Source organism: Amblyomma americanum, chromosome 1 (genome assembly GCF_052857255.1).
Source record: "Amblyomma americanum isolate KBUSLIRL-KWMA chromosome 1, ASM5285725v1, whole genome shotgun sequence".
In the NCBI taxonomy this organism is placed as follows: domain Eukaryota; kingdom Metazoa; phylum Arthropoda; class Arachnida; order Ixodida; family Ixodidae; genus Amblyomma; species Amblyomma americanum.
In genome coordinates, this window is record NC_135497.1 from 269,582,548 (window position 1) to 269,726,726 (window position 144,179).

General features: G+C 45.5%; 2 protein-coding genes, 1 long non-coding RNA gene and 1 other non-coding gene across 7 annotated transcripts in view; 1 reads left to right on the plus strand and 3 right to left on the minus strand.

Annotated features, from left to right (window-relative positions):
• The first annotated feature begins 13,953 nt into the window (after nt 1–13,953).
• LOC144115062 (SUN domain-containing ossification factor) lies at nt 13,954–114,307 on the plus strand. Its single transcript, XM_077649197.1, is given in 18 exon segments — nt 13,954–14,178; nt 64,861–64,981; nt 69,495–69,587; nt 70,080–70,180; nt 70,531–70,659; nt 74,356–74,633; nt 77,623–77,855; nt 78,902–79,075; nt 80,800–80,944; nt 81,834–81,929; nt 85,751–85,787; nt 88,001–88,895; nt 91,058–91,309; nt 99,663–99,767; nt 101,218–101,271; nt 101,273–101,471; nt 111,535–111,605; nt 113,644–114,307. Coding segments are annotated over 18 exon segments (3,588 nt in total). The 5' UTR covers nt 13,954–13,999; the 3' UTR covers nt 114,070–114,307.
• Nucleotides 34,937–35,009, minus strand: TRNAR-CCG (transfer RNA arginine (anticodon CCG)). The gene has a single exon. It is a non-coding gene; the product is annotated as a tRNA-Arg (tRNA).
• Nucleotides 42,377–46,705, minus strand: LOC144115063 (uncharacterized). Its single transcript, XR_013311230.1, has 4 exons — nt 46,588–46,705; nt 45,391–45,448; nt 44,359–44,509; nt 42,377–42,502 (listed from the first exon to the last, which is right to left on the minus strand). It is a non-coding gene; the product is annotated as an uncharacterized LOC144115063 (long non-coding RNA).
• A 5,245-nt stretch (nt 114,308–119,552) lies between the features above and the next one.
• LOC144115064 (uncharacterized) overlaps nt 119,553–144,179 on the minus strand; it is a 159,817-nt gene continuing 135,190 nt past the window's right edge. For all 4 annotated transcript variants that reach the window (XM_077649199.1, XM_077649201.1, XM_077649200.1 and 1 more), the window contains exons 31-36: nt 142,511–142,671; nt 139,370–139,558; nt 137,414–137,489; nt 135,625–137,312; nt 127,729–128,156; nt 119,553–122,607 (exon numbers count right to left, since the gene is read on the minus strand). In XM_077649199.1, the coding sequence (XP_077505325.1) occupies nt 122,259–122,607; nt 127,729–128,156; nt 135,625–137,312; nt 137,414–137,489; nt 139,370–139,558; nt 142,511–142,671 (2,891 nt within the window). In that variant the 3' untranslated portion in view covers nt 119,553–122,258. The remainder of the gene's footprint in view (nt 122,608–127,728; nt 128,157–135,624; nt 137,313–137,413; nt 137,490–139,369; nt 139,559–142,510; nt 142,672–144,179) is intronic.

Genomic DNA, 144,179 nt, shown 5'->3' on the forward strand with positions numbered 1-144,179 from the left:
ACAATGGAGTCATCTGCCTGCCTCGTCTTGGTGTGAATTACGCCTGCCGACATATGTAGGTGCTCTGCGATCGGCTTCCGCTCGGGCTTCGTCTCACGGCCGCGGCTCCAGGAGGGCGAGCTGTGAACTCCGAGCTTCCCCTTTCTGTGGTTGGCCAGGACCCGCCGTGGTACGGGCTTTACTGCTGGTCACGCCCGCGGCTTCGTCGGTGGTTTTGTCCGCTGTGGTTATACATGAGGAGCGGTCGTTTGTGTGCCTCTCGCACGAGGGGAGGAATTCCTTGAGCCGAGCCGAATCCTCTGTCCAGTGGACCGAGCTCGCCTTGAGAACCACCCGACAGCTTAAACGGTCGTATATACGGTAAGGCTGGAAGTTCATCGCCAGAAGCATATATTATCGCGGCTGTCTGATGTCCACGCTGGTAAACTGCGCGCGAGTGCAAGTTTTGCCTTATTTTCTGCGTTTTGTCTCTGGCTTTCAGTGAATCAGACCAAAACGACGTGTCCAGCTCCCAGTCTGTGCGCAGTTTTCCGTCGGCTGTCTGCGCATGGCGCCGTCGTAGTTAGCTCTGGCTTGAGGTTGCTCCACAGTATTGTGACGTGCTGCGACATCTCTGCCTAAATGCATTGGCTCGCCAGGCCGCGGCGGTCGAACTTCGATGGAGGCGAAATTCTAGAGGCCCGCGTACTGTGCGATGTCAGTGCACGTTAAAGAACCCCAAGTGGTCGAAATTCCCGGAGCCCTTCACTACGGCGTCCCTCATAGCGTGAGTCGCTCTGGGACGTTAAACCCTCATAAACCATAAACCAGCATTGGCTCGGTCGAGCTGCGTGTCTGTGCTACGTCAGCGCGGAGCCCCCACCGCGAAATGTGGCCCACGCGCGCGCACCTGTGTTCTATTTCGGTCCTCCGTCGCGGTGTTTATCAGTGCCGGGATCGAGTTCCATGCTTTCCCTCCTGTACACACACCCTGGCCCCGTTAGTCTGAGCAGTGGCGATTCTTGCGCATGGGAAAGCCGTTAGCTGTTTTCTCTTCATATCATTTAGTTTCGTACGGGCATTACGAACGCAAAACAATTGGGGTGTCCATGTTCTGGACCATTCTCATAAGTTGCGCGAGTTAAGCTCTATTCGAATTTAACTACAGTACCTTTTTTTTCGCCGCCGACGCGACGCCGTGTGCGAGCCTTGCCTTTTTCATTTATTTTTGTGAAATTTTCTAGCCATGACTTCGCTTTGACGAAAAATGACGCGCTTCGTTCAGAATGAGCAGCGTACCGGCGGAGGAGGAGGCCAGCTGCGAGGAATTTTGTATTCAACCCCGCAGCCCTTCCGGCCCCGTGCTGTTGTCTCTTTTCTGTCCGAGTCTGCCTGTTCCTCACGACTCGACTTTCTTTTTTGCTCCCCGCCCGTGAAGGGGACCCTTCTCTGCCATGCCATCCGGTGCGGTCCAGGCCGGCCCCTGTGCACAGAGCCCGGTGCATAACAACCGCCGACCTCGCGACCCCGTTAACCAGCCGCGCCGCCTCTATTGTCCCTTTCCCTCTCTCCCTCTTCGCTTCCTACATGCAGCCTCGCCGGCGCGCAGCTGCGCGAAGTGGAATACGGGGGTGAGCGACCGTGCATTTCGTTGTCCAGGGCCCTGTTTATCGGGCGCGCTGTATGGGGAAAAGCGCAGGTGTCGGGTTCCTCGTCTTCATTATTTCAGGGGGCGGCCCGCGCCCTTTGCGGCGGCTGCGCGTCCTCCTTCGCAGCAGCCTTCTCTGCCCACGGCCTCTTGCGCGAAACCGCGAATATAGCGCTCACCTTGAGAAGGAAACGCTCGAGGCAGTTGAGAGTCCCGCTGTGTGCACCCCTAGGCATTGTGCTTAGCCATCTCGGTGAACGGGAAATAAAGGCCGAGCTTGCCTCTTTAATTTCCACTATTTCGTTTCTTCGGGTGCTTCAGGATCACAGGTACGTCAAGGTCGAAGTGTTGCGCTATGTTCTGTTCGAAATGTCAGACGCTTTAGTGTGTTCTGGAACATACTACGACGTAGTTTCTTTTTGCGAGGATGCTGCGTTATCAGTTTCGGTCTATCTGCTTGGTTAAAAAACCTGCGCGAGTTTTTTGCGCGTTTGTTATAATTCGCTTTTCAAGGACGAATCAAACCTGATGCGTGCGCAAACACACACGAAAAGTGCGCCCTTGAACCACTGAGGATGGTCACTCGTTAGACGTTTACTAATTAATATTATTTTTCTGTCGCCTAATTGCTTATATGTCACAGACAGGTAGTTCAGGAACAAACATGGTTTGTTCCCGCTCACGCACGCTTAACGCGCACGTACACGCAGGTAATCTTTCGGAGGCGATTTCATGCCGTTCGAAGGAAATCAAATTAAAGTTCTCCATGCGTTGTGCAAAAATTCTCCTCATTTGGCATGGAAGGTTGCCACTTCAACGCCTAAGATATTTACTAACGTGGAGAGATGTAAGAAATCTTGTCCCTGGGGCTTCTTAGCCCCGTTACTTGAAACTCCTGGTTGATAGCAGGCCTTCTAATCTTCTAATCGCGGTGCCGAGCTGAGGTCTTTGCCGTAAGCACCTGTGGTGCATCTTTGCCTCGCCGCACGCTGGCGAGTCGCGCTGGTGTTGCCGCACATTTTAACACCGCTGTCGCGACTGTCACGTGACCTAACCGACTACGCTTTAGGGGCCTCGCAAAAACCACGATCGAAGTGGTAATGTTCCTCCGTTCTCGCATCTTAATTCGCAGTTCTCTTTTTCTTCTTTTGGTAGTTATGAAACAAGAGTAAGTTGGTTGTAATTCTAAGCAGCGCGGCTCTTCAGTAATTAAGCCGGCTTTAAGTGTTTTTCTTCCGTTTTCGACGGCAGTACTTCGTGTTTGTGTTTATTGGACAGGGCGCGTGTTGAAAGGTGCCAGGTTTTTTATTGCGCTCGTAGACAAAGGTTCGAGGTTATACCAAACTAGAGGAATTGGCCATCCTTGGGGTTATCGAATGAAGGTGAACTTGAGAAAGTATGAAACGTATTACACAGCGCAGGGGCGATGGACGTCAGCTGAGACGCAAAAAAAAAAAGTATTTCGCGCAGTGTAAGTTCAGACAGTCAAGCCGAATGCAATGTACAAGTGCAGTCTGTACCATCGTGTACGACGCTTGCAACCTTTCGTTTGGCTGCATCGGGCAGCAGGTCGTTTTGCGCGTTACCAGTGACAGAATTGGCGCCTCGTTGTTGTGTGTTCCCGCTTTCTTGAAGCGCGTGTGCAGCGCGAACGAACGGAGCGAAGTGCCCATATGGCTGTTCGTCTGACATCCCCCGTCTTTTCTCCGTTCGTTCTCTCTGCGCGCGTACCCACGCTCACGTGCAACTTGTGCAGTTGTGCTTGCTGTAGCAAACACACACACACGCTCCGTGGATATGGTTGCGGTTGACTTTAGTAATGTCCGGCGTTCGGCTGGGCTTATACGCTCGGGAACGAGGAAGACGGTGTCAGCTTTGATGAGGTGACAATTCCTGGCGGGGCATTAGCTGTCGAAGCCTGTATGTGGGTGCGTGCCTTCCTTTTGGGCAGCGTTTATTTCACAGCGACATCTGTATCAGGGAGGGACCTTCTCCTTGGTGAAGAACAGTGTTTGCGTCCGTCACCGAAAACTACCGCGTTCGCCTGCTGCCCCACGGAAGTGTGGGCCTGAGCTGCAGGAATGTGCTCCCACCTGTGTTTACGCGGCCAATAGGTGCACTGGGCGTAGTTAGGGAAAGATGGTAACGCGATCGGCACGGCTCTGCTTTGCTCCATAAGAAGGCGGTCAGTCTGGGTATTTGTCCTGATGATCACCCTTTACGATGGAGTTGGAGGTCCGCGGAGTCTCACAGCGCGCGCCTCTCTGTGTGCCGCTATCCGCGTCACTGCGAACTTTCGCCTGAAAAAAACAAAAAAACAAAAGGCACGATCGAGAGCCGCTTGAGCGTGGATAAGTGACTCGCCTCGTCCTCCGTTGATTGAGAGCACGCGAAAGTTACGCTCCAAGCGGCAGGCTTAATTGAAGCATCCACGCATACATGGGATAGAAAAGGAAGCGTGACCGACAGCCATTGGAGTCACTACATTGTGTGGTCACCATCTGCGTGCACCAAATTTAGCCACTGGGTAGAGATCCCTATTCTGTCTCGGATGTTGGTTATGACACGGTCGTTTGTAGCGGCTAATGACCTCTGCAAGCTGGTAGTGCTTCATTTTTTTTTAACCGTTTACCGGGTTCCTTCTCACGCGTCCTTTCTTTTTTCGTTGGTTCGCTAAGGTTAACCACTCTGCGCTTTACCTGAAACGACTTTGCGCCGGGCCGTAAGTGCTCGCTCGTACCGAAGTCCGTGCACGCTGGCAGCGCATGACGGTATTTTGCCAATCCCGGAATGTCTGGGATCTGTGCCAGGAGCACGTCGTCAAATGGGGCGCGGTGCGTTGGCGGTGTGGCGCGCGGATGCACCTACCGCCGTGATGTGAGTGCACGATGCGCCCACATCACGGTGCACTGCTCCATCAGCGCGGCGTCCTTGCAAAAGTCGTTGGCACTGCCTTCGCGCTGTGTACAGGATGTGCGCGGGGTCTGCTAGCTCGCAGGACAGTCGTTGGGCTTCAAGCTGTGCATGCATCGCCTATTTTTTTTTTTACTCCCGTCTGGGTCAGCTATTTTGCCGTCTTTGCTCTTAAGTGTCTTCTTTTCCTCTTTTTTTCTCATTTTGCGGCCAGAATGACGCAGAACTACTCGAGCGCACAGCTGCCGTGTAGACGCCGGTACGAAAACAGCCTGCGCTTGAACGTTTTTCGCCGGCATACGCGTGTGTGTGCGCGCGCATTGTATGTCTCCTCGCTTTTGCAGCGCGGATATTCAGCTCACTCGAAATTTACAACGCAGCACTGCGAAATTTTGATGCCGCGTTCTCGTGAGGAGAAGCCATCTCGACTGCAATTCAATTTACAGAAATGTAAATTCGTCAAGGCAACGCCTGCTAAAAAGGAACAAAAGTCAAGAGAGTGCCCCTCATCAACAGAATTGGCTGCTAAAATTCTCTAACGTCGCGTTGCAGGGCTTATATGTTCATTGCGACCCACCGCGGTTGGCTTGGGGCTATGGCGTTTGGCTGCTGAGCCCATGGATGCGGGATCGAATCCCAGCCGCGGCGGCCGTATTTCGATGGAGGCGAAATACTTATATAAATGCCCGTGTGCAGTGGGATGTGAGCGCACGTTTAAGAACGCGAAGAGGTCTAAATTAATCCGCAGCCCACAACGGCATCCCTTAGTCCGAGTCGCTTCGGGACGTTAGAACATCGCAGTACTCAATCCAATCACTTTAATGTTATCATCTACGTGATGCGCAAAGTCAAACGCACCAAATAGCATCCACGTTATATATATATATATATATATATATATATATATATATATATATATATATATATATATATATATATAATGTGTGTGTGTGTGTGTGGGGGGGGGGGGGGGGGGTAACGTCCCAAAGCTGCACCAGGCAGAGACGCCGTAGTGCAGAAATGCGGATCAATTTCGACCTTCTGGGGCTCCTTAACGGGCACTGACATCGCACAGCTCACGGGCGATTTGGCGGCCGGGATCGACCCCGCGACCTTGGTATCCGCAGCCGAACGCTGAAGCCATGTAGCAACCGCGGCGGGTGATAACGTTGAACTGTCAATTTAAATTGTAAAGTTAAAATAGCGCCGTTGGCTTTCTCTTCCGCGCGCTCAGTGCTCCGCTTCGGTGTCGGCGTCAGTATTCCTGACGAAGGAGAATTGACGCCTGCAGTTCAGAAGCCTGCGTACCTGCATTACAGAGGCAAACCATGCAGCAATACCTGCATTATAGAAACAAGTACACTGCACGGCTCAGTGCATTACGTCAGGATGTGCTTGCTGTGAAGAAACCGTCTGTTTTTCGATGACAGCAGTGATGGTCTCTTGCCTGCAACAATGTCTTCGTTTTCTCTCGCCTGCGGCGTCCACAGCGTCCCCTTTCGGTGACGAACTGGACGGTCTGCCGATTAACGCCTCTGCCTTCCCTCTTTTTATCCTCTCTCTCCCGGGCGAAGCCGCAGTGAAAGGTGAACGCCTTCTACGTGGCCCTACGGAAAAGGGTGACCGTATATATAGTGACGCACACGGTACATCTTAGACAAGGTTTTAACTCTCGACACAGCCCGGATGATAAGACCGTCCATTTTGCTTCGCGAGAAGGCGGCGCTTACGCAAGCGACGCGCCGTATTCAGCGGAAAATCCTCCACGTCACACCGATCTCGTGATTGTTCCGTATTGTGCGTGCGCCGTTCTCTTGAGCAACGGGTGTACAGGCATATCCGTTCGCAGAGCTTGGCGTCGGCCCGTTAAAATTTTAGCGCCGATGCGCGAAGTGCTGTTGCCACCGAGGACAGGTCCCTTGGGGAGGAAAGAAAAACGCCACCAGGGCCGTGGTCGCGCTTGTGGACGATGTTCTGTTTCTTCCGCGTTCGCCTCTGTACCTGTTGCGTTTTTCCTCGGCAGCGTGTGAGTTCGCGCGCCCGTGGGAAGCGGTTGCACAAGGAACACCTTGCGGTGCAGCTGTCGTCAACACGCAGCTGAATTGAACCACGGCTGGCTTTAAAAAAAAAAATGCGAACAAACCCGTGTCATGGCTTATGTTTTTCATGCTCCGCTCTTTGGGCAGTAGCAGTAGTGGTGGCTGGTTGTGTATACAATTAAATTCAATATCCGCGGTTACCGGGCCGAATTGAAGCGCGAACTCTGTTGTGCGTTATTCTCCGACAAGGGACGGGGGAGAGGTACTTTACGTACTTTATAGTTTTTATAAAGGTACTTAAATACTTTATAGTTACTCGTCATAGCTACAAGTAAAAACAACAACGGAGAAATGTTGTGGCCAGTTCGTAGGTGGCGTTCTCATTCCGGTCTTGTAGTAAGTGCATAGAGGCTTGTGCACATGCCATAAGCTGATGCCGCCTTTCTTGTGTCATGGGCTGTTGCCTGGTCGTCAGTATCTTTGCACTTCTCTCCGGAAAAGTCGTAGGTGACATTCCATGTGTCTTGACGTGCCCACGTTGAGTCTTTCCTATATGCACATAGCAAGCGAAAGGTTCACAAAGTGTAGTCTGCCCCTGGAAGATAACGCTGCCTCGCATAAGGCTACAATGGAGAGCAGCGCGAAGTGCCAGGCAGTAGTACTCAGGCTGGTTCGCTGAGATAATGAAAGCTCTTATGCCGCGTCCTCTGCCACGTCGTCTTACAAGCGTATGTGTACTGCCTGCTGAATTAATGTGCGCCGAACATTTGTGGTTAGCGGAGGCAGCGTTTGGAAAGCTGCGTGGTATTCTACACACTAAACAATTTCTCACCCTTTAGGGTGTAAATCAGCTGTCCCCAGACGAACATCCTTTTCCAATTGTTCGGTGCTAAAAAAGGGTGCCGAGATCAGCACCCTTAAGGAAGGGTGCACTTCATGATATTTTACAGGGTGTAATGGTTGCACCCTCATTAAAGGGTACAATTTTTCTATAACACCCCTACGAACGCATGTTGAAAGGGTGCTCCACACTGATCCACCCATGAAACAAAAGCCTTGGACTGATGCGCGCCCTCTAAACTTTCATGATGTGCACCCTTCCTGGAGGGTGCTGATCTGTGCACCCTTTTTAGCCCCCAAAAGGGTGTTCGTCTGGAGACAGCTGATTTGCACCCTTAAGGGTGAGAATTTGTTTAGTTTGTACGTCAGAATGGTAATTTAGCTATACGGGGACTCCGCCGCATGGTGCTGCGCTCCGAAACGAGTACACACGCTCCCGTCCAATGAGCGTTCATTGAATTGTGGGACCCGCCTGGGCGCCTTTGCCTTTGTAGTCTATGCTTAATCGGCATGTGGTCACGGTTGCCAAGAATAGAACCCCGGCGTCCCGGGGCACAGCGGTACAACGCCTTAGACACGCGCCATTGCTGTTACAGGGTGCTGGGTGTCTTCCTAGTTTTCCGCATGGCTTGGTAGCATGCTGCTATAGGTTAAATGCATCACTGCCGCTGTGGCATTCATGACTCGCTTAAAGACCTCTGATATACATCCTGTGCCGTTCTTTAATTGCCACGTTGGCAGTTTGCCACTCATAACGCCCAATTTTCTTGTCGTCTAACGACATTCTAAACGCTGCCTAACGTTTTTGAAGAGTCAGCGCAAATTTTATGTACTCTTAGCACCTTGTGCGGTTATTTCTAGTACTTGGTCGATATTTTCCGAGATTGACATACATTAACAGGGTGCCTAGCGACCTGGAAAACGTACATTAACAGGGTGCCTAGCGACCTGGAAAACGTGGAAAACCTGGAATTATCTGGGAAATCTTGTGCACCTGGAGAAATCATGAATTGTCAGGGATAGCGTCACAAAAGTTGGCCGAGCCGAAGTAAACGGCCAGCTGAAAATAGCATGATGGTCTGCAGTGAATTAGGACAGTACAGCGAGTGCCCAGCACGTGGTCCGTGCTCATTTGCCACACCTCCTTGCTTCGCACAGTTAACAAGGTGATGGTTCGGGCTAGTGGGTATGCGTTAATGAGCGGTTAAGCGAGCACGATAGGGAAGTTAGGGATGGCGGTTCCAGCAATTTGGCACGGCACTGTCGTGCTCATAAATGCAAGCCTGGCTTTAAAGAATGCGAGGTGATAGGCAGAAATGCCGATAGATTGACGAGGGAAATTATCGAGGCTGCCGCAATCGAAAGAGCTGGACCTGAAAGCTGCGTCAGCAGTCCGTCACTGTCGCTGACAAAGAAAGATATGGCATTTTTAGCCTCGGAGCAGTATAACCTCAGGGATCAGCACCCTAAAATTTACCTAGACGCACGTCAGCTTGCTTGCGAAGCGGCCTGTGGTGGTGATACCTACGTTTAATTTTTTGGTGCTCTCTAGCTTATTAGCGCACAGTAACCTATCGATGCAGGCCATATTAATCTGTCATCAGTGTCCCTTAAAGAGATGGAAGAGAAGCAGCAGCAGTTGCTTCATAAGTCACAGCTCGAAGTTGGGCTTCCATCAGGAAAAAAAAAAGCTATGTAAAACAGGTAGAGCAAATCTGTTTTCAGTGCGGCGTTTGCAGTTTAAGTAAGTAGTTCCCTTGCTGTGAATAGTTTATGTACTACACTGTCCATTACCATCAGCCACTAAGCTTTTTTTGTTCTTCGGCTGTGTGGCAAAAAAGTCAGGGAAAACATGTAAAGGTCAGGGATCTTGAAGACAGTAGCTCGCCTAGGCACCCTGGTTTTAGCCGGAATAATTCGGCAAGTTACTCTACATCGCTTTAATATCGTTGCCAAATTTGCGTTTAATGGACGTAAAAAGGTCGTTGTCTTTACGGTCACTATACAGGGGCGACCTTCCCGCGCTCCTACGTGAAGCCGTCCTTCGGTCGCCAGTGTGGCGCGTGCCGCTGGTATCGGGTGTCACGATAAGGCTGGACCTCGGTTTGTCGCGATAAGCGTTACAAAAGCGTGACGCCATCGCGCACAGCGGCCTGGCAGCGCGGAGTCTTGATCGCTGTTAGACGGGTTGGCTTGTTGTAACGCAGCCTTATAATTGCGTGGCCGCGCAGGGTAGTCATTGTTGCTATTTCACTTGAGCGGTTCACAGGTGGTGTCAGCGTGCTCGCGGGTCGCCTAAAGCACGCCGAGAATCTTGGAGGCCGTGCTTTCTCCGCGGGTACTTCCAGAACAAATCCCGTGTCCTCTTGAGCAGCGTCCGTTGCTGCTACGTGTGTGGATGATTGGCCTGGACGACTGTCACGGAGTGCATCACACCACCGTATGCTGCACTCCGTGACTCTTCAGTGACGTCATTTCCGCTTTGTTACCGGAAGGTAGAATGACTTATTTTGTTTCGTGATAGTGGTACGCTGTGTGGGGTTTAACGTGCAGAGACTCCACGTGGGCTACGGGAGGAGCTCTGTGGTGGAGGGCTCCGGATTCATTTCGACCACCGGAAATTCTTTAACGTGCACCGGTGTCGCAGCAGCTAAAGCCATTTGGCCACCACGGCGGATGGCAGTGCCATCGTCTTGGTTAGCGACATATCGTCCGTGGTCTGTTCTGGCGCCGCTTTACTACTGATCAAACTCATCTTGAGAACGCTGGCGTCACAGTGGTCCCGCGCTCTGGACGATATTTGGACGGCTCTGTTCTTGGACGGCAGTACGTGCCACGTTTACAGAAACCACAGGAGAGAGCCAGCAGGAACTCGCTCAGAGGCTTGTTTTCCCCGCTGTCGCCGAAGGAATTTCTCGCCGGCATTCGACAACAACCAGGCAGCGTTTTCTTTTTCTTCTCCCGAGTGCCGCGTTCTTTGGCATTCACTCCCGCGGCACCATTGGACCTACGAGGATCACGTGTCGATGCGGGGCCAAAATGGCCTTTGCTTGACCAGCGCTTCGCATCAACACCCTCCCGGCCGATGCTTGGCGTCGGCAAATTGTGTTTATAGGCGTCAGCAGGCTGTGTGTTTAGCGATCCTTTTAAGCGAAAGCTCCGATCAGAGCTCGGAAGAGCGGTGTTCTGCCTGCCTGCTTAACGTCAAACTGAACACGCGCCGAACAGCCCGTATAGTCTGCTGCCTTCCTTGCAGAGCGCCCTAGGTGCACGGCTTTTTCCTGCACGGTTTATGCAACCGCGGATTACGCGTCGCGGGCCTGCAAAAGCGCGCCGGGCGCCGCAGTCGCGCCTTCCCCGAAGCCGTGTTCCGGGATTAGCTTTGGGGCCGCGGGCGTCGGTTGTTCCGCCGCCCCGCGGGTCGCTATTTTCGGTCATAGTTGTGCGCGCCGCCGGCCGGCCACGTTGCTCGAGCCAGCGTGGCATCGCAACGTCTTCTGGGATGCGGGCGACCTTCGCGCCGCCGACGCGTCGCCCTAAAGCGTGCCCCCCCTCTCTCGCCCTTGCTGCGTTGAGACCCTCGGCCGGAAGGGGCTGGTTTGAGCGCGCTCGGATGGGCCACTCTGTCCGCCGCGACCATCAGCCACGGTCGCGGCGGCGGGCCTCCCTGCACGCAAAGGGAGGAGGGGGATAGAAAATGCCTCTGTCGTTTTTGCCGGCTTCTAGTTTCTCTCTCTCTCTCTCTCTCTCCGTTACTCTCTGTTCTTGCGCTGAGATTTCTTTCTGCCGGGAATTTCAGGGCCTGTTAGCTTCATTGCAATTTCCTATGCACGACTTGCAGTGTGTGCCTTTGCCGGCAAGCTTATGCTGCGCTCTGGTTTGCCTTCCGTCTTGCTTTCTTTTTCTTTTCTGGGTCTTCGCTTAGTTAAGCACTAAAATTACGACTCACGAGCTGTTTTGTAATGGTGTCATGCGCTGCTATTTCACTTTGAGTAGTTTAAACACTAAGCCGCAAAAGAGTAATAGGCACACAAACGCCAACTTGGTGAGTTAGGTAACTCGATTCTCTCACGTCTCAAGGCCAACCAAAGCGCTCTTGTGACTAATTTTGAAGTGATTTAGCTTGTCGAGTAAGGCGCCTAGCATCTGGTGTCACACCACTATTAGGCCCTCCGCCACGAGTACTAAAGCGAGGTACTTTTGGAGTTCAGCATGTACCGGTTCAGTGTGGAAAGAGCACAGATTTAAGAATTGTACATCGGAAACAAACATCGGTACACGCGCATCTACTATAACTGCGAGCCGTTTGTGCCTCTAGCGCTAGCCTGCCGCTGTAGTTGGAGCGCTGCTCGGAAGCCAGCAGCGTCGGGGGCCGACGACCGCTGCTCGGAAGCCTCCCGGCGGTCGAAGGCCCGCGCATGGTGCGCCGGAGTTTGGGGCGAAGCCTGTGGCGCCCCGTCCGCCACTTGTCTGGCACTGCGCGCGACTGGGTGGCGCGTAGTCGTCTCTGGCTGCGGCGACCTTGCCTGGCGGCGGCCGCCGCCAACGTTACACAGCGCGTTAGTTCCGGCGTGCGCGCCGCTGGCGGACAAACATGGTCGAGACTGGGGCGCATCGTCGCGTGGCCCCTTGGACTGCGTGGCTGCACGCTCGCCCTTCCGCAGTGCGGGTGGGACTACGCCAAGCGATGGGGACGAAGCTTGAGTTTGAAGCACGACGTCGTCCCACAGAAACCTCTCGCGTGGTCTCTTAACTGTGAAAAGGTCTTGTTTCAGTGTTTCTGCTAAAAATTTGGGGCAGTAGTTCTACCTATCCAGTCTGCTCAGTTGTCATTGACAGCAGCTGTAAAAGGAACCGCACGCTCTAGTACTTGCCTCCCCGAAAACTGAAACCATCGTGGGGGTACCCCCCCCCCCCCCTTTTTTTTTTTCAGCGAGCTGTAGTGTAACTGGAGGTCCGCACGTTCGCCCACGAGATTTCAGCAGCCAAACACGCGAGGCTGACGTCAGACTACGAGAAATTCTCCCTTTTCATATCTGGACAATGAACTCCAGTAGCAGTCTTCGTGCTATCTCGGTTATCGCAGAGTCGGAGCGGCTCTCCCGGGGACATCCCCCCTTTGTATTGTCAGTAATGTCAGGGCCATGTGCCCATAGCTTCCCCAAGTGCTGAAAGGGGATCCAGTTGTTACTTGCTAACCCATTGGTAGTTTGAGTTCGTTTTCAATTTCGCGATCTCCCATCTTGGGATGCAGACGCTTTATTTACTTCTAGAATTCACTATGAGCATTTTATTAAAATGAGATTTCGAAGTTCGGGGAATCCCAGCTCAGTTGGAAGCGTCCACTGCCGTCACCACGAGGCTGGGATCTTAATTTTCAAACCAAGGGTACTTTACAGTAGTTCGACCCCAAAGGTCGCGGGTTCGATCCTGGCCGCGGCGGCCCAATTTCGATGGAGGTGAAATGCAAAAGCGCCTGTGTGCTTATCTTATGTGTACTTTCAACTTTCCGGATCCCCACGTTTGTAGGCCTTGGAGGAAAGTCTTCTTTTTCCAGGAATCGTTTTAAATATTCGAGCTATTCTTGCGTAGACGTAATTAATTGAACTGCGCATATGCGGCTTACAGCACGCAGTGGACAAAGACGAGCATCATCTGCGTAGGCAGCGCCGTCACGTTTACCCCGATAGAGAAACCAGTTTCTTGCATCAAGCTTTGTTGGTTTATTCGAAACTTGTTTATGACAAGCTGTAGGTTTTTTTTTTTTTCCCCCGATACCTCACATTTTAACTCGTGACAGTAACAACCGCAGCGTGCGGGCACTAAAATGTGCACTGGGTTGTATGCCATGACAGGTGACAACCATCACTGCCGGTTCCGTGCAGTCGTCGCGTTACTGAAGGCAGTTACTGTTTTCTTTTTCTGTTCTTTTTTTTCCAAATCCGTAATGAAATAGTGTCCAAAAGCATTGTTTAGTGATATCGCCCGCCATTACAAGCTGTTTCCGTGGTGGCGTCCGAGCTGTGCGGCAGACGAGATGTAGTTTGCGGGCGTGATTAGCCGCGTTTTATTTTCATCTCGCTCATTTCGTGGCGCGCCGTGCTGCCTCCGCTTGCGTAAGCGCGAAGTGAGAGACTCTCCACGCCTGCGTGCTCCGCGTGATGACTTCCTATGGCCGTGCTTGCGGGCGATAACAACGCTCGGTGCTTGTCCGCGGGAGGCGGCGGCGGCTAAAACAGCGAGAAACGTATTCGCGCTCCACGAATAACTCGAAACAAAGGTGGGTGCGGAGAGTGGTTAAAAGGGGGCGAGGGGGCGACTTGTTGTGCCGTCATCGCCTGGCCATTGTTTTTGTTGACGCCGCTCGCCGGAGCTGCGTGGCGCGCCGATAACGCGAGCAAACTAGACGCTGGTTCTCCTGCGCGCAGGCGGGAAGGGGACGGGAAGGAGGGGGGGGGGGGAGCAATCGTAACGCCGACGGGATCCAGTCGAGCCGGCCGTGTGCTTTGTCCGCGGGGGTCGCTGCCGCGCGGACAGCTGTGCGGTGTACGGGGGCCGACTGCGAAGAACGCGGTTATACATGTCCTCCGCGAGCAGCGTGTTCCAGCTGCAGTGCTCCCTGCTGCTGAGCGTCGCCTGTCTGCTTGCGCTGCCGCGGGCCGTTCTGGAACCGCTCGCGCGGTGGGACGCTGCCCGGTGGGCGTCGTCCGCCTCCCTCCCCGATTGGCTGACGCGCGTGCGACGACCTATGGGGCCGGGGTGAGTGCTTTCACCGCCTGTACGGAGTGCCTCGACGTCCCCCGAAATTTAATGCCAGTTATTTCAGCTGATTGGTTGATCTTTTAACCAATTAACTAAGATATCGATCAAATCAATCGGCTGATTAACTGATCCACCAATCAGTAGGCCAGTCGACCAGTCAGTCAATGTAAACGGGCGCGAAAACTGCCCGAGATTTTGTGACTGCAGCACGGAGCAAAAAAAGAAAAGCGGTGGCATGCGTCATCGTTGTGAAGGAACGAAGTATCGATACGGCGCGATGCGCAAGGGTCCGATCAGAAGGTCAGGAACGTTTCTGAGGAGCTTTCCTCAAAAACTCTCATAAGGACCTCTCTGAGGAGCTCCTCGTGGAGATCATCAAGCGCTCGCAGTTGCAAAACAAGAAAGGGATACATCGGGCTGTGTAAAAAAAAAAAAGGAAACATTGCAACACGAAAGAAATAGCCCTCAGTTCAGGTGAAACTCCCGAAAAAGGACGTCACAGATTGGGAAAATGGCCTAAATAAGTATTGAAGTACGGAAGTATCGGCGAAGTATATGTGTGAGTGATGAAAGGCGCACGATGTTACACTGGACTGTTCATTGCAAAGCAACGACAGTACGCGTTGAAAGAAGCAAAACAAAGGATGAAAATAAACACTGTAAACGGACCCGCCGCGGTGGCTCAGTGGTTAGGGCGCTCGACTACTGATCCGGAGTTCCCGAACCCGACCGCGGCGGCTGCGTTTTTATGGAGGCAAAACGCTAAGGCGCCCGTGTGCTGTGCGATGTCAGTGCACGTTAAAGATCCCCAGGTGGTCGAAATTATTCTAGAGCCCTCCACTACGGCACCTTTTCTTCCTTCTTTCATTCCCTCCTTTATCCCTTCCCTTACGGCGTGGTTCAGGTGTCCCAACGATATATGAGACAGATACTGCGCCATTTCCTTTCACCCAAAACCAATTATTAACATTGTAAACGGCATTGCATGCAGACTCCTGATAATCGAATGTCTGCTTTGAGGGACGCGCACCTGGAGCGCTCTGCTGTCAACGCTATACTCTATTGCGTAAGCCGGGACTCTGTGCGCTCGCGGAGCTTCGAGGGTATAATTGCGAGGGGAGGAGATTGCTGCAAAAAAGGAAAGTGAACAACAAACGATGCCGGAGCAGACAGTGGCACTGCTCAATGCTCATGGACACAAGTACGCTTGAATATATTTGAGAAGTTTTCTGAGCGTGTTCATATAATCGTTTCAAATAACATAACCATTGGACAAATGTATTTTCGCGTACTATTTCTATCAAAAGCTTTTGGGGACCGGAATTCTTTCCATAACATGTTGATGGAACACCGGCGTGGCCGCAAAGAAAGGTGTTTAGCATGAGTGGCAATGCGTTGGGTTCTGTAAGAGAACACGCAAACATTGTCGGTTTCATCAGCACTACAGAAGGCGAATAAAAGTGCAAGGCGCATTATGCCATGGTTTTTTGAAAACTTAAAAGCCCGTTCCTTGAGCGCCAGTCGAAATTAAGGCGCAACTGCGTAGTCGAGTATCAGCATGAAACTGCCATGAGCGCAGTGTACCACGTCAAATATATGTGTATATATAACAACTGCAACAGCTTCCAATATAACTGTAGCAGCCTCCTGCGTGAGGGTAGCAGTATGTTAAAAATAAATAAAATTTACTTTTCTTTTTGAGGAGAGAGAGAGAGAGAAATACCCACTTTTTGACAGTTGTCAACATGTCGGTAACAAAAACTGGGAGGCAGGCATAGCACATTGTTATTTATTCCACTGCTGGCCCTGTGATCAAAGGGCATGTTCATTAGCACTGATAAAACTGGAGCGACATAGGAGATAACAGCTCAGGAGGGCTGCAGTCGAAGTGGCGACGCCATGGAAAGGCAGAACCTTGTTGAAAAGGAATTGGTAGAGACGACGACGGCTAACGAGAACGAACACGGTGTCACAACGTGAAGGCATGTATGGTGGAAAAGTGACAAACAGAAGTATCGAAAGTATTGTCAGCAGAATTATTTCACAGCCGTGCACATTAAGGCTAGATGTAAGGCTCGTCATTCTGCTGTTGAGACGTTTGCATTAAAGAGCAAAAAATGTTATTGTATTAAGCAATAATAATAATAATAATAATAATAATAATAATAATAATAATAATAATAATAATAATAATAATAATAATAATAATAATTAATGCCAGGTACCATATTGCATTTTCTGTTAAAGGCCTGTCAATGCCAAACATGGCTTGAAGAACTATAGGCCCGGCACAATCGGCGAAACGACTACAGAAAACCAGGTGAAAAACATTATTCGAGATCGGCTTTAGAAGACAGAGAAAAGTATAGAAGAAAGTGTTGCATATCAATTTGTTGGTAAAAAATAAACAAATGCAGAAATATGAAAGGGTAATGCAGGAGAACAATAGTTATTGAATGTAGAGAGAGTATCGTGAGCACAATAATACGAAAGACGCAACAAGCGCGAAATGCACAATAGTTAATCAGTATTAATTCACACACTGTGCATGTTCTATAGTCCTTCTGGGCTAGAGAAAAACACAATACCCATAATTGCGCGAAAAGTATACGACTAACATCCCAGCACGAAGATAAAACAGAGGAAAAAAAAACTAGGTGGACTGTAGGAACTTTTCCAGTTTATATTTAGTCTGCTGAGGGCTGGTCTCATCCGGAAGGAAGGCTACTGAAAATTTTCGGTACGTGGGCATACCTTCTTGCTTGACCATACCTGGTAGAGCTGCGCGGTTCAACATATAGATGTGTGTTGCGTAGCGCTTAGGGAGCCGCATGCCTTTTTTTTTAATTTTGAATTTCAAAAATGTCTTAGAAGTAATTGTTTTATAAAAAAGTGTTTCAAGAGTGATATTAACAATAATAAATGAGCCACCGTGAATTCTACGGTAATGATGGACATTTGCTGATTATATCATATCTGGATAGTTGCCGAACTTAATGGACGAATTTATTTCGAAAAGCGTGTTTTCTGGCACATTCGTTGTAGTCCGGCCGTAAAAAAAAAAAAGTAGATAATATCTAAACGCACAGAGTATACCTAGAAACGTTCCGAATATTATAACCGGCACACAACATAGAAATCGCGCAAGATTAGTAGCTATAGACCAACACCGATCTAGAGCAAGTTACGGTGGCGCTGCTGTCGCTGGCTGGAGTCAAATGCTGCGGTTGCGCCCTTAGGAATACATGTACAAATAAGTTTTCAAATTAGTTTTCTGATTTCCTGTGCACTTGTTATGTAGTCCCTTGGTGAAGAAAAGCCGAGTGCATCCTGGAACAGATTGTACGGTATGAAACGTCATTTCAAATGGAATGTATTTGTAAAACACCGTGATGCGTGCTTGTCGGAGTAACTTAACCTCCGGGTGGGGGTACCGGGTGGGAGCGCCACCTATAGAGACACATGCAAGCAAAACTTCACGAAATACGTTTCTCGTTTAACAGTGTACCTATGGAGGCGGTCGTTCGTCAACAGTTGATGAGCGTTTTGGTGAAGTGTGTGACAGTATGCAACGTTATTTCGATGCTATCTTTTTAAAACGTCAGCTTTAGCGTGTATTGTGAACCCGGACATTCTGCCAACAGGCGCTGTATCAACTTGGTATCTGCGAATCGCGCAAGCTTCCCGTGGAGTACGATATACATTTCACTAATACAGTAGTTCACAATAGAGAGCCTAGACAGCTCTGCATAAAAAGGAATTCTTAAACGGCATGGCAAACTACCGAAAGCGAACCGCACAGCATAGCAGACGACGGCGCAGGCTATACTCCTGGCCGCCCCAACTAGGCCGCCTCGCTACAGCTTCCTCGATGCAGCTGTGTCGAAGAGCCCTAGCCTCCGGCGTCCGCGAGCGCCCCTTGTGTTTCTAGGTGTTGGCCAGTACTGAAAATGACCGTTAGTTTCAGATGCCGTGTATGGGGAGTTCCACTTTTTGGTAGTACAGCAGCACGACATAGGTTGGACTCGGCAGGTCAGTGGAGGTCATAAATTCTGATTTAGCTCCAGCGCGTGGTTTATCGTCGAAGCAAGAATATATGCTCGCTTTCTTTCCCATACGTGTTTTGCTCCGTAACGCGCGGCGTGTTAGTTGCGCTATTAGCATTATCGCATCTGCTTACCGTTATCGCGATGTTCCCAATCGCTCTTCTGAGCAGCGTGACCTTTTATTTTTGGGGCGCGCAGCGGTCTGTGGCGCGTCTTCGTAATGATCGCCAAGGACGCTTTCCTATAGTAGACGCGTTCGCAGATAATTGCTTTCCACCCCGAAGCTCTGTGGTGAGAGAAGGAAGGACCATCGCGGTGTTGACAAAGCCAGCTGGCAGTTTGCCGTGGCTTGTCCTTTAACGTGGACCGCTTGGAGTACTTTGACCCGCACACTCCTCAGTGTCCTCTCTCTTCAGTTTCCATCCTCGCACAGTGAAACTCAATCACGGCGAGTCTTATATGGCGCTCCTTGTTACGTGGTACCGTCTCATCTCCAGACTTCGCCTCACGGGGGTGCTAAAAGACAGCCGGTTGTGGTGAGAGAGGAGGTCGGTGGCGACGTAACCTGCCGCGCGCGTGCGCATGCGTGCTTATACTTGCGTGCGTGCGTCTCTGCCAAACGCACGCTCTGGTGCTCGGGGCGGCCCGTTCATTGTCGTTGACGTCATTTCTGCGTGACGCCGCGGGCTCAGTTGTAACAATGGGCGCCCATGTTTCGTTATGATCCTTCGTGGAAGGCCGCGTCATCCATTCTCGCTCTAAACGTCTACCGCGAACCCGTCCTCGTCCTGGTTGGGGGGTATTGTGACTGGCTGGAATCGCCTTTTTTTTCTCATACCTCGGGTCTTGTGGTCACAGTTTGGTAATTATCATTTCAACGCGAGCGCTTTAGTGCCGCCAGGTCGGAAAAAGTCCGTCGTAGGCGTCGGCGACTGTTTGAAGCCTCGCAGCTGGAGCGGCTCCGACTGCCTAGGTGGGTCACCTAGGTCACGTGACATTGTGGCTTCATCACAACCTGCCCACCGGGTTGTGAGCAAACTGACCGCCGCAAGCAGGTGGCAGTTAAATCGCGAGAGGTTCCATGGGTCTCACAAGCCCCACCGGTGGCAGCACCTGCCATCGCAGGGCATTGACGCATCCTTAACCGTTGCACCATTGTACCAGGAGCAGTATGAGGACTCCCAAATGTAAAGTCGAGAGTGGCCAATTCTGCATATATGAGCATCAACCCGTTAACTCTATCGCATCATACCCTTAACGTGGAACTTGTGTCCCCTCCAGTTTTTTTTTTCTTTTTCTTGCTTCTCTTGAGAAAAGACGAACGCGCTCAAATTTTGTGCAATATCGTTTGGGCCTTCGTTAGTCTATTTATGGGTTACCTGTTTCCCGCCTTGATCTGCTGCACCTTTTCCCCCTTTTCTCTCCCACAATTTTTGGAATCTTTTGGAATCTTGCAACAACAACAAAAAGTTACCGCAAAATGTTCCCGTGACATCGCGCTTTCTTTCTTCTTCTTTTAGCGCATACACTTGTAAATCAGTGGCGCATATTGTGGTTTAGCCTGTACCGGTGGACTGCCTACAGATACTTTCCCCATATAACGTTGGGGCGTGTAAAATCCGCACGCCTGCAGGGGTATAATTGTGAAAGTCGCTGCTTCATTGTTTCTCCACGAGTTTATTTTTTTTTCGCACACAGCTTGGTTAAATTCACTTCCTTGAAGGAGGACCTGCTTGGGGTCGCTCTTTCAAATATTTAAAAAAAAAAGAAAGGCTGTCATGAAAGCTCGTTACCAACGTTTTGGTCTGCTGCTGAAAAAGAATGAAAAAAAAAATTATTTAAGAACGAGCGCGTATACCTTCGCAGTATGTTATCGACCTTGGCGATGTATTGTTTTTTTCTTGAGGGGGTGGGGTGATTTTCTCTTCTCATGACCAAATCGGGAGGCTCAAGTTTCAATTTAACGAACTCTTAGCGCTGCTGGGTGTAAATGAGTCGCGAGCATTTGCAACTCACTTCGCATTTTTTTTTAATGTTCTTTGCTGTGACGGACACTTTGTCTGGCATCTACTAGATTGGATACCGCGGTAAAGCAGCAAACGCGTTGAGCCCCTCCGAAAAGATACGCTCTCTTGGTCGTAGGAAGTGCGAGTCCCACCGAGAAGTACTGACTGCGCAGACAAGTAGGTCATAAAGTGGCTGACGGGCGTCTTCACGCGTTCGGTTATTATAATAATAATTGGTTTTTGGGGAAGGGAAATGGCGCAGTATCTGTCTCATATATCGGCGGACACCTGAACCGCGCCCTAAGGGAAGGGATAAGGAAGGGAGTGAAAGAAGAAATGAAGGAGGAGGTGCCGTAGTGGAGGGTTCCGGAATAATTTCGACCACCTGGGGATCTCTAACGTGCACTAACATCGCACAGCACACGGGCGCCTTAGCGTTTTGCCTCCATAAAAACGAAGCCTTCGCGGATTCGTCATTTTTTTCACATGTTTGCTTGTACTGAAGCTAGGAAAGCAACGGGCTTGATTTCTTGTAGAAAATCACCTCCTCGCTCATTCGCGGAGAAGAAAGAGTCACTGTACTTAATTACCTCATCCGAGGTCCTTGTGCAGCGATGGCGCTGCCTTCTTACAGCTCCCTTGAGGCGGTACAACCACGAGGACGCTTATCTCTGGCGGCGTAATGAGCAACTTGAGCCCTCACATGGCTTGAAAATCTAAACACAAGGCGGTATGCCTGCCGACTGAAACCGATTATGCTCTAGCGTGCCTCAAAGCAGCGGCGCTCCTTAATTGCTTTCCGCATTGATTTTAGAATTGAGGTGCATTAAGGACAAGCACGGCGTGCATGTTTCATCGTTATTCAACTTAAGTGGGCCGGCCACTCGGAGCAAAGAAAATAAATAGGGGCTGGTATTCCGGGAGCGATCGGGCAAGCACTGAGGTGCCCGCTTGGCAATTTCCCGCCGCGTTGCATATTTGCCAGAGCAGCTGCAATTTTATAGCTGCACAAAATGTACAGGCGGAGGCGATGGAGTGCTAGCGGCGCGAATACAGAGGTTGCCATGCGGCGGTGCTTCGCCCGGAGGGCGTGCAGTAGTTTTGATTGATTTCTCAAGACCTCATCTTAAAGGAGGCAGCGAGCGAAACGAGGTTTTTGCAGAGCGCTCGCTCGGGAAGCGAAGAAAGCACGCCGCCGCCGCCGGACGGGGTTGGTCTGCCGCCAGCAGCAGCGGCATGCAGTGCGCGCTCTCGGCGTTCCGTTGACCCAGACGGTGGCGGCGAGGGAGCGGCGGCGAGAGTGGCACACACTGACCCTCTGCGTCTGCTTTCGCTGCTTGTGCGGGGAGCTCACCGGTGGGGGGAAGGGAGCGTTGTTGGCTTTTCGATCGGGGGGCCGGTTCCCGCAGCGTCGGAATGCGCGCCTTCCGCGGTTTATGCCGCACTGCTGAGCTCCCGCTCTTCTTCCCACCCTTGTGTATTTTTATCTCATTCACGATGCGTCTTTGTAAGCGATTCTGTCGTTGTTTATATCGGTGGTACTGCCTCGGTTTTGTCTCCGGAGTTTCCTCTCCGTCATGGGCGTTGGGTGGTAGCCGAACTGGGATAGAGCCGAGCGGCGCCGTTTGCCAATTGATGGTGCTGCGCCTTCGGCTTCTCAGACTAGCGGTCAGCACGTCGGGTGGGGCCATTCACCCGCGGCTTTTTCAGTGGTTTACGCGGCCGAGTGTGCGCTTGCCAGGCTGTCCAGCGGACGTTTTTCGATTCCCCCGCGCTTGCCGCGCCTCGCTGCTACATTTTGCGCTTGCGGCCAGCTGACGAGGTGTCTTAATGCGAAGGGGATTGGAGCTAGCCTTCAGCGCTGGTGGGCGCGGTCGCGAAAAGTGGCGGCGGAAAGCGGCGTTTATTTCGCGCGCCGCGTCCTATTGATGGTTTATAAACGGCCGCCGAGCCCGTGACGTGAATTTCGAATTCGGCTCCATCACCATTTCACGGTCTTGATGAGAAATGTGCACGCATCGTTGTACTGAGCGGTGTGTAATACGATTATACTTTTTTTCCATTTATTGTGCGCTTGCAATGCAATCGTTCGGTTCCTGTACTCCATTATAGTGCACGTATTCCCCATCAGCCGTGAATTGTGACTTCAAATTTACTTGTCCTCGCGGAGGGCAGTGTAGCTGAAAATATTCATGTCGCTATTATAGTTCGCGCTCGTTCGACCTCGGCGCTGTCAGCCTTGTCATGTTCGCATACTTTTTAATGACTCATCTTGAGTTACCACGGTGGCTGAGTGGTTATGGCGCTCGGCTGCTGACCCGGAAGGCGCGGGTTTGATCCCGGCCCGCGGCGGTTGAATTTCGATGGCGGCGAAATTCTAGAGGCCCGTGTACTGTGCGATGTCAGTGCACGTTAAAGAATCCCAGGTGGTCGAAATTTCCGGAGCCCTTCACTACGGCGTCCCTCATAACCTGAGTCGCTTTGGGACACTGAACTCTCATAAACATTTAACGACTCATCAATGCTCGAAAGCGTTGAGTTTCAAAAATACCCCGTTCCGCGGCGCCTTGGCCTACATGGTTGCCATCCGTCATTGTGCAATTTATTGCAGAGATGGACTCGCACAATTTCAGAGTGCCCCGATCAGCCAATCTGCGTTGCTCAAAGAGCCATACTATTAGCCATACTCCATCTTAGCAGTTGTGATGAGTTCAGAGGCGACGTTCTGACGACGCGCTCTCCTGATTGTCTGAGGAGGAACTTATGAGATTGCATATAGGAGCTTGTTCGACTTGTGTGAAAGAAAAAAAGGCCATCCAAGCAAGCCTCAGTGCTGATGTAATTTAGGCGCGCGATTTTGTTGTTTTATGTTATGAACGATGAGTGGTGGTAGTAATAAACACTGCTTGTAAACTGGTGGGTAGCTGAAGCTGGACGAAAAAAAAAAGCGCAGTTCGAGTCGAGTTTTTACCAAGCACTGTATCGTAGTTTGCTGTCCGTATTGCCTCGATCGTTTCGCCCACTCATTCAAGTTTGCGCCAGTTGTTAAACGCTTTTTGGCCGCACTTGACCCCGACACCAGCTGCTGGTCGCCATTGTCGCCGCGAGCGAACGGTGGCTCCAGAGCGAGGGGAGATCCATTCCCCTTGCGCGCTGCCGCTTCTTGTGTCGGCATTCGAGAGACACGACGCTGTTGGCCTTCCTAGGAAGCACGTGAAGGTTGCGCCGCGACGCCGCGCGGTATGTCGCCGCGTTGGAGCGAGCGCTGCAAAATACACCTTGCACTTGCGCGCTGGAAGGCCGCCAGCTCAGTGTACGCCTTGCTCCGCCACGCATGCTTTCGCGCGCTCGTTTTATCTACATGCCGAGCGGCCGCATTTTGTAGGCGGTTGTTCGCCTCTCGCCAGTTGTCCGCCGGCGTCTCTCCTTGTCCGGGCGACACTCCGGACCCCGCGATGTCTACGCGCGCGCTTGTCTGGAGCGGCACGAAGCGCTTGTGCTGCGCGTCTTGCCCCCCTCCCCTAAATGTTGTCGGCTCGCAACTCGTTCTCGTGACAGCCATGCCAAGAGCCGGATTCTGCGCGGACCTCTTTCCCGACCCAGTGGGGCAGTCTTCCGCTGCACGTCGGAAGTGAGATAATGTTTCTCGGAGGGGCTGTTTGTTGCCAAGTGGGACTGCTGAAAAATTGTTTTTTTGTTCTTGCCTTGGAGTCGCTTCGCGCGACGTGTAAAATTAGCATTTGCTTTGCTTTAAGTTATGACTGTATATTTGGGCGCGAATACGATCGCAGCTTTAATTACCCCGCCTCCTTTCCCCCAGTTTTCTCATCTACCGAACTCCGTGTCTGGTGAAAGAAATCTTATGGGGAGAGAACAGATAGCGAGGGTTATTCCCTTACAAAAATTTCTTTAGACCGTCCATAGACTTCTGTCTATAAAGTCTATAGACTTTCTATAGACAAACCCTAGAGAATTCTATTGACAATAGAAATCCTATAGACAGTCTATAGACTATGAATAGACAAAAAGAAATATCTATAGGAAGGCAATGAGTCTGTAAGAAGTGTATAGACCATTTTTGTACGGGTTTAAGCATGCAGTGAACATGTTGCTAAAGAAAGGCATGCAACTCAGTGTTTGATTAAAAATTGAGGTGTGCGAAGTACCAGGTAGTATAGTACCAAGTGTTTCTCGCTCCAGAACTATTCGCTACCTTGTGCTTTATGGAAAGGCACTAAAACGATGAAAGCGTAGCTGGAAGCATAGCCGTGGGTAGAGGACTGATTGGTCCACCGCCGCCTTTTCCATCTCTGCGTGCCGTATTTCAGACTTCCCCAGGCGCCTGCGTGGCGACGGCGTGTCAGAGGCCGCACTTAGAAAAGTGGCTTGCTGCGCACTTGGCTGTCGCGGGAGCAACACGCGTGTGGCGAAATCGAATACGCCGCGTGACGTCCACATATATAGCGTTGTGAAATTGCAAAGATGTGCGGTTCATCTTCCGCGGGAACCGCTCGTCGAGGGGTCACGTCCACTTGCGCTCGCCCCCCGGACATCCGCCGAGCCGAGCCCTGGACGCTGCGTGTTGCGCAGCGTGCCTCTCTGTCAGCAACGCTGGCCGCCACGTCATGCGCTCATATCGGTGTGCCGTTCAGTATAGCCGCATGCAGGAGGAGGAACTGCTCGGAAAGTATGGCGATGTAATGGTGTCGGCAAACGTGAAGAATACTGCGAACTCAGAAGTTGCGGCGTATGTTTGCTCCTGCAGATGTTTTTTTTTTTTGTAAACTCGATAAAAAAAAAATGAAGCCGCTGCGGCGAGGAGCTTTGGACATGCAGCACTGGAAGCATGAACCAAACGCGGTTCGCCTCGCTCGTATAGCCCCACAGCAGTGAGTGTCACGAAGTTACATCATTACTTATCGCTGTTGATAAACCTAACATCAGGAGACTTTAAGCGCATTACTGTGGGATGATTTTTTATCGTTCTGCCTAATTGAATGCGATGTGAAAATTGTTTGGTGGTGCCTTTGCTTAGGGTATATAACCGCCTTATAGTATTCTTTGTTGGAGGTAAACGTCTTGGTTTCATTTGGATTACGAAAGCAGCCCCGAGCTAATTCCGCTTATCACATTACGGACAGGAAAAACATAGCCGAGTTTGCCCGCCTCATTTCTGGGAGCTGCTCATCTGGGAAAAGAGAAGTAGAAAATTGGAATACAGCGCATAAAAAGAAGATGAACGTCATTGACGCCGAGCGTATGTCAGCGGGTGCCCGCCGTTGCGTAATCCGTTTTCCCAGTGCAAATTTCGTCAAGCGTCGACTCGGCGACGCGGCCTGTGCAGTCTGCCCGGGTGCGGAGCTCGCCGAAGTGAGGAGTAATAATAATAATAATTGGCTTTTTGGGGAAAGGAAATGGCGCAGTATCTGTCTCATATATCTTTGGACACCTGAACCGCGCCGTAAGGGAAGGGATGTAGGAGGGAGTGAAAGAAGAAAGGAAGAATAGGTGCCGTAGTGGAGGGCTCCGGAATAATTTCGACCACCTGGGGATCTTTAACGTGCACTGACATCGCACAGCACACGGGCGCCTTAGCGTTTTTCCTCCATAAAAACGCAGCCGCCGCGGTCGGGTTCGAACCCGGGAACTCCGGATCAGTAGTCGAGCGCCCTAACCACTGAGCCACCGCGGCGGGGCGAAGGAGGCCAGTGTTTGTTTCTGCGGCGCTGGCGGTCGGCGCCGTAGGCGGTGCGTCGAGGTTCGGTCGCCGACCTTCCACATCTGGCTGCCTGTGTACTTGCTTGCGGCTATCGTAGGCCGGCGCGGCTGGAGAGATAATTGCCGCGGCGTTGTAGCGGGCGAGCGAGCTTCGGTCTCTTTTATTTCATTTCTTCCAGCAGCCAAAGCATTTTCCGCGCTGGGCGTCCGTGTTCTTGCCACGGCGAGTACACGCGGCGCCGTCGATGGCCGCAACTTTGACCCACTGGTGATCGGTCCACTACTCGCGGTGTGCTACTTCGTGTTCCTGACCGCCGAGAAGCATTTTCTGTTCCGCTTCTGCTTTCGGCACGTTACTTCGAAACAAGTGGGTGCGCAGTCATGAGTACGCTTGTCTGGAGCGCGCTTTGCTGGGCAGAGGGAGCGAAATTTCTAGGCATGGGCTGAGCGCGCTCGAGAGCAGTCGCGTATAGATATACATGTGGTACAGACACAAGCTTCGTGCTCACAGCAGAGCAGCTGCGTAAGTATGTTTTGGTCTTCTACGCAGCGAACGGCTCGAGCGCTCTATAGACAAGCCTGCTCGCGGCTGTACGTCTGGTCGCCCCAACGAATGTTGGCCAGCTTAGGTCCAGGAAGTGAATTTGCGAAATAGTGGCCCACGGTTCGAGAGGTATACCTGTCTCGGCGACTTGGCCCGTTATTTTGTTGAGTACCGAAGAGGTGCAGTTTCGCGGGACCTGGAGACTCGGCCGCACGTGTGAAGCGCTGGCGAGCCCCTAGATTCTCGGGCGTGCTTGTGTGGTCCGCCCTTTATAGATGAAGCAGTGCCTTCGGTGTTTATGGTACACCCCCGGGGCTGTTCGGTGTCACACGGGCGTTCATTTCCGCGGAGCCTGCTGCACCTTTCCTATTTGGTTCAGCTATGCGAAGACGCCTGGATTTGACTTCCGATTTGCAGCAGCTGTTTTAACCAGCCTAAGGGAGATTCGAGTACAGGTTTACATATCTCTACCGAGCATGTCTGTGGAATGCCACGTTTAGTGTTCCTTTTGCCGCTTTGTGTGCCGTGGAGCTGTCCGAATCGCCTTGCCATCGTCTTGCCAGCCATTTACGTGCCTCATGTGGCTCCTAAATGTCTGGCTGTGCTGGTGGTGAAATATCGCGACACCCAATAGCTTGTTAAAATGAGCACAGAGAGACCTGGAACCGGGTCCTTGCGCAAGCATGTGTGTTGAATTTGGCTTGCAAAGTCTCGTATATCATGACCTTGTGTGCTGCAGCGTAAAAAAAAGTGGGGGAGGGGATACTGGACTGGTAACGTAATCACAAGTAATTGTTATCTTTCATATTCTTTATTTGGGCAGTACTGAAGGGTTTGATTTCGGAGTTAGACACAAGGAAGGGGGAGGGGAGTGGGCTCCTGACTGGGTCCATGCAGTGCTCGCTGGGTACAGCAACCCCGTGCCGTATAACTCGTAAATCAGGATAAACAGAGCGTTTCTCTTTAATCAGAGTTATTCAAAACACGTTACTCAGTCAATTAAAACATGTAACGCACTTAATCCATAGGTAACAAACACTTTTGAACGGGGCATCCGCCTGGCCAGCTGACCCCACTGTTTAGACAGTTTTAGCATAACGCAAGGAGCGTTCCGTTGCCACGATCCGCTTACGCATGCACCACCCTACTGCACTTGCTGAGTGGCAGGTCCCGCGGTCGACCTCTCTGGCTCATCGGCGCATGCGCGGTTGTTGCCTTTCGAAAGCGTGTATCACAATATGCATTGATCGCGGAAGCCGATTTCGGCGTAACGGATCGTGGATCTCGACAACCGTAAAACTCCCTCGTGTAGTATTCTCACAAAAGATTTGTGTTGAATGAAATGAGACACCCTCTGTCGTTCGTACCACACCGAATGCGGATAACCCGCCTGTCATGAATTCACCGGCATTTCGAGACTCGGCTGTAACGTCCTCTTGAGCTCCTAGCGGTCGCCAACCTCCCCGTACCAGCAGGCGCCTTTGTTTCGGTGACGCGAGACGTGTCTCTCAGCCTCTTTATCCGTTCGTTCACCGCCAACGGCGTTGGCACTAGCCTTGACAACGACCGCTGACGCACTTCTCAAGCAAGACGAACTTTTTTTACCTTTATTTTTTTTTTCGCGCGGGCAGGTCTTTTCCCTCCCTTTTGTGCGAAGCACTTGTCACTGTTCTTTTGCTTGCGCCCGGTCCTAATTGTCTTTCTCAGCGCCCCCACCCCGTTGCGTTCTCCATGCAGGCACGGGATTTTCCTTATTTTGCTTTACCGTAACCCAAGGGGGTGGTTCCACCGCTTATTGCGTACATGCGCATAGCGGTGACGGTTTGCCGCGTGCAGCCCGACAAATGGGCATTTTCCTGGGTCAAATTTCCGCTTTTTCTCTTGGTACCGTTATCGTCGCAGCATTGGCTATGGCTCTTCCCCCTCCCTGTGTCCTTCCGGATGTGTGAGCTATGGCTGCATCTTCTATCCGGGCTTTCTGAGTGCACTCTCAGAGACGGCTGTGCGCGCATATGACCTTTACAGCGCTAGCTGGTTATGACACTATGCGTGTTTCGACGGAGAGCTTATTATAAATTGTTCTTTTCTGTCACGCGCAGTGGATGCCATTCATATGCGGTCGTCGCTGACGCTCCAACATTGTGACGTGTCCCACGCTTTGTGGAGAAAGCCGCTTTGAGGTTGTGTTGCTATGCTTGAAAGCTCCACACATAACTCGATCTTGTGACTGCGGTCTCTGGCTCACGGAATCCCAAGTATCACAGGGTCTGCCGCACGAACATCCTTTCCATTCTACCTTCATTTGGAGGGAAATGCACGTCAAAGCCTGTGTTGGCTCTTGTGCTTCAGTCGCTTGCGCTCTTAGGGCTGGTAGGTAAAATTGCACGTACAAATTGCATTCGTTTTGTTCTTAGCCGCAGTACTGTGACATGGTAAGTTCCAACAGCCCAATTAAAATTGAGTAATCAGCGTGGTATGTCACGATGTGACATAGCAAAATGACGTGCGGATGTCGGTGTGACATTTATATGACGATTTGAACATGATATCGGTTCGTCAGCAGGTCGGCATAGGTGAAACTGAAATGAATGAATGCGGCTGTCCTGCGCGGCCAGAAAACCGAGGAGGTTGGCCTAAATCAGCGTTTATACCCTCCAACAGAGGTGGGCAACCTCATGAGGTCGACTTCAACCTCAAAATGACCTCAACCTCACGTCGTAAGGTGAGGTTGAGGTGAGGTCGGCGACGGGCACAAATTTTGTGAGTGAGGTCAGCAAATCAGACCTCAACCTCAGGCGTGAGGTTGAGGTCGAGTGAGGTCATCATTCAGTGAGGTCAAAATTTTGAGGTTGAGACTGTTTGCAGTTGTCACGCCTTACTCCGACGAGTGCCGCTTCCGAAGCGGAGTTGCAGCGCATCACCGCAGTGTTCATGCAATGACGCTTGGTGTTCGGTTTCCCTGTTTGGACAACCGGATTCCACAGTTCCCTCTTAGCTTCCGGTGCTGCGCCGTAATGTCCGTTCAGTCCGAGCTTACAGGAAGACGCAACCCTCTGGTCTTCCCGGAAGGAGTGTTACTTTCACAGCACGCCACTCTCCCTTCCCCTTGTCCCGCTGGCGTAGCACCCGGCTGCCTGCCGGTCGGATCAAACTCCCGGGAGCGCGCAAAGCACGTAACTCACGTTGACCCGTGGTAGGTTTCTCTGCTGCCGCAAACAAATAAGTGCAGTCCAACAGGCGCGCTACAAATTCATCGCAGCGCGGATGGCCACAAGCAAGACTGCTTCGTGTTCATGCTCGTTGCCGGCACTGACGTCATGGCTCTTGCCTTGCAGTCGAATAAAGGGGATCCTGCTGTACCTTACAAGCTGACTTAACGGAAACTGGAGTAGTCGGCACAGGCGAGAGAATGTGATTCAGGTGGTTTCTAACAAGGACACCTGCTGATTTGATTTTTTTAAGCACGAAGCCAGAAAAACCTGTATAACACAGTCAAAGCGTTTGATCGGTGTCTTCCAGTTTCGAATCTCACACTATACTTCTTGGTCTCCTGTTCCTTGTTCCTTTCACGGAAATTCACATATTATGCTGAAACACCGCAGCACGGGGCGACCGTACAGCATAGTGGTATTATAGAGGTAAAATATGCAAAACTATAGTGAATGTATGATGATGTGGTAGCCTTTTTTAATGAAGATGTGTGAATGGAACTGATTACATGCTCGCGCTGTGCTGCTCAGTCGCTGTTTCAAACCTAATATGACGTTTGATGGGGAACACTGTTGTTCGCTTCTGTTTTTAGTGTGCGATTTTTGTTAGTGTGGTTCTAATCATTCCCTTTTTTTTTCTCGTATGGGATCAGTTAGGTTGGTGGCCTGCCTTGCAGACGACCAGGCACTACACGTTATCTTTCCCTTAACTATTTTGCAGAGACCCATCGTTCGCCTGAAACGGCTTTGCAGAATTCTCGCGCGGTGCTCGTGGGTAAAAGACGTCGAGGATGCTGGCGTACCATTGATTAGTTCAGTTTTGAAGGAAAACAAGTGACTGACTTAAGCAGCTTGTCTCAGACTGGTTGACGAAATGGTACCCAGAATTCTGTTGAGACGTATGAGTACTTAGGCGGTTTTTTTTTTCCCCCGGAGTGGTATGGGGTGGGGGGTGGGGGGATCGGAAAAATATTTCGCTCCGGGGAAATTTCAGCGGAGAGCCATGGTGCTCTTGACAGTGTGCGGTTCACGCTGCCCACTCTAGGCCAGGCGTTTCGGCCCGTGTGATTTTAATAGTTGGCACACTGTTAGAAGACGTAATCTAGCCTTTTCTTTCAAAATAGCGTGGGTTCTCCAAGTCATCGGAGAATTCCCAGGATTTCGAAACCATTACCATCGCCACCTGGAGGGAAGTGGCGTAAACGGGGGAGGGTCTTGACCTCCCAGGAACACCAACATCATCATCCTTAATTATTAGCTGCAGGTATTCCTATTTTCCCGCACAATAATTGTCGTCGGCTGCTGGGTAATGTACAATATTTAATCAATATTCTGGCAACTTTTAATTTGGGAGCGGTATATCAGACTTCCCCGGGCTCATAAGGATACATTGTTAGCATCATCATCATCGCCACCATCTCGAAAGTCAAACGCTTGTGTCGTGTCATGATCTTTGCAGTATGTCATACATGAGAACTGGCGCGTTTACCTGCTGGACAATCCGAATATCATTAATGTGGACCGGGTTGTGGGCACGCTTTGTAATGCGTCATGCGCGCATGTGTAGTAATGTGACATCCATATGGATCTTGAAATGGGGGTGGAAGGGGGTGAATGGGGGCCTGGTATGACAAGAAATTACATCGTTGTCAAGTGAGTAGGTGTGATGTCATATAACAGCGTCGTCACGTGACTAGGTTTGATGGCACATTACATCGCTGTCACGTGATTTGGTATGACGTCACACTCACATGATGCAATCACTAATTATACTAGTTAGTCTTAGCGTTACATAATTATATTAGTTAGCATGAAATAATTATGTGACGTCAACATCTTCGTCGCGTGACTCGTCGGCTCGTGACGTCGCATGGCGCCGTTTCTTGCGGGCACTTTTTTGCGGATATGACCATGAAAATGAGCATCTAATGCTTTCGAATTAATAAAAGAAGCCGCTCGCTTCTACACAGACATAAATACAATGTACTACAGTCGCAGCTTGTTAAGTGTTTTCGAAGCAACATACAGAGGACTGAAAAGAGCATTCTCTCAATGCCGGATAGAGCTAGAAAATTGGAATATACTGATTTGCGTCTGCATAACCGTAACATTGTAAAGTACGTCGGTAACTATTGTCAAACCTGAAAAGAGTATCGTAAACACCTACCTCTCCTCCCAGTTTCTGGTAGATGGTGTAGAAGGGTTGTGTTTGTCAATTGCGGTTCCGAGAGGCTTCCAATACGAACAAGTATACACAAAGCAGGTTGCCAAATATTGATACATATAAAGTACTCACCGACTTACTGGTGGTAACCGCGTATGGGACACCCCTGCCCGCAGGCCATATACTGAGTACTGAGGGTTCATCCCATATAATAAGCTTCTCCTATTGCGTGCACATCAATAGTGTCCGCAGACACCTTATTAAATAATACCATCATCATTTTGGCTTTCCTGTCTCACAGGATTCTCAGAATTGTTTTTAACTGAAAAACTTCTTAATCACTTTTTGTTTTGTTTTTCGTTTGTTTTCTGAGGTCGAGCAGCCGACCTCAACCTCACAGTTTGAGGTTGAGGTGAGGTTGAGTGAGGTCAGCAGTGGCCTCAGCAAAAGTGAGGTGAGGGCGTCTAAGGAGACCTCAACCTCAGCTGATGAGGTTGCGGTTGAAAGAGTTCGGTAAATTCTTTTTGAGGTTGAGGTGAGTTCCAGATTTTTGAGGTCAAATGCCCACCTCTGCCCCCCAGCGACGCCGTTAGGTTCATTTAATGACAGCACTGACAATGGATGTCTAATTTGAAATAAAAGGAGGACTAGTGAAGACTGCCTTCAGCTTTGGGGTGTCAACATAGTTTTAAGGCCTAGCATAGCCAAATTGCTCAGCTGCATAGAACAGGGTCTAAATCTGTGCCACATTTTTTTTTCGAAGTTAAATGGTACTAAATTATGTACATTTGGCTGCCTGTAAGAAGCAGCTTTGAGGCTTTTAACTGCACTGATGGTATTGTAATTGTCGTTATATTTGTCGCAGTTTCAAGCTCCCATGGGAACTTCGAAGTATTTTGAAGCGTCTGACTGCATTGTCAGTGCAAGTGAGCGAAACTGCGACAAATAGGCAATCATAGCTGGTGGAATCTGTAATGCCCCTGAACAGGACTGTGTCCATTATGTGCTGCATCTTCTCTGTCGGCGCTTTGCACTTATTTGCGCTTTCGTAACAAATTAATTCCCCTCAAACAAATTCGTTAGTCTGATTCCATTCTGTGTTGTACAACACTATATTTTCGTTTTGGTACTTTCATGGGTCAGATCCGCTGTTGCCGGGTCTGATTCATAACTTCACACTCGGTACTACCATACTTCACGCTTAAAATGCAGTTGGTGTGATGTAACGTGATAAAGCGAATCGGTATAGCCTTAGAATGTATGGCTTCTTAGCGCTTGTAAGTTGATGTATCTTAATTGTGTATATGTGCCTCGTCGTTGCAAAAATGCCATCTGCACTTATAACTAGCACGCGTTTCTCTTATGTTATTCATTAGAATAATGTTTCCGGAAGGCACCGGAGTTGTTTTGGCAGTCATTTTTCCAGAAAAGTGACCTCACAATAATGAAGGCATTGCCAACCGAATCCTAATAAGTGGCGCAACTTAAACCAACGAGCCTACTGTATACTCGTGCTCTGCTTCAGCATTTCATCAAAATTTGTTACGAAGGCAGTGAACTTGCAGGATTCTGTCGAATATTGCAGTGAATTCTGTGATGTTCTATTTGCTCAGAAGGTGATAAAAAAAAAGTGAAACTCCGCTCTGCTTCGAGCCTGCGTTTTACGAAAAGGTGGTCCGCTAGGAATTCTCGCCAGCAAAGACAGCGGTGGCTTTTCAGTGCTCGCTCAATGGAGGTTAATGGTATTTTCTCTCCAACGTCAACCTTGGATATTGTTGCTCGCTCCAACACAAGCCACTTGTTCGGACCGCTCCCGGTTTGCCGGTAGATCTAGAGCAAATACCGACCTAGCATTATCAGAAAGAACGTCCGCTAGGATATGACGCTCGTTCCTGAAATATTTTCTCTACTACTTCATTTGGCTCGGTCAGAGCCCGCGTGCAGTTTTTTTTTTTCCATGCGGGACGGCTTCTAAGGGAAGGCGTTGCCACTCATATAAATGAGGCGAGGAAATTCTTGTTCATATGTATCTGATTGCCTTGCGCGTTCCTTGTCACCGCACGTTCACTATTGCCGAGTGCGTCTAGTGCGGGAAACATCGCTGTGTATGCCTTGAGTGTGCACCCGCACCGACAGCTTACAGCATGGGCCAAAAAGCTTTGCTCAGATGTCATGTAGCTGCTGCGGGCAGGCTCGCTTGAAACAGCTTGCGCATTCTTTTTTTCGGGACGCCATTGCTCCTCAATTTAGGGTCATGAGGCGTGGTTCAACCTGTCTTTCACGCGCTCCAGGATTGATACGTTGCATCTCCATCGTTTCTGTATTCCGGCGGCTTTTGATCTTTTTCGAAGTACCGATGCGTATGGTGTGCTGGGCGCTCAGTTCTGCGTGCATGTGGGATTGCCACTGTTGTCCGAATTTCGCGTCTTTTTCTTTTTCTTTTTTCTGGCATCGTTCCGAATATCTGCTGTGCCGAGTCAACAAACTCTCTGTTGTGCAGGGGAAACCAGGCACCTGTGCACATGTGCAGAGGCCTGGCATGCCGTGCTCACCATCTTGCCGCCTTGCTCGCAAGGGTCATGTCATCGCCTGCCCACTTTGCTGTGTTTTGAGTTTAATATATGGTTCTCTCAGCGGGGGCCGACTGCGCTTAGTGTCCAAGCTTTATGTATTATCGCGTCAGAATTACAATTACGGCCCCTTAGAACCGCAAACAGGCAGGATTTTTAATCAGTGAGTCAGTATAGGTAGCGCAGAAAAAGCAAGCCTCCAGTAGGTCGGTATAGGCTTTTTAATCAGTGAGTCGGTATAGGCAGCGCAGAAAAAGCAAGCCTCCAGTAGGTCGGTAGGCTTTTTAATCCGTGAGTCGGTATAGGCAGCGCAGAAAAAGCAAGCCTCCAGTAGGTCGGTAGGCATGTAAGCACTGAACGAATGTGACTGAAACCATTCAGCGCACACTCCCCCGACATGAATGTGTTTTTTTTAGTACGGAAAGACGACTCTGTTAGTCTGCTCAGTTTTTACATTAAGTGACTAGATCCAAAAAAAAAAACGAAAAACTTCTGCCGTGCACCTGGTGGGACTCGAACCCACAATCTCTGGTTCCGGAGACCAGCGCCTTATCCATTAGGCCACAGGAGCGCGCGCTTCCGGGCTTAGGAATGGACTAGGCAAAGGCCGCTGCTAAGGAAAGAAGAATAATAGTGTGTATAATACACTGTACATTATGAATTTTTGAAGGACATGGTTGTGCAGGTTATGACTTTTTTTTTTTGTGTGTGTGTGAACTAAGTAGCTTGTACGGAAGTGTACTAGGATGGGAGCAGTTTATGCCATATAAATGAGTGTACGACAGACCTTGTGTCGCTATTCCTTGCGTGCGCAGTGCAGGCTGTTTGAAACGTTCAGTTGTCCGTACTCACTCAGATGGCTTAGTGACGATGGCGTTCGGCTGCTGATCCCAAGGTCGCGGGATCGAGTCCCGGCCGCAGCAGCCGCATTTCGATGGAAGCGAAGCGGAAAAGCCGCCTGTGTGCTGTTACTCCGGAGCCCATCAGTACGGCGTTTCTCATAGGCCATGCGCAGCTTTGGAGCTCAAACCCCACTTACCGTGCCATATTCCGCTGTGCTGCAGCAACGTGTAGATTGGCCACGCCAGCCGAAGCACTAATTAATGTCCGCTCACGAGAGCACCGAGCGTTCCTGTCACGTCTGACGGCGCAGTCGCACTGCAGGCAGCGCGGGTGCACTCCACTGTTTTAGTTAATATAATAATAATTAATTGGTCTTCGAGGAAAGGAAATGGCGCAGTGTCTGTCTCATATATTGGCGGACACCTGAACCGCGCCGTAAGGGAAGGGATAAAGGAGGGAGTGAAAGAAGAAAGGAAGAAGAAGGTGCCGTAGTGGAGGGCTCCGGAATAATTTCGACCACCTGGGGATCTTTAACATGCACTGACATCGCACAGCACACGGGCGCCTTGGCGTTTTGCCTCCATTAGGGCGCGGCCGCCGAGGTCGGGTTTGAACCCGGGTACACCGGATCAGTAGCCGAGCGCTCTAACCACTGAGCCACCGCGGCGGGCAAGTTAAAAATTGAAAATTGATTTTTGAGGAAAGGGAGTGGCGCAGTGATAGTCTCGCATCTCGGTGGACACCCGAACCGCGCCGTAAGAGAAGGGAGGAAGGTGGGAGTGAAAGAGAGAAAGGGCTCTGTTTTCCTTTCCTCAAAAATCAATTTTCAAGTCGAAAATTGAAAATTGATTTTTTAGGCAAACCGTCACCTTAGGGCGCTCGGCTACTGACCGGAGTTCCCGGGTTCGAGCCCGACCGCGGCGGCTGCGTTTTTATGGAGGCAAAGCGCTATGCCGCCCGTGTACTGTACGATGTCGGTGCACGTCAAAGGTCCCCAGGTGGTCGAAATTATTCCGGAGCCCTCCATGCCTACTGTGATTGAATGTGTGCGTAGATGGTGTCTTCCGGAGTGGACTACTTTATACTGTGAGTAAATGTGTGTATGGAGTGTGGCACTACAATGGCCTATGTTCTACTGTGACTGAATATGTGCATAGATGGTGACTTCTGGAGTGGACTGTGATGTGAACTGTGTGGATTGATTGTGTGCATAGATGTTGACTGCGGGAGAGAATGTGTGCTATTATAAGAGACTGTGCGCTTAGCGGGGTAGAGCGGCATTGTTAATATCGAAGGGACGCTGCGGTGGAGCAATTGCCGGCAGACAAAGCAAGGCTAACCCCACCTGTAGCATTCAACACCTCAACCTCCGGAGCCCTCCACTACGGCACATCTTTCTTCTTTCACTCCCTCCTTTATCCCTTCCCTTACGGCGCGGTTCAGGTGTCGAAAGAAATATGAGACAGATACTGCGCCATTTCCGTTCCCCCAAAACCAATTATTATTATTGTTATTATTATTGAGGAAATGGCGCAGTGATTGTCTCGCATCTCGGTGGAAACTCGAACCGCGCCGTAAGGGAAGGGAGGAAGGTGGGAGTGAAAGAAGAGAGAAAGGGGAGGGTGCCGTAGTGGAGGGCTCCGGAATAATTTCGACCTCCTTGGGATCTTCAGCCTGCACTGACATCACACAACACACGGGCGCCTTTGCGTTTCGCCTGCATCGAAACGCGGCCGCCGCAGCCGGATTTGAACCCGGGAACTGCGGCTCAGTAGCCGAGCGCCTTAACCGCTGCGCCACAACGGCGGATCCGCCACTCTTTAGCACAACTGTGATTTTTGGAAGGGAAATAACAAAACGCAAATAGGGGACATGTGCGTCATCGAAACTTCTCAGTCTTTCTGATGAAGGTGTCGGATTTTTCCGGCGATTCGGAGATCGTCGAGTTTCGACCGCGATGCTTTGTACACTTGTGCCAAGCCGTTGCGTAATGTTTTTTTATGCTTCCATTTTTCCAAGTATTCTCCGTCCACTGTCGTGCCCTGTCGTGTTCCTTATCTGTGCTTTTGGGGTCACCGCTGACTCTGTTCGTGCATTCGTACGCCATCAGCCGGTACCTGCGTTGCTTGCGTAAAATGGACCGCGATAGGCAGCACCACTCAGGAGTGAACAACACCGAAGAGAGGCCTGTCTCTCAACTTAAAGCGCGTCAGGTGTATCGCCGGGCGCCTTCAGAGAATGGCATAGGCGAGGTAGAGGCCGTCGTAGCCATCGGTTCAGTTTCAGTTCAGTATGGCTCGAGGTCGCAGGAGATGAGGTCTGGGTAATTATAGTAGAAACAGTGCGAAGGAGTGATGGATACAGGCGCTGGTGTGGTGTCTGTCTCGCTTCCCCGTCCTTTGCGCTCTTTCAAATATTCCTGTACACCCTTGGGCACAGTGACAGAATGCTCGTGGCGGCCTAATAGCTTCGCGCCATGGTCGCCTCGCGTACGAAGCGTCACGCCTCGTCCAGTATCTCTTTAGATCCGGCCACGCGGTCTTCGTACACCTCTGTACGCTGGCCGTGGATGGTTGGTTATAGGTGATTTTGAGATACCCACTGAAGCGGGGTGGTTGAGCTCGTCTTTTCATTTCCACCCGAAATTCGTCCTTGGTCAAGAAAGGCAATGGTTCTGGACGGCAGACTGCTGGATGCTTGTTTGCTTCTGTAAGCAAGACACCTAGCCCACCATTCATTGCGATCCTACTTACGGCACCAATCCGCCATCGATCTCTGGGTAGTTGATGTTCACGTCCCCGCTGTCTGAAACCTAAAACGCCGGAGAGCCTAGCTGTTGTCAAGAAAGCTTACAGGGGTTGGGACATCAAATTTTCAGGCAATAGTAAGCTTGTTATGGGCTTCCTCTGTATGTAAGGTCACCACGGCGAAGTATTGGACGCAACAAGCGCTTAAAATATATTTTAATTGAGCTCCAAAGAGTCCCTAAGTGCTCTTTCTCACGATGGAGGCCTATCGCTAGCGCTATAGGTAGTGACGTAGAGCCCTGGGAACGATATTAGTGAATAGCAGTGACATCACAACACAGTAACGTGACGTATACTATGAACGGCGACGCGCGACATCGGCGAGGCGCTGCTTCGGCGACTCAGCGGTTGGTGTGCTGATCGGCTTATATGCCGTTGCTGACGCACCAGCCGACACCACATATCGACGGCCGAGCGAAACCTTCACATCGATGACACGATGACTCTCTTGTTTGCACCTTCTCCGCAATACGAATATGCGAAACGAGCGACTACATTTCGTATATTCACCCTTCGACTCACCTGCAATACGAATAGGCCTAGCGAGTCCGCCGGTTTCATATGTGCAATGTCTGCGATTGTGGAGAGCGAGTTGAAAAGTTTTAGCGGATACATATAATCATCTAGCGTAGTTTTGACAACAGTGACCTGAAATCGAGGATTGTTTACATCTTAGGACGCAAATACATCTAGCGGGAAGCGCCGCTGCTAGGCGGTGTGAAGCAATCTGTCGGTCAATGCCGCATGCGCCCGCGTCGGCAGCTACAGTCGTCGGCGTCGCTTGAGGGCAACAAATTAAGCCATTTTAAAGCGAAAGTTTCATTGGCCGCAAACTCGCGATTTCGCCATGGCGGTACTCCATCAGGGCACATGACGTCACAACGCGCGCCTCGCCGCGCCATCTCGCATGACGTCACACCGCGCCGCCCGCCGCCGTTCGGTAGGACGTGGCACCGTGTTCCTAGTCGTTGCGCTCGCCTCCGCTCGCTTCGACAGCTGCGTCGCATGTGTGATAAGATGTCACAGGATTGAAAAGGAGAGCTGGCGTGCGCCGCAACCACAGTTGAGGCGACAGTATGGACGGCGACAATTCTGATAAGCTGGAGGAGGCCTGGAATCGACAGCGGAACGAGATGAAGAGGAAACGAATCGCCCAGGAAATTTAACAGACGAAAAGCGCGCCGAACGACTGGCCCAGCGCCGCCGTGAATATGCCACCGCGAGACGCACGTTTAACGTCCGGTGTGTCGACCCTAGCAGCAGCGACAGCAGCCGGAGGAGAGACCTGAGTCCTGCTTCACTGAAGACGGCCTGTGATGAGCGATGGAATGCGACCAAGAGACTTCAGCGGCGGTATCAAGAACAACGTTCCGTTAGCCTAGAGAATAGGCGTAAAAATGACGCGACCCCTTCAATCCTTGGATAGCCTCGGTGCTGAAATCAAACATGACCCGGGTTCGAACCCGACCGCGGCGGCTGCGTTTTTATGGAGGAAAAACGCTAAGGCGCCCGTGTGCTGTGCGATGTCAGTGCACGTTAAAGATCCCCAGGTGGTCGAAATTATTCCGGAGCCCTCCACTACGGCACCTTTCTTCCTTTCTTCTTTCACTCCCTCCTTTACCCTTCCCTTACGGCGCGGTTCAGGTGTCCAACGATATATGAGACAGATACTGCGCCATTTCCTTTCCCCCCAAAACCAATTATGCCTGAACTTCATACGTTGTGGAATATGTGAACAAGGCCAACCGGGCAGTTTCACACTTGCTTTCGCTACATATATCCTGGCATAGCCGAGCTAAGCCACTGCCATTTTTCCGGAGCCCTCCACTACGGCACCTCTTTGTTCCTTTCTTCTCTCAGCCCCCCCCCCCCCCCCCGATCGCTCCGCGAGTTCTGCCTGAACGATTAATAACTGGACGACCCACTCCAGTTGTAGCCAACACAGTGCTGTGCGCGTGTGTGATTTAATTCCTCTAAAATGAACTAATCAAGCGCACAACCTGGACACATTTCTTATTGTGTAAATAGTTTGTACATATTACCTCTCCCCCTATCCTCTCTTCCTGTCCCGTTACCTCTTTCATTTCATTTCTCCATACTGCCTGCTATCCTTTATTTCCGCTGCCCCAGCTCAGGTGTTTCAGTATCGATGGCAGAGGCCGGGGCTAGAAAAAAATCTTTTCCTTCCTTTTTACTATTATTTTAATAAAAACCACTACCCCCCTTTCTCCCTTTCCTTACGGCGCTGTTCCGGTGTCCGCCCTAACCTTTCTTAATATCTCTACCCCATTTCTTTCCCTCTCCCTGTCCTTTTATTCCCGCTAGCCGCACCTCAGGGGCTTCAGGTTTCGATGGCAGATGCCGCGGCTAGCAACATCTTTTCCTTCCGTTGTGATGTTATTAATAAATAGCCACTAGCAGCAGCAGTAATTGTCTCGCATATCTCGGTGGACACTCTAACCGCGCCGTAAAGGAAGCGATAAAGGAGGGAGTGAAAGTAGAGAAGAAAGCATTTGCGTTTAAAACGCTATCGAAACACGGCAGCCTTGGCCGGGATTTTATTCCGCGTCATCGGCGTCAGCAGCCAAATACCTTGTAGGAAACTGAAAATTGAAAATTGGTTGTTCGAGAATGGAAATGGCGCAGCATCTCTGTCACATATCGGCGGACACCTGAACCGCGCGGCGCGCTATAAGGGAAGGTTTGGTTTGTTTTATGCGCGTTTAACGTCCCAAAGCGACTCAGGCTATGAGAGACGCCGTAGTGAAGGGCTCCGAAAATTTCGACCACCTGGGGTTCTTTAACGTGCACTGACCTCGCACAGCACACGGGCCTCTAAGATTTCGCCTCCATCGAAATTCGACCGCCGCGGCCGGGATCGAACCCGCGTCTTTCGGGCCAGCAGCCGAGCGCCATAACCTCAGCCACCGCGGCGGCTCCATAAGGTGAAGGGATAAAGAAGGGACTGAGAGAAGAAATGAAGAGGTGCCGTAGTGGAGGGCTCAGGAATAATTTCGACCACCTGGAGATCTTCCAGGCGCATTGTAGGTGCACACGCCGAGTAATGAGCGAATTAGCCTTTTCTAGCTTAAAAATGAATTTGATACTGGTTACAGTACCCGCCGCGGTGGCTCAGTGGTTAGAGCGCTCGGCTACTTATCCGGAGTTCCCGGGTTCGAACCCGACCCTGTCAGTGCTGTTTTCATGGAGGCAAAACGCTAAGGCGCTCGTGTGCTGTGCGATGTCAGTGCACGTTAAAGATCCCCAGGTGGTCGAAATTATTCCGGCGCCCTCCACTACGGCACATCTTCCTTCCTTTTTTCTTTCACTCCCTCTTTTATCGCTTCCCTTACGGCGCGGTTCAGGTGTCCACCGATATCAGACAGATACTGCGCCGTTTCCTTTCCCCAAAAACCAGTTATTATTATTATTATACTGGTGACAGGAAGCTCCAGAAGTAATAAATATCACTGTAAAAAAAAATCCGTCAAAATGACGGGAAATACCTTGGCAGCTCTATTTCCAAGCATTTGACCGTTAAAATGATGGCACCCCATCATTTTAAAATGACGGTGCTTTTTCATCATTTTGATGTTTTTCTTGTCAATCTGAAATACAACTGAACCGTCAATTTGATTACATTTGACCATCAAAATGACGGCAGAACATCATTTCTAAATGACAGTTTTTCCATCATTTTGACGTCTTTCTTGTCAATCTGAAATACAACTGAACCGTCAATTTGATGACATTTGACCATCAAAGTGACAGCAGAACATCATTTCTAAATGACAGTTTTTCCATCATTTTGATGTTTTTCTTGTCAATGTGAAATACAGTCAAACTGTCAATTTGATAGCATTTGACCGTAGCAGTTACAGCAAGATGTCATTTCTAAATGAGTTTTTTCCTGACTTCGAGGTCATTTTTATCGATTTGAAAATATAGCCAAACTGTAATTATACCACTGATTGTCTGCGATGGCAAGCTGTCAATTTTAAAACTGTTTTTATGACTTCAAGACTTTTTGCAAATTTGAAATTATCTATAACTGTCAGTACAGCATTTGGCCATCAAGGTAATAGCAGGCTGTAATTTCGAAATGACTATGCTTTTAACCATTCCAAAATTTGGCTTGTCAACATGAAATGCAACTGTGTTGTCAGTATGATGGCCCAACACGACAAGTCTCAACATAATTCTGTGTCAATATATAGTGTGGTGAACCTGACCACATGAAAGTCACTTGCAGTGGGCAGTACCTCATAAACCATGCAACAAAAACAAATTTACATTTCTACTTGCACATTTATTCATAAATTAAAGTGCATTCAGCAGGCTCAGCAACTTTGGTGCGATTCCGCAGGCCCTGCCTTTGCCGCGCCCTTTCGTTGGGTTGCTCTGCCCAAGGTACCTGGAAACAAAACGAGGATAGAATAAATCCATGCTCCATAAACTGTGCCAATCACATACTCTGCCTACACGCGTGAAATGCCATGAATGTGTGAACTGCACTACCTTCTGCAACACACAGTATTACGAAATTGAAAGACGAGATTAAAATCAGGTAGCAACAAATGTGAGCACACTAGTAGTGCGCTTAAATAGCTACATATACATGCACTAACAATAGATGATGTACCTAAATGTAACCATTATTATAACTCGTAAAAACAGCCCACAATTGCACATACACACCGTATAGTATTTCTAGTAACAATAGGTGCTCATCATGTACAGGAACCATACACAGAGTCTAGAAACCATAACTATGCAAGAGCATTTTGCTGCATTTCAGTGTTTTCAGCTATCAGCCGCAAACATAGGTCAGTATTGATGTAACACCCTGATGTCCAGGTATAGGCTGCAATTGCACATGTGGCAACCATGCATACATTTAAAAACCTCATTATCATGCCTCATCATCTTACCATTTGCACAATGCTCATTCTAATTTCTGTGCCCTTGGCCACAAATAAGCGGAATTTCACACCTGAAATCTTCTGAGCAATCAACAAACCTGTCACGATGATGAATGTCTTAATTTTTTTTCTTTTACACTGCAACTGTTGACACAAAGGGCGGCCAACTTCTCAGGTGCCAACATAGCAGACTTCACGATGGCTCTTTCACCTGTCCATTTCAAGTACTGAGCAATTCTGGACAAATATGGGATCACAGCATAATTTTTTTTGAAAGGGGCTAATAACCCTGCCAGCCCCTAAAAGATCACCAGGTGAAAGGGGAAAGTGCCATGTAATGGTTGTGACAGTACCTGTGAAGCTGTCCTGCCTATGTGTCACGTCTCCCGTTTCAATGCAAAATGAAATCTGACATTCATCATTGCAAAAGGTTTGTTGAGTGCCCAGAAGGTGAGGTAGAGAGCTCTACTTCCTCGGGGCTGATTGTACACAGGCTACAGCGAGCACAGCATCAATGGTAACAAGGGAACCTGAGGCCTGTAAAAGTGCAGAGAGGCATCCGGCAACTTGCCACATGTGTGGACGCAACCCATAGTCAGACACACTGTAATGTTGCACTAGGACATTAGCCAGTGGACACGATACATAGTAGAGCGACTTAAAATAACTGCATTTACACTTAATCCTCGCTCCTATTTTTCCTGACGTCGGTACTTATAAAAGTGCTGCACACATTACATTTAGCAATAATTGACAGTCGCCCGTCATATCTGGTTCTTCGTTCTAGCCCCTTTCTTGCAGTAGCCAACCAAAAAAATAAGCAAAACACTGAAAAGTGTTATCTAGATGCACTCACAGGACACGTGACCAAGTTTAGGCAATGCAAACTGCCAGGCTTGTGCATTCATCACATGACAATGATCAAATCCGCAATTCTGCAAGTGTCAGAATACCAGAACTGGGTGCAATTTAAAATTAAAAGTCCGGCCTTCATCTCGCAATTGCCAGAGCTAGCCAATGTGCAAGGCTTGTTAGCATGTACTGCTGGCAAGCAGCACTATGTCAATAATCTTACCATTCTACTTTCTAAAGACGCCTGTGACTGGCAAATCACCATACAGGTGTGCCAAAAAAGCAACACGGTGCTGTGCCAGAGAACGAAGAAATGCACGAGAGGAATGTATGTGACGACATCAGAATTTCAGGGGAACAGGGCAGAACTGATCATTTGCAGGCACTGGCTAAGGAGGGCGAGTGCCTTTCCTCAGGAAAAAGAAGCCTGCTGCTCACACTATTGCCTCGGATTCCGATTGCTTATCAAACGCATCATCCACATTCACTCATTTACCTCTGCAAAAGCTCCATGGTGAGGGGGCAGTCGGGAGGGTACGCAACGTTGAACACAAAGAAGGCACCAAGGAGGAGGCCCATGGCCTTCTCAAGACTTCTTGTAGAATCCACTGCAACGATGATCTTCTTTATGTCCCCCATGCTTGATCCTGCAAGGAAAAAAAATTAGTCACACGCAAACGCTACCCACTAAAGGGGTGATCTAATAATTCGAGTAACCCTATGGCCTTCGATGTGTACACTGAGAGAAGCCGAATTCAAATGTACTCGTAAAAAGCCATACTGGGTCTTGTTGCTGGGCCTTATGGTACCCTGGCAGTAGACAGACACATGCAACCAACGTGCCCTCCCTTATCAGTGCTTTACACGCCACTAATTATATCTGTTGAAGATGCTTGCTTCATGTAAACATACTACATAGAACTTGTTTATGGAAAAAGCTTTACAAATATTGCACGACAAAAAAGAATTAACTTTGTCGACAGAATACTTCGTTTTTTTTAAATAATGGGGAATAGTGATGAGGTAACGAAACTTGGGCAAGCACCGAGGCAACTTTTCAAAGGCCCTCCATTTTGTACCTAGCCTGCCATGACATTGATGAGAAAAGCCAAGCTCAGCTTCGTTCATGCTTTCTAGCAGAACGTCATGCTTTTGGCAAGTCAAAAGGCCGCACATTAGTCTCGATGAACTCTGGCATATCACCTTATAGTGCGGAGATTGCCCCACCCTCCCCACTTATCAACAGTACTGCTACTGAGTTCCAAATTTTTTGTACACTCTAATAAGAATGGAAAACTACTGGCCAAACTTGCACATTGTTATCATGTTTAATTATTAAACAAACTGTACATACATAAGATGAAGCAGCAATTAAGCCTTTCATCCAGGGCTAGCCTCATTCCTAAGTTTTGAATATGTCCTACTAAGTAGAGTGAAGTTACACAAAATAAGGTTACATCGTAGAATAATAAAATACACTGTACAAGCCATGTTTTGAGCCAAAGTTCTATAAATGACAAATACATACCAATCACAGCAAGGTGCGGAGTTGTTGGCAGTCCTTCCAGCCCCCCTTCAGCTGCATGCTGGGAATTCACAAGCCACATGTTATTAGACTCCAGAGAAAACATCAGTGATCAGATACATGCATCTCAATAATAAATCATAACCATACTTCCAACGATCCTGCTGTCATCAAGGCACTTTCTACACCTCGGGTACAGTATCATTTCAGCAGAAATGGATGAAAATGCGGTATAAAATTACAAGACTACAAATTTACTTGATTCAATAAGTCCCAGCTAATGGATACGCCAGTCGAAAGAAATTTTTGGCCCTTGTTTGAGGCTTATAGGCAATAAGCTATAGAAATGAATAGAATTTATTTGGAAATAACTATTGCTGAAATAATTAGGCCCATATCTTAATGCTATACAAGAATGAAACTGCACACTATCAGTACACGAACTAAACACTGAGCTGCCCCATCGCCACCGGACACCGACGTATGGGGCTCGGTGTGCCAGGAAGCGAGGAACAACAAAAAAGAGAGAGCGTAAGAAATAAAACAGAAAAAAGCTGATCAGTGCACGAAAAGTAGTCTGCTTTTTATTGACGAATACTTTTACGAACCTACGACAGTAGTGCCGACACCATGAATTCAAGGGAGCTGCAGATGGCCAGCATGGTAGTCATAGCACATGTCTTGGCCTGAATTACAACTGAAAATGTAAAAAATGGTTTTTACGACTATTTTTACTGCCCATTAAGCCCATTCATAAGGTGTTCTGCATTTAAACAGAGGCGCATGGCGCGCTAGAGCTCGACCAACTCGATTTCGATCCTTGGCCCGCGTAGCAGTAATCGTAACCGAAAGTCAGGCTCGATCGCGATTGTATGTGCCCGCATGATAGAGATACTATAAAAGACTTTCTTCGACTTTCTTCAATTAACGTGCGCCAATGCTCTTCGTACGCTTCAGTGTTCCTCACAGGAAGTTTTTTTTTACACGTGGGCGCACGCAGCCCCTGAAAATCGCTGCACGTGGCTGAACCATGAGGCCGCGATTCACGCTTTACGTAGAAGCACGTCTCCGAACGGCAATCTCGGGCCCACGGCCATCGGTGCGTGTATACATTACGCGTGAGAACTAGCGTGCTCCTCGTAGCTATGTGCCTCACAGAACGCGTACTGCACGAACGAAGCATATAAGCAGAACACTTACCTCTACCCGCTGCAGTTGATTTTCGGCTGCAGCCCATACGTTCCTTGATTGCGTCTTCGCGGCCTTCCAACGCGTCGCACACAAAAAGGCAAAATGGCGCAAAAATTCAGAACGCACACCCGGGCAGAAGCAGCGCGCACAAAGAAAAGCGAGAGGGAACCACGACAACCGGACTCCTTCCTTGACAGCGGGGGCCGGAAGCGCGCGTTGAGCGACGTCTCACATGACGTACCCCTACGCGCCAGCCAATAGAGTTTCTCGTTTTGTGTTGCGCTCTCCGTCTCTTTCTCCTCGCCCGCTCGTTCACGGCGAAGTCTCCGTCTTTCCCGTTTGACGCCGGCGGCTCGTCAAAATAGATAAAAAAGTGGCCGTCAAAATGACGGTTTGTTTTTACAGTGTAAGTAAATACGTGGCACACTTGAATTGTAGACAGAATTTCAGCACACTTGAATAATAGCTGTAGCTGCGTGCGTCTGCTTGTTCCGTTGCTGGATTACAATATCCCATATTGAAGCCGCAAAAGCGAAGATGTGAGCAGAAAAAAGCTGTGCCACTGGTTCTTTTAGTGGTGTTGGCTCGGGTGACATCCGCTGGCCAGTGATATACAACCAACGCTCGAGGCGTCTCGTCTATCCCACGCACACCGGGCACCAGTCATCCTATTCATCGTTTCATCATCTCAACATATTCGTGGGACAATTTTTGGAGGGGCCTGCCCATCTGGGCGGGCCCTAATCTTTAAATCAAAAGTAAGAATTGCAGAAGCGAAAGCTTTGCTGCTTCCTTCCGCAGCCTGTTCGGCGTGGGTTTCTTGTGGCCTTGAGCCGAGGAGAACCACGTGACGTCGCCGAGCCACAGCTGTGCCGAAACCGATAGAGTGCGCACTTCGAAAGCAAAGCAAAGAGAGAGAGAGAGAGATAAAACTTTTATTGTAATTCGGGAAGGTTGCTCGAGCGACTTAAGTGGCACCCCTAGTCCAAGGCGCCACTGGTTTTCGCTGACTGGCGGACTTGCTGAAACAACTTTAGGTGCTGATCCAGGGCCTCGCTGGTCAGAGCCACCTCCCATTGCTCATATGTCGGGTTGAGCGCAGTTAAGTGTTTTGGTTTCGCTGTGCATTCCCACGATATGTGGTAGAGCGTAGGGCAAGCTCCACACCAAGGGCATGTATTCTGATATTGAGTGGGGCTAATCTTGCGTAGGATGAACATAGGGAAAGCGTTGGTCTGAATTTTCCTCCAGTCTATGGCTTCGGAGGAGTCGAGTTTTTTGTTAGGGGGTGGATATTTTCTGCTCTCCAGCCTAATATGTTCTAATCTGTCACCATAGGTGCTATAGGCATGGGCGTGGGGTAGGGATGAGGATCCGCCTGGTTGGGTAAATCTCGGGCTAGATCGTTGGCTACCTCATTGCCAGCTAGTCCTTCGTGACCAGGTGTCCATGTTAGCAAAGGAATGGCGCATAACGCTCCATGGGACAGTGGACACCTCAGTCGCGCTTTAAGCTACGGGGCGGTAGGGACAGATGTGCGCTGGAGAGCCAGTGGGCAGGCCCGTGCGCTTTCCTTTTCACTCTTGCAGTCGCAACAACAAGTGCGCTGCATGCGTTGGCATTGACAACGTTGTGGCAGAAACGCGGCGCTGAAGCTATAGGTGGCTCAGTGGTTAGGGCGCTCGGCTTCTGATCCGGAGTACCCGAGTTCGAATCCGACCGCGGCGGCAGCGTTTCGATGGAGGCGAAACTCAAAAGGCGCCCGTGTACTGTGCGACGTCAGTGCACGTTAAAGATCCCCATGTGGTCGAAATTATTCCGGCGCCCTCCACTACGGCACCTCTTTCTTCCTTTCTTCTTTCACTCCCTCTCTTATCCCTTCCTTTACGGCGCGGCTCAGGTGTCCACCGAGATGTGAGGCAGATACTGCGCCATTTCCTTTCCCTAACAACCAATAATCAATTATAGAAGAAAAGGAAGGAATTAACAAGGAGAACAGGAGCCGCATTAGGATCCCTCATTCCCAAAAAACATGCACACGGAACTAGACATGAAAGAATACAAAAAGAGATCCGAAGTGCTGGAACGCATATACGACCCATGACTGCGATTGAATGGTGCAGGTGCGGCCCTTTGTCCAATTCATCAATGGCCTAGGCCGTCTTGCTAGCCCCGTCGATCGCTTTGTCATGCTAGCGAACGTAGCGCAGCGTGTCAAAACAGTGCGCCAGCTCAACGTCACTCAGCGAAATGCGGCAAAATGCGGCGATGGGTACGTGTGTCGGTTGAGCCGATGGTGTTCAGTAATGCGCGCGGGACTCTGTTATAATAAGCTCGGGCGATAGCGCGCGCGCTGGTTTTCTTCGGAGATAGTGGTGACCAGGTGTGGCAATAACAACGTCTCCTGGTTGGTGTGCTCTGCTTTTCAGGATGTGATGTGCGCGGGCGCATATTCTGCACCTGCCGTAATTGCGGCAGGCAGCTTGGGAGCTGGTGATGATGTAGGTTTGCTTCTTGCTCCTTAATGGAGAGTATTGCGAGAGAGATGGCTGCCTCTTCTGCCTCCAGAGTGCTCGTTGTTCATGTGTGAGTGGCGGGGGGGGGGGGGGGGGGGGTTAATGCCTGCAGAGTGCGGTAAACGTTGGTGGCTGCCGATGCCGGCCGCAATGAATAATTTGTCGCGACGGTATATGGGCGGGTTGCACACCCTCCAGAGCCAACCCGACAGGTTTGGAAGGTTTTGAAAAGAAAACCTTCACTACGCCAGCTTTTCGAGCAGTCGGCGGGGCCGAAAGTTTGACCTTGAATGTGTCTAGAGGTCAGTGTGGCCACAAGTTTCACCTTGAATGTAGGTAGAGGTCAAACCATGAGAAATGACGCCTGTCAGTGCTGTTTTCATGGAGGCAAAACGCTAAGGCGCCCGTGTGCTGTGCGATGTCAGTGCACGTTAAAGATCCCCAGGTGGTCGAAATTATTCCGGCGCCCTCCACTACGGCACCTCTTCCTTCCTTTTTCTTTCACTCCCTCTTTTATCGCTTCCCTTACGGCGCGGTTCAGGTGTCCACCGATATCAGACAGATACTGCGCCGTTTCCTTTCCCCCAAAACCAGTTATTATTATACTGGTGACAGGAAGCTCCAGAAATAAATAAGTAAATACGTGGCACACTTGAATTGTAGACAGAATTTCAGCACACTTGAATAATAGCTGTAGCTGCGTGCGTCTGCTTGTTCCGTTGCTGGATTACAATATCCCATATTGAAACCGCAAAAGCGAAGATATGAGCAGAAAAAAGCTGTGCCACTCGTTCTTTTAGTGGTGTTGGCTCGGGTGACATCCGCTGGCCAGTGATATACAACCAACGCTCGAGGCGTCTCGTCTATCCCACGCACACCGGGCACCAGTCATCATATTCATCGTTTCATCATCTCAACATTTCCGTGGGACAATTTTTGGAGGGGCCTGCCCATCTGGGCGGGCCCTAATCTTTAAATCAAAAGTAAGAATTGCAGAAGCGAAAGCTTTGCTGCTTCCTTCCGCAGCCTGTTCGGCGTGGGTTTCTTGTGGCCTTGAGCCGAGGAGAACCACGTGACGTCGCCGAGCCACAGCCGAGCCACGTGCACTGACATCGTCAGTGCACGATGTCGGTGCATGTTAAAGATCCCCAGGTGGTCGAAAGTATTCCGGCGCCCTCCACTACGGCACCTCTTTCTTCTTTCACTCCCTCCTTTATCCCTTCCCTTACGGCGCGGTTCAGGTGTTAGCCGATATGTGAGAATTGAATTCAAGACATAGGCCATCGATGTTCATTGTGTTCATTGGCGTTGACAACGTTCTAGACCGTTGATTTTGAGGTAAAGGAGGGCATAACTGGCTCCCTGGGTCGATGGACGCCTAAACCGCGCTTTGAGGTACTACGTGGGAGAGATGTGGCCTGCATGCATTAGCGCTGACAACGTTGTGGCAGACACGCGGCACTACAGCAATAGGCCGAAGCGTTCATTGGGTGAGAAACCTCTCGCGATCAACCATTAAACTGCCACCTGCCAGGGGTGGCAGGGTGGGCGCGCTGCCTATCCAGGGTGCGGAACGCACTCAACGTTACAGGGGCCAAGCCGCGTCTACTAGCCCGGTACACCACAGCTTTCGCTCTCTAGCCAGGTTCAGCAGTAGTTAAACCGCGGCTTATTTTTGTTATCTCAAATGGGTGCCGAACATACCTCTAGATAAACCAATTTAAATTCAAGTACTGGACACATAAAAAAAGCAAAAAAAAGCAGTTACAACGAGTCAGAAACGCCGGTCCTACGCGTTGTCAACAACCTGGCTATGAAGCATTCCCCAAACTGGCGCTCGTATTCTTCGGCGATTCTTGCAAAGTTATTGCACTGCGCAAATAAGTAAACCCGCAACCGGCGCAAAAGAGATGAGCGTGCTTAACCTAAGTGGAATGCAGCTTGAAATTCATGCCGAACTAACGCGCTATTGCTGCCTGCATACTGCAGATGCAGATATGTAAACAAAAGTAGCGCCGAGGTGCAGTCGTCGTCATGGGCGCATTCCTGGAGGAGTTATACCCGTGCGGCTAATTCTGAACCCTGTACAATTGTCTGGAAGCATTCATTTAGCGAATAGAGGGACTGTTTGCTAAACTAGCAGCAGAAATCGTAATCAGCAGCCACGGGACCCTGAGCAGTCTCGCAGCGCGGCTGCGCGGGCGGCGCGAAGTGAAGACAGAGACGGGTATCGGTCGGTAGGAAAAGTGAGGCGTCGTATCGCTGTAATGTGTCAGCTACAGGCCACCGACACAGACATCCGCCGAGCATCGGCGTCGGCGTGGCAAAGCGAAATACAACGCTGAAACCTCGTTGTCATACGTGGTATGGCGATTGAGATCGGCTGAAGCGAGCCGCTTGGTTTCAGGACTCACTGTCTTTCTTCGCTCCCTTGGCTTTTCTCAGCATATCGCAGTACCGGCCAAGTTTGTGCACATGATTTCGAAAGGCGCTGCTATGCACAACATGTGTACGAGAGCAGACGACGCAGCAATACGTGCGTCACAACTTTTGGGGCCCATGGGACCAAGGTTGCTGCTCTTCCCTGATCGCGACGTCGCAGCGCACCCCGGCGCTCAGAAACCGAAACCGAAATCGCTGAGCATAAGTAATGCAATAAAATATTTTTTCCGCACTTATATGAATTGCGCAGCGTGTATCACGCCTCCTGGGGCAATACGCAACGTTTGAAACAAAGAACACGCCAACCAAAAATTTGGTGTCTCCACCCCTTTTTAAGAAAGAGTTCTTGACTAGGTCGCACACGTGGATCAATACTGCGATATTCTGGCAAAAAAATGATCACTAACATTGCCTCATGCTGTACATAAATCCTTCTCTTGGGAAGATTACTTTTAATTCGACGTTAGCCGCCGCGGTGGCTCAATGGTTACGGCGCTCGGCTGCTGACCCGAAAGACGCGGATTCGATCCCGGCTGCGGCGGTCGCATTTCGATGGAGGCGAAATGCTAGAGACCCGTCTACTGTGCTATGTCGGTACACGTTAAAGAACCCCAGGTGGTCTAAAATTTCTGGAGCCCTCCACTACGGCGTCCCTCTTAGCCTGAGTCGCTTTGAGACGTTAAACCTCACAAAACCATAAAACCAAATTCGACGTTATGAGACGGGTTAATGTATCTTGAAAGCCGACACTGCATGCCTTTTTAAGGTTTCGCAGAACGTTTCCTTCCTGGTTTTATTCTTCCTTCGGTGCAGGTCCATGCCGGCTTCCTGGCCATTAGTCTATTAAACGGCTTTCTGCATTGCTGACTTTCCGGAAAGTTTAGCCCCTCGATCCCCCTTCTCCCTCTTATTCTCTCGGTTATTTCTTTCCAAAATACCTAAGAATCCTGTCTTAGCTGCTCGTTTATTTCCGCTCGCATTTCTCAGGCGTTCTTCAAAGCAGATATCTCTTTGAGCTTCCTCACTTGTAAAAGTGTAGCCCGTGTGTTTCTCTACTGTTTCATTTGTGGAATTGACATGCGCGCCCAGTGACGATAAACCTAGTCAGGATGGCGCATTTAAGTTTAGTGCCGCTTTCCCGAACGTAGAAGCTGTCACAATATCGCTCTCCACTCGCCGCCCTCAACCTTTTCATTTTTTTTTCATCTTGTTCTCATTTTTCAGCCCCAAAGTGCTCTGTGTTTCGTTGTGGGCGCGCTTCTCTCGCCTGTCGCTTCTCCGTATGCAGCTCTATAGGGACGCTGTACCACGGCGCCCTCAGCTCACTGTACAGCGCCGCCTAACGGTGGCGAAGTAAAAGACAAATATCGTCTAATTGTCCAGCTTCACTAAATCAATGCTCCACCTACTCAAAAAAGTTGAAATCGCGTTTTGCAAATGCTATCTTGATAAGACAAGTTCTGCTGTCTGTGTTGTTACAGGCGTGCGCGAGGCCTAATAGTCGCCAAGAAGAGCGAGGAGTGCAAAACGGTACTGTCGGAAAGTTTGGACCCTGTAGTGGAACCGTGTGCTCGCCTCTGTGTATTGTTATCTATCATAATCATAATAATTGGCTTTTGGGGAAAGGAATTGGCGCAGTATCTGTCTCATATATCGTTGGACACCTGAACCGCGCCGTATGGGAAGGGATAAGGGAGGGAGTGAAAGAAGAAAGGAAGAAATAGGTGCCGTAGTGGAGGGCTCCGGAATAATTTCGACCACCTGGGGATCTTTAACGTGCACTGACATCGCACAGCACACGGGTGCCTTGGCGTTTTTCCTCCATAAAAACGCAGCCGCCACGGTCGGGTTCGAACCCGGGAACTCCGGCTCAGTAGTCGAGCGCCCTAACCACTGAGCCACCGCGGCGGGTTTATCTATCAGGCAGAAGTGGTTCTACGGGGCGTCACGATCTTCCTGCACAATGAATTGAATTTCTTATAAGCGGTCACGTATGAAAGAGGGGGGGGGGGGGAGGCAGGAGGCCTTCTTTTTTTTAATTAATCGGCTGCCTGCTAGTCGACGTCTTTTATTCTCTTATTGCGTCACCTTTATCGCCTTGTGGCCTCGAGAAGGCTGCTGCGGTCTTTTTGGTCAGCGTAGAGCCAGACTCCAGTATAGCGAACGGTTTCAGTAGTCAGCGCGGCTGTGCTCCATCTTGGTTTATTTTTCTGCTCTCCGCGGCTGACACGTACAGTGGCGCCTTTGATCGACCGCTCTTTTTGTTTTCTGTCCTCCAGCTGCGGGGGTCGTGCATCGATTGCCTCCCATTCTCGGTCTTGAGGAGAAAGAAAAAAAGAAAGCGCTCACTGCGGAGCTGCCTCGTGCATGTTGCAACTGCTCGGTCTGCGGCCTGGTGAAAGCGAAGTTTACCCACTTTCAACTGGCGGCCGTCGGCATTGTGTTCGCCGCCGCGGTCGCTGTGATGGACAGCCCAGACAGGGCAGGGCTTTGTCGGGTCGTCTCGCTGGCGCTTCCAGAAGCGGCGCGGTAACTGCGGATATGGGATCACAGTGAGTTTTCAGAGTGCACTGGGCACGGTTAGTCCGTATCGCGGCTACGGAGCGATTGTATTCAACTCCAGTTCCTAACGCAGTAGTAAGGTTCGACTTGATTCGCTTCTCTGTTTGCTCCCCTGTACCGCGTGCTTTCACGACGCAGTCTGCAGGGAGGAGCTGTTTTTTGGCAGATTCGGGCCAGATGGTGGGGCGCACCTTTCCGGACCAGCGGGAGGAAAACACTGCACGAGGGGGTCTGCACATTTCGACGTCGGGCTCTGTCTGCCCGCTGCTAATGCGAATACGTGTGAAGCAGAAGCTGTCTCGCGCCTGCGCCATGCCCCCCTTTCCCCCGCGTTGTTAAGCAGGTGGAGAGATGTATGGGCACTGAGCAATTACTTGTTCGGGGGCCGCCAGTGAGTTGTGCCCAGGCATGCATTGTCGGTGAATAGATAAGAGTGCCTGCCGGTGCATAGTGACGTCGCCGGAGCGTGCCGGCGGCGCGTCTGCCCTCGTGGCGCGGATTGACCGCTTTCGGTTCCCTTCGCACGCCGCGACTGTCGGGGGATGGCGGCGCTGCTCATTAGAACGTGGCGCACGTCCCCCCGGCCCCTCTGATGCGCGCGCTGGTCGGCGAGCCCGACCCGTATAAATACACCGCCACGTGCTATCGCGGCCTGGGCTAATTACAAGTCGCGCCGAGAGAGACGTGCTTGACCGGGCGTGCGCCGCTCGTTCCCGTAGCGATCGGTGTGCGAAAACACTATAGATGCGCGCTTGTGTGTGTGTGCAAGCGTGGGGGCACAGTCGCTGGTGTCTAGACGCCGCGTGGTGGGTGCACTTGATCCGCTTCTATAGATAGACGAACGCGTGCTCCAGTCTGTTCGGGCCGGCTAAAGTGCGGTCGCTGTCGTCGTGGATTAGGGCTGAGTGGCGTTTTTTTATACGCACCGGCCTCCCGTGTGATAGCGAACGCGATATACAGGGCCGAGGCGGCGCCTTTTTGTTTGCCGAAAGCGTTTAGGCGTAAGGACGAGAACGTGCCGCCAGAGGCTGCGCAAAAAGAAAGCTCGTGACGCCGCTCAGGTCAGGCGACTAAGCGAGCGCTGTGCAAATGACAGACGCTACGCTTGTGCTCCGAAATAGGCCCGCTGCTGCTTATCGATGTACGGCGATCGGTGGGCTGCTGGCCGGTCGCCGCTTCGTTTTAGGCGAGATGGCGGCGGAGACGTGGGTCGCGCAATTCGCACGAGAACGCCACGCTATACGGTCTTGCCGTAGTCCTCCGATCTTGCTCATTTGCTTCACTGCCGCGTAAAGCCCGTAGACGAAGCTTCAGGAGGGCCTTCGTTTGCTTACTACCGAACTGAGCGTGTGCTCCTGTGGCGCTAATAGATTTGGCAGAACGTCTTATCACGCGGTTTTTTTTTAATATGGGATAATTCCAGTTGGTAGGCGGCAAGACAGTGAGGAGCGTGGCGATAACTAGGACATACGAAGGCGATTCAAGAAGTAAGGTAAATAGAGGTCGCGTGGACATAGTTAATTCCACAGGCAGATACACTGATAACGCAGTAGTATGTCGCTGCTGCACAGTACTTTTAATCATCATGCTTGCGCAAACATTTGCCGCAACGGTGTACCCATACCGAGGCACCAATGCCGGCGTCTGCGTCAAGTCCCTGAAGCCACGTCATGGCGGCTTGCTGAACTTTTTGGCCGCGTGTGAATCATGTGCTTCACCAATCCGAAGATGCGGAAACCGTTGGGTAGGTACCACGTCGGCACTGCAGGGGGGATGGGATGGAAACACGCATCGTTCCCACCTTACATGGAGTTCTGGACAGCTCCATCCGCAAAGGAAGTTACGTCGACGGTGTTTTGGGGCCGCGAGGGCGTGCATCTGGTTGATTTCCCCACCAGGGGAGAGGTGGTGAATATTGCCACTCATTGGGAAGGCCATTCGCAAGAAACGACCTGGGCTCATCTCGGCAGGCGTCGTGTTGCCGCTCGACAGTGCCCGCCCATTGTTGCGGTGCTTCCGGTGGGAGGTACTGAACCGTCCTCCCTACCATCCAATAATTTCCATCTCCTCGACCCATTGAAGAACCACGTGGACGGTAGGCGATTAATAAAATACAGAAGTTCGGCAAACCGCCATGACCTGGCTTACGGAACTGGACGCAAATTTCTCTGTGCCAGTATCGATGCCTAGGTGCACCGCCGGAACGAATATTTGTACAAACATTGTAACTACGTTCAGAAGTAATGTGCACTATTCGAGAGCTGGACCAAATCTCGTCTGGTCGGGGACAATCGTAATAAAACGTGAAAAGGTAGGCGGAACAGACGGGAGCCGGAACATGTTTTTGTTTTCCTGCTCGACGTCTACCTTTCAGGTTTCATTAATGTGTACCAGCGATTGTATGTCATTATATCTGCCTGTGAGAATAACGTTTGTCCATGCGAGCTCATGTCACCTCACTTTTTTTAATCGCCCTCATACATTCTGTAATGAAAGTCCGTCCACATTCAGGACCGCCTCACAGAATCCCTTCGCGACTGAAAGTAGTCTATTGTTAAAGCTTTCTCGGTACCCGAGGAAGTAGCTCACCACAACACAAGATAAGAAGCTGAATAATTTTGATGCATGTGGCTTGTTTGATGCAGTCAAACGTCGAAAACTTGATTCCGTTCTCTGTTGTGGTTGGTCAGCGAAGTAATACGGGACCCGGCGGACCATGGCCCATTGTTACCAACTCTGTTTTATTTAAAATTTGTATCCTCTAGTATAGTGTGCTAAATTTATATTTTTTGAGCTGCGATGCGGAGATCAAACGGCAACTATAGCAGCTATAGTAGGATAAAAGCTTAAGAAGTAGCAGTTGGCAAGAGCAGCCCGCAGTGTGCTGCATTGCTCCGCTAACAAATCACGGCACTAAACGAAATCGACAGTTTAATGTTTCATTCATTCAAACAGATCTGAGGCATCAAGATCCTTGTTCTTATAATTGCACTTCATGATTACTTTTTCTTCAGGGAACAAGCTTCAACGACGGACTATTTACTTTTCGCCGAGGGACAATGGGTGGCGGTCATGGATGCGGGCGAAGCTTCACTATTCTAGTTCGCTGTAGCTTCACTGCACACCGATGGCAGCGCGGCTATTGGCAATGTTATGGGTTTTTCAGAATATTTTTAAAAGAGCAGTGCATTGCCAAACCGCTCAAGATGTCATGACTAATGTTCCAAGAGCAAAAAATGTACCCTGTCTTGCCATCGAGAGTAGGTGTAAGTACGACATGCATCGCAGGAAAAGGGCGTGGCGCATCCTGACGGCTCATATATGGCGGTAGCGGCACACTATAGTGTTCCATACACAGGGACACTAACAGGTATCAGAATCACTGGATAAATTTTCCAGTGACACTAAAAGGTACTCGCGTGCAGCGTGCGCCACCTTCGCCCGCTTCTCTTGCTCGAGCTAGGCAACGCGCGCATTATCTTCGCCTGCTTTCGCTGATTGAGGGGCCTACGCCATCAGCCGCTTAGCTGGACACCGCGCTCGGCTGTCCTCTGTTGCTCTACGCACCGCCGCCTTCGTCCGCTGCTCTTTTTAGAGCGAAAGCTCTACTCCTTCCCTGCAAAGCTGAAGGTCATGTGGCTATGAAATTTGACCTCCAAACCAGGAGGAGCGGAGGCTTGGCTCGGACGTCATGCCACGTGACTCGTCACGCCTCGCCACAGCTGCGCGCGTTAAGCCGACGGTGCTCGCTCGCCTCGAAACTATCGAATCACGTGACACTGCCTCGCCACAGCTGCGGAGCCGACGGCACTCTCGCAACTGCTGGAAATCGCGTGACGCGCCGCTCGCTGTATAAAAGCGTGTGGCGTGGGCTTACCCTCACACAAAGGCCATGGATGAGCAATGTGCCGGAACTAGTGCCTCGATGAAGTATCGTCGACGTCAAGCGTAATCTGATGAACTTTACGATAGGGAAAGGCGTCAGATTGGATAACCATGCTTAACACAGCTTTAGCTTTTCCTACTAGGTTAAGCCGGGTAGAAAACAGCTAATTTTTTTCAGGTTGGTGTTTGCGGAATATACGATGCAGTTCCATTGCACGGTCAAGGTGGCATGCAGCGCTGCTGGTGCCGAGCGTGAGTGTCCGCGGCGATGGCCGAGTGGTCGGGCATCGGGAGACGAAGCTGCTACGTTTCCGTCGGTGCCATTTGGACGGAAAATTTCGCAGTATTTCTTAAAAGTTCGGCTTCAGGTTCGCCGCGGTTTCCAGGCGATGTTCGCCCGATTAAGAGAGCTTCCTTGAGTTTTGGACAGAGATTAACTCACTAGGCGCTCGGTCTGTTCGCTGCAAGCGGCGTAACCCTTCTAAACACACCACGTCTCCACCATCGGTTCTGGTCTTACTTTTTTTGTCAGCTTAAAATGCAAGTTCGTGACAAAGCCGCCAGTTCTAAGTTATGCTGGGTCCCGAGTCTTGTCGACATAAGCGGCAGTGAAAGAACACATGTGGTGCGCGAGCCCGTAAAGTCGAGCAAGTAAACATGCCCTATGAAGGCTGCATGAAGTAGGGCTTGAAATGGCGGACTCGCTGCGATAATGAATTCAACTACAAACTCTACCACCTGGTAAAAAGCCGATTTTGGGCAAATGCAAGTCTTACCAAGGACGTTTTATTGAAGTGATGTTATTCCGCCTTCACGTTGGTAACACAGTACATACAAAATTTCGTTTGCATGCTCAAAATTTTAGAAAACACGAAAAAAAAAACCCACACCAGTATACTAAATGTCCAGCATTGTTGGACAGAATTTTGAATATTGTAAGGTACTGTTATGGAAGTATTGAATGTAATGGTCCATTCTTCCGACACGTGGCAAAATCTTTCTTTTGAAGTTCTTACCTCGCTCGCGTCGAGCAGTCAAGACTGCCATAGCAAACCAATGGGGAACGTTCTTGAAGGTAGCGAAAACGTTGATAGCAAAAAAAAAAAAAAAAACGCAAGCCCGCCGTGGGGAGATCTGCGGATATTGTTATAGTGAACTCTACAATATATGGAAAAATTGCGCTCGTAAACTCTTTCCCGTTGTGAAATGCTTTTTGTCCAGAGTTGCTAGGTGCGTTACGGACGAACACATTCCTTTCGATCCCAGCTTGATCTGAAGAGAAAATGCAATAATGGATTTATCATGTGTCATTCTTGGAAATTGGAGGGAAATTTTTTAAACAAGGTTTAATTTTGAAAACTTTGTTTATTTACGCAACAAACGGACATTTTAACCCCGCGGCCTCGTTTGACTCGTCATAACCTTAGCCGCTTATGAACGACCACGAGAATACGCCAATATGTTTTAGTTCGTCTCGGTCGTCGGTTGTTCCTTGAACGTTGATTGAAATCAAGACACGCAGTGACCCCATTTTTGACAGGCCATCTGGACCGTCGTAAGAATCGCTTCTTTTTCCAAAGCGAACCTCCTTTGAGAGAGAGAAAAAACAAGGCAGTTTTTTTTTTCTCCCCGAGGTCCCGCATAGCTCTCGTAGGTGTGCGTTGCACATCCATCCATGTCCAACGTTGCAGCTGTCAACCGGCAGAGTGCGCGCGAGCACCTGTTGGCTTAGGCAGGGCGCCTAATTGTTTCGCCACTGCCCACCTGGTGAAGAACGGCCTCGCACCCTCTTATGAACATCGCGCCGGGTACACACGGCCGTGCGGCGCAGACGCGCTGCTGGCGCTGGGCGCAGCCCTCAAGAGTGTGGGGGAGGGTGCGCGGGGAGTGTTGCCGTCCGTAGACAGGCGAAAACGGGGTTCCCGTTAGGCGAGCGAGGCGGGGCTGGCTTGCCTGGCCGGCCGGCGGTCGGCGCATTAGCGCAGTTCGTAGCGTACGCACCGGCTGGCGGAGTGGCTGGCTGGCCGGCCGGCCCTCGAGGAGAACGTGCGCCTAGGGGAGGAAGAGGAGGAGGCTCTGTGCGCGGTGCAGGCGCCGTTAGATGAAGAGCGTCAACGTGGTCGGCGTCTGCTGGGTGCTGTGCGCGTTCAGGCTTCTCTTGCTGCGAGTCGACGACGCCTACCGGACTACGCAGAGGTGACGCGCGGCGGATTCTGCGGGCGTAGGGCGTTATTGTTTGTGTGCTTCCTGCCTTCCTTCCTTGATTTTCGTTTTCGGAAGTAATTTGCTGCTTCCTTGCTTCCCCTTGTGTTACGCACCAATGTTGAACTCCCAGGTAGAAGCAACGTTTAGCTTATTGTACGAGAAAATGACACTCTCATATTGCAATCAAGTTACACGGCAATAAGAAGCACGTAGTTCCAAAGCACAAAGAACACTTTTTTACGTTTATAATACATAAAGGGTCCCATTACGATAGTAATAGTAGTTTGTTTTAAAATAATAATAAAAAGAATGGAAAAGATTTTTGCTAGCCCTGTCACCTGCTATCACTACGGAAGCACCTGAGCTGGGGAAGCGGAAATAAAGGGATAAGAGGCAGACTGGAGAATTGAAATGAAAGAGGTGAGGGCGCAGGCAGAAATGATAGGTGGGGAAAGAGGTGCTGTATGCAAGCACTCTATTTGCACTATAACGTAAATACAGGTCGGGCGCGTGTGATGTCCGTAATCAAGGAAAAGCACGTTTTAAAGGCGTGTATTTTCTGCTTAGATTGAAAAAGATAGCTTTGTGTTAGAGCTTTCTTGCTATCCCGTTCTCATTGCTCGAAGTCTTGTCCTTTCTCTGTTTCTGCTTTTTTTTTTTTAACTGTTTCTGAACTTTTCATAACTCTGCAGGCGTCTTAATGTCATGGTACAGAGCTACTGCAGTCTTATGGTTTTGTTCCTCCATGAGGCTTGCAGTGGAATATTTTGTCTTGAGGGCCTCGTCCTCATGAGGCTCCCCAGACACTGACCGTGAATGCTCCTTAGTCTTCCTGTATTTCTTGTATTTTCACACTTTGGGGTGGTAGCTTTTTTTAAAAAATTGGGCTTAGCAAGTAGCATCTAGTCCCCGAATTATCTACTACTCCCTTCATCTGTGTGCGGCGTTTGAGTGGATTGCGGCATAGAGCTTTAGGTAAGCACCAATCACACCTGTTTACCATGTTGCAGCTGGCGCTTGTACACATGGCTAGAAAAACATATACTCTCTTGTGGTTTTGGGACTGTTATTGAGGTAGAGTTGTTACTGAGAAGATCTGCTGAACAGTTCTGTTGAAGAACATTAGCTACAATTTCTGTGAAGACACGCTTTTGTGCAGCAGTTATACCACGTGTTTTACTAATTTCTAATAATAATTGGTTTTTGGGTAAAGGAAATGGCGCAGTATCTGTCTCATATATCGTTGGACACCTGAACCGCGCCATAAGGGAAGGAAGAAAGAGGTACCGTAGTGGAGGGCTCCGGAATAATTTCGACCACCTGGGGGTCGGGTTCGAACCCGGGAACTCCGGATCAGTAGGCGCTCGACTACTGATCCGGAGTTCCCTGGTTCGAACCCGACCGCGGTGGTTGCGTTTTTATGGAGGCAAAACGCTAAGGCGCCCGTGTGCTGTGCGATGTCAGTGCACGATAAAGATCCCCTGGTGGTCGAAATTATTCCGGAGCCCTCCGCTACGGCACCTCTTTCTTCCTTTCTTCTTTCACTCCCTCCTTTTGACCCTACCCTTACGGCGCGGTTCAGGTGTCCGCCGATATACGAGACAGATACTGCGCCATTTCCTTTCCCCAAAAACCAATTATTATGATTATTATTATCTTTAACGTGCACTGACATCGCACAGCACACGGGCGCCTTAGCGTTTTTCCTCCATAAGAACGCAGCCGCCGCGGTCGGGTTCGAACCAGGGAACTCCGGATCAGTAGTAGCCGAGCGCTCTAACCACTGAACCGCCGCGGCGGGTCCACTAATTTCTAAAAATCGGCTTTTTAAGGTAAAGGGATAGCTTTTTCTGCAAAGTAATGCAAGCGTTGGCGGACGTCAGAAAACAGGTGAATAGTAAGTCTGTTAACTAATTCAATATTTAAGTTTTTAACTATTGGAGGTAGGCGCCTGGTTACAATTGAAATTTGTAGCTGGTCATTAGCAATAGCCGTATCTGTTTTTGGAGTTCAGAAAACACCAATACCCTCGGCGCTGTGGCTCAACAAATTTTGGCCATTTCTCGCGCAATCCGAAAGTCGCGCGCTCGCGTTGCCCACGAAGCGACTCCCACTCCGCGGCGCACACGCCACGTGACTTTTTCGTCCCCGCTCGGCAGGTGCAGTTAGCGGCGGCGAGCAGCGCAGCGCGGGCGGTACAGGGAAGGTCACTTGACACGTGCGCCGCGAATTTATCGACGTCGCTGCGCGCACACAGCCGGCGCGCGATTTTCGAATTCAGCAAGAAACGGGAAAGGGTAATCGCGTTTTCGAAATTCTAAAAACACATGGCTGTTACTAATTAATAGCCGGCTACAAATCTTTGCAAGCAGGTTACTATCTGCAATAGTTACAAAGGTAACTATTAGAAATTGGACTAGTTAATGGGATTAATCTGTTTCCTGGCATTTTTACCTAAAAAAACTGCTTTTAAAAATTAGTGGTGGGCTTCTCTGAAACACATGCTATGTAAATAGTATCTGATAAACGGCCTGTATGGAGCAATTACCCATGTGGCTGTTGCTCAGCAATGCTAGTGGCAAAGTTCTGTTTCACTATTTGTGGTCGTCCTGTAGGCTATAAATGCAACAGTGATTTGCTTGCAACAGCCCAGTTTCCTGGCTAGCTTATGGGGCATTCACTCTAAATGACAACCAGGAGGGGATATTTTGAAAAGAAAGTTTTTAAAATGTGAGCCACTGTTTCAAACACACGGAACAGAACTCCATTAGTGTGCAGCTTTTTTAAACAAAGGGGTTAGAGTTTGACTAAAAGGTGTACTTTTGATGAAAATGTTTCAAAGGGGTTAGAGTTTGACTAAAAGGTATACTTTTGATGAAAATGTTTCTTTATCACAGTTTTCACATTCACAAACATTTCTAACCGCAGTGCATTTAGAGTTAAACAATGCTCTTCAGACACACATGCCTCCCCTAATACAGAGTGCTAAAAAGAATTCTTTTGAGAATTGGTGGCTTGAGCTGTGCCCTTGCTGCCAAAATTTATCTGCCAGATCACTGCCAGATCAAATGGCACCGTTTCAGGGGATCTTTTAAATACAAAAGTGGGAAAGGTGATGCTGAATTTATGCTCAGATTGGAAAGCGGTACCACATACAGATCGAACCCAGTTTTGTGGAACCTCATTTTACGTGTTTTGTGCAAACAAATTCTGATTCCCCCACAGTTAGTCATTGAGTTTAATGAATTTATAATCTCAATCTGATGAAGTATTGACCACCAAAGAAAATTTTACAAAGCTCTTTGAGAGGGAATGGCATCAAAATAACCGAAAGAATGTTGTAAGTATAGTCGTGTGCACATGTAGGCAAAGATGGCAACCAAACACAAGGATTACAATCAATCCACTTTGCTGACCTAAAATGCTGCCAGGAGCTGTATCAATGTACTATGCAGAGTCATGGATGTAAAGTTTGTACACTTAGGTTATCAGTTTGTTTGATCATTAGATGATTCCCCCTCCCCTCCAAAGATTGTTCACAGAGTTGAGAAATAATAGTGCAGTGTGCTGGCACGTACAGTGTCACTTGTACAAACTGGAAGTGCAGTACTGCCAATTTTTTGGGGTACCATGTCGTATCATAGAACACAGCCTCACCAACCTGAATTCGAGGGAGCGAAATCCTTTGTTGTGAATTATTTTGTTCTGGTGGTAAGCCAAGATCTTCCATTCATGTGTCCTCAGCTTTCAAGTCTCGGCTTTTCAATATATGGGCATGGTGGGGCAACGTAAATTAGGAGTGAAGGGGGATTTTGGGTGACCTCGTCTGGGGCTTAGTATGTCTCTTATGGCTTCAGTGATAAGTTTGGTCCATGGTGTTTGAAGTTGATCATTTATTTCGCACTTGAGCCATGTTGCTGTTGATTGGTTTACTTGCTTATACATGCTGTTGCATTGAGAATGTTGCAATGTTGTGAACAATTAATGAACGTTTGCACTTCAGAAACTGCGTAAACATGCTGGCTGTGAATACTGTTCCATGATTGGAAAGTAACTTTCATGGCATGCCAGTTGCAATGATGTTCTTTCAGAATCAAATGTAGATGCCAATATCTCGTTCTTGCGAGCAAGTGCCCAATATAGCAAATAGCGTAGCTGATTGCAAGGTGAAAGGATTTCTTGTATGAGCCACACTCAGTGTAGGCTGCAATCATATCCATGACTGAAAGGTCATGGACATGAGACCCTTTCTTCCTGTGATAACATGGTCTGTTTTACATTTCCGAGTTGCAGAAGCCTCTGAGAGTGGTATGCAGTGGGGTGTATCTAAGCTGTTTGAGAACAGTATCCTACTCCTTCTCTTGGTACATCACAGTAGTCAGTTCAGCCCCTAGTGGCATCAAATATGTTTAGTGTGGGCTCTTCTGTCAGCCTTTCCTTTAGCTCTGTGAAAGCCTTTTTTTGCAGTCAGATGACCTTAACCACTTTATCTCCTTCCGACTGCCACAGGACTTATGGTTCTATTATGCCCTTGTAAGAAATTTCAAGAGCTAGGAGTTTTAGGCATTCTCGAATGGAACTAATAGAGTATTATTCAAATGTTTTTGCCTGATGAATCGGATCAAACAAAGTGATGCAAACTTCACATTTTCTGTTGCCTTGCTTACTCCAGATGCACCTGTTGCTGCAAGGAAGATGTTGAGAATGACATTGCTGACATTGCCAGGACCAATGGAGTTAAACAAGCCAGTCACACTGCAGCGGCCACCTCAGATCCAGAGGTTCCAACTCAGGTGAGGGCTGCGCCTTTCTTGGAAACAGAACCAGATGATGCTTCAGTTGAGTAGCGGAAAGGAAGAAAAAAAAATCAACGAAGAGGAGAATTTCTGAAAGGAAGGGAAGTTATGCGTGGTATTAATGTGTTAACAAAAATACCTACATTAGAATGGCCAGTTTAATGTTGATCTGAAATCCTGGATAATTGATTGAATTTTTGAGGTTGCATGCATGGGAAGGTGATGCTTGCTTCCACTGTGTTATTATCCCACCACTGCGTTTGCCCATGGCCATTATCCATTTTGATCTGTAATCCTTTGCAGGGTTCAAGTGTGGGAAATGCACAATTCCGAACTTTCTTCACTGAAACAAAACATATTGTTGATGTCAAAAGCAAACAAGCTAATTTGTTCAACATTTGGCGGTTTAGCTCATTGGAAGATGCACCTTGCACTTGCATGATATTTTGTATGATTCTGAAAATGCAGAAAAATTTTCAGCGTCTACAGTGAAAACTGCTAATTTAAACAGTCACATATTTGCTTTTTTAGCTATTTGAGTGCATAAAAAGCTGTTTACCTACATTTGGCTGTTCAAAAACCTTACATTAAGAGCCAATGCTTAACCTGTCAAGCTTGCACTAATGATTATTTCATGTGTTCTTGTCGTACTTGCAGTAAAAGCTTTCGTGCAGGCACATGCTATGAAATGAAGTATCACACTTGGCTTTTGTAATCTACACTGTAGAAGCTTGGGCAAGTTGGTGTGACATGGTTTTTCAGCAGCGCAGGGGACAAAGGACGTGTCAAGTGCACCGTGCGCCGTGTCTGTGCGCTTGTCACGTCCTTTGTCCTCTGCGCTGTTGAAAAATTTTGTAATCTAGACTCGGATTACCTCAAAGTTAGTCTTTGAGGTTAATGTTTTTGCATACCTAGTTGGACAAACTAAATATCCCACTGAACTTGGTTTTACAAAACTTTCCCAAAGAAAATTGGCAGAAAACGGGTGTTTATTCAAAAAGCAGCAAAAGTAGCCTCATGTGCATGTTGACAAGTGCAAACATTGAACTTTATGGCATCATAGTTGGCCCACTTTGCTGATCTAAAAATTTTCCTGAAGCAACATATATGGGCCAACCAGGATTAGTAATGAAATGCTCACATACATGAACCGTGATATCACTGGAGGCTATTGAGAAGTTGGCAGGAGAGTGGTAGGGAACAAAGTAATCACTAGTCATAAATTGTTTTTAAGCATATCAGTTTTGGAATGTTCTGCAATGAAGCTGCATCTTGTTTAGCTTGCCCCATGCAGCCTCACAAAGAGGTCACTTCCAAGTACTTGGAAGACGTTTGCTTGTTAGACATGGTCCCCGTCAGTGGGAATTGTGGTTACTACTTAAGTGTTTATGTTTCAGCGGGCATCATCGCAGTACTAAATATTTGATGACAAGCACCTTGCGAAGCTTGTTGCCAACGAGGATGTGTCAAAAAATGATGGTGCAGACTCTGCCATAGGTTGTGTGTGACACTTAGCGAGGTTGTGGATGCTGTCAGCTTCCTGAGTTGATTTCCTGGTTTCCAGGAGGGGACAGAAGAGATTTTTATTGCACTACAAAGCTACAAGAACTGCGTAACATGTTTGCTTGAAAAGGGCTCTCAGAAATTTGAATTCTGTTAATTCGAATTTCTGGGTTATTCAAACCGATGCATTGGTGACACGAACATCGCATGTAATAAAAACTCCCTTCAGTTTAGATTCTGTCTAGTTCGAACTAATTTTCAGACCCCTTTAAGTTTGAATTACTGAGAGCCGACTGTATGTATCATTTACATGAGACATGGTAATGTTCCAATTCTGTGAAATTCCGAAGGTGACAGAAATTTGTTTTCTCCACCGACTTCATTAAACCATGTTTCAGCTGTTCTTTACAGAAGGAATGACTTTGATTCTGCAAGACTTCAGTGTACTGCATGTTTTTAGAAAACAGAAAGTCATTGTTCTTTTTTTTTTTCTGGCAGAGTTAAGAAAATTGAAGTCTGTGAACAATTTCTTGCATTTAAAAATTAATACCATTTTTAAATTTAGCTAAGTTAGTTGCCAACCTGTTCACTGCTCTGTGTTCTTAGTTTTCAATGTGCCCACCGAGAGCACTTTTTACCCAAAGAGCTGTGTTCTTTTTTTGCTTATATGGAAAAATAGATATTTAGGACTTTTTTTTTGGCAGCACTGCTGAAAATATTTTTGTTGGAACAATTGTTAAATACAGTTGCATTCAGTGGCTGTAAAGCAGTCTATAAGGCGGATACAACTTAGGTCTGCAGTGAAGCTCCGCCCACTATCAGAATCGGCGCACAGAATTCCTCCACGACAGAAAAGTAGTCTGTTGTTAAAACTTCTAATTTCACTTAAACAAGAAGCTAATCACAAGAAAAAAGTTAGAAGCTCTAGAATTTTGATACCGGGCTTGTTTAATAAAGTCAAACAGTAAAAAACTGATTTTGTTTACTTTTGTGACTGGCTAGCGGAGTAATACAGTATGCTGCGGACCGTGGCCAAGTGTTAACAACTGCCGTTTTTTTAAGTTGTATCCTACTATAGTTTATATTTTTCACATTTTTACAGTCTCTTTCTAAAAACATCTACAATTTGTGATTGTAAGTCTAACCTTGTGTGGCATATTTTCTTCTCAAAGAATGCTAACCAAGATAAAGTTTAGTTGAACCGCAGAGCTATTTATTGAGTTTTAAGAAATAGGATTAGAACTGTTACATTATCTGTCATTTATTTAGGAAAACTTGCCACATGGCAGTTCATGTGCTGGTTAGCTCAAAAATTGAAAGGGTCACTATGTAACCATTTAAGTTTTAATAGCAAGAATAAACAAGGAAAGACTGTCTTTCAGTGTTAGCAAAATGCATAAATATTTTCGGATAAATCTGTGGTGGTAAAAAAAACGATGTGGATTGCCCCCATATTTAATTCTGCACATTACCTATAATACTATGACAGAGTTGAAAGTGAACATTGCATATTTGTGCATGAAATGCAGCTTTTTGTTTCATGGTTTAACAAGGGGTTGAGCTAACTGGGTGTCATGTAGCATCGTTGAATTTGAGAAGAAAGATCTTTCTTGACGTGGGGGCGTTGTTGAAAGTTGTTTAGAGCAAGCAGAAGCATTTTTAGTTTGCGTTGGCCTAATTAAGTAATTAAGATTATAGTTTTCACCTGTCGGAGAATTGTGAAATGATTCAGTTAAAAATTTGAAGAGCACCAAAAAAGTGAACAGCACACTTTTTGCGATGGTAGCCTTATTGCAAAAGCTTTTTCTTGCTGTGAACAGGGCAGTATCCTTCTGCTGGCAGTTGACCTGAATCACTCAAGCCAGGCTACACATCCGCAGTTGCTGTCAGGGTGCAAAAGTAGCCGCACTCTCATTCTCCTCCTGAGTATCATATGTATTCCTTGTAGTGTGGAAAAAGCATTCAGAACAAATTCTATTCACGGATATTTGCCCTTTGCTGTGTAATTTGACATCCTACAGCTCTTAAACTTCTTGCAAATCTTTAACAGTTTGAGAGTGAATTAATTAATCTTAACAAATTAATAGGGTTCGTGCAATGTAAATGTACGCCTGTTTTCGGCCAGCAACACAATATTATATCTTCATTCCTGCAAGCTTCATGTCGGAGTTCTCCGAGTGGTCAGGGATGTAGAAAACGAAATTAATACTACTGAGGGTGTAGGAAAGCATTAGTAAAATGTTTGGGGCAGGCTCAGCCCCATGCTGATAATGTCTCTCGGCCATCACATTGTTTTTGGAACTCCTGCTTTCAATATTTACAGCTCTCACTTTTTGTTTGTCTCATTGTTTGTAATACTTGCTTATATCATTTGTTGTGCTAGTATTAAATATGAAAAAGTATGCTGGTACACATTATGAGCCATTTAGAAGATTGCTTTTGGTGTTGACTCAAAATTTTCTATCGAATTTCACTATTTTCATTACACTGAATGCGTAAGAAAATCTTTGGGAGAGAGTATATGGCATTGTGATCAGTTTTGCTAGGTGGTTTGTAGAATGGAAGTATCCTTGCATTTTGCCTTGTTAGTACTATTTCTCCACTCGTTGTGGCTCCAATGACAAAATATCTGGTGGCTTAATTGAAGCAATTTCTGAGTAATCCTCAATGAAATATTTATGTAAGATTACCTTGAGCTTGCCATTTCTGCTTTGGGATGTTACAAAAATGTCATCATTTGACTTTAACAAGAAACTGGGCATATTGTTATGGTGTCATTGTTGAATAGTGTAAAGGGATACAAAGGAAGATGACAACTCGAGCACATAGTTTGAAAGGACACAAATTCGGAACGAAAGAGGCAAAAAATTGAGTCTAGCAATAAAGCTACAGTACTTGTGTTGTTAGCTTCTTTTCTTATGTCCATGTTCTTCAGTACTGTCTTACAGTAGGTTTACATTAGTTGAAAAAGCTTGTTTTCATTTTTCTTTTTTATGTTCCTTGGCAGGAGTTTCCTGAGCATTCCAAGCACCTTCATTCTGTTAGTCCACACCAGTCGGACGACTTACATGTACCACCGCCCGTGGAGGTTATAACACAGGTAAGCCGTATAATAGCATTAATTTATAGTCGCGTGATGTAACTCTTGGCACTGGCCATCTGCACTGGGCCAGCTGCTCATAGCAATACAAAAAATTCTGTAAGCGCAGTTGGTCTACGTACAAAAATACATTGCACTTTGCACACTCTCTTCATGGCTTCAAAAACACAATGCAGCCTCTTGCCCACACTGGCCTGGAGGCAAGATGTGGCAGTTTGAAACTGCCAGAACTCTCTATTTAAAAAAAAAAAATATTTGCTGATTTCTTTTTTTTTTTTCCAGCCTGAAGCAAAAGAATCATTGTTGTCACTGGTTTTGGTTGTTTGTTTCTTTTTGTGAGCAAAACATTCCCCAGCCGTCTACAGTAGCAATGCTGGGTTCCAGTACTCTGAAATTAATTGTGATGGAAAAATGTCTGATCTTATTTTGGTGTCATTATGTCATTATGAACTGATTCAATGTACCACGTTGCCTTTTTTTCATTTTTATCAGGGCGTAGGTTTAAGTTCTGCATCTTCAGGTGAGAAGCAGGAGGAGTTAGAAAGCTCCCTGTCTGCTTCAGACATTGCCCCTGCTCTTGATGATAAACCAAGGTTAGTCTTCTTTCATTATCTACAACACAGTACAGTTCTGATGAGAGGTATACTGTAAAACTAAAACAGTAACTTTAATTGTTCTCCCATCATGAGGATGCAATTAAAATGACAGAAAAAATTGCAGTTTTTCACAGAACAGATTGTTCTGATGTTTTTACATCTTTTTGATGTTAAGTAGGAATGCATCTTCTAAGTAACCTGTGCTGATGAGATTAAGATCACTAAAAGATATTTTGAGGACTTTGCTTGTGTGTCTGGCACCTGGTGCTATATCTCCTGATATGCCTTTGCAATGTGTGAATGCAAACAGAAACAAATGGGATCCATTTTTTGTTTTATGTTTCCAGAGAAACAACAGAGGCTTTAGAAAGTGACCAAGCACCAGTCACAATTATTGCTAACCAAGCTCCTGACCAGACCAATGATACTGAGCACATGGAAGCTGTGACACCTGAGCCTATCACTGAGACTCAAAGGTGGGTTTGCTGCAGAACCTTTTGCGCTCTTTCCAAGAAAGTGTATTACTGCCTTAGCGGGGTGAGTGTCTTTGATAAGGCAGTTCTGGCCTTGTGTTTGTGCCAAGATTTGCCCTGCTGGGGCTGAATTAACAAACCTGTCGCACATGTATCCATTAGCCCTGCTCATATCGGTTGATATGTCAAGCAAGGCTTTGTGATTGTTTTGTAATTTGAACCCTGGTCCTTTTTGGATATGCTATTGGGGACAAAAGTCTCCAGAATGTGCGAGCAGCAACCGAAGTGCATAGTTCTGTTACCAGCCGGGGAAACGAGACCGTACTTATGGATAAGGATGTTGGACTAGCATGCACCCACATGTGATAATGAAATCAGGCAGTCATTGGTACACATGGTGTCTACGTGCCTAGAGCACTGTTTGCATGTTTCTGCAACTTTTGTCCCTTATAACACTTTTGTGCAGTCTGCTGCATGTGTATATCCCCTTCCACTGATGAAATTGTTCTTTTAGTTGAGGTGCTTGGTAATCATGCTTTGTAAATGCAGTTTTTATGCTGGGCATAGTAAGTGCATACCCATGTTCTTTGAAGGGCCACCAATGTGTAAATTTACCTGTGCTACTAAGAGTAGCTAACTTGCTCATTTTGTTTGCTATTCTTTATCTTGACTGTAATAAGAGTCCCAAGCAGTGACAGTTTGTGCAATATCTAGTGTAATTCTTGAAACCATTTGAAAATGCCTTGCAGTAAAACAGCCATTTGTAGTGAACATTAAGGTTTCTAGATTGGTGTTAAAAGTCTTCATTTCCTGCTAAAGCCTCTGGTATCAGTTACCAACACATGTAAAGCCCCACCCCTCTTTCCCCCCACATGCACGCAGACACATGCATGCATGACTTGCCGCTACAGTTGCAAAAACCCTTGGTCATGTGTAGCATTCTGTACAGCTTATAATATTCTCCTGTGCAATAAACTTTAGTGTAAAGACATAGAGATGCATCTGTAACATATGGTGTCCACTGTTTGCCATAACACAGATTTTAGTTGGTTGATTTTCATGTCACACATAGGTCTCTGTCTAAGGTTCTTATCCAAAGGCCTTTAAACTAATAGCTTTTCGGCTCAGTGGTTGGCTGGATGCTGCTACCTGGGTGGCTCCAGCAATTAATTATTAAGCCAGTATTCTGTCCAGTTTGTGGAGGCGAGTAAAAATGCATTGAAGTTTTTGAGAGCCTTTGAGTAGGGCATAGGCTGGGCATTCATGAATATGGTGCATTAAAAACCGCATGCCAAAAAATAATGTTTGAAACAATAAAAATATTTTGCAGTTGTAATGAGTGCATTTTAACTTCTATGGATAAATGCTGTGGGTTATGAGGTTTAAATGCACAAATTCATTATTGCTAGTGATGGCATTTCAAGCCTGTGGTGTCAGATTATTTAAGCTCTCATTGACTCGACTCTGCCGATTGCTGTACCTTTCAGTTCAATAAAATTTTTGAGCTCCAAAGGCTGTTGACTCAAGGGTTGTTTCCTATGAGAATGCAGTTTGCCAGTGCTCTCATTTGTGGCTTTATTAAAAAAAAAATCTGGTTTGTTTTATTTTGCATATGCACTTCAGCTGCACATAGTATGGAGAAGCTTTTATTGCTTTCTTCTGAACACTGAAATCTTACTTCTTATCAAGTGAGTGCTAATTATGGTAGTTGAAGTTATTGACATAGACATAAACATGTTTAGAACTCTGGAAGACACATTATAAGCTTTTGTTAAAATGCAAATTGGCTTCAGTGCATTTAAGACAGCATAATATTTTGAAAGAGAGTGAATGGCAAGACGAGTAACCGTAGTACCAGATGAATGTGTGCGAAATATCCATGGATGGCAAGCATAGAGCCATTGCAGTAAAATGCCATAAAGCTTGGTTAGCGTGACATTTGAGTTAACGAACCGGCCTGTCACCAAAATTCCAGGTGTCTTCTGCCTGTTCAGAGTGCTTGCATGAAGAAGACCAGTCACAAAGTGGAGGAGATCGAATTATATACCTTCTGATGTCAGTATTCATGTAGCTGCTTGGGTTGTATAATTTGTTTGTGGCTTGTGAATACAGTGGACATCCATTCATATGAACTCAGTTAATCTGATATTGCTGATAAGTTGGGCAGCTCAGGAACTGTTTAATTTTTCATAGATGCAGTCCGAAAATATCTGATGGACAAAAGTTGTTCATTTTGCGCATATCAGTTTAGAAGAATATGACTCAACAGGTTTCTGCATGCAAATGTCGTTCCAGTGTGAAAAAGAGACAGTGTACTTTGGTTTATCTTGTGTGCTACATGTAATTTGGTGCACTTTGCTCCTTATGCTTAAAACATTTTTTTCAAGGAGCACAAGGGCTATGAGCAGTGTTAAGGAAATTGTAAAAAAAAAAAAATCAAATTTCGATTTTTCAAAAATGGCGAATTCAGGTTCAGTATACTCTAAAATACCTACCTACAAAGTTTCAAGGTCTAATTCGACCTCTAACTACTAAAAAATCTATATATTTTAGGCCTCCAAAGTGTTGAAAGGGCGATTTCGGAGCAGAGTGTGGCTGAACTTCAGTCATTCAGAGGGTGCCCGTCATGCATGCATCCCCTGTGTAGTGATGTAAAAGCAGTTAACGACCAAAAAGGCTAAATGCCGCATTTGACTATACTCCATCTTACTAGTTCCTTGCAGCACTGCCAAAGGGATGAGCGTACATGGGACATTTTAATGCTGCAGAATGTAGTGCCAGTGTAGTAACGTAAAAGCAGTTACGACCAAAAAGGCTAAATGCCACAGTTGACTATACTCCACCTCAATAGTACTCCATCTCAAGAGGGAGTCTGCAGGCCATGTATTTCAGATTCAGTTTGTCAACAGTTCCATATTATTCTCTCATTGAACAAATAGTTACTGTAGTGATATAAATCGATCTGAATTTTATGTGTGGGTGTGTGAACTGTGATGTTTCAGCTGAAATATAAATCAAATTGAGTTCATAATGCAGAAGATTGCAAAGGAAGAATAATATCCAGTTCAAAAAACTGCGTTATTGATATAAGACATCAACTGCATCAAAAAATGTGCACTGGCCAACAGCAGTGATGAAATTTCTGCACCAGTTGTGCAAAACTGCACAAAACTGAGACCTTGCTACAAACTTCATTTGAAAGAAAACATTTGTCAGTCTGTGCCATGTTTGTGCCAAGGCCTTTTTTTTGTTGTTTTACAGGAAAAAAATATATCGTATACATTACGCCAATACTAGTCCAACTCTTACATGTATGTAGCTACACCAGCCTAGAAGAATAAAACAAATTTCTGTGTCTTTGAAAATATTTTTGTGCACTGGATACCTAGCATGGCCCACTTAGTGTGGGCTGCACAAGTATGCAAATAGCACACATACATTCGATGTGGCTCATGTGTCTGAAAATGGGCAAAAAAACTAGCATTGTAGGTGTGCAAATGATGTGAATGACCATTTGTAAATAATCTCAGAGGCTATGCTGGCATGAAAGCTTGATTCTGGAATTCAAACCATAGAATTTTGAAAGTCAAATTGCCTTGTTAAGGTAATGTTTTGCAGCTCACATTGTCAGTGTGAATAGTTGCACAGATGTAATTTTGAGGAGCATTGTTGCAATTATAATTCAATCTTTTATTGCAGGAGAACCACTGAAGAATCAGTATTCCCAGGAACCAAGCAGGATCAGGAGCCACAGGGGCCAGATGACACGAGCGTGAAGGAACCTGTCGAAGGGAAAGAAGACAGTTTTGTTCCGAGCCCACCTACAGAGGATAAAGTGGAGACGAGGGAAGTGCCTGAAAGTGCACTGAAGAAGGAAGGCGATGAAGGCACTGAACATGATCGCAAGGAGTCAGCTGAAAAAATGCCTACTTTTGTAGAGTGGAAGCAGAAGATGCTGGCAGAGCATGAGAAGGGAGGTAAGTGCAATTGTTGTTTCCTTAGCTTTGCAAAAAATTTGGAGAACATTAAAAGCATAATTACTTGCATATGAGTGTAGTTCTGCTCACAGTCTCTCATTGCTATGCTTGTGGTGCTTTAATGTTTTAGTTCCTGGTGTGTTCCTTATGCCAAGTGCTTTAATGCCTGGTCTAAAGCCAGTCTTTAGTGTTTCATAAAAACTAATGATACTAATGGTACACTTGCAGCATGGGGCTAGTTGTGGCCAGGCTGTTTTCACTGATGACAGTTTTTGTTGGTTTGATTTCTGCTATCTAAGGCTGTCGCTAACAGTTTTAATCTACTTCATCTGGTTAAGGAGGATGGACATACAGGTTGGTGCACCGTGACTCTGTTTAGTGCACATGTGAATACATGTTCTTATTGTTGCCTACTGTGACTTCAGGCCCTTGACTGTGCAAATTTTAACAGTTCAGTCAAGCCCACAGTTATAACGAACACTCCGTGGCTGCACAACTCAGAGCGAACGAGGAGATGCCACAAACTCCGCCCTGCAGTCAAAAACCTCACGCTGCCTGCGGTGGCAGTGACTGAAGAGAATCTCTCAATCTCCGTGATGCAACAGTCCCCCTCATTCTCTCATCCCCGCCACCTTTTTTGGAAAATGCGTGGTGGCTTGAGGAAGTAGCAATAAAGGTGGGGTGTAAAAAGAATGCAGAAGAAACTGTTTACCAGATGTGACCGTCAAAATGTATGAGTTGGAAGGCGACACTTGCGCTGGCGTTAAGCACAGCAAGCTTTATGTTGCCATCCTTCTGTACAAGAGTATGGACAGCAGTGACCGATGGCTGCCGTTAGTCATCGTCAAGTCTCTCAGGTTGAGGTACTTTGCAAGCTAGCTCTCGTACGCTACAGGCCCAATACAAAAGTCTAAATGACAAGCGACTTTTGTTTACTCGATGAGTGTGCCACTAAACACTAGAAGGGGATTACAAATGACGCGCGACTGTTTGCGGAGTGGTTTGTTCATTTCGAGCTCTACGTGGCAAGAAAGAAAGGGAGGTTTCTGCTTGTGTTTAACAACCATGTGGAGCACCATGTGCTGCCTTCTGTGACCACAGTCACCAAGCCCTTCTGCCACTGAATGCAATGCTTAAGGCCAGCCACTCAACATGGCCATCATTCACGCACTCTAATTGTCATATCGGTGGTGCGTCACCACTTAGGCTGGTAGTAACTGAGAGACCAGATGCCAACTTTCCAGCTAGGATTCCTTCGTTCGCCACCGTGAAAATGATTAAGGCTGCTTGCTTGGACAGAACTGACTGGAGTGCATCCCGGGTTGCTTTGGTGGGGTATAGATTTATGGGCCTGGGAACAATGGAGGACACAGTCGAACATCCACGAATTCAGATGCACTTGAATTTGTGGCAATATGTAATTCATGCAAGTCTGGCAGGACATCTAGTCGCTTAGGTTGACTTGGTTTTGCGCGGATGGTGGCGCTGACATTGCAGAGTCATTACAGCATGAGAGGTATAGACACTCCTCGACTGCCAAGACTATCATGAAGATGATGACAAGGAGGCCAACCTACCTCCAGCTGCCATCAGTGCTTCAACCGCGATTAGTTATATCGCATCCCCATAACTTGTTAACAGCAAGTATCTCGGCGAGGAGCACATGACCGCGCAGGCAAGTTCGGAAAGTGCCGTGATAGGGTATAGATTGAAGAAGCAGGCACACAGAGGGAGCTGCTTTAAGAAATAAACACCCCTTGTGTCTGAATTGTAATATGGGAAGTCCATTTACCACAAACCTAGGATACAGCGAACACAATCTGCGTGACCGTCAGGTTCGTTATAAGTGGGCTCTACTGTAGCTGTAGTAAGTGGAGCACTTCTAAGTTCCATCTTCCCAATGAGAAGAAGTTACAATGTGCATGGGAGGCATATGGCTTTGCTAAGGCCTTGATAGGAAGAAAAAGGTGGTGCTCATTGACGCAACCACTGTATATTTTTGAGAGAATACTTTGTGATTCAGACTTTTTCACTGTGATGCCAACATTACCTTGTGTGCCTCTCATATTGTCTGCTTTTGTAAGCATGACAAATAGCACATTGCCAGTTTTGAGATTGGTCTTCACTTTTAAATGTCTCAAAGCCTAAGGGGAGACTCAGCAATTGGAACTATTTTCATTATCTATTAGGAAATATAACCAAAGTTGGCATATATATGTAACTTTTTGTGCAGATTTCAGAACAGCATTTAGTTTTAAGCTAGCTATTAACAGTTGCTGAGTAATCACAGTGAACGCCCTTTTAAGTCATCCCTAGGTTATTCAATAAATATTAAGAGTTCACAAGTTTTTGATGTCAACATGTTTGCAGGGCCCTGCTCTGTGCAATAAAGCTATTAGTTTTTTTTTAGATGTATGCTACTGATAAAAATAAAAATTAAACTTCAGCAGGCTTATCTTCATGATAACATTTCTTACAAAAATAACTGCATTCTTGCAAAAATTGCAAAAATTCTTGCAAAAATAACTGCAAAAATGCATGCATGCATACATACATATATACCCTGATTTATTTTTTCTGCAGTCAGAGAAATTGTGCAGGAAAATGTGTAATGACAGGTTTTTTGTTTTTATTTTTTCTTGCACTTCACTTGGGTGGGACCACCTTCTTGCAGAAAAATGACTCCCACTTTTCAGGTGCACTGGCTAGTATCTTATGCTAACAGGCAATAGGTTCTTGCTTAACAGCCTTGCTGTGCTTTGTTTCCTATGGGTGTATATTTTAACCCACCCTCCTCTCTAATTCTGTATGCCCCTGAGTGTATTTTAAGTGAAGTTGAGTGTCATACACTACGCATATGCAGAATTGCTGAAATATTGTCTGTTGGGTGTTTCTGACCTTTATTTGTGAAAGTGTGTGATGTGGACTTTAAACCTCCTGTTTTTTTTCGTCTCCATTGCCTTCATCATGCTTATTTTTTTGTATCAAGGGGAACAGCCGCCCGAGGTAGGAAGCAGTCTACCTAAAAAAAAGCCCACTGGGAGCAAGAGCCGACGCAATTATGCCTCATATGAATGTGGTGCCAAGGTGCTGGCCGCCAACGCTGAAGCCGACGGTGCTGGTCGTGTCCTCAATGAGCAGATGGACGAGTACATGCTCAACCCATGCAAGGCCAAGATTTGGTTCGTCGTAGAGCTCTGTGAAATGATCCAAGTTTCTCAGGTGGGAAGCCACTTTGCCTCTCATCTGCATGAAGCCTTGTTTTGACAGTAGTTTTTAATGCTAACTTAACAGTTTGAATGTCTTAAAGAAGGTGAGCAGGGAAGCTGAAATGCATGTTTACAATCTGCTGCTTAACAAAATGCCTAGTAGAGCCAGTATTGAAACTAAAAGGGTTAGGCCGTCGGTCGAAATGTTGCTGCACACTGCCCTTTTCATCTTTTAAGATCATGCTTGGTGGCTGGTTGGCTGCACTTGTGAAACTCCCCTTGTATGAAATGCATACCAAGCTCTTCTTCTTTTACCTTACAAGCTACCCAAGCTGGTTTTTCTACCAGATTAAATGTAAACAGATGAGCAAAGCTTGGTGTGTGATAGTTTACGCATGCCACATGAATACTGGGCGCCGGTTTAATGAAAGCAAATGATGCTTGAATTAAATTTAAGATGCGAGCTCATATATTTGTGCAAAAATGGCATAAATATTTGTGTATGACAGAAGCCAACAGTCACTGAAACCGTTAACGAGCACCTCTTTTCCGTTCCCTTGTCTGCTCAATAAATATTTTTGGTGGTTTAAGGTAATGATGTCTGGAGAGCAGAGCTTTTTTTACAGATGTCAACAGTAAATATTGAAACGATGAACAAGGTGGTCCTATGTGTGGACAGTCTTCAGTCAATGCTCATTTTCTTTGTGTGGCTTGAGTGGTAGCATTGGAGGTTCACATGATTGGGGTTTCTGTGATGAGGAGAAAATCATAGAAAGGTTTTTTTTAGTTTGATTGTGCTTCTGTATGATAAATAATACATTTGCTATCAGTGAATGATTGTTGGTGATTAACTCTCGAATGATATGCACAAGCCTCCTGTATATACTTGTCTGTATTGTCACCAGCTTTTTATCGCCTGTGCAGAACTTCAGTTTTTTTATGGGCACTGCATTATTGCTTGTGGATGTGGTTATTTTGAACATATATGTGATGAATCTGGAAGATGCAGACAAAGAAAATAATTTTACACCATGTTGTTCTCCCATCCTTCCCAAACAGATTGATATAGCCAATTTTGAGCTGTTCTCTTCTATGCCTAAAGATTTCGCTGTGCTGATGAGCGACAGGTATCCAACAAGAGACTGGACCCCACTTGGCACCTTTACAGCACATGACCGAAAAGTGGTCCAGAGCTTTGAGCTCCACTCTGAAGCATATGGAAAATACATCAAGGTAATCCCACTGTCTTCTTTCGTGCTGTGCACAGCCATGCTTGAGGTATCCCCATTGAAAACGTTTTTGAGCAGCTTGGCAGCAGCAGTGACAGGACTAACTGAACAGGCAAGAGTGGGGAAATGAGGGGCTTGTTATGACATACCTGTGAAGGAAACCAACAGTCACCAAAATCAAGGAAAACATAGGGGAATGTTTTTATCTTATTTTTTTCATTTACGGTGTTAATCAATGGAAATTGATAGTATAAATATTTTATGGCTGAAAGATAATTGAACGCCCCCGGTGGGATCCGAACTTACAACCTCCAAAAAAGAGGTAGAATCATTCCTCTATGCTTTCCTTGGTTTCAGTGACTGTTTGCTTCCTTCACAGGACTAACTTGGAGCAGAAATATTTTCTATATTTTAATTTATGCTTTAATCTTGAAATCATGATTTGAAGCGTGTGGGTGTAGAACCTTCAGTAAAAGATGGTGGTGCAGTCGCCTCAGCCAGAAGACTAGAAGCTATTTATTGCTATTTATTGTATGCTAATGTGCAGCTAACATGGGATACATGCAAAAAACAGTTTGTAAAATGTAATCTTGTACAAGTGCATACTTTGATTTTGCAGGCATTTAAGTCGAAGTTATGTATATTTAAGCAGAGATTACTGACCATTAAGGCAGGATGTGGCTTTTTCATATTGCAGAAAATCTCGAGAAAGATCGAATTTTATAAAACACCAGATTTCGTATCTATAAGAGAGAGATAAAGAGGAAGAGGGAAAGCAGGGATGTTAACCAGAGGGGTGTTCCAGTTGGCTACCCTGCACGGGGGAGGAGGGATAAGGGGATTAAGGTTTTTTTAATCACATGCAGAAAAATTTTCCCCGAAAGCAGCCCAGAAGTTACTTTAAAAAAGGTTATCGTAGGCAGCAAAAAACTGCTGAAATCTCTGTGAAAATGCCAGTTTTCACAAAAGTCTTTTTTGACCTGACTGCCCTGCTTCCAGAAAGTGTAGCACGACAATAGCTTCACGGATTTTCATGCAGTTTGTTGCATCGTGTTCCTTGATAAATGTTTTATGCAGTGACGTTCCTATATATTTAATTAATTTATAATTTTTTATTTGTCACTAATTTGATATAACGATAATAAGTGCATATTGCAAGCACGGATATAACATTCTGTGTACAAAACTATCGGGCTGCTAAAAATATTTAGAGAATGTCACTGCATCAACCATTCGTTTGGGTAAAACCATTCCTTTGGGTAAAACTGCAGACTCCTACTGTGTACTGTTGTCACACAAAGCTTTCTGCAAATTTGGTATAGCAGTGAAGCATATAAAGATATATAATGTCAGAACTATTTAAGATAGCGCAGTGAAATTTTGTATTTAAGCATTCAGTGGACTTTCCAATAAGCCTACCAAATTTCATTGCATTGCAAAAAAAAAAATTGTCTCCAAAAGCCGCATCCCCCAAGTTTATTTGGGATATTTAAAGCATAGAAAATGTAGAACTGTTCAGAGTTTTAGTCTCTTGAGGTGGGAATGGAATGGTTGGAGCATATTGGTGTCCTTGTTTGAATCAGCTGAAAGGCATTGACTGTTCACAAAAATTTCTGTAAGCCACAGAAGATGTAATTGGGGCTTTCGATGACCAGAACTGGCTTTTACAATTGTTGGTTTTCTGTTGTACAGAGAACAGGTTCTTATTGAATGTCTTCTGTGGTGCAGGTGGAGCTGCTGAGTCGTTATGGATCAGAGCATTACTGCCCCCTTAGCTTGCTGCGTGTTTTTGGCGCATCTATGATTGACGACTATGAGCAGCTTGTCGAGAAGCCCCGGGATCCCAGCGCTCCGGATGATGACGAAGAAGAGAGTGAGAAGCCCTTTTAGTTTCATGCTAATAACTGCAAATTCTATAAAAGCTCATGCTTACAAACAGTTTCTTCATTCAAGCTATTTGCTGGAATTCTGCTCATGCGCAGTTTGTGCAACTTGTTGTATTCCATGTCCATGTGGTGCTTGCATCCGAAACATGCAACATTACTTCATGTTGCAGTGCATTTTGGACAAAAGCCTCTGTCTGATTTGTAGAGTCAGTGAAGATGAGATCAGAGCTCTTTATTGCTCGTGTTATAATAAAAGTATTTCTTGCTCTTACTCTTGTAATATTATTTACTTGAAAATTGTTGAGCATTGTGTAATAATCTTAGGCAATGATATTTTAAGATATTTACCAAACGGAGGAAGCAGGGAGTGGTCACAGAAATCCCCAGAACACTGGCTTAATTGAGGAATTTGATCATAAAACTGCGGTCCAACTTTAGTGCGGTTTTGACTGTTTCTGCTGGTATCAGCAAATGGCTTTACTTTGTGGATGGTCCCATGCACTGTCAGTATTTGAAGTAGGGAAGAAAACATGGAATACCTAGAGAAATTAAAAAACAATCTGGTAGGTGTTCCAGCAGGAGCTTGAAAGCTCGAGTTCTGAGCAATAATCATGCCGTTTTCTCGTAGTCCCTTATGCAAAACACCTGCCTGAAAAAGGCTTGTAAAAAGCAAAATCTGTGGAATCCGCATGTAAAATAGCATTATTTTGGTTCATAAAATATCTTGAGGAAGTATGCTGGCAGAGCACAGACTTCACTTGGCTTCATCATCTTTTATATGGCTAGCAACTCTCGTGTGCAATGCAAGTGAATTATTCATACTGCTTTTCTTGTGTACTGCAAAACTGAAGCATTTCCTTCTTTACTTACTGCTAGCTTCCACCGAGGGGTCTGCCTCGAAGAATGTTGTGGATAGAGCAAAAGATGTTGTGATCAGCCTCTTGAAAGTGCTAAGAAGAGACCAAGAAGGAGGTAAACTGACATTTTTATTTGCTTTGTAACCACATTTACTTTCTACATTCTTTTCCTCGCATTGCTGACCTATGTTATTACATGGAACCATATTGCATTGCTGCAGCAATTCACCATAGTGTTCATAAAATAAAGTAATCAGAGTAACGTTGATACAGCTCACTTGTTTTGAATGCTGTACTCCTTTCAAGCGCTGTGTCCACATTGGCAACACGATGAACACTACCAAATCTCGCCTAAACAAGGTACAGTTTCCGCAAATGTGGCAGCAATAAAATGCAGTGAAGTCGGAAAAATCTTGTGTAGAAAGATATCGAGTCAGCCATGCAAACTGAATGCAAGTATCTTTTTTTTAATGAATGGCTCCATGCTTTACGCTAACTCTGGTATGGCTTTGGTGAGTGGTTAATTTTCGTTATGCTTGTTTTTTGCAAGCATAAACAGGTTAAAGTGCCTCCAATGTGTTGTTTTGCTCACCTAATGACTTACTATGACAGGAATTAGAAGTGGTATAAATTGAGACCTTGAAAAGTGAATTGAGTCGATTATGTGGAAACAGCGCAAAACACAGTGGACAAGAAAAAAGACGAGACGAGCGCTGACTATCCCATCTTCTTTCTTAATTGTTTATTGTGTTTCTCGCTGTTTCCACATAATGTCCTACCAACTAGCTCGGCTATCTCTGTTACTGCAGTGGAGTCAGTATATATATGTGAGGACCCAACAGAAATTGCATATTTATTTATTGGGGAAGGTTGGAATTTTTTTCTGCGCAATCCTGGCGTGCTGCTTACTAAAATCTGAAATTATGAATGTTTTCCTCCTGCTGGATAGAAATTAGTTCCGGAAGGGGGTATTTGCTCTCAGTTCTCTTTCTAGGCATACCATATTGCAATGTAATATTTCATGTGATGCAATTTTTTAAGTTTTGACGTGTTTTTATTCTACTGCAGTTTCAAGGCTTAGTAGAAGTAACCTTGTTAATTGTGAAATATAATGCTGCTGCCCTTGTTACCTTGCTGCATCATTGTGGCAGCTCTACAAAGCACTTCATTCAGTAAGCTCTAGACAAGGCAGTTGTTTAAATTTGTAAAAAAAAATAATTTATTAATCTTTCTGTCACATTTGGTGCAGGATTTTCAGTTCTGACTTGTATTAATTTTACCCTTTCACATTATTTTAATTCTCTACTTCTATAAAAGGCACAAAAACGACCTACCTTATTGGCTGTTAGACATATTTCTGCCTAATACGATAGTGCTAATAATAGTAGTGTCATCAGGCATAAACAGGTGACAGAAGAATGTGTGTGAAAAGTGTCTTTATAGAAAAAGCTATAGCAAATTATCATTGACTCTGATGAGTAGGGCAGATTTGTGGGCAGGAGGGGTGGAGAAAATCAGTCGGGCAGGGGGGTCCTTACACACAGGGCTTTTGTCGCTAGAAAAAAATAATGGTGGTCTGTAAGGCTTTTTTGTGTAGTATAGTAGAAACCTGCTGTTCTTTTATGAGTGGCTGCGTTTTGTGCTTATTGTCCTTTGTGCTATTGTGCTTTACCTGTGCTGGTTCCAGTGCAACAAGTGCCAGCAACCACTTCGACACCTTATGTTTAGCACACACGGCACGGCAATGGCATGCCAACAAAAGCGCCACTCTTTACACTCCATCAGCTTTTGACCAGCATTGTGTTTGATGGCTTCTGTTGTGCCTGTTGATGCAGTTCCATCGCAGCTGTGCAGCATGAGCAAACAACCTGAGGCACAAAAATGAAACTATGTCATGAGAAAAAGTGCGCAGTCAGCTGCTATGAAATGACTTAGGTGCTTGTATGCTAGTACTGGCTTGTAGAGGGTCTCATAGAGTAGTCTTGTAGAGTAGGGCTTGTAGAGTAGTCTCGTACCCGACAGTGACGAGTAGCGACTTTATTTGAGTTTTACTGCTTCGTGGTTCTAATTAAAGTCTGATTAGCATTGTGCACTGCAAGAAGAAAGATTTACAGTGAAGCAAAAATAATGTTATCACAGTTCTGTAATGAAGCCATATGGTTCAGAATTGAAGCATTTGGCTTTGTAAAAAGGTGTTTACACTTCATTTCTGTTGTGGTTATTATTTGCAGGCAGCGTAGCTATTTTTTGCAATTAAAGATGTGCTTAAAGTGGTTCCAAAAAGGACATGGTTGAAATGGTACCTGTATAACAAGTTGCAGCAGCATTTATAATGTTTGCAACTTATTCATTAGTTATTCATAAGTTATTTGCTTATTTGTACATGATTGAATGAGCAATTGTCCGAATAAGTCTTGTTGCATTTTTCTGTTTTGTATGAAGAAAAGAAATGTGAAGAGCTCTTAAAATGAATGTGAGGACAACACATATATCGGGAACAAAATTCCCCAGGACACGCGACTGGCAACCAACATGTGTAACTTTGTTATCAGCCGGTGGTTGCTAACAGAGGTGAAAGTTGCTCTGGTGTTCTGTAATGTGTAGTAGTAAAATTAGCGGAACATTGGCATACTTTGCGCATATGCTCCAAGATAGGTGGTTGTGCGTTCTGAAGACTTTTTCCCCCAGTAGTACCAATTGAAATGATTCATAATGTGTTGTAGTTAAAAGACAGAAGTGTGCATAATAGCTTTTTGTAGTGCATGCAACTATGCTGAATATTCTTTTGTAATTTCTGACCAAAAATGGTAATAAAATAAGGTGCAAACAGTATAAATAAAATGTATATAAGATGGGACTTACTTGATAGAATATTTAATGGAGGTCGTGCAGTCGCATAATAGGGCACTATTGTGTATCAGGATTATGCATTATTCCACAGGTTGCAGTAAATTATACAAACTCAAAATTCTATGGAAATGGTGCATAAAATATCTGATGAGGTCTTGAAAGTCCCAGTAATATCTATTGTTTTTCATTATGCAGAAATGCATTCTAGGGTTTCCACAGCAGATTTTCACCCACTGTGTGTTCATACTTTGTGGCAGCTCTTACGTCCACCCATCACAGTACTGTTTTGTGTTCGCAGTGCAGAGCATGCCTGGGTAATAGTAAAGACCACCCATACCTTTAGAAGTGTACACTGCCTACATATAGCCATGTCTAGCATGCACTGCATAAGGAGCCATGTAAGTAGAAGGATAAGCTATTGATACGCTATCTGGAGGAGCTTGCAAGAATAGGAAGAGGCAGAACTTGTAGAGGAGGTCAAACAGGGTAGCCTCAGTAGATTACAGGAGCTTCTATGGGGCAGTCAGCAGACATGCATTTCTGGAGTAGTTGCACGAAGAAGTTCATGAATGTTTTTGCAGATATTTTTAATGATCAGCTGTGAAAATTCACAAGGTTGCAGGTATTAATTGGCAGGGAAGTGGAGAGTTGTACATTTGGAATTACCTTTGTATGTGTCTGCCTTTGGATGTATGTGCTGGGCATATGCAAGGTTTCCCATAACTTGTGACATATCGATGGAATGAATTGAAAACTTTTTCTAATTTCTGAAACAGTGGTAAAGCACGTTACAAGTAATGGCTATGAAGAATACGAGGTTGTTACTTTTGTGTCATGTACAAAAAAAGGCACTTCTTTTGAGAGTTCTGGCTTCTCCAGATTAACTTTGGGCTTATTTAGAACTCTTGCTCATCTTTTTTGTGCAAGATGTGTGGTTGTATATTTATCGGTTTTCAAAATAACCTCTGTTTTTATTTGGTGCCCCGAAAAACATGTATAATATGATTTCAATTGAGTTTCCGCATTATTTTTGAGTATGTCATTTTGGCATTGCCTTTTTATCTTTCTCTTTATGTTTGCATGAAGAAGGTGTGGATCTCATGGCAAGTGCTCCGTGCTCAGAGTAAGTTTTTTGTTCTCACACATTTGTGCATGCAGTACAGATAAAATTTTTTCTTGGAGCATGCTGAAATGGATCTTAGCTTGGAATAAATCGGCAGATATTGTAATATCTAACGTTTGAACAAATTCTTATTGAAAATAAAAGATACCATATTCACTTTTTTAGTGAACACACTTTTTTCCCCACAAAATCTTTGAAAATTTGGGGGTGTGTTCATTTATGCTGGGCAAGATATTAGGGAGCAGTTTGAAGTGGCAGAAGCAGGAGAAAAAGAAAGTGTAGACTGGTGAAATAAATACTGTATTGATTCGTATAATGAATGTACTTTTTTCTCCAAAAAATCTGAAAATGCCAGGAGTGCATTCATTACAAGGGGTAAAATATTCAGAGAAAAATTAAACTTTTCTACACCACAAAAGCCTAAAATCGTGGTACTGAAGTTTTGTTCAGAAGGTGTGCTATCTCACATTGAGTGTTTGGCATCCCAGTAAAGAAAACATTGGAACAAATTGGATTTCCAGCTGGTTCCAATTGGACAAATTTAGTTTCCGACTGGTTCCTGTGGGAATGGTGTTCCAATTGAAGCACCATTCCAATTGTTGAGCCCAATTGGTCTTCCCAACTGCACCCAATGTATCCATATGAATATTTGTATATTTGACAAAACAAGGCAGAACTAATATATGGTTCTTTTATAAGAGCTATCAGTAGCTCAACCTACTAAATTGTATTCATCATCTGCACCACCACTGCAGTCGAAATGAAATAACTGCGCTCAGTGGGTAAGCGCCACTGGCCCTAGCATGAGAGCCTCGTAAATGAGGTAAATAAGTTGGAGCAGAAGTGTGCTCTCTGGATGTACATATTGAGCTAATATATGCTACTAGTGTCTGAATGTGTAGTGCTTCTTGTGTGTGACGTATGCATGTCTGTTGGCCTTGATTTCGATAAAAGCATGTTAATTTCAATTGCACAATAAAAATGTTGATTGGCACCAGGCAGAGTGTAACTGCCTGCAGTCCTCACAAATCGGTTTTCCTTTTGCACATTAATAATATGTCAAGGTTTAGTAATATTTCTGACAATGTGTATTTTGCTAAACTTCATTGTGAGCTATATTTTCTGGATGCAATGACTGCCTGGTCTAATGGGTCCATTTCGTTGGTCCAGTTGGATCCAGTTACGACCAATTGGTCACACGAGTAAACACACAACTGGAAAAAATTGGAAAATCCAGTTGTAACAAATTGGAATGTCCAATTGGTTCCAAAGTGTTTTTTTTTCCTAACTGGGATGTTTTGCAATAACTCTGTGAGTAAACAGGGCACTATATAAATAACAAGGTTTGTTCATGGGCAACAACTTTGTGCGTATGTTAGGGAGTAAGTACTCATTTGCATCCACTTCAGTGCAACAAAATGGCTCTAATGAAAAGCTTTTTGTTCAACTGTGCAGTTCTTGAGCAAGCTGTAGAGATGTCCTTTGTAGCCATATGGCTACGCTGAACTGGATGCAGTGAGTACTTACTCCCCAATAGAAATCTACTTCACCTTTGGGGTTTCCCCCAAATACATTGGACTTATGCATATATTTTGTTAAATAGAAAATAATGCTGCAGCGTACTATGTGTTATTTTACATTCTTGAGCCACTATAGTAGACATTCTTTCTAGGCCTTTAGTGGTCTACGTAGCTAATGATTTGCTTAAGGCACAAATGTAGGAGGCAGACTCAGATGCAGACAGAGCAACACATTCCTTTGAGGCTTATAGCACTTCGTCTGTCATAGTGATTACTCTCCTTTTTTTCTTTTTCTTTGCTGCAGTGTTTCAATCGCCTCTTTAGGGCTAGGCATTATATGAATACACCTGGTGCTGTTCACTTGTTCAAAAATTATCAATAACACTTCATGAATATTTTTGTGGATGTTTGTTTTGCACATAGTTAGCGGCAGTATATTATTATTGAGGTGGACATAACTAAGATTTATGGTTTGAGGGTGAACACATCCTCGAGCTCAGAAACTTGTGAAATTTTTAATCGTCTTATCTTTTCTTCTGTTTTGCAGCAGTATGTTTTTTTGTGTCATTTTGTGCTTGTGAGCTAATGGCTTTAGCTTCACCAAATTTTGTATTGCTTTGGTTTTTGCAAAAAACTGGGAATTGTGTTAATATCGGAATTCACCTGTACGTACCCTCCTTTTTCTCTATGCAGTTTAAATGCAAACTGCAGCATCTTGAATGTGTCACATCAAGTGCACAATGCCACATCTGGACAACTTGGCTGCCAGCGCAACAGAAGTCGGCACTTTTTCGATTCGGTGTTCCAGCAGTGCTCTACATGTTCTCGTTCCCGTGGTCACTCAACAGATACACAAACTCCAAGTGAAACGATTGCATGCCGGTTTCTCCGGACTGCACTGTCTCTGGAGGACAGCTGCACAATAGACAAGCCTGATAAGGCACCAGAACTGTATGAAAGCACTGAAAGCTCCAGCAGCAACTTCCTCGTGGCAGACAGCAGTGAGTTTACAGCAACAAGTTCCACTGTTGAAGTGGCTGTGTCATCTTCGGCACAGGTCAGAACAATGCCTTCAGCATCAGCTGTGAATGACACCTCTGAAGTGGAAGCATCAAAATCTGTGGCCATGCCCAGCAGCGAGACTGCACAGCCGGAAAGCACGAAAGCTTTCTCTAGTCCCTCAAGTGTAACAACAGTGTCTAGCTCTGAGACAAGCATTAGTGTTGACCTCAGCCATTGTGACAATGAAACAACACTAGAAGACTTTGGTGATGCTTCTGAATTGGCCGAAAAGGACAGCACTGCATCACATACTTCTGCGGACTCTATGACTCTTCAGAGTAGCTCCCAGGTGTCTGATTCCACAGCAGATTCAGCGACAGCAACTCCAGTGATAGTGGATGTGCCCACATCAGTGAAGACAAGTCCTTCAAGTACATCAGTAGCTGGCATAGAGGTTGCATCCCCAGTGATGGACTCTGCATTGCCAAATGATGTGACAACAGTTTCTGGAGTATCACCCCCAGACGTCGACAGTGGTGGTGTGTTGATCATAGGAACACTGGACGAGCTTGTCCCTGATGTCGATGTGAGTTTTTTTTTTCTGCTCTTTCTTGCGTGAGCAAGTTGTTACATTGGTATACTATTTACAAGTATTATTACACGCTTGGTGACTGATTTAGCTTAATTTCATGGAGTGTCTAGATGTGTGGTTAAACTAGAGTTGTGGTTTGGGCTTGTTGGTCTGGTTGCATGATTAGGGGGTACAGCACGAAATGACGAGGACAAAAAAAAAAAAAAAAGAGGCAGGACTGGCGATGACAGTGCCACTCTTGTCTGCTTTTTGGTTCGTCTCCATCGTTTTGCACTGCGTCCACTAATTGATGTGCAGATTTTCAGAATATATGGCCTTTCTTTCTTTTTTAAAATCAAAACACCATGTATGCCATCTCTAGTTCAACTTGAGCTTGATGCAACTGCACTTCATTATGTGACCACCACAGTGTATGCCTGATAAAAGAAATAATGACACTGTGTGTCAAGTACTATAGTATTGCTATCATAGTGGGTTGCATGCTTTGTTTTGCTTCGCTTACTACTTGAAGTTAAAACTTATTGAACTTAAATTTAAAGGGAGCAGCTATATTTGCTGTTACTGTTGCTTTGCTTTGCTTTTATCTAATGGTAATTCTTTGCGACTTAAGCCATGTAAATTGCTGAGCAACACACAAACAATATTGCAACACAATTGTAATTATTGCAGTGCTGTGTTTTCTAAACAGTAATAAGACTAGCTGCCGATGCTAGTGTTTGACGTACCGAAATGTGGCATGTTTGAATAACTGTGTCCTCATGCATGCATCGCGAATAATGAGAAACATTCAAACACAGTGAAGTCCATGGCATTGGGAAGTGCTCGCTGCCATATTTTGTTTTGGTCTCCATACTATAGTATATGCATTTTACTCTATTCTTACTTAATTTGCCTGTAAACAGCAGTGCGATGCTAGCCATGAGTGCTAGAATATGGAGATAATGAAAAAATAACACTAAACAAATAAAAAGTATAACACTTGGGAGGCAAGATCAGGTGGAGAATGTCTCAGAGAAAGTATAAACTAGAGAATAGCAAATTTCAAAAAAGCACTTGTTTAGAGGTAGTACTAAAAAAAAAAATTACGGAGGGCACTGTGTTCTGAATTTGAAAGCATTACTTTATTACATTTTTATTTGTTTTTTTCTTTTCTCTTCCTTTCTAATGACACTCCTACTCATTAGCATACAGTCGTTAGGCAAAGCATATACTAGGGTCACCTTTGTTCGCCAAGAAGCAGTGTGGTTTTGTGGTGTATAGGTTGCGTGCTCGCTTCAAAGTCTGAAAGTTCTGGGTCCAACTTCCCGCTCCTTCAGAACCACGGTGACGTCATCTGGGATTTTTGGGACCACTGCTGCTGATCAATGCCGACGGCAGGTTTCGTTGCCAATGAGCCATATAATGCTTTCGCATTAAAAATATAGAGGCAGGCATACTAAAGATGAAAAAAAAGGAAAATACAGCACACATCAAAACAGCGCTGATCCATCTGACATAGGAAAAATTGATCCTAGTGAGAAGTAGAAAGGAAATGAGGAGCTAGGAAATGAGGAGCTAGGCTAGTACCCATTTGCTCTCTGCAAATCAAAGACAGGGAACTTTGAAAGATATGTAGGCTAGTAGATTCACTGACATCAGTTTTGAAGCCTTTGTGTAGGAGACTGTTTAGTAAAGAAAGCAGGCCAGTTCGTAACCTCCAGTGCCCTCATAGTTTTAGGAGGAGTATAAAAGTTGACGAGTTGCAGAAACAGGTTGTAATAACAGCAGCGTAAATGGTTTTGTGCTTCAAAAGGAGGTCTGCTCATGCTCATTGGCAACTCAAGGGCAGAAAAAAGAGAAAGTGTGGCTGGGTGTGCATGCAGATAGTTTTGGCTGAAAAAAATGTTACTTATCTTGAACTTCTTTTCCACCAAATATTGAAGCCAAAAAAATTTGGAATGAGCAATAGAAGAAATTTGGGCATCGGTCAGTCCTGATCAACTGCAGATCATATCAAGTCCTAGTACAATTGAAGTTCTCTTCACCAGTGCTGAAATGTGTCAGAAATCAAGTTGCATACTCGGCATCACTGGTACAGCAGTTTAGCTTCTGCTCCAGTGCATTTTTATGTGCTATTTTTTCCACTGCATTTAGTATCCCTCTTTTGTTTAATGCAGTTGCAGCTGAGGGAAGCAGGCATCCGGGCACCTCCACCTGAGGCAGGGGCCCTAGCACTGAGCAGTCAGAGAGAGTCTGTGTTCATGCGCATTAACAACCGCATTAAAGCACTAGAGCTGAATATGTCCTTGAGTGGCCAGTACCTGGAAGAGCTGAGTCGTCGCTACCGACACCAGATGGATGAAATGCAGCGAGCGTTCAATCGCACTGTTAATGCTCTCAACAAGACTGCTCAGAAGGCAGCTGAGAAGGTGAGCCCATGTGTCCTTATTCTCTGACATAGCTTCAACTTTGCTCTGTTCTACAGCTATCAAAAAGGGTGACTGACTTAATGAGAGCATTTGTTTGGCTTTGCCTGCATTGTTGCTTGTGCAGCTGTGCTTACTTTAAAAGTGGCAAATAATAAGCCAGTTCTATATATAAAAACACTTGTTTGAACCTCATCTTTGACAGCAGTGGCCACACATGTGGGAGGATATCATGCACAGTATGGTAAAGATTTCTGCGTTGTCTGTTCCTTGCTTGTTATCAAACTGATTTTTGTTCTGCTTGACTTATTTAAGTTCGGAAGTTACCGTGTGCATTTTAGCGTTCGTGTCGTCTTTAATGCCATTGTGCATACAATGTCCGAACAGGCATGAACTGAGGTATTAGATCTGTTCGATTTGGCTGCACTTGCTGCACCATTCTGTAAAGTTTTGGAGCAGTGCCGCGAGTGTGAAGCGCCAGTTCAGGCAGTTCAAATGCTGCTAGGCGCTGGCTGTTTCCAAAACAAGTCGCCATGAAATTGCAGCCATCTGCGTGTCACCCACATCAACGGCTGCCAACGTCTTGAACGACAAGAAAAATTTTGAAACAGCAAATCGTAATGAAATGAGTGCCATGAACCAACCCCACGAAATTGTTGTTTTCCTGAAAAAAATCTTTGGATGTATTACACACACACAGGAATTATGAATATGCGCTGAAATACTGCTCATGGGGCTCAACTTGACTGCTCAGGTTTGCAATCCTGCATGCCGCGAACAGCTACCCACCTCCTTCTTTCAAGAAAGAACTGCCACCATGTTGTTGAGACTGCAGTCATATCTTGCCCTTCCTACACATGGATGCCGCCATCTTGCTGAACTACAGCTGTACTTCCACTTCGGAGCCAGCCAAGAACTCGTGCTGCACTACGCGGGCACTCTTGTAAAATAAATGCAAAGTGCAGTGGGTGCATGCTGCACTGGCAAAATGAATCTTAAATTGCTACACTCCTTGAACTGGTGCTGCTAGTGCAGCCATATTGAGCAGACATATTACAATAGCATTAGAGGAATAGAAGCAAGCAAATATTGCCTGATGATATTTTCTGCAAGCACTGATATTTTTCATTGCTCCACTTAATTAGGGTATGTTAATTTTAGTGTTTGCCTTCAGCACTCGGGTGCCAGTGATAAAGAAGTAAAGCATTGCAAGAAAAATTTGATTCATATGTTTTCATTTACCGTAGATACTTGTAAGTGTTCATTCTCTCTCCTATACCTAAATGAAAAAAAGTTCATAAAATGCAATATGCGACAGTGTGTCACGATACAACTATGCCAAGCGCAGTTTATTTTTTAAAAGGAGCCTGGCTCTAAGATATGCTCCAGCAGCTGCTTGGGAGACACAAGGGCATTTGAAAAATGAAAAGAGTGCTTCGCTGTAGTCTGTGGTCAGTGAGATCGGTTTTTCTGTGACCATCTGCTGGGACACATGAATTGTTAAAGAATTTTCTCGCCCCATTGATTCAGGGGCGGCTACAATTCTTCACCTCTCATAATTGATATTGCATGCCTTGGTGGCCCGTTAGTTTTCAGATTGCAACCAAGTGCCTAAGTAAAAAGTCATTGGCAGAATTTAGTTTTACCCTAGCAATGAACTTATCTCACACTTCTTATGACGTCCGCTAATGTCGTCACGATGATTGCTTAAGAATCATTATTTTATCTCAGAAAGGCTATTTTTGAAAATTATTTAAAGTATTCCCACAAACACCTTGTATAAGCGCCTCCTTTAAACTCTCAACTAGAAAGATCTGCCTGAAGCAGCATTCCTGCGAAATGTGGCAAAGCTGTTCATTGGATTGCCTCTTGAATTCATTGAATTATAATCTTGACACCTCCCTTATGTGATATACGAAGAGATGGTCGTCCTGATCAAGAAGATTTTACCGCTTTGTGCATGACCTTGGCCTCACAGGAGAAGAGCTGGAATGCCTTGCTGTTGGGTGTGCGGCTGCAAAGAGTTGGTTGAGATCGGTGGAGGTACCAAAATTGCCATTGCCATTTGGATGACCAAAGGAAAGAAGTTATTCTGACTTGGTACAAAGAGCTTCTATGTCAAGGCTGCTAGTTGCTTCCTTTTGAAACTGCGCTGCACTGAGGGACTGAAAGTATCTACACTCGAGTCCTTTTCTGCAGGACACTTCAGTCGCAGCCTTGAGAGACTTGGCGCTACAGGTGCCTGCCTCCAACCCCATTGGGGGTGACGGACCTTCTAAGTACCCTTTGGTATACAATGTTTGCCAAAGCTGTCCTTTCTGCAGCGCACGGCAACGCTGACATTGAAAGGGACTTTGGTGAAAATTTTCGCATGATTTATGATCGTGGCAACCTGTATCTAGAAGGTACAAATGGTTTGCGTGCCATTCGGTCTCTTGTCGAGAGGTACGATCGAAGTGCATCTCCAGTTCCACTGATGATAGAGTTGATTTGGGCTCGCAAGAGTTCGTTCAAGCGTTATCAAGCATGGTTGGTCACGGAAGCCGAACCAGCAGACAAGAAGACATAGCTTGATAAAAGCTGTTAGCCCCCCAGTGTATACCGAGAAGAGAGTTAAAACTAAAATACACTCAGCGAAAAAGATGTTCGACTATGCTGAACACCTCATTTCTGAGGGAATGAAGGCAAACAAATTTGAAGACATTGAAAGCGAAAGCGATCTAGCCATACTAAGGGAAGGGCAAGCAGTGCTTTTCGTTGGTTTTCAGAGGCTCGCTGATTTAAGAAAGCTAGCCCGGCTCAAGAAAGATGAGTTTACGAGACTCTGGTAGGAATATTTAGTGTGAACTTTTCATTTGCCTGAAGAAATAGCACCTTGGGTCACACTGCAAACAAAACATGCCATTACTATAGGCATTGATTGAAGAATGTTCCAGTGGTTTCTTCTTTTTTTACTTTTGTGTGCAATAAATCTTACTACAGTGGACTCCTCTTAAATGGAACTTGAAGGGGATTCAAAAAGTGTTCCATTTATCAGAAGTTTCATTTAAGCAAAGTACACATATTTCATGAACAAATATTTATTTACATTGCGCCAGCCCTTACTGACGTGGTGTGAAGAAAAAAAGGTATCAGTTGTGGTCTGTTTTACATTCTTCAGTTGCTTTTTCACAAAGTAACTGTGCATATTTGAAAGCTTTTGCGAAAATTCTGTGCACCCTTCACGATCAAAGTAGTGTTGCAGAAGTGCAACTGATCCCTAGCTGTGCTGTCTGGCACTGCACTGGGCACAGGGTCCTCACACTCATCACTGGAGGAAGAGGCTTTCCTTGCGACAGGTGCATACATTTACATCCATGTCCTCATAGTCCTGTCGTAAGAAAGGGGCAGAGGGCACTATTTGATTAAATATAGTGACCACTTCTTCATCAGCAGTACCTGCTTCTTCATGGGGTATTGGACAGTGTGCTTCGAAGCCTGCATGGTGGAAGCACCTCTGCACTGTTGTTGCCTTAACTTGTTCCCAGGCGTGGGCCAATACGTGGATAGCAGACAGCAAGTCAATGACATAATCCTTTCCACTGTCAGCACAAAGCAGCATGCGGTGAAGCAGTTGGCGGCGGTAGTGGACCTTGATATTTTGAATGACTCCTTGGTCCATTGGTCGGTTGACAGCAGTTGCATTGGCAGGGAGGAATTCAAGGATTCAAGGCTGATGGACTTCAGCCCTTCCACCTGGCCATGGGCAGGGCAATTATCTACGATGAAGACAACTTTCCTGCCCTGCCTCGTAAACCTTGCATCCTCCTCCTGCAGCCAATTTTCGAAAATTGCCGTTGTCATCCACACTCTCCCATTCGCAGTGTACGCCACAGAAAGATTTCGAATGCCCTTGAAGCAACGTGGGTGTCTCGATTTTCCTACCACCAGCAGCTTAAACTTTTCATCGCCTGCCATGTTAGTGCCCACCAGCACGGTAATGCACTCTTTGCTGCACTTCCCACCTGTACAGGCTTCGCCTCTGTAGGCGAGAGTCTTGATGGAAGTGCCTTGTAGAAGAGGCCCATCTCGTCGATGTTGAATACGTCTCGTGGCTCATAGCTGTTTAAAATCTCCTGCAGCCGTCCGCGTTGCCAGTCAGCGCAGACTTCTCTATTCACTGCAGCACTTTCACTTGAGATGGTTTTGAAGACTAGGCCATGGCGCTTTTTAAATCTGCTAAGCCATCCATTGCTGACGCTGAAATTCTCAACCCCCATTTGCAGAGCTATCTCCCGCACCTTCTGCTCCAAGATGGGTCCACTTATGGGAAAACTGGCACTCCGCGCACGCTTAAACCACAGAAAAAGAACCTTTTCTAGTCCTTCATATGGCGTCGGCCTCATACGCATCCGGTTTGAAGCGAAAGTCCCAGGATTGACAGCTCCTTGAATGGTGTCTTTGTTTTTCATGATCCGCGAAAGCGTTGACTTCGGGATGTCGAACTTCTTCGCGACTTCTGTTTTAGAAAGGGAACTTCGCTCAAGCTCCTACAGAATTTGTAACTGCTTTTCAAGCGAGAGCGCTTTGTGCGGCCGTTTCTTAACGCTCTTCATCACGTAGACACACCGACAACACCGAACGCACGTAGGCCAAACGCAAAACATAATTTTTTCAGGGGGGGGGGGGGGGGGGGGGGAGGAAATGGCGCAGTATCTGTCTCATATATCGGCGGACACCTGAACCGCACCGTAAGGGAAGGGATAAAGGAGGGAGTGAAAGAAGAAAGGAAGAAAGAGGTGCCGTAGTGGAGGGCTCCGGAATAATTTCGACCACCTGGGGATTTTTAACGTGCACTGACATCGCACAGCACACGGGCGCCATAGCGTTTTGCCTCCATAAAAACGCAGCCGCCGCGGTCGGGTTTCGACCAAACGCAAAACAACAAAAACAAAATTGATCAAGCGGGTTACTGGACTGACTGCTTGTCCCGGCTATAGCATTGGCTGCGAAGAATTTGTTCATGGTTTGCGAGACTGCCGCTGACATATGCGAGCACAAATACGCTGGAGAGGATTCTAAATTTTTACCCTTTGTGCCGTTTAGCCGAGGGCAACACGTTAGTGGTGTTCCAATTAACCGTAGAATTTTACTGTGGCAGATGTACAAAACCAAACTAGTAACCCTGCTTAATTCCGTTTATCCGCAAGTTTCATTTAACGGAGTTTCGTTTACTGGGCGTCCACTGTAGTGCTAATACCTGCTTCGGGGCATTTTTAATTGTTTGAAGTTTTAAACTCTTTAAACAGCTCAGTATACTCAGGGTTACTGATCTACGGAAGTACAGCTTGTCACGGGAATACTATATTAATAATAAGTGGGGAAACAATACCCTTACCGACATTGTCAGGCTATGCTCAGCCGATTCAGTCTACACAATATAGGAAAATTTCTACCTGACGCACAAATTATGGTCGACAAATGCTATGTTACCGCGCTTGTTAAATGACTATATAAATCGGGGTATTGACATTGCTAAACTAAAGATTTCCCTATTTAATTGCCATGTTTTATCCGCTGAGAACTGATTTCATGTAGTGTCTATTATGCGCTCGATTTACACTGTGTGACCTTCTGTATTTTAAGTCTGTTGTTTGTGTCTCTTTCATTCTTGTTGTATATCTCGCTTCATACATGACTGAGCTAGTTGCGTCTTAGTACATTGACTTCCACTTGTTTTTCGCTGCTATCAGCGCCCTTGCTTTTTCGCTGCTATCAGCTATCAGCCCTTGGCTCCTTTTTCACTGTATAGTGAGTTAAAAAATAAATGAATGAATGAATGAATGAATGAATGAATGAATGAATGAAGTAGTAAACCAACTGGCATCAGCGCCTGCTCCAAAAACATTTGTAGCTGCTCCAAATTAGCATTTTGCTTGCTGCAAACCTGTTCCAAAAGGAGAAATGTTGCTTCCATCACCGATTTTGCCTTCTTTCTGTTTATATTTTTTATAGGGGTGTGCGAATATTGAAATTTTCGAATACGAATATGAAGAAAAAATGGCTTCGAATATCGAATCTAATATTGAATATCTGGTCAGCACAAAAAATAAATTCAGAAAAGATAAACAAGCAAACATTGTTGCTCATATTTTTTTTTTTTTTCAAAACAGTGTATGGACTTTGCAACTGAAATAACAAAACTAGACTGTCTGAGTACCATATAAAAAAAAAGAACATGATATGCGCAGAAATGTATACTACTAAACAGTATCCAACCTGTAATGTGGTCAGGCAAAATGAAATCTATAACATGACAAGACTGGAACCAAAAAAAAAAACGTGATGGCTTGTAAAACCTCATTAATTCGGAGTTCAAAGAACTTACAGAAATGCCCCGGGTTATTCGAAGGTCGATTTATAAAATGCCCCACGGCTCCGAAAAAAAAAAAAACTACCGAAAATGCGGTAGTCTTTTTAGACGGCTCAATCGTGGCAAACACCTGTAATCCCGTGACGAGCACCGAGTTTCGGCATGCTAGAAGACATCGCGAACGTAAGCGAGATGAGAACGCACATTGACGGAAAAAAAATGGCCAGCGACGCGTCAGTCAGTGTCTGCAAGCAGCACGGTGCTGAGATTTGGGCTACTGGCGAATGCGCGGCCGACAGTTTCCATTGCCACGGGCGAGTGGCGTAAGCTCAGAAACAGGAATACGCGGCCAGGTTATTTTTTTTTGACCTAGTGGCAGGGGCCCTCCGAACGTTGTCACGGCTGCCGTTATGCCCTCTTAAGAGGTGCGTGGGTTACAGTGCACCATGCAATAGGCGGGATTTTTACAGATCGCTTGCCCTGTGACACCTCGACTTGCCCCTTCGGGAGCCTCACGCGAAATTCTGCAAGTAGGCTTTTCGCATAGCATAGTTGACCAAAACAAGATGGCGGTGGTCACGCTTAGAGAGTTGAGGTGACAGAACGAATGCCATGGGTGTGGGCATTAATTAGATAACATATTACGGAAGGATAAAAAAAAATGAACGCACTTTCGCGTTGCAATTAGAAGTGGGTCGTCCCCCATTTTGTTCGCAGCACGTGTGGTATGTGGAAAGCCCACTTGCGGAATTGCGCACAAAGTGAAGCCTAGCGGCATCGGAATGCGATCGTGTCCACGCGATAAACGATGGAGAAGAAAGAGAACAGTGCCTTTATATTGTTTTCCTGGAACTTTAAACTCTATATTAAAATAATTTGCCCAGATATTGCGCTTTTGCCACAATAAAATTTACGAAAGTCGGCACGGTATACGATCACTGCTGAGTATTCGGGAATTTTAGAATATTCGGAAATTCACGAATATCATTTCTCGAATACGAATATGAAACATATTCGATTCGTATTCTAAATTTCGAATATTCTCACACCCCTAATTTTTACCTTCAGGCCTTCTGTTTTTCAACATTTTTCTTATCTTTTCTCCATATATTTCGTAGGAAAAACAAAATTTTCATTTGCTAGTACTGCACTTATTTCATCTACTTGAATGCCTGCATATCTGCACTCTCCACTTCAGATGACTACAACCATCTTGCTTAAAGCTTTGCTGATTGATCGTCTCTGCCTTTTCTCTGCCTGGGCATTGTTGGTACAGACTCTGGAGATAGTGCAGCTTGGAATATATGTGTTTCAATGGGAGTTAAAAGGTTTAAAGCACTGCGAGGACCATGTTTGGAAGTACAAAATGTAGCTGTACCATTTACCTTTTCAAGGTCACATGGTGTGTGTGTATGATTACTGAGTGCACACTTCAGCATGACTTCTCCGTGAGTGCACACAAAGGTGGTTCCTAAATTAAAAAAATATGGTGCAAAAGTCTCAGCATGGCAAACAGCATTTGCTTGCACACATGCACAGAGCCATACACGTGCAAAGCTGCAGGTGCCTGTTTCCAAGTGCTTGAAAACATTTTTATTAAAGAATTACATGTTGTCACTTTATGTGAAGGGCAGCAGTAATTTGAACAGCACTTGGCAAAAGGGACTTCACTGTGTGAATTTGTGCTACAGGCAAGGCATTGCCAGTATCTGAAGCAATTCTTCGCAGCTCTGTTGGCTTTTGTATGTTCAGAAAATATGGTAGATTCCGAGCTATATTCATATGCACTGTGGTCATCCAAGCTTTTGGTCAGGCATTGCTAGGCAAGCTCATAGTAAATGTGTACTAAACCTTCACTTGACCAGTGCTTACTCAAGTTTGGGCAAGGGGAAGAAAGATAATGCTGCATGTGGCAGCTGAGGGTTATCTCTATCATTAAAAAAAAAAAAATCAAGCCGTGTGCATCCCTCAGGTCCATTTTTTCTTTCATCTGGTGTGTCCCAGGACCTCCGTCAGCAGGAGACCCTGGTGCAGCTCCAGCAGCAGCTGGACAACCTGACTGAAGTAGTGAACACTCTGCTTGCAGAGCGCCACACGCTGAGCAAGCAGGTATGGCCTCTTCCACATTCTCACATTGCAGAGCACTTGCATCGGGCTCATGCTTCTTATTTCACAACAAAAAGCTAAGGAGTTTTAACGAGCAATTTATACAACTAAGAGCAACTTATGTAACTATGTGATGTTACTTTTACCATGTTTTGGCAAAAATCATTTTATAAAGTGGTAAAAAACTTGCATGCATGAATGTTTGGGATTTTGAATATGTATAGAATATTTCTTGTTGTAGCTAACAACAATCCAAACTCAGTGGGGATAGATAAATTGTTTGGAATTATACAGAGCTTTGAATTAAGGGGAGCCTGATCTGACTCTGTTTAATACACATGATGTTGATGGGACCAGTACATCGCTATGAATAAACCAGAACTTCGAATTAAGCAAGTTTGAATTAACAAGGTTCCACTGTATTAATTTGTTTGATTCTGCAACTACTCTATCTGCAGTACAGTGATTTTGCAGATATGATAACTTCAAATATTCACTTATGACCAAGTATTCAAATGCTGCAATGTATTTATTGCATGCATATTTATAAAGACTTTTCATGGTGTGATGGTCATCATATTTAATATCATTAGTTGGACATCTGGTGTTATTTACAATTGTCTTTTTAGTGTGCGATGTAAGGTAATTTTGCTGAGTAGTGAATGACTATTGGAACTTTCTGCTTGTGTGCAGTTGTTTGTGATGTTATTACGGTTGCTTGTCGCAAAAAATTGTGGCTGACCGTTCACTTGTTGCTCAGTGCTTTTTTGCTTAGAACTCTCTACTCACTTAACTCATAAATGGCATTACGTGGCTTTGAAGGATGTTATGTCTCTTTAAGCTTTTGCACTTGCTGCCATTCTTCTTCAGTATCGAGAAATGAGAAATATAGTCAGTACAATAGAACCTGTTAGTTTGATGTCTGCCTGACTGTGCAAAATATTTGAATTGGGCATTTTTTCCAATTATAAAAAAAAACAAAGCAAAAGAAAAAAGGCAAATGCATAATGTTTGTTCAACCGCATGCAGCACTTTGGAGTAGCTACCATTGCACACAAGAAAGCTGCGGTTGATGTTTAACATTTCACTCTTCCTATAGCAGAGTTCGTTTGGACTTGCAGTCGCCGCATCATTGCCGTTACTGGAATTTCAGTTGGCGTTGGTTTTGACATCCAGAAAACATGGTCATGCATCTCTCTTGCTGTAACTCGGTGATTGTCGAAGCTCAGCGCATGCAAGTGACAATGGCCAGGATTGGGTACGTGAGGTTATCTTGAATTTTGAATTAACCGCCATTGAATTATCCGTGCTTTATTGTATGAAATTTGGACTGTCATTTTCTTGTATCTTTTTTTTTTAAATGGTCATATTCAGTACTGAAATTTCACAGTAAACTGGAGAAGACCAGGGCCATTAATAAATCAGTTGTGATACTATCTGTTCATCTACGCAGGTGTTTGGAAACCATATGTGCCTAATCCTGATTGAGGCCATCATCCTGGCAGCGTGTGTTCTTGCTGTGCCTGCGCCGTGTGAATGCACCGCCAACCCTGCTAATCCAGCAGGAAAGTGCACCTCGGCCCCTGACCCCTGGCCGCCTGGTGCTCAAGCGACGCACTGCCTCTGTGGGCCACGAGGAGCGCATTGAAGAGCTTGCCACTGTGGCTGAGAAGAAGCAGAAGTCAAGCGATGAAGGCTCCGACACAAGTGCGTGCTACCATTTGTTCCTTATTTGGTACGGCAGAAAAGTTGTCAAGGCTGCATGCCTGTGCGAGAGGCATGTTGTCTTATGTTCTGAGGTGATTGTGTGTTGCATTACTTCAGGTTTAATTTCAAAGAACCGAGTTGCTGAGAATTGCAGAATGTTTTGTAGCAGTAGATAAAATCAGATTGCCCTTGTTCGATAGGTAACTCTTGGATGAGGAAATGGAGCAGCAGGGAACGGATGCCAATCCCATTTACAAATGGCATTCTTTGTTGAAATGTAAATGTAAATGCATGCTCAGGGTGACATAAATTCAGCCCCCCCCCCCCCCCTTCCCCCCCTTCTCTACTGTCATCTTCGGATGTATATGACTGCATTGAATTTATTTATGTATACTTCACTAGGTTCAGGGTGTAACTGGTTGAGGCGTTATTCACACAGCTGTCCTTTCCTCCCATTACAGTCATGGGGACTAGTTTCCATCAGGAGAGAAGGGTTTCAAGCTATAGTTTCTTCTTGAAGTGTGCTACTGGCAATGGAAGCAACTGCCCTACATTTCATGCCAGCAGGCATGAAATGTAGAGGCATGAAGTGTTTTTCATTGAGTGTATTGTTAGGTTGGTTAAGTTTATGGGGTTTAACGTCCCAAAGCACTCAGGCTATGGGAGACGCCGTTGTGGAGGACTCCGGAAATTTCGACACCTAGGGTTCTTTAACGATGCCCTGACATCGCACAGTACACGGGCCTCTAGAATTTTCATTGAAATTCGACCACCACCGGCCGGATTGAACCCGCGTCTTTCGGGTCAGTAGCCGAGCGCTTATAACCACTGAGCCACCGGGCGGCGAATATATTGTTAATTTACTTAACAGACTACAGTAAGGCCTTATAATGAAACCATGTGATAGCAAAACAACTTTCATAATAAAAAGTAGTAGAAAATGTCCTAATACAACTGTATTTAAATGCTAAATGTACTCCAAGCCTTTTAAAGTACATAATGCAGACACTGAAGATATGGATGTTCATTACAGACAGTTGGCAGCATTTTATTTATATGCAAAAAAGGATATATGTAGTGCCTTCTAAATGCTTCTGCCCGGCTATATTTGTCCGTGGTCCTTCAAGACTTTGCCAGTTAGCGCTCTGCATGAAACAGTTACCCGCCACTGCTAATTGTCTAGTTCAACTTGCCATAAGCACTTTGATGGGGGACCAAGGCAAACTGATTAACGCAACTTAATTGTAATAGGCAGTTTTAGTATAGCATACGCAAAATATTTGCGTGTGCAATAAAATAGCGTTTGTAGAGTGCACATGCACAAAACACTAAAGGGAGTTTAGCGTTTTGCATGCGCATGCAGTTTTCTGTGAAATATGTAGCGTAGCAACTTTGCGGGGGCTTGCGGAGACAACTTGGCTGCACCCTGCTCGCCCACTTCGGTTTTAATCAACTCGTCATTGCCTTATTCGGCATGCAAATTGGCAATGAATGGTGGCATTCGCTTCCAGCTTTCTGTCGTCTCACTTGGACATTATGTTATACGTGATAACTTGTCAGTGCTTCTGAGGAAAGCAGTCTCTTTCAAGCCTTTCAGCCTAACAACAGACAGTGTACCGCTGTTGTCATGGAAACGGCTCCATCAAAATGTGATGTGGACGTTTTGTACCAACTTAATACGTCCTTGTCATGTCCCTAAAGTTTCGTTTGCCACGGCGCTAGGGTTTGGCTTGGGTCAAATCGGCCTCAGATTTGTTTGTTTCGACGTATCGTGGTGCCAGGTATTTACTTGAACGTGGTTGAACCTGGGTGTTGTATATCCACTGAGCACATGTTGTGGAACAGTCTACAAACGGTCAACTAAAAGAGTTATTCGGGCTTTGATTTGACATGCGTAGCTATCTTGTGTGTTGCGTACGCAAGAAACGCAAATGGCTACACTAAAACTCGCTAATACAGGTTACTTGGCTGTACATCTGTCATGAACACTTCTTATTTACAGTGCTAACACTGATCTTTGGGGAAAATTGAGCTTTTCTGATTTGCCTTTAACTGTCATGGTGCTCACTGTTGTAAACAAGGTGTCCCATGTAACAGTGCAAAAGAGGAGGACACAATTTCAAAGATGTTGTTGGTTGTGGTATAGAAGAGTCGGATTAGTTTGCACACTCTGTTTTATAGTCACGTCTAATTAAGTGACTACTAAAGCACTAAATCTAGGAGAAAACATCAAATTGAACAGCTGTAGAGTGTCCTAGAAAACACCTAATGGCAGCATTTTCGTCTTGCTATGTATTACAGATTAGTTCCTACATGTTCAGAACAAAACCTGTGAAGCACAAAAAAAATGTGTAGAATAAAAACGACCACTTAACCACTTGCTTGCATGCTGCAATTCGATTGCTTTCAGACAAGCAGCCTACAAGCGAATTCCTCTCCTGGCACTGTGGCTGAAAAAATGAGAGGGGGCGCAGTGCATACATATGAGGGAGGAAAGTCAGATCAGCCACCAGTTCCACTATAATTGTAGCCTTTCAGCATCCTCGGACTGCTTATCGCTTTATCGCTATCAAGAATTGTCATGCCTCTTGCTTTATTTGGTGCTTGCAAAACCGGTGGCTGATGCAAATTTTGAAACCACGCACATGTTGCTGCATTGTCGTTTTTCTGCCTGCAGTGGACTAGGCCAAGAGCAAAATTCTAGCGAGCTGCCGAGTTAAGTGTGGTGCACGAGTGTGTGCAGTCGCATTATTCTTTTTAGTATGTAGTGTGCTTTCTTTTAAACAGAAGAAGAAGAAAAAAAACAGATTTTCAATATACAGTAGACTCCTGCTAACTCAGTTAAAATGAATTCTCGAATAAAATGAACAATTGAGACCATTTGGTTGGTTCCCCATAGGATTCACTCTAAAAAAAAAAAAAAAATCACTTAAGATGAGCTGTTATGCCACCGCAACCCCGGGTAACTGCACTAGCGGGGCGTCTGCACGGCACTGTTGAGCAAAGGGAAAATATGTAAACCCTTCCACGCAAGAAAACATACCCCGATAAGATAGCTACCACACAACTTCGTGCCGTTGTGCAGAGAAGCCGTCTCTTGGGGCATGCTTTCTTTACAATGTAGAAAAGGCAGAGCACCTTTGCTCCTGCCTGTGCTCAGTGCAGATATGCCAAATCTTGGAATTGTGTGCACATCACGTGCCACGCGTTGCCACAGGTGGACTAAAAGGCTCGTAGGCACAATGTAAACCTGCTTTTTGCCTTAGGCCTTAAATCAACTAGTCCTTAAACAGTTGGGAGCCGAATCACAATACACGTTAATGCGGCGTAGAGATGGACAGATATTGGCACCGCATGGGCACTGCGTGCGGCGAACAGAAAGGCACCTGGTGCACCCGCTCATAGAGTTAATAACAGCTATACTGCGAAAGGAGCGAAGTAATTAAGAGAGATGCACAGCTACCCAGCTGGAAACCTTCAGTGCACGTGGAGCCTCAAAAGTTAAGTCAGGAACAAAAAATTAACAAATAGCAGTGGATGCGGAAGAGAGAGAGCGAAGAGATGGTGAAAAGATGAAAACTAGATTAACACTGTTTTTAAGTGTGACAATGTGACTTTTGTTTTGTGCCCTCAATGTTCAGCTCACTAAGTGGTCATGCATAGTGCCATTTATGTTCATCCATTTGCAGTTATCCTCTCATTGTGAGATAATTTTATTCATTGTTTTCATGTAACACATATGTGGATGAGGATTCATAGCGCACAGAATACACAGGACACAACACAAGCGCTTACTTCCACTGAATGGTCTTTATTTGGCGCTGACAACCTTATAAAGGTCAGGTATTGCGCAGGTACAAACAACTAACAATGATTATCTTGTCAAGGTCATGATGTGTCAAGGAAAGACGAAAACCAAAACAATAAAAACATTAAAAAATAAAAATGAAAAATAAAAAACAACAAAAAAACCTACCAAACAGTGCACAAGTTTCACACTTTCGCCCTCTGCCTTGCACCTAAGAAAGCTAAGTCTTTCATTGATAAAAACACCGAAGGATCACTGATACAATTTCCCAGTCCCTCTTTTTCCATCTCTGCCGCTTCAATTATTTCCCTCGTTTTTTGATTGCTATTTTTTCCTAATACTGAACACTCCTTGAAGTTAGGCGTGCACTTGTGACTACGGCAGTGACGAGCCAGATTACCTGGTCCCTGATCTCATAACACTTCTGTGGTGCTCGCTGTCCATTACTCACGAGCTTCCTGTTGAGGGAATGATCCGTTTCCTTGATTTAAAATTAGTTTCTGTGAGTCGGGTTTGCTGGATGTATGAGCCTAGAGGGAATAAGGCTCTCTTACCGTTTACCTCCGCACATACGAAGTTAGTCAAGAGAGGAGTAGTAAAAACATGCCTGTCCAATGCAGTCAATAAGTCGTGCACCTGCCTAATGACAACAAGTTTCAATAATCAGGTTCATCGCCTTCAGGAACCGGGTTACCCGAGGTACCTTGTAGTAGCAGTAGCAGAAAGCATGCGCAGACAAAAGAAAAACGCAACGTTGACAGATAAAGAAGAAGGTACCCGCAAAATTGAAGTAATACCTTATATTCACAGGATTTCGCACGGCCTCAAAAAGATTGGAGAGAAAATTGGTGTAAAAGTTTGCATGTCAGCCCCAGAAAAACTGTCCCGCATGTGTAAGAACACATGTCCAGACAAGCAGGATAAGAAGGCCTGCTCTGTAAGGCATCAGAACCCATTTGTAACTTGTGCCGATAGCATTATATACAGGTTGCCACTTTCATGTGGCAAGTTGTATATCGGGCAGATAGGCCCGTGCCTGAACAAGTGACTCAGCGAGCACCACAGAAGTGTTAGAGATCAGGGACCAGGTAATCTGGCTCGTCACTGCCGTAGTCACAAGTGCACGCCTAACTTCAAGGAGTGTTCAGTATTAGGAAAAAATAGCAATCAAAAAACGAGGGAAATAATTGAAGTGGCAGAGATGGAAAAAGAGGGACTGGGAAATTGTATCAGTGATCCTTCGGTGTTTTTATCAATGAAAGACTTAGCTTTCTTAGGTGCAAGGCAGAGGGCGAAAGTGTGAAACTTGTGCACTGTTTGGTAGTTTTTTTGTTGTTTTTTATTTTTTATTGTTATTTTTTAATGTTTTTATTGTTTTGGTTTTCGTCTTTTCTTGACACATCATGACCTTGACAAGATAATCATTGTTAGTTGTTTGTACCTGCGCAATACCTGACCTTTATAAGGCTGTCAGCGCCAAATAAAGACCATTCAGTGGAAGTAAGCGCTTGTGTTGTGTCCTGTGTATTCTGTGCGCTATGAATCCTCATGCTGATTACCCACTAGCCCGAACCCTGACCCTTCTGAGACATATGTGGACATGCATAATGTCTGTACATATCTTTTTTGGGGGCACTTCTGATAAGATGAACAAAGTTTCTGGTCCCTTCAAGTTTGTCTTAAAGGGAGTCTACTGTATACAAAAGGTAAAATTTGCCATATTGGATGTCTCCTAGGGATTCTTTGCTATAAATTCAAAGCTTGAGTTTATTAAGCGCAGACGCGAGTCTTGAACATTTTTATTACTAAGAATATCGTAATGAAATTAGGTGTGTATATGTGTTTCTTCTCCCTGTTTTCAAAAATTTAATTAGTTTCTGTATATCTCAGTTAGTCTCTATATTAAAGGAAAATAACTGAAGCCTAATTAGTTAAATTCTTACAGGTAGTTAAGACATTTGCTGCATTTTTTGCTTTTGATTGGAATAGGGCTGTAGCCAAGGACCTGCCATCTGGAGCTATGCTAATTATATTGTCGTTGAAGTATATCATTATATAAAAATGTTAAATTTTGTCGAGGCACCATAATTATGACGAATAGTTAGGTGACTTTATGGTTTACAAAATTTGAAATGTTTGACTGAGCCAAGCAAAAATAGCATAGCTCCACAATTTAGTTTTCTTATTTCAATGGTATAAGATTATAATTGAAATTGCACCATAAAAGCATAATAAAAACTTCCCTAAGGCTAGTCATGTTGGCAAAAAACCTGAAGCTGAGAAAAACACATTTGAAGTGCGTGCACCAGCCATTCTGAGCTCGTTGTAGAGACCTCAAAAAGAGAGGAATGTGGACGCTCCAAAAATATTTCACTGTGGTGAGTAATACCAAGTTGGGGGGGAGGGGCCCAGCTTTCAAACAAAATCAAGATGGCAGCCATCGGGGACGCGGTCGTGGGAAGCGACGGGTGTGAAGTCCAGCTGCATTTCGCTCCTAAATTGCCATTTCCGGGCTTCTTAGATGCGATATTTTAGTAGTTGGAGGTCAAGTTTAGACCTTGAATTTTTTTAGACAGGAACTTTAGAGTGTATTGACGGCATTTTCGCATTTTTTTTTTATCATTTCAAGACCCACATTTCCCCTTAAATGTGAATTTGAATTATGCTGATGAATAGTCAACATGTTTCAAGCAGTGTCCTCACATACTGTTCCAGTACATAACCCTTTGCCCAAGTTTGTGAGACACCAGGCCTGCACACTGCCCCCTTTTGATGCCTGTCGGTAGTTACTGTTGTTACATTAATGGCCTAAGAAATGGTTTTTTTGAACATCCCTGTGAAAGTTGTTGACCACATAAGAACTTTGTACTACTATGATACACTTTCACAGAATGCAACTGCCTTTGCTAGACACATGCCAATTATGCAAGGTGCATTCACCAGGGCACGTGGAACATATGTGCTTATTTTTTGTGCCTCTCCCTAATTGTGCCTTTTTTTTTTCTTTGAAATGTCTGCTCATTAGGAGCTGCTCATTTTTCAGGGTAAGGGCATGGAATACTGATCTTTTAGTCTTGAGCCTCTTACCTGAGCTTTGGTACAGTGTAGTGCCCTACATCTCTGAACAATAAACTAATAAATATAAACTGTAGTTCATAAAAGTTAGCAGTGTAACACCAGTACAGTGCTTACCTAATGGACTAGTGCGAGGAACTTGTAGCCACTGGGAACATGACTGGTGAATGCATCATCACATTTCATGGCGCTCTCAAAACTGCAAAAGGAGAGGTTCGACAGAATAAATTACAAGGTGCATGCTGCTGTATTTGTGCGAGAAGTTCCTTTTCTTCATATATTTCATATGGATGAGGTATCTTGTGTAGTGGGAACATTCATGGTTGGAAAAAGACAAAACAGCTGATTACATTGCTTATGTACCTTATTTATTGGCCGCAATTCCGCGTGTTAATGTGCGGTGAAAAATAGCAATGAAACTGTAAACTGCATGGTCAAATCATGGACTGTTAAAGTGTGCAATGCCGTTTATATTTCCTTGTGCCATGTACAGCTAAAACTGACTGACATTCCAGCCTGCTGAAACTACCTATTCTGTGCAAGGTGTCAATAGAAAATGTCCGTAGAGATCTCCAAGGAGCAAGCAGAAAAGACAAGGGTTCCACTCCAAAAAGACTCCTACTCATTTCCTTTCAGTATTTTTCCACGCCGTGGTTCTTGGGAAATTCTTAAAGCAGTAGATTCCATTTTAGGCCATGTTCGCGCCAGCATTTCGTGCGTTGTTCTTGTTCAAAGAGCACAATGTAGGCATCTTTCGAAAGCTTACTAATGTACAACCTGTCAATTTATGCACACCGCTGTAGTGTAGTGCATTATCAGCTGCACAAGAGGTGGTAGTGCAGATTACGAATTTGGTGATTTCATTGATATAAGCTACTTAGAGAACTTCTCTGAAGAAACTACTTCACTTACGACAGTTTCATTTGTCCTACATATAGAATAGATGTTTGTCTAGTATCAAATGGTCCCAGAATGTGCGTTTGTTAAATTGTATTTGATCGGGCTATTTTAGGCACGAATATCTGCTCTGTATCGGGGTGCACAGCAGCAATATTTTTGCCACTTGAGGTGGACAGTATACTGGTGCAGTGTGCAAAGTTTAATGAACTTATCCGGAAGCCCTTCACTACAGCGTCCCTCATAGCCTGAGTCGCTTTGGGATGTTAAACTCTCATAAACCGGTTATAAACCATAATCAGCTTATCTTCATTAGTTAGTTTTCAATTGCCTTTCCAATTTGAAGAATTCTGACTGTGAGGCAGTATTACGGAAATCTTCAAAATTGGAAAGCCAATTTAAAGCAAACTAACAAAAATAAGTTGATTGAACTTCACACACTGCACCAGTATAATGTCCGCCCCAACAGGTCAAAACATGGCTGCTGTGCACCCAATATATAGCAGATATTCATGCCCAAAATAGCCAAATTTCGCTATATTTAAAAGGCTGCCCATAAAATACAACGATTGCACATTCTGAGACTATTTGATACTAGATAGCCATATATTCTATATGTAGGTCATATCAATGAAACTTACAAAATACCACCTCTTGTGCAGTTCATAAAGCAGCTACAGTATAGCTGCTTTACGTTACAAAGTGTTACAGACACAGAGTGTACGTTAAGCTTTCGAATGATGCCTACATTGTGTTGTTTGAACAAGAACAACGTGCAGAATGCTGGCATGCACATAGCCTAGAATGGAACATTCGCTCAGCCGGAGTGGGACCCCCACCTTAATTCATTACAGGAATTGGCTCAGAGTGTTGGGTCTTCGTAAAGCAACCTTAAATGCATGTCCAACAATTGCAAATTGGCACATAAGGACACAAGCTGCTCCACTTATTTTGTATTTTGGCGTGGTGCTAATTACTTCACTGCCTGCTGTGGAAGACATAATACCAGGTATTTCTTAAGAATGGGTGGTTAAGTGAAAAAAAAAACACTTTAGGGGAACAAACTGCTAGCCATGGTGCACACCAGTTTTGCAAAAAATGGAGTGAATTACCTAGATAATTTACTGAAATTTACTAGTTTGCTTTTCATTAGGTCACTTGGTGGCCAGTACCAGTGGAAAGTTTGTAGCTGTGGACTAAACAGTCTGTCAGTGGAGTCTTTTTTGCTTGAGCCCTGCAGCATAAGAAAGCCTCAAGCTCTTACTGCAGAAAACCAAAGCACTATGCATGAGTCACGTAGGGTGCCATTTCATCCAAAAAAAATTTCCACTTGTGATAACAGTGCATGTCATCTGCATTATTTCATTGTGGTGAGCCCAGCCCACGGCATAAGCTTACTTTTGCCCTATAGTTCAGCGCAGTAAAAGGAACAGCTGTTGCCACATTTGCGGTTGCTGCTTTTGATGGCCTTATTATAAGGTGCAGGATTTCACATGTATAATGTACCTACGTAGTGCTTGTATTAGGAGTGTTGTAGGAAGTACTAGACTTTTTGGTACCTTTCTGCTGGTTACAAAATTAGTTTTATGCTATTCTGTACTGCATTGCTGCATCCAAACAAAAATTAATTCAAAAGTGCCACCACCATGGGCAATGATCAGCCAGAAATGTGCAACCAGCCAGCCAAGACTGGCCCTCATATCTATGGCAGTGGCTCTAGTAGTGTAGTGGCCTCTAACCAAAACTTCTGGAGAAGTTGCGTGACCAGTAGATGCCATCAAAAGAACCTGGCAATACTTTATCAATTCATGGTATGGTGTATGTTTTCTAAGGTTTGATAAGAGGGAGTGTGACTGAGCACAATTCAGTAAGTTAAGCTTACTTTATGGACCTTTTACCATTCAAGCAGTTTGTTTATGCTGGGACATTAATTCATAATGCATTTACTTTGAGCACAGCTTCAGGTCATGAATTATTGGATTCAGCTGCTTCCAGTTGGCACTTGCTTCATATGCATACCTCAGTGTACAAAAATATACAGCCACTTTCATGGTTATATAGCATGAATGCGCCGAGTGGTTACGAGGACGACACGTACAATGACTGCCACATGCAGCCACTGTCTTGCATCGCCCTTGTAACCACTCAGTGCTTTCAAGCTATATAGCAATGCAATACCAACAGACCTCTTGTGTCGCCTTGCAGAGTTTCATGGTTTTGTTGCTTAGATGACTAATATTTGGTCATTTAAATCAAGTTCATTGCTTTATTCTCTCTTCACAGAGAACAGCTTTGTTATTGTGGAACCCACGATGCCCATAGTTGTGGAAGCAGCTCCGTCCCCCAAGGAAAAGGTAATGCACCAACTAGTGCACCTTTTATTTTGCTTCCATCACCACCTACGCCTCACCTGCCTTCTGCTTTTCTGGCGCTCTTTTCAGGCAAAGAAACATAAGGGCAAAAAGCAAAAGTACTATACATGAAAGACCAGCCGAAAACACACACACCATCCACAAGACCCTCAATAACTAAAGATCTTAGTCAAGTTCCTTTTTACAACTGCCATATTTATTAGTTGCCTTTTTGCTCAACAAAAGCAGCTGTGATATCTAATAAAGTTTGCTTTATGAACTCAGGGTGTTGCTTACTTTGAAAGATAGGCAGAATATGTGCTTGCCTAGAGTGTCACATTCTCCTTTTGTGGAGAGATGCGCTTTGAAGCTATAGTCGAAGCACTTGCATTATATGTGCAAGAATCGAACTTCATGCGTATGCAAGGGAAAACGAGTATCAAGCCTAGTGTAAATTTTTGTCTGCACACATTAGCTCCTATGGTGTTGGAATAGAATGCTCTTTTATTCGCACAAGTGATAAAGTACACATTATAATAAGAGTCACAGCTTTATTTGCCTTCATTTTTTTTTTTACTGCATCTCAGTAGCATGCAACAAATACAAGCTCATGTGTGTGTAAAAGCTGTAAAGAAAAACCTGAAGTGGATAATTAAGAGTTTTGGGATGCACTTATGCTTATCAATTGCCAAAAGGGCACAACAAGGAAGGGACTGGGACAAGTACTTGAAGTTAAAGAAAAGATTTTGCTGTGGTAGAAATTGGTAGGGTTAGACTTGTCCCACCTTGGTCTCTTCCTAGTCTCTTTTTGTGATTACAAAGTGCCAGAATGACTGACTTCATATAGCTGAAGAAGGCAGCTGACAAGTAATGCCTAAGTGAGAAAGGGAGGGAAAACCTCAGGGTGCTTGCCAACGTTTCGACAAGAGGACTTGTTCATCATTTGTGAAGTTTAAATAGGGTCATTCCTCCAATGAGGAAGGCCCGGTGTGGGTGAATCTTGTCCAGGTACGATAACTGCTAACGTTTATTAACCGGCTGACCTGCAAAACTGTGAAAAGAAAAAGGCCAGCTCAGCAGAAAGGAATCTGGGGGTGTGGAGCATGGAGATATATCCAGAGTGGGCTTGAAACACTGTGTCCGGCTGCGACAGGTGACTTGGTATGACTGGTTGTATTGACCTGAAAAACTCTGATAAGGAATTGGAAATACAGAAAAAAAAGGAAAAAAAAACATGGGGGCGAGCTCAGAGAAAGTATGAAAGGAAGGGGGTGGAAAGTAATGCGGAAGACAAGTGTTGCTAAAGATAAAATTGAACAAAGAAGAGAAAAACAAATTGTGTTTGAGTGGTTAAAGGGTAGGCCCAGGCAGAAGGGTAGGGTGAAAAACGATTAAGCGGCGGTATGAGGAGCTGGTAAATGCTGACCATGTGCAAGACCTGTATAAAGAAGTACGCCAGTGCCAGAATGTACCTGGGAGATTCTAAGTTTCCTTTGGATATGTTAATCCCTGCTGGTTGTAAGGTTTTAAATTTGTGGATTAGAAATAACTATTTTCTGACAGTTTATGTTCATCAAAGTTGTGACCGCATTGATTAAGAAGCGAGAGCAATGTGGCAGGAAAATTCAGTGGCTTCTCGGGGCATGTCCCACTTTTCAGGTTATCTGGAAAGAGCATAGTTAACATTTACCTTACACAATTTTCAGTACATCGAGGCCAAAACTTGCCTTAGAAAGTTTAACGTTGTACAAGACCTCACGCAGCCATATTATGCAATGAGTGTCTTTCAGGCACATATCTCTCATAGGTTTTGATCCATTAACTAAATGCAAATGCACTGATAAATAGTAGCCTTGTGTAAATGAGCAGTTGTTACGCAGTCCAAATATTTGAACACCCACGTGTCTACATGTTACTACTACACATGCATTCTGTTGCCTTCAAGATATGATTGCTTTGATTTTTGCTCTTACTGTGCATGGATGGACCAGACTGAGCATGGTTCCCTCTGTTGAAACTGCATGTAAATGTCTTATTCCAGACCAAGAAAGTGAACAAGCAGAAAAAGCACAAAGGGCCCCGACGCAAGACTTCGCTGCCATGCTACCCTTCCTGCAAGGCAGACCCAGGCGGCAGGGTGAAGGAATCTCTCATTCCGGAGAGCAACGCCGGTGTTCTGTTTAGCAGCCGAAGTGCACCAAGAAACACACCACCAGTGCCGAAAGCAGCCACTGCAGACACAGCGGTGGTGGCGGCAGCAGCAGCAGCAGCAGCAAAGGGCATCGGAATGGGTGCTTCCAAGATACCCAAGGGCACAGAAAGTAAAAACGGGCAAAATGGAACATTGAAGACCAACGCTTTGCGGCCAGCTGACTGCATACGGTGGAGTGGCCAGAGTTGTTGTGAAAAGGACGATCATTTAGGGCTCATCAAGTTCCTTAGGCTACCTGGGAAGACCCCCGTCTAGTCATAACAGGCGAGGGAGAAACTGGACTGGAGAAAATTCAGTGGGTGTGGGGAATGTGTGCACAACCAAAGCACTGGTGTTCCACGTTCATTTATTTATTTTTCAAGGCAATGTCACAGCCAAGTGTTAGGAATGAAGTTTTATTGTACACGAATGTGTGTATGCGTGTGTGTGTGTGTGTGCATATTGCTTTTACCTTGTTCGACTGCTATTAAATAATCTTCACTTGATCACCAGAGTCACATAGCTTCCTTTGTTTTTGTGAGAACTTTCACTTTTCCACCAATCAGCAAAATGCAAAGCTTCATTACCATGAAGCTGTCATAAAGTTTTCCACACTGTCATTGCTGCATGTTCAGAAAAATGCAATATTCAGGCATTAGTCCGAATTAATTTCCTTTTTCGACAGAGTGAAGGTCATTAACAGAATAGCCTACACAACATAAAACACTTTATGCCAGCACTACCATGACCACAGTGAACAGGCAGAAGGAACACATACCGAACTTAATTTTTATTACAAATGGCAGCTCCCTTTATATTGTTCCCCACATATTCTCTATGTGTTCTATAATGCAAGGGTAACTGATGAATCTAAAGCAGATCAGCAGTCAAAATCTTATTGAAAAAGTTAATTTTCAGTCAAATTAACTTCACGCAGTTATGTTTCGTGTTATACCTCCCCCCAACCCCTAACATATTTGTTCTTATAAGAGTATGAATATACGGCATAAAACTTTCAGACAATAATCTTTACTAGTGCTGCATCAAATAACAGCGGGTAGCACTGCATGCAATACAGTGAAGTGAGAGCTGTTGTCACTTGTCTAATTTTATTCGCTGTGCAAGTGAAAGCAGGTGTATCATTGGAGTGGACACCTAGTTTTCACTACAAACTACCTACCTACAGTTGCTCACAGAAGTTCTTAGAATGCAGGAACTACAAAAACCTTGCTCTCCCAACAGCCTAGAAAAACGTGCACTACATGGGTTGCACAATTGTGTGTGCTGTGCACTAACCTGTTGCATATCACTAGGCTGTGAAGAAATTCAACTTGTGGATCCTACAAATTGGAAGGTGTGCCATGAAATGTAGATGAAAAAAAAAAAAAAACAGGCAATGCTACATGTACCTACAACATTTGGTTTTCTGGTTTTGGTTTTTATGGGGTTTAACGTCCCAAAGCAACTCAGGCTATGAAGGACATCACAGTGGGGGGCTCTGGATAACTTCGACCACTTGGTGATCTTTAACATGTGCAGTGTCATCGCACAGTACACAGGCCTCTAGCATTTCGCCTCCATCAAAATGCGACCACCGCGGCCAGGATCGAACCCAAGACTTTTAGGTCACCAATCAAGCACCATAACCACTGAGCCACCGCGGCAGCTCTAGATCATTTAAAGGGACACTAAAAGCAATTTTACACATTGCACGTATATTCTGAAAACTTTAGTTCGATGCGAACTTCACAAGAGTGGCAAGTTCGGCTTGCTGGTTCACAATACCTCTAGACCATTTTTCATGAAGAAATATACACGCACTTGTATATCCCATACTCTCGAAGCAGTCAGTCAGCGGCATCATTTTCAAGATAACTTTGTCACTAAGCAGTGAGAAGCAAATCCGAAACTAATCGAAAAAAAATGACACCAACTTGTTTTTCATGACACAAATACTTTAAAATGCATATGAAGGAAGCATATGTGAAAGTAATACAATTTTTATGGGAAAAAAATGAGAGAAATTGCTATATTCAATGCCAAGTGCATTAAGTAAAACTAATGGCATGTGATACACTACATCAATGCACTAGTTCACGTGATGTGCAACTTGAGTCGCCAGCATCGCCATGTTTCTCCACTTTTTGGGCACAAGAAATAAAAACTGTGGAGCATGATGAGAGGTCAATCTTACCTTTTGAGCTTACTCTACAACATATAGCAATTACTGAAAATTACATCAGTGTCCCTTTTTGTAGGTAAGCAGTAATGGGCACCCTGCAGACCAATCAGTTTAAAAAAAAAATTGCCCTTTTGATGTTTTCATCACAACTAGCAGCCATTTCCTTTCACGTCTGACTGGATTTAAACTTAGTGCAGTTGAATAACAAGGCCTGTTGCAATTATTCCCCTGTTAGCTCAGCACAGAACGCTATTTCTTCAGCTAAGAACCTTGCCACTGAACAAACTTGCATTTTATACCATAGCAGTCAAACTGCTAACAATGTCAAGCCCCACATCAAGAAACCACGTGTCATGATTGAGCTAGCCGCATGAAAGGAGACCACTACAGCCTTTTTTTTCTCATAGTCTCGATACTTTATATGCACTTTGCACTATTATTTATGCACCACTCTAAAAAGACTGCCCCAAGACATGAAGTGCCTCGTTTTATCTCTTCTCAAGGACAAATAAAGCAACAATTACAATTAGCATTCATGAGAGTACAGCTGTATGGCTAATAGAACTGCACTCTGCAGTTCCTTAAAACCACTCTGCATATTTGGTGTCCCTATAAAGTACTCTGTAAAAAACACAGAAGGTAAAAACAGTTAATTCAAGGGAAAAGAAGCACAGTGTAGAACTATATCGAAATCAGAAAAGGCAGACCAATCTAAGATAGCTCAAAGCAGTGCCCAACTCTTTGAAGCTAGATCAGGGAGTCTCAGATTGCGAAGTTACAAAAAGGAATGTAACCAAGAAGATGACACGTGCATTGTGTGGTAAATCTGTAGAAACAAATGAACATCTTATCCTACAATATGACAGTATCCATCTGACTGTCGATGCAGGCACAATCCCCCTGAGGCCCTAGGGTTTAGAGAAAACAATGGTCATGTGAATGAATCTGTGGTGGAAGTTTGCAAAAAGCGATTGGAAAATTGGTGGCCCAAAAGCAGAGAGGTGACATAAGGTTAGAAGAGTAGAATTAAAAATGTATTTTAAAAAAATGGCAAATTAATGGACCAATTTATAACACTCCTAAAGAAATATAAAGAAAAAAGCCAAGCATGGCGGCAACTGCCACCACCCCATTTCAAAGGAGACACTCCTATCAAAGCCGAAAGTTGGGCGAGTAGTTTGGTTTGGTTTAAGGGGGTTTAACGTCCCAAAGCGATCAGACTATGAGAGGCGCCGTAGTGAACGGCTCCGGAAATTTCGACCACCTGCGGCTCTTGCACTGACATCGCACAGTACACAGGCCTCTAGAATTTCGCCTCGAAATTCGACCACTGCGGCCGGGATCAAACCAGCGTCTTTAGGGCCAGCAGCCGAGTGCCATAACCATTCAGCCACCGCGGCGGCACGGGGGCGAGTTGTATAACATTCATGATGAAAAAATAGCGCAAGAAGAATGTGAGGGACAGAAAGGGAGCGAGCGCGCGCTTGCCTGTGCCGTTCCCTTTCCGTCTCTCGTGTTCTTTTTGCGCTATTTTTTCATCACGGACACTCATATCTTCCATCCATCCACCATCTGTCAATCTTGACCTCCTTAATACAGGGGCTTACCCTAATTAAAAACCAACTGCATAAGTTGTTTGGCTGCTGGAGACAAGATGGCGACAACATGCACCAGAAGTAGACTAGCCAGGTGCAGTTTTTTGGAAAGTTCAGAGTCCAAATTACCTTCGGAGCCATGGAAATAAAAAAATAACGAGGTTTTCCAATGGCTCCACAATATTCTACTTTTGCAGGCACTTGACAAGTGCTGCATGCAGCACTAATAAAATAAAGTAAAAATGACAAAAATGCAGAATTACTTGTTGCAAGAAAGCTGTAAAACCTACAAGAAATACATTGAGAAAAAGCGGTACATGCAATTTTTCTTCATGATGAACCAGAAGTGCATATCATAGAGCAAGGTAGCCATGCCACAAATACAACACCAGGAATCTAGTAGTTGGGACCAAAGCTCCTCCACTCAGAAGCAGACCTGCCTATTGTCAGGAAATCGAACATTACTCAATCATGCATATGGCTATAACAAGTGGGTTTTTCGGAATCACAGGCTAGATGTTGCAGCAAGTTTGCAGATGACTGGCCGAGCTTTCAGCATGCAAAGCCATCACTACTGGAAATAAGAAGCACCTTTCGAGTCCAGCACTAGACTGCTTGTGTTAATCCATACTGCATGTAGAAGAAATGTACCCCAGATTTTTGTGCAGACATCTGAGCATGATGCACAGTTGACTGCATTTCAAGTTTTGATAACACGGCACACTTCGACACAACACTGAGTAACAAGCGTTGCAGCTACTTGTTTCACGTAACTCTTCTTTTGCATGTTTCCAGGTTTATAGGTGCTAGTGAAGAAAGCCAGTGACATGGTGAAATTAAAAAAGGGAGCTCAAAAATTCCAACAAGGCGTGCCAATTAAAACAGGTGTACAAAGAATGACTGAACTTGAGAGGTGCTGCTAACATTAAACTTTTCTCCCTTAAAGCCATGGCCCCCCTGTGGCCACTGTCATATATGTGCTTTCATGAACAGTGCACACACACACCTCACAATGTCCTCTAAAATAGAGCCAAGAGGAGGGCACTAGTGCCACACATGACATAAGTGGAAACCTGGACACTCAACTGCTGTGCTCTGGCCAGACCTGGCAATACTCTCAATCAGTCAGCCAAAAGAGTCATTGCAGTCAGACACTGAACTTAGTCTTGAGCTAGGCAGCCAAAAATTCTAGCCACTAAGCCATGGTAGCAACTAAACACACAGATCTGCTTTTATCAAAACATAGTATGATTTGGTTATTTCACAGTGAAACCGATGGTAAGGACGACAAACATCAAAAGTACTTGCCTGGGTGGGCATTGCATCATCACTAGGTATATCAATCCTGAAAGCAATTGAATGTGAGCATTTGCCATATTCACTCTCATAATGAACGCATCCCATGCTTTAGCTGTGAAAACGTTCGTTTTTAAAATATTTTGCTTTACGTAATAAATGCGCTTCCAAAATTTTGAAAGATTTTTGTGGAATAAAACTGCCATCATTATGTAAGTAGGATAACTCCCAATGCAACATAAGAAGCCCTCAGCATTTTGAAACAGTTCACCTAGAGTTTCAAAATGATTACTGTGCATCAATGGAACAACTTTTTAGTTTTTACACTAGATTTTGGAAACCCTGCAATAAATTACACTCAATGATTTCATAACACAGAAATGCACAAACAAGTGACAAATGGGTCTGAAAAAAAAAAACAACACCATACCACAGGCTTTTTACGGAAGAGCAATACTGTCACTTACAGAATAAAACTTCAAACACAAAAATGGTGCCTGCGTTTCCTACAACTCCACTTGACAGGCATAGATACGTCTAATAAGCAGTCTTTTACAGACCAACTCAATTACAGGAATTCTTGGATCATGATTCCTTGGAGACAACTTCCAAAAAAACATCCTAAAAGAAAGTGTAAAGTCATTGGGGGGCAAAAAAAAAAAAAAAAGCAGGGAAGAGGTAAACATGAGTGCATGTATAGGTTTTATTTTGACATCAAATTGTTCAAGTGAATAAAATTGTCCACACAGTTTCCTTGTAGAACCAGTCACCTAGCACTGTGCTGATAACGATAGTTCATTATCTCACTCTTATTACAACAAAAGACATTCTGCACCACTCAAGCATTCTTGTACTTATCTGCCTGCAAAACGCACCTCTCCTCTCATTGTGCCTTCCATACAACCAAATCATTTGCAAACAGAGAGATAGTGTAAATCGATTACAAGCATGGTAGTAAAACACATGCGGCATATACAGCATATCATGACGAGGTGTGAACAAACTTACACATTTTTGAAGCAAACATCCTTAGCATCCATTTCACTGTTTTAATTCAAGCAAGGTTGACATCTTCATCTGGTAATCTGTTTTTATGGATATAGTAAGGACTGCACTTGTTTTCCTAATTCATGTATACTTTGAGGGCACCAAGGCATGACGATGCGAGCACTCATCATGTCTTGTCTCCCCTTTCATCCTTTTTAGTGCGAAAGCACCACTTTACTAGCAAAGCTGAAAAAAAAATGGGTATGTTTGATGGAGCACCAGCGGCACAGGCCTTGTGCCGCTGCTCCGTCAATGACTGTCCCCCTACCGAAAGTGTAGCCTTGACATCATGCTTTCATGCTTGCAGCAAATGGCAGCACTGGACTCCCTGTTGCTCACCACAACATTCACCAGACTAGTGAAGCAAACATTTAAAAAAAAAATGCTCCAAAAACCGTCACTACACGGTTACCAACTGACCTGTGAATTTTAAAAATCATGTTGCATATGTCATCCATTAACATCAGGACATTTTCTGGCCAAAACTTTACCATCCCTGGTCCATAAACTGGTAGCTGTTCATCCTTGCTACTGATGTGGTCTTCCAAACAAGGTTTTTTTTACTCTCTGTGAGGTTCTCAGTATAAAAATAACACCCGAATGGAATGCCAGCCTCTTCTCCATCGATTGATCTGATGTCTTTCTTAGCAAACTGAACTATAGTCGCCCAAGTTTCTTTCTCGTGCTCATAGTGCGTGTGCACAGATTCAATTTGCACCTAGTCAGAAATGAGTAGCTGCAGCTTTTCTGCTAAACCTTGTACGACTGACAATATTCTGTTTAGGAATGCCATGCATTTCTACGCTGTTTCGTCAAGAATACTGCTCTGTTTGATTGACTGCCAGCTGCGATTCTTTAATCACCATCTCTCCGTCATCATGGATACTAAACACCCAATCTTCTTTTGCAGTACATTGTCTTTCACTGGTCTTCTACTTTCCGCAATATCTCATCACACTGCTTGGATATAATCAACAAACTTATTGATTTTTCTAGTTGTTTCCAATGCTGTATCTAGCTTAGTTTCCACTGCATCTGCGTTTAGTGCCTGCCCTTCTAGTATCTTCTCTATTATAGACACTTTTTTGCTTATTACTTTTATTGCTCAGGCAAGTTTTCTTATTTCATCAAGAACTTCAAAACGTGCTTTGATATGCCTTCCAAATTCAACGTTCTTTTCTTGTCTGATGCTTTGTCCGATGCCCTTCATCATGCACCCAGCATGTGGAACAAACCCACGCTGAAATTTCTTCCAATGTCATGTGCTTCAATGCCGTCTTTGTGACACCGGTGCATTTCCCTATATGATATTGGTTTGCACATCCAGAACATGGTATTCTTCATTTTCAAGAGAAAGGTTTCATGCATGCCAAACAATCGGTTTTAAACATCTTGTCACACACTAGAAATAGCATGATAATTTAACTTTTTTCATGGCCCAAATGCAGCTTGGCCAAACAGTGCTACGGCTAGTTGTTTTAGTCTACGCAAGGTAGGGTAAAGACCCTTGTTTCCAAGAATTTTACCCCAGAGAAAATCAAGCACTAGGTGAGGGGAAAGCTTGTATCCACAGAAAACTAGCACAGTGTTAAAGTTTATTTCTTTATAGCTAAGAGCACATTTGCACCCTTCAGTCATTAGGCAGACCTGCACTTCACAATGATGTTTACGAATAGATTTAAGTTGAATGCACTGTCAACTCCAGCAAAATTACAGCATACCTTTTAGCAAAAGTTGACAGGCAGTAAACAGTTCCAAGCCCTTTTCTCTGATCATTGCATACTGATGACAAGTTATCAACCATAAAAGCCGAAATTGAACTTCGTACAAGTCATCATGAATGCTAATTATTGACCTCCCATTAGTGAACTGCCAAGTCCCGACTGGAACTGTGATAGGACACCACTGTACACATACTTTTCAGTTCTATCTCTTTATGCACATTTTAGAGTGAATATGATTCTTGCACATAGTTGCAAACAGCAATTTTTCCCCACTATCCTTTCTTACTGTTCCCCATCTTTCTTTCATTTTACCTGCAAGCCTTGCAATCCTTTATTTCTGCCAACTGCAGATCAGATGCCCAAGAAAGAAATAGCAGTTTCTGTGACTGGCAAACATCTTTAATCTCCCTTTTGGTTAATATTTGAATATTTAATAAAGAAAAAACACTAACATCACCTATTATGCCTGCTACAAAATTACTCAGGGCTTCAAGGTCTCGTCCACAAGGTACTAGGAAATAACTAGTGAACCTGCCTTGGAAACAAGTGTTTACTGCAATACTTTGCAGGTGCTGAAAAGAAATTAAGAAATGATACAATAAGCACGGCTTATGATGCGTGTCACCTCAGTTGCCAAAGTGACTTGAGAACTTCAAGGGTGTCATCCACCAAGAGCTGAAAAATAGCAGTGGCCACCTGGTCTTTCACAACTACCTCTTCACGGCTATAGTCCACCCACTCAGGCTCTTCGCTCCGGGCTTCAGAGTACACAAACATGTCCACAAAGCTCAATCCTCGGTTATCAAAATTCCGGAATGCAAGTTCCGAATTTTCATGAAGTCCAGGCACGGACATTACTTTGCGCTCTAAAATATGAACAAATGATTCAAGCGTGGAGGGCAAAGGTTGCTTCCTTCTGAGACGCACACTTCGTTGCCATGGTGGTGGAGGCATGTCTGTGGCTTCAGTGCTGGAAATAGAAGTACCACCTTGTTAGCTTTGACCTTTCGCCACAGTGATCAGTAACCACTCAGCTGACTGGCTGTTTTTAACTTTTTGCTCCCATGCATAATAAGTTCATGATTATTTTCTTAACTGTGGGGTTTAATGTCCAGACATGACACATGGGCTATGAGGAATGCCATAGTGGAGGGCTTCAAATTTAGACCACCTGGGGTTTAACGTGCGCTGAAATCGTAGAGCACAAGGGCGTTTTTTTTTGTACTTCGCCTAGACTGATATCAAGCTGTCACAGCTAGAATCGAATCCACAACCTTGGGATCCGCAGCCAAACGCCAAAGCCACCGAGCCACTGCAGCGGGTAAGTTCATGATTATTTTTGTATGCTTGTGCAATGGAAGCACCATGAGGCAATGCAGCTATGCTTGGGTTATGGCACTGTGCACAGAGAAATAAGCACAACTTCACTGATACATTTTCAAAAGTATGGCTCAGGAATGGAGTACAATGCATTTACTGACACCTTCCCTTCCTAAAAAGACCAGCCAGTGGTAGTTGTCACAAGGCGCCAAGGGCTCTCATACAGTCGGATACAACTCAAGAACGAAGTGGCAAATTCCCCTCAAAGGAGGCCCTCCAGCCAATGGCATCGACCAATTCTCATGACATCCTGGTTAATCCCTTTGTACCTGCTAGCATGACATCGCAGGGAGTGGCAGATGAAAGGGGATTAACAAAGCTGTCATGAAAATTGGTCCACGCTACTGGCTAGAAGGACCTCCTTTGTGGATGTCTGCTGCTTTGTTCTGGAGTTGTATCTGGCTATAGTAGACTTCTATCCGCATTTGCATTGTCCTTGGTGCAAAAGAAGCTTTGCAATGTTATCCAGTCCGGCACCAGCAAGGATGAAAGTTACTCGAGAGCTCTTTGTTGTTGCTGTTGTCATTTTCAAATGTTTCTCTTCATCGTATTTAATATACTGTGAAGGAGCCACACTGGCAGCTGACTATTACTGCGCCTTTGCTCGTGTCGCATGCCTCCAGGGTCTGCCCTCTTGTTAGTGCATTTTCGCCATTTCTGGATGACTCAATTGCATTTATGCACTGTGGAGAATCCACCCTGGTAGCTTGCTGCTACGACACCTCTACTCTTTTGTGTCGCGTGCCTCCAGGCTCAGCCAACTCGTATGTAAAGTGGCTAGTAAAAAGTTAGCACAAGGTACTGATCAATGAAACTAAGTATTCGCAATTTGCGGCCCTGTGGTTCACGAAAACACCAATAACAAGTACCAAGCATTCCCCAATCAGCAGTCTTGTGAAAGGTTCAGCAGAAAGTCATCGCCTGCAAAGAATTTTTTTTCTTTCTTCTTATGCTAATTTTTTTTTTTTTACTCGTTCACTTAAGCACATCGCCATCACTTCTTTTGCACCAATGCTCTGCGTAGCCACCTTGGCGGCTGACTGCCACTGCACTTCCGCTCATGTTGCGAGCCTTTAGGCTCGGCCCGCTCGTATATTAGCACATCTGCAGTTGGTTGCTTAACGTATCATATGAAAGAACTAGACGAAATTGTGAAACTACAGTAAAATCTTGTTGATACATTCCGAGTTAATACGATTTCCCGTATCGTACGCTCAATGTCGCAGACATTAAAAATGTCCCATAGAGTTTCACTATAGTTGAGAGAAAACCGACACCAACCAATATTTTATTTTTGCCCAACGTTTCGGGACCAACTCGGTCCCTTCGTCAGGGGTGACTAAGATGTGTGCCAGCAGCAGCGGGGGGCTGCCTTCGCTCTCCCTTTGTTAGCACGTGGCGCAGTCCATTAACGTATGCGGAGGGGAGTCCTCCTGGAGCCCTATTCATCGCCGTCTTTGTGAGCCGCCGGATGTGCCATGACTCGACATGTTGCCTCTTGAACAGGTTTGGCTCCACGGCCAGGACACTCATCTCCACAAACGCTATTCCGTGGTATGCGCGTTCGAGTGTTCGGCGAGGAAGGTGGCTTCTGAATTCACTGGCCGGATGCCATTTTTATGTTGCCTTATTCGTTGGTGAGGTTCTTTGTTTCGCTGATGTATGAGGCCGGGCATTTGGAGTTACACTATATTTCTCCCGGTTAATATGTTCCCGGATAACATGATTTCCCAGCTACTACATTTAAAATGTCGACAAATTGCAGTCGTATAGTTCGTTTATTGATCAACCGCACATGTTCAAACAAACAAATGTACCTAACGTGAGGGCACACGACATGAAGAGCTGAAATGCAGTGGCAGTCACCCGCCGTGGTGGCTTCCTTGGGGTGCCTACGCGCGATAAGTTGAAGCACCAATGCCACCAAGAACAACAACAAAAGTAAAAACGGCGCGCTAGCATTCGAGAATGCTGTTTTTGCGGGGATGCGACATGAAAAGAAGAAACACTGAGGTTTCTTCGCGGTGCATAAGGGCAAGGGGGCGAAGCACCTATGAACTACAGCGATGTGCTTACATACGAGCGGGCCGGGTCTGGGGAACGCAGCTTAAAAAGAAAGACTGCAACAGTCAGCAGCTACAGCGGCTTCTCCGCAGTACTTCGGTGCAAAGCGGCGAAGCATCCAAATATGTCGGGGAAGAGATTTTGGTTACTTTCGTCATTGCCGTTGACGGACCGGGCGCGTTACGATGTCCCTTCCGCGCTCAAAACAATGCAAATGCGGACTGAAATCTGCGAGCACTAGAAAAGGATTGGTTCAGATCCTGTGCCAAGAAATGCTAATTGACATTTTAATGAAGTAAAAATGTCAATAAATCTGTTTGTACCTCATTCAACAGTTACATTTCTCAAAATTAGGCGCTTCGGATTATACATTTTCCCAGATAATACGTTTTCCCGCAACGTTTTAAAAAACGTATCAACGAGGTTTTGCTGTACTCACCGGGAAATAGTAGAATCTGGGAACGTATTAACCAGAAGAAAAACATGGACTCTACGGGACCTTTTTATTGCTCGCGATTTTGAGCATATGAACCAATAAATTGTAAGAGATGGGAGCGCATCAATGAGTTTTACTATACCTTAGTTAAGGGGCATGGAGGACAAATAGAAGTTGGCCTGTATCAATAGAGTTCCATGTTCTAATCACAGAAACCACCCTCACCAAAAAATGAGCTTCTATAATCTAGAAGAGACCTAAATACATGTAGGCGTTGCCATCACCAGCCGATTACACAGGTAAAATGCGTGCGACGGCTGATTTTTGGATGCAATACCAAAACCTACTCTGCATCATTCAAAGTTATTTTAAAAAATTGGCTTTCTGAGATAAAATGACGATTCCTTCGCAATCAAAGCGATGGCACTGGTGGATGTCAAAAAACTTGCGAGAGAAGTTGATTACTATGGTAATTAACTAAAATATGCTAATTAACTTCATTTTAGCAGCTAGGCACCTGGTTGCAATTTGAGAATTGTAGCGGGCCATCAGGGCAGGCAACATCAATTAGTAGATGTGGAAAAAAAATGTAATCGCCCTTGGCGCTACGACACTGAGTTTTGGCTTCCCAGATGCAGCAAAGGGATGCGCGGCGATTGCGGAGCCCGCACAGTCACACCCATGCAGTGATGTAGCTCAGAGTTGCAAGATCCAACACGCCGCTCTAGCAGGTGGGAGAGGACAGCCAAAATTTCTCACCCCATTCTACCAACGGTAACTACATTTCTGCACATCTAATAGTTGATATTGGATGTCCTTGATGGCCTGCTGCAATTATTTGCCTAAGTGCTAAAACTGAAAAGCTAATTGACAGATTTTAGTTCATTACCATAGTAATGAAGTTAATTCACATTTCATGACGTCCACCAATGCCATCACAATGATCGCGAAAGAATCATTATATCTCGAAAAGCTTGTATCTGAAATTTTCCCGTGAACATGCCTTCCTGTGAAAATGGGGGATTACGTGCATGGTAGCTATAAAATTCACACTGAGGACAATTCCATCTGATTTTATTCTTAGTGAAAATTGGTTTTATCTATCTTTCTGGCTATGATATTTGTAAAGCAGCAAAGGAATCATTAATTGCTGAAAAAATTGCATTCAAATATTTACCCGCCACACAATTGAAACTCGTGACATCTACACTGAGAAGGGCTCCATGATCACTGTTTTGAAGAGCACAGCGGTGTAGCCTAGCCTCTGGGATCTGCACCCAAAAAACTTGGTCGACAAACACCAGTCTGCTTGTGAAATTAGCCGGTGATGGCAACACCAGTGTTTCATTTTTTTTTCTCTCCTGGCTTATAAAAAAAAAAAAGACTTTTCAGTGAAAGTATCACAACTTCCAGTATACAATCTACGGGCTACGCGTTTAAAAGTCAAAACTTTTCACTTTGCGGACTATCTATACGTGCGGAATGTAGAGTATTTTTTTTCAACTTATTCTGTTACGAGATTTTGGATACTTGTACAGTGCATGCGCATGCATTTTCGTGCATTGGTTGCACACCTTGCTTCTGCAGGCTATGTACCAGATGCAGACAATCTTAGTAAAAATGATTTTTTTTCAGCAAAATTAGAGTGCTGCTGACTGAATGCAGACTGTATACTGGAAACTGTGGTAGCATCTTTGTCGTTAGAATGTAGTAATGTATCGATGCAAGCGGCCTGAACTTCAATTGTCTGCGGTGTCCCTTCAAGAAAAAAAGTTGCTTGGTGACGTTCTCTCTGCACTTGTAATTAAAACTCTCAGTGTCACAAAAACATGAAATAAGGCAGCTACTTCAGCAGCACTGGTACTATAGTTGGATACAACTAAGTAATGACGCTGGAAATGCCTCTTGAAAGGAAACCCTTCAATCAACAGCACCGATCAACTGCCATGTCACTGTGGTCAACCACCTCACACTTGCTAGCATGGCATATTGCAAATGGTTAGCAGCTGCAAGGGAGTTGACCACAACATCATGACAAAAGTAGACACTATTGGTTGGAGGGCCTCCTTTGAGGGGCATTTGCCACTTTGTTTTTGAGTTCTTTCTAGCTATAGTCTTTTTTTTTTTATAGTAGTGCTCAACATGATGCCTTGTGTCCACTGAATGCAAGGAGACCTCTGTACACTGATAACAAACAATAAAGCCACTCACCAGAAAAGCTCCCGTGCCGTCTCCTTCACCAGATCAAACAGGAACTCACAGTAGGCATGGTGGCTGTTGGTGTCAGTGATAAAGGCCTTTGCAGGAGCCTTCTCATCTATGTACTCTTGGTTAAAGGCCAGCTCGGCAAGACTTCTTCCTTGCATAACAGTAGTGTAAACAGTGGCGGCTGCCTTCCGCACCAAGGCTGACACTTCAGACTCTGTGTTGGGCACTTTCCAGGCAGCCTCAGAGAACAACCTTGACATGAAGCCACCCTTGGGTGGACTGTATGGAGGTGGTGGCTTGTTGGGAATGCGCCGTTGGTAGCCCAAGGCATTGTCACCAGAACCTAGCCCAAAGTCGTCATCAAACCAGTCTTGCTCGGTGGTTGTTGATAAGAAGCAGTCTTCAGCTTGGACAGCACGGGAACAGAGTGCCTGGAAAAAACAATGTGAAAGCAAAATTTAGTGCAGAGAGACAAGCTACTCATTGATGATGTTAAGGTGCAAACAAAATGTCTCACTGCTGCCATAAGTTCATGAAACGCAACTTTGACGATGAAATTTAATTTCTTTTCATCCAGGGTGCATTGACTAAGATTTAACGGTGTACTGTCTAATTCGCACATCCAGAATTAGACTGCATATATCTTAACTCTTTCAGGCACTATTTTTTGCTTCCATAGAAAAAAAATATTTCTTCGCTTTGATAGTATGTTCATACCTCAAGAAAGACAATTTGTTAGTTTTCTAGCGCAAAATACCAGGGGGCAAAATTTTACATCGATGTGCAAAATATCGTACAAAGTGGCAAGATTTGTCAGGTATAGTCGAACCTGAGGGATAGTCAAATAGCTTTCTGTTTTTTTTTTTCGAAGATGCACACCGACACAGAAATTGAGAACAAGAAATCGATTTTACTGCTGGTGGCAAAATCAGTCTGCACAGAAATGCTGGATGACATGCTACCCAGTTCACTGTTTTGAGATATTTTGTAGCAAAAGCTACACTGGCTACGAACTAGCGATTTCGCTGTGGCGGTGCTCCAAGGAGGCACAGAGACAGACCTTGAGCCGTTGCTTAGCAACCGCCGTGCGCTCACCGTGCCATCTGGCATGACGTCACACCGCGCGCCTCGCCGCCCTCACCCTTACCCTTCCTTACGCGCTTAACCGCTAACCAACGTATTCGGTGGCGGCATCTATGGGAGCCACTGAGACCTCCGCACACTCACTGAATAAAAAAAAACCTGTGTCGAGGCTGGGAATCGAACCAGGGCCTTTGGCACTTGAGGCAGAAATGCTACCACTCCACCACGATGGCTCATGGTTTGATCATGAATAAAGGCGCATCTAGTGAATGCACGGGTTTCATATATTAACTCTTCCGATCCAGAAGTCGCCATGGTTTCGCTACGTATATCACGGCCTAACAGAGCTAGGCTATCAGCAATTTTTTATTTACTGCATTCGCTATGTGGCATAAAAAAACAACCTATTTTGGACATGAATGATGCTAAATGCACCTGAAACAAAGACACACTGCTAGGTGCAGACGATGCTCTGATAAAGCTGCAAGTTTACTCTGTACACAATTGTGTACAAAGTGTGTACTGAGTGCCTGCAAAGAATAAGGGTTTTTGAAATCCCGCGGAAAAACGCGGATTTGAAATCCCAACAAACGACCCAAAAATTAATTTTCTGAAAATTGTATCCGTTTGTACGCCTTGTTTTTTTATGCTGACCTGAAGTTTCATTGCTGAAACCGACCAACCAGGAAGTACTTGAAAAAAATTGCTTCGTGAGCTGCAGTGGCTCTGAATAAGAGGGAAATGCTCGAACAATTGGAGTTTTTCTGTTAGGATTTTCTGCCTAGATAATCACATTGCGGTGCAGATTTCTTTGACTGTTTTCTCTATTTTGACCCAGTTTGTTTTGTTGCACTCCTAGGACCATACTACAGGTTGACATTCTTTGCTTTTCAAATTTGTGAATTTTTAAATTTCTTGTATAAAATTTTCTTCTCATTCTAGATATGTTAATGGACACTGCACCATAAAAATTCAAAACCAAAATTTGTGCTTTGCGAAAAAAAAATTCTAAGATAGTCTTGACCAGTACCACACCAGTAGGAATACAATGAATGTTTAACCGGCCTTCTGCCATATTTTCTTAACTCTGCAGCCCTTTCACAAGCTTCAGAGGAAAAATATATATTACAAAACAATTTTCTAATTGTTTTCTAATAACTCGGCAACACTCGGCACCTCCAAAATGCTTCGTGACAAAGGTCACTTCATTGTAAACGTCGCGCACAATATCACATGCAATATTGCAAGCTATGCCCATTCGGCAAAATAGAGCGTTTATTTAATGTTAATTAAGGAGATACTTAATGAAAGAAGTCACTAATTTTCTTCTCGACACTTCGTCCAATGGAATGGGCTGCTGCCGCCGACCTTATCACATCAAAGTTCATGGCATGCTCCGCGGCGAAACCAGGCAGTGACACAAGGTACAGCTGCAGAGCGTCGAATGCTGCTATTGCCTCTCATGTCATCGAAGTTCTTGGTTCGCCTGCAGGCTCTTCATCACTACTTCCTTCATTGGCCCTTGCCTCCTTCCAGTCCTTGATGGCTTCTACAATGTCGGCAGTACCAAGCAGATCACCACATCTTTGCCAATCACGACGTATTTGTCAGCCATTACACCTGCTGCCGTGTTGCAAGAACCAGCATACGAGCTGAGCGGTTCCTAGAACTGTGCAACAGGACTGGAGCGGTAACTGTCACTGGCACACTTGTCAGAGGCTTCGCTAGCGCTGTCCTGAGCTGTAGTAAATCAAGCCTTCCACCAACAATTACACACGATGTCTGGCAACACACTGCACTAATCACTCGTAATCATTTCAATGGCTTGGCAAACATTTATCTTTGTTGACAACTTAACGTTATGCTCAAGGTTTAGCTGAATATACTATAGCATTCATATGCAGTAGTGTGCCTTCACAGACCGTATTATGCCTTGATCTAATGGCTGCAACAGGGAGGTGCAATTTGGTGGCAAGAAAATTACATCCATATGCTCTAGCACTAAGATCTTGTTGTGTGCAGCACAGCTGTCGAAAACAAGGGCAATCTTGCAGTTCTACACTGCATCATTTTCTCCACCATCAAAAGCCAGGCTTGAAACAATTTCGCCGTCATACATGCTTTTTTGTTGGCCACACAGTCAGCAGGAAGTCTATATACAGCCGCCCACAGACTTAACACGAATGACGGAACACGTGGCCTGGACTGCAGTCAGCTCCACGATGCGATAGTCTTCGGGTGTGAGATAATGCTCTCGGCAAGTTTACGGTGGCTTACGATAGCTGGTGCGCAGCTAGCTTTGACTGCTTTTTTGCTTGTGCCTGATTGTCGTGTGGACAGCGCGCTCGTCACGGGGGGCGTTTCTTCGCTTTTTGCTCGCCGATGCGGCCTCCACGGCCCCGGCAACGCTCTTCGCAGTTTTATTATCGCAGGAATCACAAATCGCAGTCAAAGCGAGATGCGCACCAGCTATCCTCAGCCACCATAAACATACTGAGAGTATTATCTCACACCAATGATTATCGCTTCGTGGCGCTGACGGCAGTCCAGGCCACGTGTTCCGTCATTCGTGTTAAGTCTGTGGGCGGCTGTACACCTGTCAAACACCATGGTATCACAGACCATTCAACCACAAGTAGCTTCAACTTCTCTGTGCGTGCAGCATTACAAAAAAACAGCACTGTCATGCGTTGCTTTGACTGCTTGCTGCCTTTGCAGCTATCTGTTTCATCATAGAGTTTTCTTAGGAAGCAGCTCATAAAAAAAGGGCAGTTTTGTCAGTGTTAAATATATCTTGTGGTCTATGCTCCTGCAAGAGCTTGAGCCGCTCTGACTAGCTCCAGCTGTCGGCAAGATTGCGTGGCGCGTCAGGTTCTTTTCCTGCCACATGTTTTGAAAGCGATGCCAAGGCGTTGTATGAAGCTCCTCAGCCAGCCGCTGTTTGCCTTGAGCATCTCTTCAACACCAAACGCACAAGCAGACTCCTTGTCTTTCTTGCAGAGCGAAGACCCACTGACAGGAACCCTTTTTGCGCGAATGTCTGCGAATCACGTGAAGAAGGCGGCATCAACGTCATGGTAAGTGGTTGCTCAAACCTGCTACGCTGACTAGCCAGTTTCATGTTGTGTCGCTTTCACTTGTATCTTGTCCTAGTCTTTAAGGAATGTTGACAGGATCGACGCACTGGTCCTATAGTCGCCTGCAACGTTTTTCTTTTTACAGCCACTCATGACAGCACTGACAATTCGCAACTTTTCGTGAAGGGAGAACTGTCAGTACTTCAATGTTCTTGCACTACTTCATTCATTGCACGGATTCAGACACGTTGCAACAAATGCTGCTAATGGCTAAAACCATAAGTGCTCAGCTTCGCAAGCCAGCAGCAGACGCATGCGCATGCACAACGCACAGCCCTACTCAATGTAGAGATGAGGGAAGTGCCGGAAAGAGCTTGCTGAAGTTTTGTCATTTCGTCAGCTCTCAACTGGATCGGTGCAAAACGGCTCACTGTAGCCACCAGCTTTGTCGGTGCATCTGCACTGGTTGTTCACAGAGTTCGCAAGTGCTGGTTTCCATGGTTACAGCTCGCTACAGTTTTCTGTGGCCCACCATAGCTTGCTACTTATGGCCGATTCACACGACAGACTGTTCGCCCGCGGCCCGCGCATCACGTGTTCGTGCGTCACCAAATCGAGAGGCGTGCTGTCGGCCCGCGGACTGGACAACCAAGGAAGTTCAAGTGCCTCTCCCCTCGCGGGAATTAGCGGCGGCCCGTGAAGATGCATGCGCCAGCTCTGGCCACCACCGCTCTTGCCAGTATTTCGGCTGCCGCATTTCTCTGAGTGGCGTTGAGCTGGCGCGCTGTTTTGACAAGTTGCACTGCGTTCGCTACCATGACGAAGTGATCGGCTCGGCTAGCAAGACGGCCCAGGCCATTGAGGAATTGGACAAAGGGCCGCACCCGCACCATTCAATCGCAGTCATGGGTCGGGAGAAAAAAACCAGTTTGACCAGCGTTGCCAAACGCTTTAAAATAATCTGGCAACAGTGGCACACCCAGTGCGTCGTCTGCTCTTTTGGTCCGTCGCGTCCGCTTGACGTCATCGGATCGCAAGCCAGTTTTTAGTGGCGCATGAACACGTGATGCGCGGGCCGCGGGCGGACGGACCGTTGTGTGAATCGGCCATTAGTGGTACCGCCAAGCAGGAGCGCAGAGACCGTTGAGCCTAGATTTGTTTTTTGTTTTTGCCAGCAGGCAACGCTATTGCCGCTCAGCATGCTGCGCATTTCTTTTTCCTTTGCGTTGATGTGGTGGTTACTATAGCTACTGTGGAGTTCGGATTCTTTCGTGCGGTCTTGACTGTGGTAACAAACACCACTCCTATGCAATGGCAGCACCGCTATGTGTGTTCGTTGCAAAGGAACAAACCAGCCGTTGGGGACACCTAAATTCGTTGTACAGGCAAATTTGTTTTAGTGGTATTTGCTCTAGAGGCGTTCACAGAACATATGAAAGATAGGAATTCAGCCGGGACATACGAAATCCTTTATTATACAGTATAAGGCCATTTCACTGTAGAGGTGTTCAACTGTAGTCAAAGTTATTTCTAACGTGCTCAAAAAATTTCATGTAAATGCATCAAGAAATAAACTTCTGCTGAAAGCTGCAACCCTCCTTACGGCTACGTGCAAACACAAAAAAATTTTTTTTTGCTTATATTGCATTCCAAAATCTTCAGATTACAGGTGTACTGGTCGATCACATAACATGCAGGCAAACACCAAGTTTGCTTCAATGCAGAACTTTCAGACAGTAGGTGACCCTGCAGCCTTCCTAGCAATAAGAAAAATACCGTATGTAAATTTTTTCTTTAAATTAAGGCTTCAAAAAGGGTGCGCGCAAATTATCCGCAGATTTCGCGAAAACATCCTAAAAACTCTGTAAGGGTCATCACGCCCAATATATGCCATATATTGCTGCCTATACAGTATTGTGCATCTTTATCGTGAACACTTAAAAATTTTCCTGCCTCAACCGCTGGCTCGTTTACGGTGAAACTGCACACAGCGCTTGGGTATTGTAACTTTTGCCCCGTAGTAAGATTGACAACGGAACTTAGTGGTTCAGCCATGCATTCTGCAAACCCGTAATCACCTGCACCGAGATAGGAAAACCAAAAGCCGCCAACAGCAGATTTTGCCGAAGGGCGGTGGTGGTGCCATCTGTTGTCTGCAGAGGAAAGCGCCACAACGCGAAAGGCACCGAGGCGAGCGTTGCAAGGTGCACGAGTCCTTTGATGGCACCACCGTTGCCCTTCAGTGGCAACCTGGCACTGGTGGCTTTCAGTTCGTTGATCTCGGAGCAGACAATTATGGGTTTGTATCATGCACAGCTGAACCAGGTAAGTACCATTGTCAATCTTACTACGAGACAAAAGTTTTTGCAATATCCAATCTATGTGTTCAGTTTCACCACAGATAAGCCAGTGGTTGAGGTGAGAAAATTTTTAAAAACTTCATGAATAAGATGCACAACACTGTACGTTGACCCCCGCTACCTCACGCCTACACTGGCCAAAAAAAGAAGCTGACTCCAAATACAAGTCGATGCCCCACGTTTTGTATGCTCAGTTTAATACATAAGGTACAATGCTGTGAAAGGTACAGAAGTACTCCACATGAAAGGGAGGCATGTTACTCTATGTTTGTTTTGTGGCCGAGTGATCTAAGGCACCAGAAGGCGGCAGTGTGTCGTCAGCAGTTAGAGCCCATTTAATCAATTTCATGAGAAATGTATCATGTGATAAGCCTGTAGGCAAAAGCATTTATTATTTTTCGCTCACCACAAGGAATGAACTAGTTTTTTGATCGCGAGGCTAGCTTAGAGTTGCACCTGACTTATGAAACAGTACACTTCTTTGAGCAATTGCATGACTGCACGTGCACAGCTCAAAGCAATAAACAAGCAATGATACAATAACGGCATCCTCCTGTGCAGCCTGGATGACTAATGGTTGTTTACGATTTCGGCTTGCACCGGAGGTTACCGAAAGTTTGCCCTTGCAACTGTCCGTCCCAAAAAGTAACCACCAGTGTGAGCAAGTCAGGTAAACTGCACAATTTGAAGTTTTTATACCGGAACCAATTTGCAAACTGATTAACAACCTTTTGTTTTTTTTTACATAGGAGTAGGCACTGGCACGAGGCACGCACTATTCATGGCTCGGGCAAAAAAATTTTAGATTCCGCATACAGGTCGACACCACATGCATGCCGACCCTCCAATTCTGAATGGTCGCATTTGTAAAAAAAAAAGGTAGACTTATACACGGCAATATACGGTACATTGCGCATTACGACCTTTGAATTCCTAAAGGAAGGAAGCGCTGCAGTTTGGCCGTCGCCTGCCGTTATTTCTTTCCATTATATTGTCATCTCCTTCATATGGATATTTAGCTGATGCTGACACCAACAAACATGTATGAACTATAAATGATGCTACCAACCAAATGTGCTACAGGGGACAAGAGTTTCCGGGACACGAGTTCTAGGAAAAATGTTTATTGCAGCTCCACCTCGCTACCCAGTCGCCCGATATTGTGAAGAGAGGAAGGAGAATTTAGGCCTTTAATGCCTTCATACAATATCAGGCGACTGGGTACAAGGTGGAGCTACAATAAACGTTTTTCCTAGAACTCGCGTCCCGGAAATTTTTTTTCTTCAGTAGTACATTTACAAGAAACAACAACACTCCAGGATGTAACCTTTCCAGAAGAGAAATGAAAAAGCTGCACATCATCTGATGCAGACACTCACCTTAGCACCTGCCTCGGAAGGCGCATCCTCACTTAGTGCATGAACTGGAACTGCTGAAGCATCCTTCCAGGAAAACTCCTCATCATCCAGATCCGTTGAGAGTACCATCAGGTCTTGTGGCCTTTGGAACTCACGGCTGTTCCTTGGCTCTTCAATGCTTGCGAGGATCGCATTCACCTTTTGGCTTACATTGGACACTTGACTGCCACTCTCAACAGACACTGCACTGAGCAGTCCTTCCTCCTTTGCAATGGCCAGCACTGAGTCAATTGCTTCTGAAACTAACTTGTCAGCAATTGCATTAATTTGCTCCATATCCCAGGGCTGATCACTCTGCTCCAAGTTCTCAAATGATTCAGCTGCTTCAGCCCTCTCAATCTGGACAACACCAGCTGGCAATGTTTCATCACTGCAGACCTCAACAACGAGTTTGTTTTCTATGCTGATGTCTGCAGCAGTTGTAACTGCTTCCTTTAATGGCACAGTTAAGTGCTCATTATCAGCCAACACATCTGCAGAAGGGTTATATTCATTTTGTGTTACTATGGCAGCCTCAATAGATGATGCTTCTTGCCCTGTCAAGAATTTTTCTGCATGCTGCACACAAGGACCCCTCCTTCTGACCAGGCTTTCAATGGCGTCCTCCATAAGGTAACGAAGAATGCTGTTAACTGCCTCATTAACTCTGCCCTCTTCAATTCTTTCTTCACAAGATTGGTTTGAGACTATGACTACACTGCGCACAATTTCTTCGGTGTACTCAGCTACTTCCTCTGCAACTGTTGATTCATCGTCCTGGCTGGATGGCCATCCTGAGCTGTCAGTGGATTTGCTGCCTGCAGGACTTGAAGCTTCCTTGAGCCCAGATGCCACCTCCAGATCATCAGCAAGAGCTAACACTTTGTCGCTACAAGTTTTCCCCAGTACTTGCACCTCATCATCAGAAAGCCCCTCGTCTGTGCTTCGATTAGACAGTTCTTTCACTTCATGACCTAAAGATGCCTCAATGCCACCAAGTGAAGAAAATACACCATCGGAGGTTGTGTCATTCTGGCATTCAGATCTGTCACTGGCCAGTACATAAGGCTCTCCTACAGGCTGTTCACAAGCATTCAGTTTCCCTTTTGTGCTTTGTTCATGAGAGTCACTTTCTGATGCTGTCACACTGATGTGTTCACTGATGTCCTCACCACTGGATGCTGCACTGTCTAAGTTACCATCAGGTGAGCATCTGAGTGTCAGATCAGTGGTGCTCTTTATCACAGCAGCAGCAGCTACATTAGAAATAGGTTCACTGGTAGTCTCAGCTGGGACAGAAGTGTTATCTTGGGATGTTGCTGCTTCGGTGGCTTCCGTATTAATGGGCCGAAAGCCTTCAAGGTTCAGCTTGGCATCAAGCGCTTGTGAGCATGATTCTTCAGCACTTTTGAGACCATCAGACAAAGTGGCTGCCCCAAAGTGCAGCACTTCAGTGCTTTCAGAACTAGAAGGTTCAGCAACTTCTTTGCTACTCAGCTCTTCCACAATGTCAGAACTAGTGGACAATGCAGATACCCTTGGGCTTGGCTTCTCAGTACTCTTCTGACTTACAGATGGAGTGGCTAATTTTGGTGTCAAACCCTCAGCACTAGATGAGGCAAATGATGTACCTTCATTGGTGTGCTCTTCCTCTGTCCCAATTTCAGATTCTGAGACAGCAGAGATAGAAAAGTGAGAACAAAGAAACCATTAAAAGCTTTCAGAAACTGTTAAAAAAAACACTGCTCTTAAAATTTATCATTGCATTTACCGGATTTTTTTGAAGATGCACTCGGTGTAGCCACTAGTGATCCTGGACACGGCTTTTGGTCTTTGTTTTGTAGCATCTGTAAAAAAAGAAGAAAACTGGGTGTCACAAGGCATCAACATCTTTGATTTATAATAAACCACAGAACATGCTCAAGGAAATGCATCATTAAATTATCGTAACAACCAGTGGTCGGATAATTACGCACAATGACATTTTTCCAAAACTTCAATTTCAAATGGAATGGTATGAATTAACATCTACAGCATGTGAACCCACATAGTACTTCAGGAGTGCAGCAAAAGGAATGACTGCCTAGTTGGGTCCTTCTTCCAGGCATCACGCACTGTCCATGCTAGTAAAGCACAACCAGTGCTAATAAACCAACAAACTTGCGAAGGGAGAAAAGCATACAGATACACAGGCTGTCTAACTTAATGTGAGCCAACAGTTTTAGAAAAGAAAAAAAAATGCTGCATGCTGCACACATGAAACTGAAGGAGAATGGTTGGCAGTTCCCTGGAGCAACAAGAACTATTTTTTAGGCTGAGCCAAATTACTGATTACTGGAAATATGGTTTATAGGGGTTTAACCTCCCAAAGTGACTCAGGCTATGAGGGGCGCCGTAATGAAGGTCTCCGGACAATTTTGACCACCTGGGGTTCTTAAACTTGCTCTGACATCGCACAGTACAAGGGCCCCTAGAATTTCGCCTCCATCGAAATTTGACCACTGCGGCCGGGATCGAACCCGAGTCTTTCGGGTCAGCGGCCGAGCGCCATAACCACTGAGCCACCACGGCGGCGTAAACTTGGAAATATGGAAGAAGTTTCAATTAACCAGCAGAGCAACTTCAGAAATCAAAAGAGGAGTAATTTTTGTAACATGCTTATTGTGAAAGTTCAGCCTCCTCTGAACACAACATGGAAAAGAATGTCAGCCTACAGCAAGTGTGTTCTAAACATCCTGCACCTGGCAGCACTCTTCTGCTGTTCACTGACATGATGCACCCAAGTTCAAGCAGCCACAACTGCTATTAGCACATGTAAGTGGTCACAATCATGTTCTCCTCCACAGATTCATGCACTTCCTTCGTAGTGTGAAGGAAACATTATATTTGTTATAAAGTTCTGTTTACAAAACATATATTTGTTTTCTATAGTCGTTATACAGTTGTTTATAACAAGTTATAGAACTTCTGTTTATAAAACTTCTGCATTTGCACTTTATTTGGATGCTATGCAAATTTTTAACCGAAACTTTTAAACACCCTTGGCAACTTTAAGGCTACTTACCTAGTGAATTACAACATGAAGTAAAACATACTCCCATTTTCTTTAGGAGACTGACCACTTACAATGTTGCTACAGTTTATGGATATGAAAGGTGCCAGTTCTTTTTAAAACCTTTACTCACATCATGTGAGGCCATGATACACATATTAGCGACCACTATTCAACCACATGTCTAACATACAAGTGAAAATAAACAAAACTTACAAAAGGAAAGACGGGATATAACGAGCTTACCATTAGCATTACCAGTTAAGTCTCCTGCATAGCAAAGGCACACTACATGTCCAAAACAGCATCAGCCAGATTTTGCTAGATCCCAGTGAAACAAATGCTGTTTACATAACACATAACCGTTATAAAATATCATTTGCTCCCTATCAGTGACGCGTAATAGTTAATATATCAAAATTTTGCTCAATTCAAGTGCTTTACAGCTAATACAGAGTGCTTTACCTTTCCTTAGTGCATTATGCACAAGGCCTTACCATGCAGAACTTTTATGTTAAGCCAAAAATTGACATAAAATGCTTAAATGGGTGCATAGTGAGGAGCTCACATTTTAATCTTGATTAGTGTAGTCTACTTTAGACACTCTACATAATGTAGCAATATGTTACACTGTTCACAGCAGACCACATATTTTCAATAGAATTGGTCACTTGCCAAGGCTGACTGTGCTCCGTTCTCAGAACCACTGAGATGTACGGTGAGATGTACAAGTCGATGCTTGCGTTGTTCTGCAGCACGGGGCTTCTTAATCTGCGGCTTCACAAACGCTGTCTTTTCATGCTGAGCCACGTCAAGCTCCTTCTCCAGCTCCTCTTTTGCTTGCTGAATCAGTTTATCATATAGCTGGAACAGGCCAATACAAATTAAGCATAAGCTGCTGCTCACGCAAAAGAGAAGATAAGTACAGAAGCAACCTGGAAAGCTGGGGATAACACAGTCATCTATTAAGACCAACCAACATACACACACTGAGACAGCCCCAAGAATTTCGAAGAAGCTGAGACCTAAGAAGACGTTAGACTCAAGGCATATTTACAGTCGGGAAAAACTTCATAAGCAGTGAGCACTAAGCCAACATCTGCTTCATGTGACATCACCTAACACATCTGCGACGTGTAATGAATGTGGAGAGTTCATGACCTAACAAATGCAGCCACATATTCTGTAGCAACACATTAACCCTACTTGTGTTAACAAGAAAATATCCACTCTTCAAAGCCATGCTTTGTCATGCCATGTGAGCAACAAAGAAAAATTTTTGAGCTCTTTGGCAGATGCTTGATGAATAAGCAAATACTCTTAGGTAAAGCCAAAGAAGCCTGTAACTTTAACATTATAAGCATTGGCTTGGGACACTATCGCATTTTTCAAATTCGCATGTCATTCTGAATGTGTTCATCTGTCAAAGTGGAAAGATAGTGCATTAATTTAATATTTCATTATGTGAAGAACACTACAACGCTATGAGTTTTTATGATGTGGTCACACATAACAAACAGGCCCTCCCATGGGCACATAATGACAGGTAGTGCACACATCTGTTCCAAGATCTTTTCTCATGCACTATCGGGTGCAGAAGTGCCCAGGACGTGCGAATGCTCGCGAAAGGCACATCATTGGCGGTGATGTATTTTTTTATCACCATGTCCATTTGCGCTAGAAGGAGTGTCATCCAAGAATGTCCCCAAAGCTATGTTCCAGTCCTTTGGCTTGAAACGCGAAGCAACGCTTTGGCAGCCCACAGCAGCAAGCTGTTGGTAAATTCCAATAGGAAATGTAGCTTGCCGGCACTTATCTAAGTGTCAGCATACGTCGTGAAGCGCACCAGCTTGTCGACTCATCGTTGGGGCTCCTTCTTGCGCAGAGTTCAAGAAGGGCAGAGCAGGTGCTTCCAGACGAGCACTCCTCCTTAGTGCACAAAATGGACACGCCATTCTTGGACCGCCAGGTGACCGTGGTGATTTAACGATGCCTTTAAGCCAGTGGCAGCGTGTCCTAGGTACTTCTGTCCCTGACAGTGCACTTAGATCAAGGATTCTTAGAAAACATAGCGCAAAAAGGACACGGACGACACAGAAGTGGACAGGACAGGTGCTGTCCTGTCCACTTCTGTGTCGTCCGTGTCCTTTTTGCGCTATGTTTTCTAAGAACTGTTACCAACTAGCCCAAACCAAGCTACTAGATCAAGGAAATTTCAATTCCTTAAAGGCACAAGCTTTCACGGTTTGGTTCTAGGTTTTATGGGGTTTAAGTCCCAAAGCGATTCAGGCTATGAGAGAAGTCATAGAGGAAGGCTCCAGATAATTTCGACCACCTGGGGTTCTTTAACGTGCACTGACATCGCACAGTACACGAGCTTCTAGCATTTCGCCTCCACCGAATTGAGACCACTGCGGCCGGGATCGAACCCGCATCTTTTGGGTCAGTAGCCGAGCACCACAACCACTGAGCCGCCACGTTTTCATGGCATATGAGGATAATTTGAGAGGAAATGATCAAATTTTACCACCAATTGAAGCTTTTCTCCACTTAAGCTTTTACTCATTTCAATACTTGCTTGACCTAGAAGAGCACTACAGGCTATAAAGCTATAAATACAAGAAATGTTAATTACTAGTGTGTCAAATCAGGAAGAGCGGCTGAAGAGAAGCCTCCCTTTTTGTACCCAAAGCCATTAGAGGTATCAATAAATAAAAATAAATCTGCATTAATTTCCAAGTCACTGCAAAAGATGTTCTCTCGGCTTTTAGTGTACAATATAAAAAACAAACTACGCTAACAAAAAAAAATTGCCTTCAAAATACCTAAGACCATAGCTGACCAAGCACAGCTTCGAGGTCTGTTTCAGCTAGTGGGAAAAAGCTCAGTGTCCATACCATAACCCAAAAAATTGAAATTTAGTACATAATGTGAGAACTGAGTCTAAGCAGTATCGATAGGAATCCTTTAGAGCAAGCTGGAGTATTTTTTTCATTATACTTTATCAAATTGATTCACCTCTACAACATCACGAGGCATGTGAAACTCAAAATTTTCTCTGCATTCCAAAGTAGTTTGGACACCTAACATCTGGCTGCATCCCCTCGATGGCCACCAATCCAGTATGCCCACCATCCATACAGCAGCAGTCACTATCAACAATTTGAGAAGGCATACTTACTCTCCCCTGTGTTTCTGCACAATTTCTCTGAAGTGTGAAAAATATGTTCACAATTAAAGTTACCTCAGTAACAGTGCTGGTTGCAATGTTCTATAATGCTCTATAATTTTGCAATTCAACTATTTTGCATACCTTCAGTGGTTTCGAAGTTGTAAAATTATTTCACCAATTATATTACCATGAAGTAGAAATTTTGTAACAATATTCCTGCTTGTTCTGGACACCAAAGAACAATGCTACTTCAGTTTCATTACTGCAAAATGTGCTGGTCTTGATTACCTTCAATCACATTATCCTAGGCATCAATTACTTATTAGCATAACCTTATTCTCACTTACACACAAGAATTTGCACAGCACAGGCAGTGCTCATCTTTTTTTGCAAGCTTTTCCCATTTGTATGAGCATATCAGGCTTCATTTTCAGTTTTAATAATTATAATATATCATGCACGGTAAAAATTAAACATCAGTGGCACTTCTGTTACCACTTACAACTGTAAGCAGTTTTGTTTAAACTTGTAACAAAAGCAAAAGTAGCAATGCCCTGAAATAAAGGCCAGCTAAGCTGCTTTCAATTATCCCTTGCAGCTTGATACAGCAAAGACTAAGCACAGGTCATATGAATGAAGCCCACCTCTATGTGCTTCTTGAGAGACTCCTCCCGCTCACGGAGCATCTCAGTGCGCCGGCGACGTTGCTCCCGCTTAAGCTGCTCAGCCTCCAACTGACGCTTTTTGAGTTCCTCACTCAGTGCAATGATGCGGCCCTCAATGTCGCTCTGGTCAGAGGCTGTTTCTGAAAACAAACCATAAGCAAGTGGCTGGCTTCTTCCACTTCAGAGCTGCACAAGTCAACAAACACAGGAAACTAGGCAGCAGACAGATGCAATGAGCTCGAATGGCTACGGACCACAGAGAAATAACCTTTTTCAGATATCTGAGTTTATGTATTGAATTTTATGGTGTATAGATGCAGCTAAAGCTATCAAGTAGCTAACACAGGGTAATGTGTGCATTGGGCTAATGAAACTAAAACTAGTAAGACAAACTAAGACAGTCGTAGATTTGACCAAGATCAAGACGGTTCTTTTAAAAATCGAAAGGTTTGTTCAGTATCTTTTTATGACAGAAAAAGGTGACTGCTGATTTCTCCCAGTTAAGTCAGCCCGGGAGTGTCACACTATACAGGAATGCCCGATCCGAATTTCCATTGTTCTGAAGTCTTATCAGCATGTCACTGAACCCCCCTCTATGCACATTTCTGTTCAAGAGCTTCTAGCTCTGACAGCTGTCTGCGCATAAACAGCATATTTCTAGCTATGTGCTGTGATTACTGCTTGCTGATCACTTCCGAGAAGACATGACAATGAATGTGGTACGCTTCACTGTGTATGACCATGAACCATGTATCTGACTGGCTGATGCAATAAGCAGCACTGCACTACTCTAACTTGCAACCTGTGACAGTGGTTCCCCAGCACCTCTTCATCACTTGCACTTCTTATTGGTCTTGTCAACATTACTTTCAGCTATACTGCAGACATCCATTGTCCCACTTGTACAATCTTTCCCCTCTGTTGCTCACCCACAAACGGATGCTTGAAGTGCCCGCTGCACCCAAAATGTAACCACATTTAATGAAAGGGAAATTTGAAACCGCAGGTAGCAGGATGCGACCATTAGAAGCAGCAAGAATGATGCCTCTCCAGTGGTGCTATAGTGTGTTTTCTTGTGGATCCTAAAAGCACGAGCGTGCATCCAGTGCACATTGCCAAATTAAAACTTCAGCTTTCATTGTATGTTCCTTGTGTAGTGTGCCAACACTTCCGGTATGCGCCGATGCTACACTGCGCCTGAAGACGAGGAAGTTGCTCTCTTACTTTGTGCTGGCTACGCATGACGCTGCATTGCAAGATCTGTAGCAGCTACTCGATCTCTCTGAGCACCCCAATTAAATGCATCTTTACAAATGGTGAAATTGCTGGGTATGTCCCCAATCACCCAGGAACTCAGGAGCCATACGCTGCACCCTATGTCCACCATGTCAGATGAGACTACCTTGACAATGGCATCCATCTCTACCACAGTCCTTAGTTATGGCATCCAATGGCAGCATAACCCTTGCCTCTTCAGTGGCACTGCCAACCAAGATGTCAATGACTGGCTGTCATCATACAAGCGAGTCAGCAGCTATAACAAGTGGGACGACTCTTTCAACTTGAGTAAAAAAATTGAGAGAAAAGGCAGACCTTTCCCCTTGGTCCATATTTAAGGGCACAGGGTAAGGTAAAATTAGAAAAAAAT